This window comes from Carettochelys insculpta, chromosome 6 (genome assembly GCF_033958435.1).
Source record: "Carettochelys insculpta isolate YL-2023 chromosome 6, ASM3395843v1, whole genome shotgun sequence".
Taxonomy (NCBI): Eukaryota; Metazoa; Chordata; order Testudines; family Carettochelyidae; genus Carettochelys; species Carettochelys insculpta.
Genome location: NC_134142.1, coordinates 112,171,212 through 112,279,882, shown reverse-complemented (window position 1 = coordinate 112,279,882; position 108,671 = coordinate 112,171,212). Strand labels below are relative to the sequence as shown.

General features: G+C 44.6%; 1 protein-coding gene across 1 annotated transcript; it reads right to left on the bottom strand.

Moving 5' to 3' along the window:
- Positions 1-24,480: 24,480 nt before the first annotated feature.
- Positions 24,481-91,344, bottom strand: MUC6 (mucin 6, oligomeric mucus/gel-forming). The gene is made up of 29 exons (XM_074998550.1): positions 90,519-91,344; positions 73,841-74,075; positions 71,447-71,573; positions 69,925-70,012; positions 67,772-67,881; positions 65,160-65,367; positions 59,029-59,151; positions 57,387-57,507; positions 53,666-53,804; positions 49,906-50,010; positions 49,120-49,192; positions 48,742-48,879; positions 47,377-47,538; positions 46,905-46,999; positions 44,402-44,534; positions 43,346-43,595; positions 42,767-42,819; positions 42,244-42,353; positions 41,129-41,280; positions 40,207-40,348; positions 39,400-39,510; positions 37,151-37,336; positions 36,344-36,583; positions 35,580-35,736; positions 33,725-33,871; positions 31,558-31,620; positions 27,207-27,566; positions 25,420-26,391; positions 24,481-24,548 (listed from the first exon to the last, which is right to left on the bottom strand). The coding sequence occupies exons 1-29, from the start codon at positions 91,342-91,344 to the stop codon at positions 24,481-24,483; spliced, it is 5,694 nt and encodes a 1,897-aa protein (XP_074854651.1).
- Positions 91,345-108,671: the final 17,327 nt, after the last annotated feature.

The window sequence follows — 108,671 nt, the reverse complement described above, 5'->3', positions numbered from 1 at the left end:
AGATTCAAATGTACCGGTCAGTGTTGGTATTGTCCTGGTCCTGAGCTTAGTTGGAATAGCAGTAGAAGAAATTGCTGTGAGTGTTGTGGCTTTGCTAGTGCTCAGGATAGTGGACTCCGCTGAAGTGCTGGTTGGGGCTGTTGTCAGAGTAATGGCTGTGCGTGTAGTTGGTGTGGTGGTGGTTGTGGATTTGGTTGAGGTAGGGGATGTCAGCGTTGTGGCTTTTGTGGTGGAAGAAGTAGTCATCTGCGTAGAGGTGGACTCTGAGGTGGAGCTTTCCGTTGAACTAGTGGTCAAGGTAGAAGTTGTTAGAGTGACCCTTGTGAATCCAGTTGGTGTGGCAGTTGTGCTGGACTCCGTAGACTTAGTGGAAGGAGTAGTTGTTGTCAGAGTTGTGGTTATCAGCCGAGTTGTTGGTATGGTGGTTGGGGTGGACTCTGTTGTTGCAGTGGTTTTGGATGTTGTTGAGACTGATGCTGTTGGTGAAGTTTTTGTTGTACTTATAGGGGCTGTTCTTTGTGGTGTTGTGATTTGTATCGTCTTTGTTACTGTGAAGGAGAAACATCAGTTGATACTGACAAGAAAATGGTGGATTGCAGAAACAAAGTTTAAAAGGAATCTATTATCACCAAAAAATGAACAAACTTTTCAGAGGGAGCCAAACTGTTTGCTATATTAAGCAAGAAAAATTTTGAAATTAATTAACATGGGGCTCTCTCATCCAGAGCAATGAAGAAACGGGGTGGCAGCACTTGAAATGACTAATATTACTGCCTACTCTGTTAAAAACTAAAAATAAAAAGGAAAGGAATGTTTTGGGAAAGGAAAACAGACATGCCTAAAGGGGCGAGAGTTGGAGTTATTGAATATGGAATTCTGAAGGATGGAACATATAAGGAGGGAAGAAGCCTTTCACAGTTGTATACTGTCTTCCTGGAAGCCTTTGTGTTACATTTGTTCCTGCTTTTACATCCTTTGCTCCAATCCGTTTTGGGTTATACAGTTTTGTATGGGGAAATGCACTCTGTTGCCTGTGCCATTTAAACATTCTAATAAGATTCCACTTATACATATGAATCAACCAATTGAAAATGAATACGGTAAGATCTCAGAGTACGTGACCACAATGTTACGCGCCTGACCCCGATTCCTATTGTAAACCCTGTAGCGTACTTTCCAGTTGTGCTTAACTTGCTCCCTGCGCCCTGGCTCAACCCCACTGGCTCTGCACAGCCTGGGCTCAGCCCCCATCCCAGCTCTGCTCACCACCCGCACATAGCTCCTGCTCACCCCCAACCCCACCTCTGGCTGTAGCTCACCACCCCTCAGGGGTGACTCCGACTCAACATCCCTGGTCCCCATTCAACACTCCCTGCTGGCTCCCCACCCGTGCATGGCTCTGGCTCACCTGCCACCCCCACCCCTGGCTCTGGCTCACCACCCCTCACGTGTGGCTCTGGTTCACCCTCCACCCCCCGCCCTGGTTAAACCCCCCACACGTGGCTCCAATTCAAACCCCTCATATGCGGCCCCGTTTCCATATGCCTGCCCTGGTTTAAATCCCCGGTGTGTGGCTCTGGTTCAACCCCCCACACGCAGCCCCCATTTAACACTCCACCCCCAGTTCAACCCCTCAGCCGGCTCACCACCCATGCCCAGCTCTGGCTCCGGCTCAACCCCCCCACCACGGCCCGGCTCACCATCCGTGCGCAGGTTTAACTCACCTGCCACCCTCACCTCTGGCTCTGGCTCACCACCCCGCACATGTGGCTCCGGTTCACCCTCCACTCCCCGCCCCGGTTTAAACCCCCCATGCACGGCTCCAATTCAAACCCCCTCATCCCCAGTTCACCCCTCCGCTGTCTCACCGTCCTCGCCTGGCTCTGGCTTTGGTTCAACCTCCTGCCACGTTCTGGCTCAGCACCTGAGAAGGGCTCTGGCTCACCACCCTGCACACAGCTTCAGCTTAACTCCACCCCTCTCCCCCCTGCAGCCCGAACCCACCCCAGCCTTATCCCCCCACCCACCTTCCATGGCCCTAACCCACCACCAGGCTTAACACTCCCCAACTGCCCCCCCACTCCAGGACTTACCTTTTCACTGCTTCCCCAGCTGCAGAACATGTGTTCTGCCAAGGAAAAAGCCAGACCCCAACTTGCACAAAATCTGGGTTACATGAGGGTACATGGAATGGAACCCTCATGTACTCTGAGACTCTGCTGTACTGAACTGTGTTAGTTTGCAAATGTATGTTCTTATACTTCAGAGAAGTTGAATGCTTTTTGTTTCCACATTCGCCTCTGGTGATAGGAGTTGTGAATGCTCTTCACCTCAAAGCAATAGGCAATTAATGCCTTGTTAAGTTTAGGTCTTCTGACCAATGGGGAGTGAAACCTAATGCAAGGGTGTCAGAAGAAGAGGGATCAGAGGCCCTGGCCCCCGACTTTTAAAAAAAGGAGGGTTATGCTCTCCTAACTTTTAGCAGCCAAAAGGCAGAACAAGCTGGGGGTGAAGAGAAAAAGAGAGAGAGCATTTTGTGGGGCTTTAGGGGAAGAAATGGCATTTGAGGAAGGACATGGAAAGAATGTGAGACACAAGGATGGAGCCTCAGGAGGAAGGGGAAGCATGGGGGTGGGATCTCAGAGATAATAAGTGGCATGGAGGCAGGGGACAGGAGGAAAGGAGAAGTGCAGCACAGGAGGAAAAAGACATCACAGGGACAGGGCCTCAGTAAGAAATGGCTGTGCAGAGGCAGGACCTCAGGAAATAAGAGCAGTGAAAGGGCAGGGCATCAAGGGAAGTGGCAGCATGGGGTTGACAGGAAAAAGGTTCAGATGGTAGTGATCCCACACTTTTACAATGTTTCCACTGCTATTGACCTATGCATACCAAGGATCTGTTTCCTTTTAGCTCAATAAATATATTGTACTTCAAGGAAACTATCTCAGTTTAAGAGATTAGTTTGCCTCCACTGTCTTAGGGCCTTGATCAAAGGGAATTATTTTGAAGAACCAAAACCAAAGCAGATTAGCAAGGCTGATCCACAACTCTCAGTTTACGCACCAAATCTGGAACTCTCTCCTTGAGAGGAGTAGTAGGTATAGGTGACTCTTTTCATGCAAAGCAAAAGTATAACAAAAAGAAGAAAAACTTGATTCCTGTGAGTGTGACTAAATGAAAAAGGTCTCTCCAAATCATCAACCAAGGCTGTTATATTGGACTAAATGGAAGCCAAAATCCAGGTAATGCATTGCATCAAAGAGAGAGAAAGCACCCACATTGTTTGACCTTTATATACAGCCCACTTTAAAATCTCTGGGTCTGTTTCCTTTCAGTCAAGGTTACAGGAAATGGTTCTTAGTCTGTTTCATCCACAGGAAGGTTGGCTGAATTGAACTGGAATGAAGCAAGTGTATTCACCTCTGCGTCCCTATCCATGAATTGCTATGAGTAAAATATCTGCAAGAATCTATGCAAATCTAACAAACAAGAATCTGAAAAGCAGGTGAAATATATTGAAAGAGTGAGTTAGCACTGCAGGGAAAAAATGACACAGAAAATTGCTGTGTCTACACCATATACTCCTCAGAAGAATGGCCTTCAGTTTTTTAGGGTGGAGCTTCGTGACAGGGCCTGCTCTTTTCTCAGTCTCTCTGTCCTACAAGATTCCAATTCCCCAGTCATGTAACCTGTTTCCTCTCCTTCCTCAGCAGGAGGTTCCACAGCCAGGAGACTTGGATTTGCCTGCAGGGCATAAGATTGGGCTCCCTGGCTCTGCCAGACTGGAGTGATTGCAAGGGATTGTGGAAAGGGACCTTTGCCAACTAGCCTAAACAAAAAAATGTCAGAAGACAGAGGGAGATGGAGGGAGAAAGTAAGATCAATGAATAGACATGTCGTGATGGCCTTCCCATGGTAGACACCAAAACATAATGGTTCACAAGTTTGCACAAGGAAACTTATGTAGAATGGAACCAATAGAAAGAGAGCTGTTATATCAGTAATCAGAACTGGGGACAGACAGACCCTGGGAAAGATGGAAGGGGCTCAATGCCAATCCCCTAAGAAAGGGCAGGACTCCAGGGGAAGGGGAGGGCTTTGAGGCTCACTTCCTCTGCACAGTCCTCAGTGGCAAATTAAAGGGCCTGGGGCTGTGGGCTGCTACTATGACAGCAACTGTGGCTGAAGCCCTCGGTCTTTTGAAATTACTGGTGCCGGGAGCAGCAACCCCATTTATCATGCCAATTGGCAGTACTACCAGGAATTGACCAGCACCACAATGAAAGCAATGACTGAATTGTACCTGTCGGTGTTGTCTTCATTGTGGACTTAGTTGATGGAGCAGTGGGAGTGGCTGGTATGGAGCTTGTGCTGGTTTTGGTAGACATTATGGAAAGAGTGCTGCTTGTCAGAGTTACTCTTCTACTGGTTGTTACAGAAGAGGTTGGGCTGGACTCTGTTGATGCTGTGATTTTGGATGTTGTAGAGACGAGTGTAGTAGGTGTTTTGCTGGTACGTTGTGGCAGTGTACTTTCTACAGTGCTGGTTACTGCAAGGGAGAAATGAGAGCTGATAGGCAGACTTTGAAGCAAAAGTAGTGGGTTACAGAAAAAATATTTGCAATGAATAAATCATTATATGAATACGCAAAAAAAGTGTTTAGAGTGAGTACCACTTATTGCGAAATTAAAAGAGACAAAATTGGGCAAAGAGGTAACAAGTGGCCCTCTCACATATCTAGTGAAAAGAAAGTGGGGCAACACTTGCAATAACTAATTTAACTACCACACTTGTGAAAGGAATAAAACTGTGAAAATGCAAGTAAACCAAACCAGATGTTTCTAGGAAGGAATGAGTTTTGGGCTGGGGTACTTGTGATGCTTGAAATCCTCCTGATGGGAGATGTATGAGGCATGAACAAGCAATGTTGAAGGGGTGCCAGGCAGTATGTATCTCCCTGAGGGTTCTGTGTTATGCTTCTTCCTTCTTTACGTCTAGGGAAATAGACTTTTTTTCTCTGTGCTATCTAATCTATCCAAGAGAGATTCTATTTGAAAATAATTACCAACCCACTGAAAATGAAGGCTGGATTATTTTATCTTGCAACTAGGTCCCTATTCCTGGGAGATGCTGAATGATTTCTGCTCTGCTGATTGCCACTGGGGCGCGGAGGTCTTTGCTTCAGTCTAGCTCCTTGGTCTTTTGTTAATATTTTCCCTCAGTTTAGCTCTTCTGATCAGAGAACAGTGACATCCTAGGCCTAGAAAAGATACTGCAGGTGCAGGAAGCTATTCCAGCTTTCACAGAGCAACTTGTCCCCACATGTCTTTGCAACCTGATTAGAGGGTGGGGGTGAGGGATCAGTGTCAAGGCCTGAAGTCAAAGGAGAGGAGCAATGCTCATCCATACCTTTTATTTTACAAACTGACTGTTGAACTTACCAGGTGAGGCTGGAGTAGTAGGTTTAGTTGGCTCCTTTCCTGCAAAGGAAGAAGATGTAGAAAAGGAAAATGGTTGAATCCTCTCAATGTGACTAAAGAAAGTAGGTCTTCCTAAATCATCAGTCAATGCAATTCTATTGACCTACCTGGAAAATGAAATGTGTGGTTACGAGAGCATCAATGAGAGAGACAGCACACCATTTTTTAAAATTGTTATATGAAATCCATTTTTAACTCCCCATAGCTACATCTACACGTGAATGCTACATCGTAGAGACATCGAAATAAGCTATTTCGATGAATAACGTCTACACGTCCTCCAGGGCTGGTGCTGTCAACGTTCAACGTCGACAATGGGCAGCACTACATCGAAGTAGGCGCTGCAGGGGAGTGTCTACACACCAAAGCGGCCCACATTGAAATAAGGGTGCCAGGAACAGCTGCAGACAGGGTCACAGGGCGGACTCAACAGCAAGCCGCTCCCTTAAAGGGCCCCTCCCAGACACACTTGCACTAAACAGCACAAGATCCACAGAGCCAACAACTGGTTGCAGACCCTGTGCATGCAGCATGGATCCCCAGCTGCAGCAGCAGCAGCCAGAAGCCCTGGGCTAAGGGCTGCTGCACACGGTGACCATAGAGCCCCGCAGGGGCTGGAGAGAGTGTCTCTCAACCCCTCAGCTGATGGCTGCCATAGCGGACCCCGCTATTTCGATGTTGCGGGATGCGGATCGGCTACACGTGCCCTACTTCGACATTCAACTTCGAAGTAGGGCGCTATTCCCATCTCCTCATGAGGATAGCGACTTTGACGTCTGACTGCCTTATGGCGATTTCAACTTCGAAATAGCGCTCGCCATGTGTAGACATGGCAGGCGCTATTTCGAAGTTGGCGCGGCTACTGCGAAGTAGCCGGTATGTGTAGACATGGATTATGTGTGTTTAATTCCAGCCACTTTGGAAGGAAATAGTTTGCAACGTGTGCTTTTCTCAGCAAGTTTTAGAGATTGTAATACAATGGAATGAATAAAGTGAATGGGCCTCTGTATCTATTTGCAGAGATTTTATCCAGAAGAATATGTACAGGAATTGATGGATGACACAGTGCCTAAAAATTAAAAATTCAGATGGGATATACTGGAGAAGAGGTGTTTGCATTGTAAGCCAGGCAAATTAGATAGAACAGGAAAAATGTTGTTTATGTCACACATTTCCCACAAGAATGTCATTCGTTCTCCTAAAGTTGAGTTTTGTCATTAGACTGCCCTGTTCTTAAAGTCTCTCTTCTCTACAAGATGCAACATGTCACCTGCCCTCTTCTCTTCCTTAGTATGTGGAAAGGGACAAATCTCAGAAAAGAGGTGAGGGAAGGGGATTAGAGAGCACTTTACTTTAACTCTATACCATAATGCAGCTGCTCAGGAGAACTACCAATGCTGCTCAACTGATTAGCAGAACACATAGAGAGAGGTTTTGTTTTCATACTCATGGTGTATACTGCCACATGCCTACATGCACATGAACATTTCTTATGTGCATTGATGGAGATAATCCAAGTATTCATAGAAAAGACAAGAAGAAATATTGTAAGATAACAAGGCTGATGAACAGAAATCTTGCTGAGGTCTTCCAACAATTATCTGCCAAAGTAAAATAATTTAGAAGTTTTTGGAGAAGAAACATTATGATGTTTAGAAGAAGTTCTTAAACAAATAATTGCCAAAACCTAAAGTAAAATCAATAATTAAAATGCACCTGTGGCTGTTTCCATTGGTATGAACGTAGTAAATGTAGCACTTGACAACAAAGTTGGTGTGGTACTTGTGGTGGTGAACTCTGATGTGGTGCTCTCCATTGAAGTACTGATTGGGGCCGTCGTCATTGGACTGATGGTCGTGAGCATAGTTAGAGTGGTGATGGGGGTGGTTGTGGTAAAGGTCGTGGAAACAATAGGAGTTGACTTGGATGTCATGGTCTCTGTTGAGCTAGTGGACGTGGTAGATGTGGTGAGAGCGAAGGTTGTAGGTATAGGTGGTGTAATGCTAGTGGTTGGTGTGGTAACCTTTGTGGAAACAGTAGCAGGTAACTTGGATGTTATGGTTGCTGTTGAGCTTGTGGAAGAGGCAGTCATAGTCAGTGTGAGTGTTGTGGGAGTAGTAGGTGTGGTGATTGTGCTGGTTTCCTCAGGCATTTTGGATGGTGTTGTCTTGGTCACAGTTTTAATTCTTTCCCTGGTTTTGGCAGAGGTGGTTGGGCTGGATTCTGTTGAAGTTGTGGTTTTGGATGTCTTAAGTGTTGTTTGGCTGGTGCTTCGTGGTGTTGTACTTTCTACTGTTATCATTCCTGCAAGGGAGAAATATGAGTAGATAGATGGACTTTTATGCCAAATAGGTGCACTTCGTCAAAAAAAATGTGAAGCTAATAAATCACTCAATAAATATGCAAAACCTGTTGAGAGTGAGTGTCACTTTCTGGTAGATGAAATGAAACAAAATTAGGCAAGGAAGTGACAAGTTGCCTGCTGACTTCTTTAGTAAAGAAGAACTGGGGAACCCTTGCAATAGCTAATTTAACTACCAAGCTTGTGAGAGGAACAAAATTGTGTCAGTTCAAGTGGATTTACTTTTTTGTAATGAAAAATAGATATTTCTGGAAAGGAGTAGGCTGTGGGCTGTTATAGCATTTGAAATCCTCCAGATGGAAGACATAAGGGGCATAAACAAACTGTGTTGGACCTTGTAAGGAAACATATCTTTTTGGAAGGTTTTGTGCTGTGTTTGTTGCTTCTATGCTGTCAGTTCATGAAATAATTTCTTGGAAGCACAGTACACCTAGGGAAATGTACTGATTTTTCTTGGTGCCATCTAATTGTTCTAAAAGATCACACTAGCAAACTTTTACCAACCCACTGAATATAAAGGCTGGATTGTTTTGTCTTGTAGGCATGGTCCCTGTTTCTGGAAAGTGCTGAAAGCATTCTGCTCCCCTTGTGGGCATTAGAGGGGGGAATTTGGGGACGGTGCAAAGTCCAAGGAGAAAGGCAATGCTCACCTATACCTCTTATTTTACAAACTGACCATCAAACTCACCAGATGATGTTGGAGAAGTAAGTTTAGTCAGCTCTTTTCCTGTAAAGGAAAGGTAAAATGGTTGAATCGTATGACTACGACTACCTGAAGTAGACCTTTCTAAACCAAGAGTCCATGCAATCTTATTGGCCTACCTGGAAAATGAGAAGTGCATTTATGCTTGCATCAATGAGAAACAGAAAGGATGAGCAAGAGAGCGATTCCCATGTTTTGATTTTTTTACAGACCCATTCTTTAATTTTCTGGGTGTGTTTCACTCCACCCATTTTGAAAGGAAATAGTTTTCAATGAATGCATTTCTCAGGATGGTAGAAAGATAGTAGTACACAGGCATGAATGGAACATGTGGGCCTGGGGGTCTGTACATGGGGATTTGTTCCAGAAGAATATGTACAGGAATCTGGAAGACCCAAGGACTAGTAATTAGGAATGGAAGTGGGATATACTGGAAGAGGGAGGTTTCCACTATGAGCAAAGTGGAAAAATGCTGTTTACAACAAATATTTCCCAAAAGAATGACATTGTTCCCTTATGGTGGAGTTTTGTGGCAGCCCTTGTCTCAAAGTCAATTCTTTCTACAACATGCCATCTGTCCCCTATCCCATAACCTGCGTCTCCCCTTTCTTTAGCAGTGACATCGACAGTAAGGAAACACAACTGTGCCTGCTTGTAAGAAGGTTGTGCTACCTTGCCTTGGCTCTCCCAGATTGGAATGAATGGAGAGTACTATGGAAAGGGATCTTAGCCAGTTGGCAAAAAGGGATATTTTTCCAAAAAAAAATGTCAGAAGCAGGGGCTAAAGAATTAGGCCTACGAGTAAATATGTTGTTGTTGCCTTTGTTTGGGTAGGTGCCAAATTAAAAAGGCTGAGAAGCTTTTGGATAAAGAAGGCCAGGATGTATAAAAGAAGGCTCTCAGAGATGTGGAAGAGCCTCCAACCAGAATGAAAGCATTCACAAAAATGTACCTGTTGGTGTTGCCTTTGGAGTAGATGTAATTGACGTAGCAGTGGAAGAAACAGTTGCAAGCGTACTTTTTCTGGTGCTTTGCGTAGTATATTCCAGGGTTCTGCTCTCGGTGGAAGTACTGCTTGGGGCTGATGTTGTCAGAGTGACAGTGGAGAGAGAAGATGGTGTGGTATGAGTGGTGGCGGTGGTAAAGGTAGTGGAAACAGTGGGAGAGGACTTAGATGCTGTGGTCTCCGTTGAGGTAGTGAAGAATGTAGATGTGGTCAGAGTGATGGTTGTGGGTATAATTCGAGTGGTATGCATGGTAGTCATAGTGGAAGGCGTATGAGTTGACTTGGATGTTTTGGTCTCCGTGGGAGTAACGGGGAGAGTGGAAGTGGTGCGTAGGAGGGTTGTGGGTGTGTGTGTTGTGGTTGGACTGGTAAAGGTAGTGGAAACAGTAGGAGGTGATTTGGATGTTGTGGTCTCTGTTGAGGTAGTGGAGAAGGTAAATACAGTGGGAGTGATAGTTGTGGGTGTAATTCGTGAAGTTGGCATGGTAGTCATAGTGGAAGGAGTATGAGTTGACTTGGATGTTTTGGTCTCCATGGGAGTAATGGGGAGAGTGGATGTGGTGCGCGTGAGGGTTGTGGGTGTATGTGTTGTGGTGATAGTGGTTGGTGTAGTAAAGGTAGTGGAAACAGTAGGAGGTGATTTGGATGTTGTGGTTTCTGTTGAGGTAGTGGAGAAGATAGATGTAGTGGGAGTGATGGTTGTGGGTGTAATACTTGTGGTTGGAGTGGTAATGGTAGCGGAAGTAGCGGGAGTGGATTTAGATATTGTAGTCTCCGTGGGACTAGTGTGCGTTGCAGATCTGGTGAGAGTGATGTTAGTGGGTATAACTGTTGTGATCCTAGTGGTTGGGGTGGTGAATACAGTGGAACTGGAAGGAGTTGACTTGGATGTTGTAGTCTCTGTCGAACTAGTGGGGAAGGTAGATGTGGTGTGAGTGAGTGTTGTGGGTGAATGTGATGTGGTGGTAGTGGTTGGAGTCGTGAAGGTAGTGGAAATAGTCGGCGGTGATGTGGATGTTGTGGTCTGTGTAGGACTAGTGGGAAAGATAGACGTAGTGGGAGTAAGGCTTGTTCGTGTAGGTGATGTGATGCTAGTGGTTGGTGTGGTAACGGTTGTGGAAATTGTGACAGGTGACTTGGATATTGTAACCTCTGTTGAGGTTGTGGTGAGGGTAGATGTGGTCCGAGTGAGGGTTTTTGGTGTAATTGGCGACTTGGTAGTACTGGGGGTAGTAAAGGTTGTGGAAACAGTGGTTGTGGGCTTGGAAGTTGTGGTCCCTGTTGAGCTCGTGGAGAATGTAGATGTGGTCAGAGTGATGGTTGTGGGAGTAATTCGTGTGGTTGTCATGGTAGTCATAGTGGAAGGCGTATGAGTTGACTTGGATGTTTTGGTCTCCGTGGGAGTAATGGGGAGAGTGGATGTGGTGCGCGTGAGGGTTGTGGGTGCATATGTGGTGGTGATAGTGGTAGGCGTGGTAAAGGTAGTGGAAACAGTAGGAGGTGATTTGGATGTTGTGGTCTCTGTTGAGGTAGTGGAGAAGGTGGATGTAGTGAGAGTGATGGTTGTGGGTGTAATAGTTGTGGCTGGAGTGGTAATGGTAGTGGAAGTAGCGGGAGTGGATTTGGATATTTTAGTCTCCGTGGGACTAGTGTGGGTTGTAGATGTGGTGAGAGTGATGTTAATGGGTGTAACTGTTGTGATCCTTGTGGTTGGGGTGGTGAATATAGTGGAAATAGTAGGAGTTGTCTTGGATGTTGTAGTCTCTGTCGAGGTAGTGGGGAAGGTAGATGTGGTGTGAGTGAGTGTTGTGGGTGAATGTGATGTGGTGGTAGTGGTTGGAGTCGTGAAGGTAGTGGAAATAGTCGGAGGTGATGTGGACGTTGTGGTCTGTGTAGGAGTAGTGGGAAAGATAGACGTAGTGGGAGTAAGGCTTGTTCGTGTAGGTGATGTGATGCTCGTGGTTGGTGTGGTAACGGTTGTGGAAATTGTGACAGGTGACTTGGATATTGTAACCTCTGTTGAGGTTGTGGTGAGGGTAGATGTGGTCCGAGTGAGGGTTTTTGGTGTAATTGGGGACTTGGTAGTACTGGGGGTAGTAAAGGTTGTGGAAACAGTGGTTGTGGGCTTGGAAGTTGTGGTCCCTGTTGAGCTCGTGGAGAACGTAGATGTGGTCAGAGTGATGGTTGTGGGAGTAATTCGTGTGGTTGTCATGGTAGTCATAGTGGAAGGCGTATGAGTTGACTTGGATGTTTTGGTCTCCGTGGGAGTAATGGGGAGAGTGGATGTGGTGCGCGTGAGGGTTGTGGGTGCATATGTGGTGGTGATAGTGGTAGGCGTGGTAAAGGTAGTGGAAACAGTAGGAGGTGATTTGGATGTTGTGGTCTCTGTTGAGGTAGTGGAGAAGGTGGATGTAGTGGGAGTGATGGTTGTGGGTGTAATAGTTGTGGTTGGAGTGGTAATGATAGTGGAAGTAGCGGGAGTGGATTTGGATATTGTAGTCTCCGTGGGACTAGTGTGGGTTGTAGATGTGGTGAGAGTGATGTTAATGGGTGTAACTGTTGTGATCCTTGTGGTTGGGGTGGTGAATATAGTGGAAATAGTAGGAGTTGTCTTGGATGTTGTAGTCTCTGTCGAGGTAGTGGGGAAGGTAGATGTGGTGTGAGTGAGTGTTGTGGGTGAATGTGATGTGGTGGTAGTGGTTGGAGTCGTGAAGGTAGTGGAAATAGTCGGAGATGATGTGGACGTTGTGGTCTGTGTAGGAGTAGTGGGAAAGATAGACGTAGTGGGAGTAAGGCTTGTTCGTGTAGGTGATGTGATGCTAGTGGTTGGTGTGGTAACGGTTGTGGAAATTGTGACAGGTGACTTGGATATTGTAACCTCTGTTGAGGTTGTGGTGAGGGTAGATGTGGTCCGAGTGAGGGTTTTTGGTGTAATTGGCGACTTGGTAGTACTGGGGGTAGTAAAGGTTGTGGAAACAGTGGTTGTGGGCTTGGAAGTTGTGGTCCCTGTTGAGCTCGTGGAGAATGTAGATGTGGTCAGAGTGATGGTTGTGGGAGTAATTCGTGTGGTTGTCATGGTAGTCATAGTGGAAGGCGTATGAGTTGACTTGGATGTTTTGGTCTCCGTGAGAGTAATGGGGAGAGTGGATGTGGTGCGCGTGAGGGTTGTGGGTGTATATGTGGTGGTGATAGTGGTAGGTGTGGTAAAGGTAGTGGAAACAGTAGGAGGTGATTTGGATGTTGTGGTCTCTGTTGAGGTAGTGGAGAAGGTGGATGTAGTGGGAGTGATGGTTGTGGGTGTAATAGTTGTGGTAGGAGTGGTAATGGTAGTGGAAGTAGCGGGAGTGGATTTGGATATTGTAGTCTCCGTGGGACTAGTGTGGGTTGTAGATGTGGTGAGAGTGATGTTAATGGGTGTAACTGTTGTGATCCTTGTGGTTGGGGTGGTGAATATAGTGGAAATAGTAGGAGTTGTCTTGGATGTTGTAGTCTCTGTCGAGGTAGTGGGGAAGGTAGATGTGGTGTGAGTGAGTGTTGTGGGTGAATGTGATGTGGTGGTAGTGGTTGGAGTCGTGAAGGTAGTGGAAATAGTCGGAGGTGATGTGGATGTTGTGGTCTGTGTAGGACTAGTGGGAAAGATAGACGTAGTGGGAGTAAGGCTTGTTCGTGTAGGTGATGTGATGCTAGTGGTTGGTGTGGTAACGGTTGTGGAAATTGTGACAGGTGACTTGGATATTGTAACCTCTGTTGAGGTTGTGGTGAGGGTAGATGTGGTCCGAGTGAGGGTTTTTGGTGTAATTGGCGACTTGGTAGTACTGGGGGTAGTAAAGGTTGTGGAAACAGTGGTTGTGGGCTTGGAAGTTGTGGTCCCTGTTGAGCTCGTGGAGAATGTAGATGTGGTCAGAGTGATGGTTGTGGGAGTAATTCGTGTGGTTGTCATGGTAGTCATAGTGGAAGGCGTATGAGTTGACTTGGATGTTTTGGTCTCCGTGGGAGTAATGGGGAGAGTGGATGTGGTGCGCGTGAGGGTTGTGGGTGTATATGTGGTGGTGATAGTGGTAGGCGTGGTAAAGGTAGTGGAAACAGTAGGAGGTGATTTGGATGTTGTGGTCTCTGTTGAGGTAGTGGAGAAGGTGGATGTAGTGGGAGTGATGGTTGTGGGTGTAATAGTTGTGGTAGGAGTGGTAATGGTAGTGGAAGTAGCGGGAGTGGATTTGGATATTGTAGTCTCCGTGGGACTAGTGTGGGTTGTAGATGTGGTGAGAGTGATGTTAATGGGTGTAACTGTTGTGATCCTTGTGGCTGGGGTGGTGAATATAGTGGAAATAGTAGGAGTTGTCTTGGATGTTGTAGTCTCTGTCGAGGTAGTGGGGAAGGTAGATGTGGTGTGAGTGAGTGTTGTGGGTGAATGTGATGTGGTGGTAGTGGTTGGAGTCGTGAAGGTAGTGGAAATAGTCGGAGGTGATGTGGATGTTGTGGTCTGTGTAGCACTAGTGGGAAAGATAGACGTAGTGGGAGTAAGGCTTGTTCGTGTAGGTGATGTGATGCTAGTGGTTGGTGTGGTAACGGTTGTGGAAATTGTGACAGGTGACTTGGATATTGTAACCTCTGTTGAGGTTGTGGTGAGGGTAGATGTGGTCCGAGTGAGGGTTTTTGGTGTAATTGGGGACTTGGTAGTACTGGGGGTAGTAAAGGTTGTGGAAACAGTCTTTGTGGGCTTGGAAGTTGTGGTCCCTGTTGAGCTCGTGGAGAATGTAGATGTGGTCAGAGTGATGGTTGTGGGAGTAATTCGTGTGGTTGTCATGGTAGTCATAGTGGAAGGCGTATGAGTTGACTTGGATGTTTTGGTCTCCGTGGGAGTAATGGGGACAGTGGATGTGGTGCGCGTGAGGATTGTGGGTGTATATGTGGTGGTGATAGTGGTAGGCGTGGTAAAGGTAGTGGAAACAGTAGGAGGTGATTTGGATGTTGTGGTCTCTGTTGAGGTAGTGGAGAAGGTGGATGTAGTGGGAGTGATGGTTGTGGGTGTAATAGTTGTGGTTGGAGTGGTAATGGTAGTGGAAGTAGCGGGAGTGGATTTGGATATTGTAGTCTCCGTGGGACTAGTGTGGGTTGTAGATGTGGTGAGAGTGATGTTAATGGGTGTAACTGTTGTGATCCTTGTGGTTGGGGTGGTGAATATAGTGGAAATAGTAGGAGTTGTCTTGGATGTTGTAGTCTCTGTCGAGGTAGTGGGGAAGGTAGATGTGGTGTGAGTGAGTGTTGTGGGTGAATGTGATGTGGTGGTAGTGGTTGGAGTCGTGAAGGTAGTGGAAATAGTCGGAGGTGATGTGGATGTTGTGGTCTGTGTAGGACTAGTGGGAAAGATAGACGTAGTGGGAGTAAGGCTTGTTCGTGTAGGTGATGTGATGCTCGTGGTTGGTGTGGTAACGGTTGTGGAAATTGTGACAGGTGACTTGGATATTGTAACCTCTGTTGAGGTTGTGGTGAGGGTAGATGTGGTCCGAGTGAGGGTTTTTGGAGTAATTGGCGACTTGGTAGTACTGGGGGTAGTAAAGGTTGTTGAAACAGTGGTTGTGGGCTTGGAAGTTGTGGTCTCTGTTGAGCTCGTGGAGAATGTAGATGTGGTCAGAGTGATGGTTGTGGGAGTAATTCGTGTGGTTGTCATGGTAGTCATAGTGGAAGGCGTATGAGTTGACTTGGATGTTTTGGTCTCCGTGGGAGTAATGGGGAGAGTGGATGTTGTGCGCGTGAGGGTTGTGGGTGTATATGTGGTGGTGATAGTGGTAGGCGTGGTAAAGGTAGTGGAAACAGTAGGAGGTGATTTGGATGTTGTGGTCTCTGTTGAGGTAGTGGAGAAGGTGGATGTAGTGGGAGTGATGGTTGTGGGTGTAATAGTTGTGGTAGGAGTGGTAATGGTAGTGGAAGTAGCGGGAGTGGATTTGGATATTGTAGTCTCCGTGGGACTAGTGTGGGTTGTAGATGTGGTGAGAGTGATGTTAATGGGTGTAACTGTTGTGATCCTTGTGGTTGGGGTGGTGAATATAGTGGAAATAGTAGGAGTTGTCTTGGATGTTGTAGTCTCTGTCGAGGTAGTGGGGAAGGTAGATGTGGTGTGAGTGAGTGTTGTGGGTGAATGTGATGTGGTGGTAGTGGTTGGAGTCGTGAAGGTAGTGGAAATAGTCGGAGGTGATGTGGATGTTTTGGTCTGTGTAGGACTAGTGGGAAAGATAGACGTAGTGGGAGTAAGGCTTGTTCGTGTATGTGATGTGATGCTAGTGGTTGGTGTGGTAACGGTTGTGGAAATTGTGACAGGTGACTTGGATATTGTAACCTCTGTTGAGGTTGTGGTGAGGGTAGATGTGGTCCGAGTGAGGGTTTTTGGTGTAATTGGCGACTTGGTAGTACTGGGGGTAGTAAAGGTTGTGGAAACAGTGGTTGTGGGCTTGGAAGTTGTGGTCCCTGTTGAGCTCGTGGAGAATGTAGATGTGGTCAGAGTGATGGTTGTGGGAGTAATTCGTGTGGTTGTCATGGTAGTCATAGTGGAAGGCGTATGAGTTGACTTGGATGTTTTGGTCTCCGTGAGAGTAATGGGGAGAGTGGATGTGGTGCGCGTGAGGGTTGTGGGTGTATATGTCGTGGTGATAGTGGTAGGTGTGGTAAAGGTAGTGGAAACAGTAGGAGGTGATTTGGATGTTGTGGTCTCTGTTGAGGTAGTGGAGAAGGTGGATGTAGTGGGAGTGATGGTTGTGGGTGTAATAGTTGTGGTTGGAGTGGTAATGATAGTGGAAGTAGCGGGAGTGGATTTGGATATTGTAGTCTCCGTGGGACTAGTGTGGGTTGTAGATGTGGTGAGAGTGATGTTAATGGGTGTAACTGTTGTGATCCTTGTGGTTGGGGTGGTGAATATAGTGGAAATAGTAGGAGTTGTCTTGGATGTTGTAGTCTCTGTCGAGGTAGTGGGGAAGGTAGATGTGGTGTGAGTGAGTGTTGTGGGTGAATGTGATGTGGTGGTAGTGGTTGGAGTCGTGAAGGTAGTGGAAATAGTCGGAAGTGATGTGGACGTTGTGGTCTGTGTAGGAGTAGTGGGAAAGATAGACGTAGTGGGAGTAAGGCTTGTTCGTGTAGGTGATGTGATGCTAGTGGTTGGTGTGGTAACGGTTGTGGAAATTGTGACAGGTGACTTGGATATTGTAACCTCTGTTGAGGTTGTGGTGAGGGTAGATGTGGTCCGAGTGAGGGTTTTTGGTGTAATTGGGGACTTGGTAGTACTGGGGGTAGTAAAGGTTGTGGAAACAGTGGTTGTGGGCTTGGAAGTTGTGGTCCCTGTTGAGCTCGTGGAGAATGTAGATGTGGTCAGAGTGATGGTTGTGGGAGTAATTCGTGTGGTTGTCATGGTAGTCATAGTGGAAGGCGTATGAGTTGACTTGGATGTTTTGGTCTCCGTGGGAGTAATGGGGAGAGTGGATGTGGTGCGCGTGAGGGTTGTGGGTGCATATGTGGTGGTGATAGTGGTAGGCGTGGTAAAGGTAGTGGAAACAGTAGGAGGTGATTTGGATGTTGTGGTCTCTGTTGAGGTAGTGGAGAAGGTGGATGTAGTGAGAGGGATGGTTGTGGGTGTAATAGTTGTGGTTGGAGTGGTAATGGTAGTGGAAGTAGCGGGAGTGGATTTGGATATTGTAGTCTCCGTGGGACTAGTGTGGGTTGTAGATGTGGTGAGAGTGATGTTAATGGGTGTAACTGTTGTGATCCTTGTGGTTGGGGTGGTGAATATAGTGGAAATAGTAGGAGTTGTCTTGGATGTTGTAGGCTCTGTCGAGGTACTGGGGAAGGTAGATGTGGTGTGAGTGAGTGTTGTGGGTGAATGTGATGTGGTGGTAGTGGTTGGAGTCGTGAAGGTAGTGGAAATAGTCGGAGGTGATGTGGATGTTGTGGTCTGTGTAGGACTAGTGGGAAAGATAGACGTAGTGGGAGTAAGGCTTGTTCGTGTAGGTGATGTGATGCTAGTGGTTGGTGTGGTAACGGTTGTGGAAATTGTGACAGGTGACTTGGATATTGTAACCACTGTTGAGGTTGTGGTGAGGGTAGATGTGGTCCGAGTGAGGGTTTTTGGTGTAATTGGCGACTTGGTAGTACTGGGGGTAGTAAAGGTTGTGGAAACAGTGGTTGTGGGCTTGGAAGTTGTGGTCCCTGTTGAGCTCGTGGAGAATGTAGATGTGGTCAGAGTGATGGTCGTGGGAGTAATTCGTGTGGTTGTCATGGTAGTCATAGTGGAAGGCGTATGAGTTGACTTGGATGTTTTGGTCTCCGTGGGAGTAATGGGGAGAGTGGATGTGGTGCGCGTGAGGGTTGTGGGTGCATATGTGGTGGTGATAGTGGTAGGCGTGGTAAAGGTAGTGGAAACAGTAGGAGGTGATTTGGATGTTGTGGTCTCTGTTGAGGTAGTGGAGAAGGTGGATGTAATGAGAGTGATGGTTGTGGGTGTAATAGTTGTGGTTGGAGTGGTAATGGTAGTGGAAGTAGCGGGAGTGGATTTGGATATTGTAGTCTCCGTGGGACTAGTGTGGGTTGTAGATGTGGGGAGAGTGATGTTAATGGGTGTAACTGTTGTGATCCTTGTGGTTGGGGTGGTGAATATAGTGGAAATAGTAGGAGTTGTCTTGGATGTTTTAGTCTCTGTCGAGGTAGTGGGGAAGGTAGATGTGGTGTGAGTGAGTGTTGTGGGTGAATGTGATGTGGTGGTAGTGGTTGGAGTCGTGAAGGTAGTGGAAATAGTCGGAGGTGATGTGGATGTTGTGGTCTGTGTAGGACTAGTGGGAAAGATAGACGTAGTGGGAGTAAGGCTTGTTCGTGTAGGTGATGTGATGCTAGTGGTTGGTGTGGTAACGGTTGTGGAAATTGTGACAGGTGACTTGGATATTGTAACCTCTGTTGAGGTTGTGGTGAGGGTAGATGTGGTCCGAGTGAGGGTTTTTGGTGTAATTGGCGACTTGGTAGTACTGGGGGTAGTAAAGGTTGTGGAAACAGTGGTTGTGGGCTTGGAAGTTGTGGTCCCTGTTGAGCTCGTGGAGAATGTAGATGTGGTCAGAGTGATGGTTGTGGGAGTAATTCGTGTGGTTGTCATGGTAGTCATAGTGGAAGGCGTATGAGTTGACTTGGATGTTTTGGTCTCCGTGGGAGTAATGGGGAGAGTGGATGTGGTGCGCGTGAGGGTTGTGGGTGTATATGTGGTGGTGATACTGGTAGGCGTGGTAAAGGTAGTGGAAACAGTAGGAGGTGATTTGGATGTTGTGGTCTCTGTTGAGGTAGTGGAGAAGGTGGATGTAGTGGGAGTGATGGTTGTGGGTGTAATAGTTGTGGTTGGTGTGGTAATGGTAGTGGAAGTAGCGGGAGTGGATTTGGATATTGTAGTCTCCGTGGGACTAGTGTGGGTTGTAGATGTGGTGAGAGTGATGTTAATGGGTGTAACTGTTGTGATCCTTGTGGTTGGGGTGGTGAATATAGTGGAAATAGTAGGAGTTGTCTTGGATGTTGTAGTCTCTGTCGAGGTAGTGGGGAAGGTAGATGTGGTGTGAGTGAGTGTTGTGGGTGAATGTGATGTGGTGGTAGTGGTTGGAGTCGTGAAGGTAGTGGAAATAGTCGGAGGTGATGTGGATGTTGTGGTCTGTGTAGGACTAGTGGGAAAGATAGACGTAGTGGGAGTAAGGCTTGTTCGTGTAGGTGATGTGATGCTCGTGGTTGGTGTGGTAACGGTTGTGGAAATTGTGACAGGTGACTTGGATATTGTAACCTCTGTTGAGGTTGTGGTGAGGGTAGATGTGGTCCGAGTGAGGGTTTTTGGTGTAATTGGCGACTTGGTTGTACTGGGGGTAGTAAAGGTTGTGGAAACAGTGGTTGTGGGCTTGGAAGTTGTTGTCTCTGTTGAGCTCGTGGAGGATGTAGATGTGGTCAGAGTGATGGTTGTGGGAGTAATTCGTGTGGTTGTCATGGTAGTCATAGTGGAAGGCGTATGAGTTGACTTGGATGTTTTGGTCTCCGTGGGAGTAATGGGGAGAGTGGATGTGGTGCGCGTGAGGGTTGTGGGTGTATATGTGGTGGTGATAGTGGTAGGCGTGGTAAAGGTAGTGGAAACAGTAGGAGGTGATTTGGATGTTGTGGTCTCTGTTGAGGTAGTGGAGAAGGTGGATGTAGTGGGAGTGATGGTTGTGGGTGTAATAGTTGTGGTAGGAGTGGTAATGGTAGTGGAAGTAGCGGGAGTGGATTTGGATATTGTAGTCTCCGTGGGACTAGTGTGGGTTGTAGATGTGGTGAGAGTGATGTTAATGGGTGTAACTGTTGTGATCCTTGTGGTTGGGGTGGTGAATATAGTGGAAATAGTTGGAGTTGTCTTGGATGTTGTAGTCTCTGTCGAGGTAGTGGGGAAGGTAGATGTGGTGTGAGTGAGTGTTGTGGGCGAATGTGATGTGGTGGTAGTGGTTGGAGTCGTGAAGGTAGTGGAAATAGTCGGAGGTGATGTGGATGTTGTGGTCTGTGTAGGACTAGTGGGAAAGATAGACGTAGTGGGAGTAAGGCTTGTTCGTGTAGGTGATGTGATGCTAGTGGTTGGTGTGGTAACGGTTGTGGAAATTGTGACAGGTGACTTGGATATTGTAACCTCTGTTGAGGTTGTGGTGAGGGTAGATGTGGTCCGAGTGAGGGTTTTTGGTGTAATTGGCGACTTGGTAGTACTGGGGGTAGTAAAGGTTGTGGAAACAGTGGTTGTGGGCTTGGAAGTTGTGGTCCCTGTTGAGCTCGTGGAGAATGTAGATGTGGTCAGAGTGATGGTTGTGGGAGTAATTCGTGTGGTTGTCATGGTAGTCATAGTGGAAGGCGTATGAGTTGACTTGGATGTTTTGGTCTCCGTGGGAGTAATGGGGAGAGTGGATGTGGTGCGCGTGAGGGTTGTGGGTGTATATGTGGTGGTGATAGTGGTAGGCGTGGTAAAGGTAGTGGAAACAGTAGGAGGTGATTTGGATGTTGTGGTCTCTGTTGAGGTAGTGGAGAAGGTGGATGTAGTGGGAGTGATGGTTGTGGGTGTAATAGTTGTGGTAGGAGTGGTAATGGTAGTGGAAGTAGCGGGAGTGGATTTGGATATTGTAGTCTCCGTGGGACTAGTGTGGGTTGTAGATGTGGTGAGAGTGATGTTAATGGGTGTAACTGTTGTGATCCTTGTGGTTGGGGTGGTGAATATAGTGGAAATAGTAGGAGTTGTCTTGGATGTTGTAGTCTCTGTCGAGGTAGTGGGGAAGGTAGATGTGGTGTGAGTGAGTGTTGTGGGTGAATGTGATGTGGTGGTAGTGGTTGGAGTCGTGAAGGTAGTGGAAATAGTCGGAGGTGATGTGGATGTTGTGGTCTGTGTAGGACTAGTGGGAAAGATAGACGTAGTGGGAGTAAGGCTTGTTCGTGTAGGTGATGTGATGCTAGTGGTTGGTGTGGTAACGGTTGTGGAAATTGTGACAGGTGACTTGGATATTGTAACCTCTGTTGAGGTTGTGGTGAGGGTAGATGTGGTCCGAGTGAGGGTTTTTGGTGTAATTGGCGACTTGGTAGTACTGGGGGTAGTAAAGGTTGTTGAAACAGTGGTTGTGGGCTTGGAAGTTGTGGTCTCTGTTGAGCTCGTGGAGAATGTAGATGTGGTCAGAGTGATGGTTGTGGGAGTAATTCGTGTGGTTGTCATGGTAGTCATAGTGGAAGGCGTATGAGTTGACTTGGATGTTTTGGTCTCCGTGGGAGTAATGGGGAGAGTGGATGTGGTGCGCGTGAGGGTTGTGGGTGTATATGTGGTGGTGATAGTGGTAGGCGTGGTAAAGGTAGTGGAAACAGTAGGAGGTGATTTGGATGTTGTGGTCTCTGTTGAGGTAGTGGAGAAGGTGGATGTAGTGGGAGTGATGGTTGTGGGTGTAATAGTTGTGGTTGGAGTGGTAATGGTAGTGGAAGTAGCGGGAGTGGATTTGGATATTGTAGTCTCCGTGGGACTAGTGTGGGTTGTAGATGTGGTGAGAGTGATGTTAATGGGTGTAACTGTTGTGATCCTTGTGGTTGGGGTGGTGAATATAGTGGAAATAGTAGGAGTTGTCTTGGATGTTGTAGTCTCTGTTGAGGTAGTGGGGACGGTAGATGTGGTGTGAGTGAGTGTTGTGGGTGAATGTGATGTGGTGGTAGTGGTTGGTGTCATGAAGGTAGTGGAAATAGTCGGAGGTGATGTGGATGTTGTGGTCTGTGTAGGACTAGTGGGAAAGATAGACGTAGTGGGAGTAAGGCTTGTTCGTGTAGGTGATGTGATGCTAGTGGTTGGTGTGGTAACGGTTGTGGAAATTGTGACAGGTGACTTGGACATTGTAACCTCTGTTGAGGTTGTGGTGAGGGTAGATGTGGTCCGAGTGAGGGTTTTTGGTGTAATTGGCGACTTGGTTGTACTGGGGGTAGTAAAGGTTGTGGAAACAGTGGTTGTGGGCTTGGAAGTTGTTGTCTCTGTTGAGCTCGTGGAGAATGTAGATGTGGTCAGAGTGATGGTTGTGGGAGTAATTCGTGTGGTTGTCATGGTAGTCATAGTGGAAGGCGTATGAGTTGACTTGGATGTTTTGGTCTCTGTGGGAGTAATGGGGAGACTGGATGTGGTGCGCGTGAGGGTTGTGGGTGTATATGTGGTGGTGATAGTGGTAGGCGTGGTAAAGGTAGTGGAAACAGTAGGAGGTGATTTGGATGTTGTGGTCTCTGTTGAGGTAGTGGAGAAGGTGGATGTAGTGGGAGTGATGGTTGTGGGTGTAATAGTTGTGGTTGGAGTGGTAATGGTAGTGGAAGTAGCGGGAGTGGATTTGGATATTGTAGTCTCCGTGGGACTAGTGTGGGTTGTAGATGTGGTGAGAGTGATGTTAATGGGTGTAACTGTTGTGATCCTTGTGGTTGGGGTGGTGAATATAGTGGAAATAGTAGGAGTTGTCTTGGATGTTGTAATCTCTGTCGAGGTAGTGGGGAAGGTAGATGTGGTGTGAGTGAGTGTTGTGGGTGAATGTGATGTGGTGGTAGTGGTTGGTGTCGTGAAGGTAGTGGAAATAGTCGGAGGTGATGTGGATGTTGTGGTCTGTGTAGGACTAGTGGGAAAGATAGACGTAGTGGGAGTAAGGCTTGTTCGTGTAGGTGATGTGATGCTCGTGGTTGGTGTGGTAACAGTTGTGGAAATTGTGACAGGTGACTTGGATATTGTAACCTCTGTTGAGGTTGTGGTGAGGGTAGATGTGGTCCGAGTGAGGGTTTTTGGTGTAATTGGCGACTTGGTTGTACTGGGGGTAGTAAAGGTTGTGGAAACAGTGGTTGTGGGCTTGGAAGTTGTTGTCTCTGTTGAGCTCGTGGAGAATGTAGATGTGGTCAGAGTGATGGTTGTGGGAGTAATTCGTGTGGTTGTCATGGTAGTCATAGTGGAAGGCGTATGAGTTGACTTGGATGTTTTGGTCTCTGTGGGAATAATGGGGAGACTGGATGTGGTGCGCGTGAGGGTTGTGGGTGTATGTTTTGTGGTGATAGTGGTTGGTGTGGTAAAGGTAGTGGAAACAGTAGCTGGTGATTTGGATGTTGTGGTCTCTGTTGAGGTAGTGGAGAATGTAGATGTGGTGGGAATGATGGTTGTGGGTTTAATAGGTGTGATTGGAGTGGTAAAGGTAGTGGAAGCAGTTGGGGTTGATATGGATGTTGTAGTCTGTTTGGGAGTCGTGGAAATTGTGGATGTGGTGAGATTGAGTATTGTGGGTGTAAGTGGTGTGATGCTGGCTGTTGGGGTGGTGAATGTGTGTGTGGCGGTTGTGCTGGTTTCCGTATGCTTTTTGGAGGGCTTTGTCTTGGTTACAGTTTGAATTGTTTTTCTTGGTTTCGTAGAGGAGGTTGGGCTGGACTCTGTTGAAGTTGTCGTTTTGGACGTAGTGGGGACCGGTGTGATAAGTGTTGTTTGGCTGGTGCTTCGTGATGTTGTAGTTTCCACTGTTTTCATTTCTGTAAGGGAGAAATGTCGTTAGATACGTGTGATATGGTTGGACTGAATTAAAAAAAGTTTGAAGCTGATAAATGTCTGTATAAATATGCATAAGCTGTTCAGAGTGAGTTTCACTTTCTGGTAGATGGAACGAGAGAAAACTGTGCAAGGAATTAACAAGTTGCCTGCTTACTTCATTAGTGAAGAAGAAATGGGGAACCTTTGCAATAGCTAATTGAACTCCCAAGCTTGTGAAAGGAATAAAAATGTGTCAGTTCAAGTGGATTTACTGTTTTGTAAAGAGAAGAACGGTATTTCTGGAAAGGAGTAGGTTGTGGGCTGTTGCAGCCTTTTAAATCCTCCTGATGGATTACATATGGAGCATAAACAAACCTTGTGGGAATGATTTAAGGAAACGTATTCTCTTTGGATGGTTTTGTGCTTTGTTTTTTGCTTCTATGTTGTCAGTTCATAAAATAATTTCTTGGGAGCACAGTAGACCTAGGGAAATGTACTGATTTTCTCAGTGCCATCTAATTGGTCTAAAAGATTGTACTTGTATACTTTTAGGAACCCACTGAAAATGAAGGCTGGATTGTTTTGTCTTGGGGGCTGGGTTCCTATTCCTGTAAAGTGCTGAAAGCATTCTGCTTTTGTGGGCATCGTAGGTCGGAGTTGGGAGCTGTATTCCTCACTGGGCAGATCATTAATGCTTTGTTAACATTCTCCCTTAGTTTATCTTTTCTCTTCAGTGCACAGTGAGAGCTATGGAACAGAGTGTCTTCTTCCTTGGTCTAAAGAAGATACCGTGGGTACAAGAAGGTATTCGAGGGTTGGGAGGGTAATTTGTCCCTCCTGTCTTTGCAATCTGATTGGGAGGGGAATCAGTGTGAGTCCAAAGGGATGACCAATCCTCACCTATACCTCTTAATTTACAAATTGTCCATCAAACTCACCAGGTGAGGTTGGAGTAGTAGGTTTAGTTGGCTCTCTTCCTGCAAAGGAAAAGCATAACATAAAGTAAAATGCTTGAATCCTACGACTAAATGAAGTAGACCTTCCTAAACCATCAGTCCATGCAGTCTTAGTGGCCCACCTGGAAAATGGGAAGTGAGCTTAGGCTTGCATCAATGAGAAAGAGAGAGGGTGAGTGAAAGAGTTCTTCCCCTGTTTTGATTTTTGTTTTGAACCATTCTCTAACTTTCTGGGTGTGTTTCATTCCACCCATTTTGTGAGGCAATAGTTTTCAGTGTGTGCATTTCTCGGGATGGTAGAGAGAGTGCAGTACACTAGAATTAATGGAGCGTGCAGGCCTGTGTGTCTGTACACGTGGATTTGTTCCAGAAGAATATGTACAGAAACCTATGGAAGTCCCAAGGATTAGGAATTAGGAATGGAGGTGGGATAAACTGGAAGAGGGAGGTTTGCACTCTGAATAAAGCAAGTTGTCTTAAACCAGAAAATTGCTGTTTACACCATACATTTCCCATAAGAATGACATTCATTCTCTTCTGATGGATTTTTGTGACAGCCCTTGTCTCAGTCTGTCCTTTCTCCAACATGCCACACGTCCCCTATCCCATAACCTGCTTCTTCCCTTTCTTTGGCAGCATTACCCACGGCAAGGAGACATAGCTTTCCCTGCTAGTGTTAAGGTTGCCCTAACTTGCCTTGACTCTCCCAAATTGGAGTGAGCTGAGAGTACTTTTGAAAGGGAACTTGGCCAGTCGGCCTAAATAGATATTTTCTAAACAAAGTAATGTCAGATGTAGGGGCTAAAGAGTCAGGCCAAGGAGCTAAAATGTTGCTCTTGCCTTTCTCCCAATAGGTGCCAAATCAAGATGGGTAGCAGTCACTAAAACATACCTGTTGGTGTTGCCCTTAGTGTAGACGTAATTGATGTAGCAGTGTAAGAAACAGTTGTCAGTGTAGTTTTTGTGGTGCTTCGGGTCGTGGATTCTGATGTGCTGCTCTCCATGGTTGGGGCTGATGTCTTCAGAGTGACGGTTGAGAGGGTCACTGGTGTGGTGCTAGTGGTGGGGGTGGCAAAGGTAGTGGAAACAGTGGGAGTGGACTTAGATGTTGTGGTCTCTGCTGAGCTACGGGGGAAGGTATGTGTGGTCAGAGTGAGAGTTGTGGGTGTAATTGGTGTGGTGGTAGAGATGGGTGTGGTAAAAGTAGTAGTAATAGTTGGAGTTGATTTGGATGTTGTGGTCTCCATAGGACTGGTGGGGAAGGTAGATGTAGTAGGAGTCAGGCTTGTGGGGGTAGGTGATGTGGTTCTAGTGGTTAGTGTGGTAAAGGTTGTGGAAACAGTGACAGGTGACTTGGATATTGTGACCTCTGTTGAGGTTGTGGGGAAGGTAGATGTGGTCAGAGTGAAGGTTGTTGGTGTAACTGGTGAGGTGGTAGTAGTGGGTGTGGTAAAGGTAGTGGAAACTGTGGGAATGAGCTTGGATGTTTTGGTCTCTGTTGAGCTAGTAGAGGAAACAGATGTGGTCAGAGTGATATTTGTCGGTGTAATTTGTGTGGTCGGCATGATAAAGGTAGTGGAAGGAGTAGGAGTTGACTTGGATGTTGTGGTCTCTGTTGAGCTTGTAGAAAATGTTGTCCTAGTCACTGGAACTGTTGTGAGAATCGTTAGTGTGGCAGTTGGACTGGTTTCCATAAATGTTGTGGATGGCGTGGTCCTGGTCACTGTTGCAGTTCTCCTGGTTTTTGCAGAGGAGGTTGGGCTGGACCCTGTTGAAACTGTGGTTGTGGATGTTGCGGAGATGGGTGTGGTAGGCTTTGTTTTGCTTGTACTTCTTGGTGGTGTACTTTCTATTGTTTTTGTTCCTGTAAGCAAAAAATGTGAAGTAATTGGGATACTTTGACATGAAAATGGTGAATTGTCAAAAAAAAAAAGTTTTCAGGTAAAAAATCATTGGATAAGTATGCAAATGGTGATCAGAGTGAGAGTCACTTGCTGGCAGATGAAAAGAGTCAAAATTGGGCACAGAATTGAGAAGTGGCCTTCACGCTTCTTTAATGGGGCAGCGCATTCAGGTTGGGAGAGGGACAAAATTGATTCATTTCCAGTGCATTTAGTGGTTTTTAAGGAAGTTCGGTTGTTTTAGAAAAATAGTAGGCTGTGCATTGTTTTGGTGGTTGTTCATTGAGGATGCTCTATTTTAGTATTTATTTTAGTTCATTACAAACTGAAATTTTGATGCTTTGGTATCCACAAGAAAGTGTCACTCTAATAGCATTTTTATAATAATAATACATTGTTAATGTCTTCAGATCTATTTGAATAGGTGGCATTCTGAGTTCTCTATGCAGAAAGGATTTATCTTGCAAAAAATTAAAGTTAACTTTCCTTTTTAAAAGAGTGCAGTATTTGGCTTACAATTCGGGACATAATCTATGTAAAATTGTTAATGCTTCCTGTGGTTCATATAAACTCAGTCTTTCTTGAATATGGATTAAATTTCATAGTAACACAAAATCCTGTTTTCTTCCCACTTTTAAATCTTTCCATTATATATCCAGCACAATTCTTTCTTAATAATGCACCTTTTAAAATCATGAATTAAATACATGCAATTGATAATTAATTGAATAAATGTAATTGATTAGAGACAATGGCAGCAATCAGGAAAATAACCAACCAGTTGAGATGACTGTTACTGTAGGTGTGACTGGTGTTTTCGTGGTGAGCGGGATAGTAGTTTCTGTGGTTTTGATGGTGGTTATTGGTATAGTAATCTCAGTTAATGTTATGACTGGGATAGTTGACAATGTTGTCTTTTTTGTAATGGTGCTTGCTGGTATGGAGTGAGTGGTGGATTTGATTGTGATAGGTTTTGTTTTTATGGTTACTTTTGTGGTAGATCTGGTGGTTGGTGTAGAGCTTAAAAGCGTATGCTTGGTGGACTCTGTAATTGTAATGGTTGGTGGTGTTATGGCAGTAGTTGATGTTTCAACTGTACTTGAGCTTCTTCTTGCTGAAGGTTGTATTGTCGTCATTACTACAAGAAAAATAATACAAATGTGGATATTGTGTATAAGAAATAATTTTTGGTAAAAATTTCTATGTATGTCATGAATAGGAAAATGATTTCAGGAAGAAATAATGTTAGAAATATCTTTCATTATAGATATCAGATTTGACACAACTTAATTATCCTTCCTTCCTCTATCTCCTCTTATAATGTACCGACAAGTGATCCATAGTAGAAGGCTGTTACAGAAAACTTTATTCATTTTTTCTTTTCTTCAGTGTATTTTAAAGTTATTTCAGCATTCCTGAATAATGCTCATTCCCATAGTCCTCAAGTGCATATGAGAATGCACTTATGAGCTATGCAAATTAGCCAATTCTCCTTCGAATTTTATACCATAGAGAGTTAGCACTGTAATGTTTTCCACACTGCCCTTCTACTGACCTTGATTTTACAAAGACATGCACTTACTTTGTATTCAGTGACAGGATAGGAATTACATATTAGGCTGTTTTGCCTGATATGTGGAATAAGCACTTCTAAGATTGAGAGAATGGCTGCATCTACACTATGAGATAAAATGGAATTTATTAATATCTATTTTTTAACTCTGGAATTAATAAGTTCGATTTTTGACTGTCCTCACCTTCCCATGTGCTCCTCATTTGGCAAACATCAACTGTTGCAGTAGTGCATTGTGGCAACCTATCCTACCGTTCCCTCATCCCTTTAGCATTCTGGGTATGCTTGCTGGTCTTTGACATCATCTTCCCATATTGGATTTTCCTCACTCCCCTCCTGTGTTAAGCAAACTTCATTTTTCCCTTTGGAAGGAGGGAAAGGTAGGGCATCCACAGAGATGACAAGGTTAACAGAAATCTCTTTGTTCTGTCACTGAATTCTCAACTGGCCATCCACTGACTGTCCCCTCTCCCATGATTGCATCTGATCCTTGAAAATAATACAGGACCCTGGGAAGCTTGAAGAAAGAGATGATAGTAAAGTTTTTGAAAAAAAAGATTGCTACTGAGGGGAGGGTCTTTGGCTTTCCAGTGCACTATAAGGCTTCTGTGCACAGGCTGTGTTCTCAACTGGCCATTCACTCACTGTCTCCACTCCCATGATTGCATCTGCTCTGTGAAAAATAACACAGGGACAGACTGTATTCTCAGCTGGTCCTCCACCCACTCTTCCCTGCGTGAAGGGGTGCAACGTTAGAAGAAAGAGGATAGAAAAGTGTAGGAAAAAAGATTTTTGTCTTCCCTCTTCAGTACACAGACATTGCCAACACGGGGGATGGCAGTGAACTCTCATACACTGAACTTATAACAGAAACGGGAATCTCAATTGGTCCTCCCCTCTGTGTTTTTTTTTGGGGGGTGAAGCATGAAGAAAGATAGGAAATGTTAGGAAAAAGATTTTATAACAGAAATATCAAAGCAGCAGGTGCCTGCAGTGGCCTGCAGCTGCAGAGCTGGCTGAAATGCTGAAGTAGTTGAAGTAGTCCCCCGAGTATCTTAGCTGCCAGGGTAGATTTCCCCCCAATGGCAGCAAGCCCCACGGGTCCATTGCTAGGAGTATTGGGGGGATCAGTGTGGGGGGCCAGTTGAATAGTCCCCCTAGTATATTAGCCTCTGAGGCAGACTTCACCCTTGAGAGAGCAAGCCCTTGAGTATCTTAGCCACTGGGGAAGACATCCCTCGGTGGCAGCAAGCCCCTGGTATCTTAGCCACTGGGGGAAACTTCCACACAGTGGCAGAAAATCCCCTAAATATTTTTTGGGGGGAGGGCAGTTGAAGTAGTCCCACCTCAATATCTTCGCTGTCAGGGGAGACTTCCCCACTGGTGGCAGCAAGCCCCCGAAAACCTTTCCTGCCCTTGGGACCCTAACCATGTGCAAGCCAGGTCATGGTGCTGCCTGGCAGCATGGTCAGCACCGAATGGCAGCATGTCCTTTTATTGGGTTGGGACTACCCACATGGTGTGGCTGAGTGCAGGAAAGTTTCTGACTGCCTGGTGCCTGTGGGAGGAGGGGGGTTTGCGCACAAATGTAAACCATTGAGAAGAACTTTCTCGGCCTCTTATGCAAGCACGACCCCTGCAACAGCCTTGCTGTCACATGGTGCAGTGAGGCAGCAGCTGGTGCCAGACAGAACAGAAAAAAAAAATTTCAGCTGTAGAGACAGAACCACAAACTCCACGTAGGGGCTATTTGTAACAGGTAGATGTGCTCACAGTGCTAATAGCAAAGAAAGAAGGACATTTCTTAGGCTCTCAAGCAAACATGAGCCCACAGCCACAGGCTTCATGGTCCTGACTTGAAATTCATGATCTTCCTGTTACCTAATTCCTGTGCCCATGGAGAGCAGCGGCCAGAGTGGAGCACTGTGGGGCATTGTGGGTTACATGTGGGACACCTCTAGAGGTTAATAAATTTGATTTTAAGATGTGGTGCTTACAGACTGGTCCTTAATTGAACTTTTGAATTTGAGCTTGACACTATACCCATCAGGTACTAACGATGTTGTGATATCAATAATTGTGCTCCCTACATCAACCAAATGGTATTTACAGTGAAGAAAGTCACGTGGTAATATCGACTTAACTACCTTAAATTCAAATTTATCTTCTAGTGTAGACGCAGCCAATTTTTGAGCTCTGGGCTTAAATAGACATTCTTTGAAGATTATCAACTAGTCATAATTGTGATTCACACATCTTTCCGCTAAGAACTATGCTGACACTGCTGATTAATTTCATCTATTAGTACATCAAGTCAGGTGCTAACTGCCTTTTGTCAATCTCAACTTGCCCTGAATTTTATTCATTGGGGAGATCTTAACGTCTTACTTGATAACCACAATTCCTCTTTAACTTCCTTCTTAATTTAAGATAAAATGTTTGAGACATTTGTATAATGCCAGGATATATTTCATTAGTGCATCCAAAGCATTTCATAGGAAGGTGAGATAATCTTACAAGGACAAAATAAGTGCTACTGAAAATTAGAAGGCAATAACATATGTCTGGAAGATAAGTGACTATTATATCACATATTTACTTCCACTGACTACAAAACTAACCTGTTGAAGGTGTAGAGGTTTCAGGAGTCGTTCCAGTGGGCTTAGGTCCTACTGTGTAAAAATAGATGAAAAGTTTTAATATCTGAATAGGAACAAACTAAGAAGATATTTAAAAGAGGAGATTTGTTATACATTTCATTACAAATCTATTTCAGTAGAAACAAACAATATCGAGGAAATCCGTAGTCATGCTTTTGTAACTTTTATTGCTCTGTTTATGTTTAAGGATAGCTGTATGTCTCAGGAAGAAGTATATGAGGATTTTCTGTAGATGGTATAGCCCCAATAACTAGGCATCTCTACTCATGATTGTTATTGTACAACTTGGAAATGGCTCTATAGCCAACATCTGGATGCAGAAATCCAAATTTTGCAGCTTTGAACCTGTCTCTAATATTATCAACTAATCTATATTTTTCTAAGCTTGCCCATCACTGTGGTATGGGGTACCAGTTAGTAGCAAAGATTTCAAAAGTTGTAAAAAGCATGTATATTGGAAAAAAGAACTTGTTAGATAAAGTCTAGGTACCACATTCTGTCCATTGACAGAACTCCACTCACAGTGGGAAATGTGTTAAAGGTGTCAGGGAAGCAGTTCTTCCAGGAGCAGTGAGACATTATGAAATATTCAAACTTAGAATGAAAGTAGCCTGTCATCACAACTATTAAAATAAAAAAGAGCATTACAACTACCATTTAATTCACAATCCTTCACAGCCTCACAATATTTTAGTTGCCTTTAACTATCTTCTTATCCATCTGATTACAACTTGGCAGTAGAGCAACACAGTCATTACATAGGAAAGTTGTGTTTGGATGAACAGCCATTATTAACCAATAGCTATTAAGAACAAACTCCTCCTTCAAAATATTCAGCTTATGCAATTAATGCTCCTAGCTTTTGCAGAGCAAGAGACTCAAAAACCTCTACTTACTGCAGAGTTTACACTGTCCTTCCTCATAATCAAAGTATTCATTATATGAGCAGTTGTAACAGCCTATAGGCAGGGAGAGAAGATAGTTACTCACACTTGATAATAGCTGTTTTGTATAATCCTTCTTCTAAATATGTAGTTATCTTGATATTGCAATATGAATTTCACAGAAGATGAAAATCTCTGTCTGTCATTTAACCAGTGACCTCTCCTAACTCCTTAAGAAATTTCTCTTGATATGGTAACAGTGCTTCACATTCAAGACAGGTGGAGCTCATTAAAGCACTCAGTGTACTATGGATTCCATGTCAATTACTTATCCTTGTGGTATTAATAGTAGAAGGTGATTCATAGAATCATAGAATGTGAGGACCGGAAGGGACCTTGAGGGGTCACTGTGTCCAGCCCCCTGCCTGCATAGCAGGACAAAGTACTGTCTAGACCATCCCTGAGAGACACTTATCTAAACTGTTGTTAAATAGATGGAGATTCCATAACCTCCCTAGGCAATTTATTCCAGTGTTTGACCACCCTGAGAGTTAGGAACTTTTTCCTAATGTTCAACGTAAACCTCCCTTGCTGCAGTTTAAGCCCGTCGCCTCTTGTTCTATCCTCAGTGGCCAAGAAGAACAAGTTTTCTCCCTCCTCATGACACCCTTTTAGATACCTGAAAACCACTATCATGTCCCCCCTTAATCTTCTTTTTTCCAAACTAAACAAGCCCATTTATTTCAGCCTTTCTTCATAAGTAATGTTCTCTAGACCTTTGATCATTCTTGTTGCTCTTTTCTGAACCCTTTCCAATTTCTCCACATCTTTCTTGAAATGCAACACCCAGAACTGGACACTATACTCCAACTGGGGCCTAACCAGTACATAATAGAGCAGAAGAATGACTTCTTGTGTCTTGTTCACAACATACAATGAACATAATATAGTAAGACTATGTAACCACTGCTCTGGAAATTATGCAAGTGGAAACATCATTGTCTTAACCACTGGTTAATATAATAATAATTATTGCTTTGTTATTTTCAGACTTATAGGCTGTGTCTACACTAGCCAAAAACTTCGAAATGGCCATGCAAATCTGCATGGCCATTTCGAAGTTTACTAACGAAGCGCTGAAATGCATATTCAGCGCTTCATTAGCATGCGGGCAGCCGCGGCACTTCGAAATTGACACAGCTCGCCACTGCGCGGCTCTTCCCAACGGGGCTCCTTTTCGAAAGGACCCCGCCTACTTCGAAGTCCCCTTATTCCAATGAGCAGATAGGAATAAGGGGACTTCGAAGTGGGTGGGGGCCTTTAGAAAAGGAGCCCCGTCGGGATGAGCCACGTGGCGGCGAACCGCGTCAATTTCAAAGTGCCGCGGCTGCCCGCATGCTAATGAAGCGCTGAATATGCATTTCAGCGCTTCATTAGTAAACTTCAAAATGGCCATTTGTGTGGCCATTTCAAAGTTTGGGGCTAGTGTAGACATGGCCATAAAGTCATTCTGAGAAAAACTGTAATATTTTTGGGGACCACATGGTATTAAGTTTATGTAGCACTGTAGGCCAGGGATTGTATGTAACTGCAGGTGGTGGGGTTACCACAGTTCTTCCAGGAACCAAAAACAATGAGGTTTGTTTAAGATGAATCATTCAGGTTATAAACACCTCTGGAGAGGTATCACAGTCAGGTGAGCTTGCATATACTGGTTCAAACTAACAGGCCTTTTTCTGATTCAGCAGATGGACCAGACCCTTATGGAAGTGTTGGAAGAATTCTGGCTTACTAGGTCCCATAAGGCTGATGGTTACCACTCAGAAGCTTTTAGCATGCATATAGGAATTTTTATTTTATGTGTTTTTGTAATGCTTTTACTCTAAGAACACATGTACTTGACTTTGTTGAAGGCTTAGTGGTAACCGGTACACTCTTGCACCTCTTTGAGGATGGTTAACCACAGGTGGTGGACCTCGTCTTTCCTGCTGGGGAACTAAACTATGAAATGCAGAGGGACTGCAAGCCTAAACCCGCAGTCTGGCAGAAGAAAGACAAGGACCTCTGCCTGACAGACATGATGGCTAGGAGCTTGAAGCCATAAGTGGGTGTTCTTAAGGGAGACTCGGTGAGTGGATGGTCAAAACTGCAGCTAACTCTGAAACCATAAAATAATTACCTTCAATGTTGACATATTTGTAGTTTTGGTTTGGGCAATTACATGGTCGGTAATGCCAGGTGCAATTTTGTTCATTCCAGTAATTATACTTGTAGGTGCCCTCACTGCCTGCCTTTTGGTGTATGTTGAAGTAGTCACAATAGACAGCTGAAAAAAAGCAAAAATATAAGAAAACGTTGAGTTTTTCAATTTATGGAATATAATTCCTCAGAGGATTCAGAATAGGTGGAATAAAGTGAGGCAGCGGTGCTGGGTGACTCAATGGAAACTACCCGACCTCAACTGGGGGACTGCGGGGAAAAGTTAGTTTATTTACATCTATGTGTTTCTCCTGTTGCAGGGGTGGGCAGTAAGTGGCCCAGAGTCTGGATGAAGTTTGCCAGGGTTAGTGCTTGGCAGGCTGATGGCACTTTATTTACTGTGCATCTGCAGGTATGGCCACTTGCAGCTTCTCTTGGCTATGGATCACCATGTCCAGCAAGTGAGAGCTGCAGGAAGAAGGTACCATTGGCCAGGAACAGCAACCCTCTACTAAACAGAGCCTGCAAGTGGCTGTACCTGTAGGTGAATGAAATGTCTGGTGACCTGCCAGGGGCCAACCTGGATGAACTGCCTCTGGCTTATTGCCCACCTCTTCATTACTGGCTAGTTGGCTGTCAGTTCTGCATCAGAGGAAATATATTGCAAGATTAATATCTGTGACTGATTTTTTTTTTCTGCCTCGTTTCTTCATGACAGAGGGTATGTCTGCACTTACTGCAACAGATTGGTCTTTCAGAGTTTGATTTATTGTACCTGATTTAGACAAGCTGAATCAAACATTGAGGGCATCCCGGTTGACTCCAGTACTCCTTGCAATTGCAAGGAGTAAGGAAAGTTGATTAGAGAGTTTCTCGCGTCAACCTAACACTGAAAGGCTGGTGGGGAAAGTTGACCTAAGGTACATGGGCTTCAGCTATGCTATTCACATAGCAGGAGTTGCCTGTCTTAGGTTCACATTGCCCTCAGTGTAGTCCATGTCATAGTAACATGTTTCTAGTGAGTTTGGTGGTGATGAAATATGCATGGGTAAGAGAACTACGGAATTAAGTCATCCATTTTCTAGAGCCAGGGCTGGAGACAAATTTCACCAGGTCCTGGGTAACAAGGGCTATGGGCAGCCAGCTCTCAGCACCACCTGGGCCATCTGTTGCACAGGGCTCTGCTTGCCACTGATGCTGTGGTAGTGGCAGTGGTGGTATGGAGCCCCAGGCCTGTTAAATCACCAGCTCCCAGGGTAACTTCCTCCTTTGCCCCTCCATCCCATTGGCAACCCTATCTAGAGCACAGATACAATACAGGAAGTGGCTATACAACAATCTCCCATGCTGTCCCATCAGTGTACGTTAACGCTATAGTAGTAGTAAGTAATAATAATAATTAATAATAATAATAATAATAATGTAACTGTGAGCTCCTTTATAAATGGGTGAAGTATAAAATGAAATGAAGACAAAAGTGGTTGGACTTCTTTCGTCCAACACCCTTGGGATCTGACTGGTCCCAAACCATACAATTTGCCCTATCAGGTGAGGGTAATGCCAGCCCCTCTGCTGCCAGGCTTGGGGCTCCCCTTCTAGTCACTGGCCACTGAGCTCCACTCCTGACCCAGACTGGGCTTGCAGCCACCAGCCCCTCTTCTGCTATACTGGCTGTGCTCCCAGCTGGGCTCTCAGGCCCCTGCTGCCAGACTCCTGGCCCCAGCTCCTAGCATCCAGGGCTCTGTGGTCCAGCAGCATCAAAGTCCCAGATTACAAAAGTTCAACCTGTAATAAAAATCACATATGTCATTTTTAAACGTGTTCAAGAAACTTACGACAGAACTCGGGGGTTCTCCAGTCAATGCAGACACCTACATCTAAGCATGCTTTGGCATACACTGCAATAGCATCACACATGCATTCACAGTCTCCTCCGGTGTCACACCCACAAGAATCTCGAACACAGTCTTCATAATGAGGATTGACATATACCTTGGGTTGAGAAAGAAGGGAAAGTTTATTAATCAGGATTCTCTTGTATCTGTGCACTGGTCAATAAAGTTTGTTTTTTCCCTCTTTCTAGCTGGGCCAAACCAGTTAGCTCAGGGTAAATGGAGAACATTCAGAACATAATCTTCTCTACTAAGTTAAAGAATCAGTTATTCCTCTATATCTGTAGTAAAATAAGCCCAACAATAATACAATTCTCATTTAAACAATAATCTTTTGTAAAAGCTTAGGCACTGCAAAATATCAATAGAAAATTATGACATTTTGAAGGATAGCTCTAGATCTGTTTACGTATTTGAACAGATACATAGTTTCCATGTGATTAGGCAGCAAAACACATCACTAAAATAGAGGGACCTAACTTCAGCAATTTTATACCCTACAAAGACACAGTTCACATCTCATTTCCTGAAGACACATTACAAATCGGAGGTACAAAATATTAAGGGGTGAAGCAGTTGCAAGACTATATTTCATGCAGGTTGCATTAATGTATCCTTGGGAGAAGGGAGGTATGCATTGAAGTGTGAGTCAATCATCCTTTGGAAGACTGTAAAATAGGTGTAAAGAAGGCCAAAAACTTGCTTACCTTACTGTGACAGGGAGCAAAGACCGGGCTGTGGAGGATGGAACACTTCCTCACTGACCAAGCTTTACGATAAGGGTTCTTGTTACAAGGGTCAACTGCAAAGAACACATCCCCGCACAGAGGATTTTCCTTCCAAGAATTTACAAACTCCATTTCATTTGCTGCCACATATTTGCTTCGTGTTTCAAAATCATCTCTCATGTTCCCATTGTAATTCCCACACAAACCGCAGAGATGATCCTAGATGAAGAAATGAAAGCAATAATAGTAGGTGGCCCCCATTTTCTAATTACAACCCATTGTCTGAATTCTCTTTCTGTTATCTGCATTGCTTCCTGTTTCTTAGCTGCAATGTAAATACTGTCCTGCACAATTTTAATTTATAGTATATGGGGCCTTTCTTGTTAAATGAACAATGTAAGGACATAGTGGTGTTCTTCCTCAATTATGTTCACATGCACAGATATGATCTGCATCCTTTAGAGATCAGAATTAATCAAAATGTCCTGTACACATTTTTCTGCCATTCTGGGGAATTAAAGGATGTGCTGTTATTTGTCTAACACATGCGCTTCAAGCCCAAATATTCATGTTGTTTTGAAGTCAGGAATCAGCTAATAAGTAGCTTTCATTGATGAGCTCTGTTCCTCCAGGAGGAATGGAAGTTATGAAAAACAGTCCTAGAAGAATCCTGCTGCTGTAGAAAATTACAATTGCCACCTCATGTGCAGTTTGATTGAATGTGGGGGTAAATGTATTTAAAAAAGAAAATTAAGGAAAGTTTATCAGGAAGTTACTCTGAATTACCTGTATTTCTCTGAAGATCTTGATGAAAATATTCATGTGCTTGTTCCAGATAAGAGTCATGTTGTATTTTCCTGGGATAATGATATCGAACATCAGGTGAAGAACATTCTTTTTCACGTGGAACTTTGTCAGAGGATTTTCCCCATATACATAGTAGTTTTCATCTGCCAGTATAAGTGTCATGTTCTGAAAGCAAATTGGCCTAAAAGTTATAGTATATCCTTTCTGTTTGTGTAATATTACCGGGAATCACTAAGAGTGTTGCTACAGATTGGCTTTTTTTCTGTTTATCTGCATTTATTGTGGTTAGATCCTGGAGAATAATTTATTGTCAACAGAGTTACAGTTCTTAGATGGTGCGCATCTCTGCTTGAGATCTGGTCTATACTACAGACCCATATCAGTATAGCTATGTCACTCAAGGGTGTGAAAATTCCACACCTGGTGCAACTATATTTATACTGACCTAACCCTGTGTATGGACAGCACTAAGTCAGTGAGAGAGCTTCTCTCCTAGATGTAGCTACTGCCTTCCAGGGATATGAATTAACTGGTAAGGCTAAGATCTGAAGAAGTGGATCTGTCCCACGCAAGCTCATCACCTAATAAATCATTTTGTTAGTCTTTAAAGTGCCACTTGACTTGTTTTGTTTTGCTATGCTGATGAGAGAGTGCTCAGTGTAGAGCATCTTCACTGAAGTGCTACAGTGGCACAGGTGCAGCTGTACCCAGGCAACATTTTAAGTGTAGACTTGTCCTCATGAATGTCTATCTCTCAGCCTAACTTCTGAAGGGGTAAATGTAGCCTCTTTATGATTTTGTAAGAAAACAAAATGCACGATGCCAAAACATTATTCTCTTATTCCATCTACACATATCCATGATGCAAAAGTAAAATCTAGCCTACCCCTCACTGCCTGGATGTAATCATAGAATCATAGGGCTGGAAGAGACATCAGGAGATCATCGAGTCCAGCCCCCTGCTTCAAGCAGGATCAACCCCAGCTAAGTCATCCCAGCCATGACTATGTCAAGCTGGGACTTAAAAACCTCTAGGGATGGAGATTCCACCACCTCTCTAAGCAACTTATTCCAATGCTTCTCCACACTCCTGGTGAAGTAGTTTTTCCTAATATCCAACTTACTCCTCTCCTTCTGTTACTTCAGACCATTACTCCTTGTTCTGCCATCTGTCACCACTGAGAACAGTGTCTCTCCATCCTTTAATGAATATGCAAGTTTTGATAAAGAACATGAAACAAAACCTTCGTGTTTCATGGTCAGCGTAGGGTGAAACAGCACTTTGTAATGGATTGTTTTGTTGTCTGTAACACTGACATCACACGTATTGTGCAGCTGGCTGAAGCATGGAGTTCTACTTCTGTGATTTGAAATGAGTAGATGCAAAGGTACATAGAGAGATGGTAGTTCACATTGACTTGTACAGTTTTATGTTTCATTCACTCTTGCACTTTTACATCTTTCCTGAAAGCAGAGGTGCACAGTAACAGTTACTTTGGGGCCCAAAATAGTGGTCCTCTGGAGCAAGTATTTAGGAGATAGATACAAAAGAAGGTATTACTAGCTTCTTCAAGTAAAACCTTGCTGTTGCTCATTAACTGGGTGGCAAGCATGTAGTGTATGTAGCAATAGTTCCCTGGTCAAGAACTCAACAGTTTGTGGCCCTCATTTGGTTTTCTGTTCAAGTCTGACTCTGGGACAATTTGATATTGATGTATTTTTTTGGCTCCCTCAGAACTAAACCACAAACCATCAACTGTGGATAGAAGTTCTTAGGTCATAAAGGAAATTTTAATAACTTTTTTAGTATGCATATGTACCAACAGTGAGTTAATAGAGAAACTAGAGACAACCGGAACCAAATCCCCACTAACAGGATTAGAGGGACTTTTTTAGGATTATTTCCTGTCCAGGATGTGACTTCTTTAATTTCATACAACTGCCTTCTTGGTTTCATTCTGTGGCTCATGCACCATGGTTGATACTCTTCCATTGCAGGATTCTTCAATGTGAGGGCAAAAGCCAAGGCTTTACTCTCATGGCTTCCAGACAGGCCACACTCTAAGGAGTGAAAGACTGTAATAGGGATGTCAAGCTAAGACAATGTGTTAAACCCTACCCCAAACTCAAGGTCATCAAGTAGACTGCCCTATTTGGAATTGATCATAGAATCATCCACTGATAATGAGGGTAGACCTGGATGGATAACATGAGCATGATGTTCTTACCCCAAGGTAGATCTTGATGGACCTGGAGCAGGTGACCCCTGATCTACCACAGATGACATTCTCTGTCACAATTTTAAAGGTGGAGTGAGAGCTGTTCGTACCACAACCATCCTAAATTAAAGAAACAGAGTTCCTTTACCATTTGAGAGTTCAAAGTAATAGGGTGAACAAGAAGATGCAGTGTGCTGAGCATCACTTCAAGGAGTTTGCCTAGCATGAAAGTCTCAAATAATGTCCACTCACCTCGTAGCATGCTGTAATCCTAACTCTGACTGACTTCAGATCCAACCATCAGATATCAGTGAAATCATTTCAGTGGAATTTGTGTACTTATGTTCCCCAGTTTCTATGGCTTGTGGAAACATTAGCATTTTATCCATCTCAGAAACCATAATTTTTGCCGGGGAAAAGGAGGGAATCAGTAGAGTACTGCACTGCTGCTTGATGTTACTGCAATGATCAAACTATTGATTGGGTTTTAAGAATTACATCACTTCACTAGAAAACACCAGCTAGATGGTGGAATACAGCTGTGTGGATAGATCATCCACAAACACTCAGTTAAGTTAGGAAAACTTAATATCTTTTGTAACATCATATGTTTGATTGGTGGGTTTATTTGTTGTTTGTTTTTGTGTCTGAGGGGGTTTGAACTGAGATTTTGAAATGAGCACTAAATATGTCAATGCTCATATTATCCTAGTACATATGGTATCTTCTGAGGATATTTTTGTCACCAGCAGTTTAAATTAAGCCATTTCTCAGCCTTCAGTACTTTGCCATAAGAAGCCGTAACTCTGACGTTACCGTAGCAAGTATGTATTCACAGTTGCCGTCAAACACAAAGCGTTGTCCATCAAAAGTCACGACATGTCCTTCTCCATAGAGGGTACATGTTGAGGAGCACTTAGATTTCTGAACACATTTCCATTTGCCTCTTGTACAGGTGCTAGTAGTGAGAAGAACATTCTTGTTGGGAGGATTTCAAAGACATGTAGCTTTAACTCTTCTCCACATTTTGCGTATAGACTGTATTAACTACATTGACTTAATTGATATATGCAATGTGGTCAAATTATGCCTAATATGGGAACTGTATGTTCAAATTTCCCAAGTTTTGTGAAAATTAAGGAACGCTAAAGTTGAATTTTTAAGTATATTTTCCCATTTACTGTACCTTAAGAAAAGCGAAAACACAAGGCATAACAGATTGTCTTGCAGAAACAAAAGACATTCAACTTCTTTTTGTTGTAACTAAAGCTGATTTGCTGACCTTTTTGGTTATTTTAATGAGAAGGTGTAGAAGTGGAAATGCTAGCAACTGCTGATGGAAGTAATGCTGATGATCAGTTGATCTTTCTAGAGAAAGGGAAGCAAAATGTGCTTCCACCACCAATTGTGTAGATTGATATACTTTTCTAGTGTTGATTATAGTTTCAGGGTGCTATTGGATCCCCCACTGCTTGTGGAGTGCAGATAGTAGTGGTTGTCCTTAAAGCCTTATCCCTTTTGTGACTGATGAGACCATGACCTTTCCTCTTAGATATAGACATTGTCACTGTTACCCATGGTTTCATTGTCTCTGTGCTTAATCACTATGGCAACATTTATTTAGTTCTGACCCTCAACTGCTGCCTATTCTTCTCTTTGCAACCATAGTGTTGCACCTTATGCCTGTACAGTCTAGACAAACAGAAAACTTGCAAAGAGAAAAACTGTAGATTCTTACCAAGTTTTGCATTCAGTGTGGATTTCTTCACCCTTCTTATAAGAGATGCCCCCATATTCACAGGGGCACTCATCTGGTGGTACACACATTCCATCTAGATTTTCATATAGTCCATCTGTGCAGACACAACCTGATTCACACCTAGTGGGCACCTGGGACAGATCAGGAAATTGCAACATTAGTCGTAAAAATGGTGCATGAAGGAAATGAATGTAAAGAGAGTGAATTTAAAAAATTGTATGTATTAAGCTATAACCTCTTTTCAGTTTTGTTTTGTGTTATTTATTTAGCATCAAGAGTCAGCCAAATCACTTTTACCTGTGTAAGTTAATGCCCTGTGTACTAGTTTTACTGAAGTTGCAAAATATGGCTAATGTCTAAGGCAATATACTTTGTGGGGACTCCTTGAAAAAAAAAACCCCTGTATTTCATGAATACCGATTTTTCAGACAATTGCAGAGTAATATATGTATCTTTCAAGCCTAAATTTCAATTAGATTATAATTTTGCTAAGTGATCTCTTTAATTACTAAGAATTCTTTATTACATGATTTATTTTTATATATATTGTGATTTGTCACTCTTTTCCTGTAATTGGTCAATGTTTGGTGCACTTAAAATTTTAAAAAAACAGATCTATGTCTTGATATAATATTTTATTGTTTTTCATGGAAATGTACAGGGCAGATTATTAAGCAAATACTGAAATTTTCTTGAAGTGTCACCCAATTATCTACTGATAGCTCTTACTTGGTCACCCATTACCAGGCTATCTGAAATGTATTTATACACAGAATACTTCTGCACTATTCTCCCTCATTACAGAGAAGGGGCTGAGAAACAGAGATTGTCAGATTTTTTTAAGGTATTCAAGTGCCTTGTGCCATTTTCAAAACTAATTGATTTAAATGGCTAATAGGGTCCTAGATAATTTTGCAAATTCCATGAGGAATTTAAATGTCTTTAAAAACCTGGCACTAGGAGACTTGCCCATGGCAGCATAGGAAGTCTGTGACAGTAAGGAATTGGATGTAGATCCTCTCAAGCCCGGTCTACCATTGCTCTCACAGTGTGTTTCCATCACAGAGATGCCATCATAGACGTGTGGAACTCACACATTCAATTCCAGTGGCCAGCATCTGACAGGTAGGGGAACAGGCGGCTCCATATTTGTTCTCCGAATGCTGTGAACATGACACATATTTTTTAGGAGGCTTGCAGTTTTCTAGGGGGGAAAAGAAAAACAGAAATTTATGAAGGGATAATTCTATAACACGGGAACAGGCCCACTGACAGGAGGTGTGTGTGTGTTGGGGGGGCAACTGCCCTGGGCCCCAGTGATTAAAAAGGGCCACTGCAGCAACAGTGGTGACCAGACCCACAGGCCTTTTAAGGCACCATCAGAGCCTTGGGCAGTGCTAAGGGCTGCCCGGGGGCATGAGTGCAGTGTGGTCCAGGTGGCTCTGAAGGCTGGCTGTCCCCAGCATCACCTGTTCCATCTGAGGTCCTGCCCCTTCCAGGAGCATGGAGCAGAACCGCCCCCCCGACTTCGCCCTGGGGACTGGCATTTCTATCTTCCCCTTGCATGAGACTAATAGTGCATTTGAAGGTGAAGGTAAACTGTAGCCAAATGCATACCTGCAGGGTCTAGAGGTCTGCCAGTGCAACTCAGATTTCCATTAATACAGTAGCTAGAAAAGAAAAGAGGATTTCAATGCCCATCTCTTATGGGACAGTTACAGCTCAAGTTGTTTCATGGTTTTAATTTTTCCTCTTTGAATGTGATACCCTCCTAAGAAAACAATATTTAGGTTTTTTGTCAAACATCATCACACTGTTGCAAGAAGCAAACACTGCAGGAGTGCCTCTTGATCCTCCTGGTTCTTCCACGCTGAAATACAAGCCAACAGTGCCCCTGTCTGCTCTTTGGACTGCAACCATCCAATCAGCAATGTCAGTTCTGTATGCAGTTTGTTTGCGTTGGCACAGAATTGGCCTAATTCTTATGCTTCCTAGTGCTTCTCCAACTTTACCAGGGCAGACTAGATTTTAGAGGACTAGATTTTATCGACCGAAGAAGAAGAAGGAAAAAAAAAAAAGGAGCAATAGCCCTACTGTAAATCCCCCAAAACTGTGAAGTTTTGAAAAAAAAAATGAAAAAACACCCTCCATTTTCAACATGTTCGTTCATTCATTCATTTTAATTTTCAAACTTACCAGGTAATACCACCAATTATAGTTGACTGGTCAGGCAGGATGAACTTCTTATCTTCCAGGTAGCAGGGACACATGGATTTACGAACACATTCACTTCTGTGATTCAAGTAGGTGCCTCTAGGACAGTTGCAGCCATCAATAGGAATGTCAGTAGGATAACATTCCAGTGTTTTGTCTGAAAGTGACAGGCACGTCCTACCACAGGCTTCAGTGTGGTAGCTGAATGTCTGATTGCCAGTACAGGATATGGCTGTAAAATGAAGACAGGAATTCTATAACATTCATTTTCCTGATCTCCTCTCAGAGGGGTGCTGGAGTAAGGGGAAGGTGCTGCATTATATAAAGCCAACAGTTTCAGGGTTAACAGCTATCTCGAGTGCTGTCGAGATCAATCTCCTGGTGAATGATTTAGCGGGTCTAGTAAAGACCCCCTAAATTGGTTGATGATTGTGCTCTTGTCAACTCAGGCACTCCACCAGAACGAGAAGTTTAAGGGGAATTGACAGGAGGGTTTCTCCTGTTGACCCCCACATTGTGGGGATGCCATGACAATTCAACCTAAGATACGTCAATTCAAGTTATGGTATTCACGTAGCTGGAATTGCCTACCTTAGGTTGACATTGCCCCCTCGTGCAGACCAGATATGAGTGTACAATCAATCAAAGCACAATTCCATTGTTTCATGACTAACATTAGCCATATTTGTGATTTTCCTATGGGAGAAGGTAATAAAGCTCAGAGACCATCCAACTGTTTTGTGTCTTTTGCATTTACATTCTTTATGAAATCAAACAACTTCTAAAACGTGAATTCCATAGAAGTATCTACATAAGTGATTTTTGGTGTGCCTAAAACTCCCCCATGATATTTGAAGATATTTCAGTAGCTTTAGGCAGAATTTTAGATGTGGAATTGGTCTCAACCCAGGAGATGATAGATTCATCCATATGGAATCTTACAAATGGAAGTATGGATTTTCTGAGTTTTCTAGGTAACAGCAGTGAAATATATGCATCTGATTACAAGCCTTTAAGAGCTATCTGAGGGTCACTTACTGCAGTTGTCTATAGTGTCCCTCCAGTTTACAAGGATCAGTCCCATTGAAGCACACACCCTTGCGTAAGATGCCAGGGCTGAGCAAATATAAGGAAAGGTTTCCTCATAGTTACAGGCTTGGTAGATGCATCTCTGAAAGCAAACATGCAGAGTATTGTTAGGTCATATGTTTGGTGTAGTAGGAGGATTTATTGCTGTGGTGTTTTCACAGGTCTGTGGCTCAGTCTATGATAACCAGAAGGCTGCTTGCATGTGTGTTCAATGATGTGGGACCAGTAACTACAGCAGTCCCGAAGAGGGCAACCAAAGACCACAAACTAGATAAAGATTGAATAGTAACAGATAGATAAAGGATTGAATGTGCCAGGCCAGGTTTATTGTTACATGAAATACAGTAACAGTTGTAGTAGACTCTACTGAACCACTGCGCACATGTATTTGCCACAAAGGAATGAATTACTAAGTGGGAAATTTCCACTGGCTCTTAGTTCATACAGACTGTCCCCCCAACATACTACATTATATACAGATACAAACAAATCACACCTCACTGCTGACATATGAGGTTGCCACACTCTGATGTTATCAGGTTACCACCCATCACTCTATACCTCGTAGTTTGTTTAGATAATGGTTTCTCAAACTGGGGGCGTGCCCCGCTTGGGGGGGGCATGAAGAAATTCCAGGGGGGTCACGAGGTGACTCAGCCCCTCCGTCTTTCCCCCTCAGCCCAGAAAGAGCTGGTCTTTGCTTCTGGCTCTCAGCCCCTGCATTTCACAATGGGTGACCCGGCTTAGCCGCTATAAAAAACAGGCAGCCGGCAAAGGCCCACGTGGAGTCAGCTGCTTCCTGCAAAGGTGAGCAAGTGTGCGTGCGGAAGAGGAGGAGGATGGGGTTAAATGGGAGGCTGGTGGTGCCTAGCTTTGCGGGAGGGGAGGGGCTCTGGTGGGCAGCCCTGGCAGCATGGGGCTCAGGCATCTGGCCAGCTTGAGCTGCACCAGGCACCCACAATGTGGGGCCTGTGCTGTTAGCCTGGATAGTCCATAGTCGGTCTCCTAGGATTTCCCAACTTATGAAGAAAATGCAGCATCATCTTTCACAGTAAATTAATTTGTTTCTGCTGTTTCTGATGTTAAATTACATTTTTATTAAATTTTGGGGTCAAGAAAAACTTTGTGCTTAGTTTTAATTTTAAATAACATTTTTATATCAAGATTTTGTTTATTTTTAATTATGAATTGAATTTTTCATTAAAAGGCAGGTTGGATGATGGTGAAGAAGAGGTGCAGGGGTGTGAGGGTTTCTCAAAAATCAACAAGGGGGGCGTGATGCCGAAAAGTTTGGGAACCACTGAGCTAGAATAAAAGAGCCCTGAAGTGAGCAAAATTCCCTGGTTTAGATCATCTCTATCCTTCATGCTGTTGTTTTAGATCCTTTCCTGAACCTGGGTTTGTATCTGTGTGGAGTAGATACTGAGGTATTTTTCAATGAACTGGTTGTACCATGTGATTTTAACTTATGACTGGTACCAATTATTGTTCTGTGCCCAGGCTGTTTACCCGTTAGTGTTTTGCACTCCTAGCCTTGTTTGTGCCAAGTTCTGTCAGCAGAGGCCTACCTCTTGCTCACAGCTTAGCTTTGCTAGTCATGTTTGCTAGCTTATTAGCCATGTTTTGTCCATTGGTAGCTAGGCCTCGAGCCTCAAACCAGGCCTGTACTGCATGGGCTTAGGTCTTCATTTTACTACATTTGGATGTGACCAGTGTGCTAAGAAATAAGTAATAGAAAATGACACATTTCACAGACCACATGTAATGTTGGAAAATGAATATATCTGTCTGAGTGACACGTACAAAAGTATACTTAGCACTTTGGCCCAAACTACACTAGCCCCAAACTGCCTACTTTGAAGTCCCCTTATTTCTACCTGCTCATAGGAATAAGGGGACTTCGAAGTAGATGGGGTCCTTTCGAAAAGGAGCCCCATCGGGATGAGCCGCGCGACAGCCAGCCGCGTCAATTTCGAACTGCCGCTAACGCCCGCATGCTAATGAGACGCTGAATATGTATTTCAGTGCTTCATTAGTAAACTCTGAAATGGCCATTTGAATGGCCATTTTGAAGTTTGGGGCTAGTGTAGACGCCTTTGAGGTTTACTGATATTTTGACCTACAGGTTTCAAAATATTTCACAAAGCTGAATGAGTATCACTATCTCTACTTTACAGATAGAAAAACTATGCTCAAATGGTTTAAATAGTCTCAAAGATGTTCATCTGGGGACTTTTCTGCAGAAATACTAAACTCTGTATCAGTATGAGAAGAAAAAAAAAAACTATCCTCTTCTAAGTGTGAGGAGATACCAGTCTATGATCACACAAGTCCTTGCCTGTCTAGGAGAAAGGTGTTTTTGAATGACTCTTAGTCCTAAACCCCTCTTGTGCTTTGACACAATGTAGTACTTCTCACTGGCTCATCTCAAGGCTGCAGCAGAAGCTCCTACCTTGTAAAAAGCAGTAGGATTCACCACAGAATGGCATTTTTCAAACACTGTGCCCTTCTTAGTAAGAATGGAGCAGTGGGTCTCTGCAGACATTTCTAAATGAGAGAAACAATCATGGATGTTAAGTAACAGAGAGATTAAAAACAAGAAAGAAGTCAGTATCAGTGTCTTTTCTATTTTAATTCACCTAGAAGATAATACTGGTTTTTAGTTATGGCCCTGGAAAGCCAGAGACTAAGATCTCAAAGGACTCCTCCAATTTATCAAGGGCATTTCAAACCCAGAGTCAGATTTTTAAAGAGGGAGATTGGCTTAGTAAAAGTATATTCTAGAAGTCTACATATTCCTATAGATGAAGGAATCAGTGATGCACAATCCTCTTCTTCTCTTTCAAACCCTCTATTTTACTGTGGATGAATTTATGGTAATCACTCAACTGGGGTGATCTGATAGGTCAGGACATCCTACTTACTGTTCAGTTGACTCATAGAGCAAGGGTCTGTGTCCCTCTCTGCTGCAGGGTGACAGTTCCCTGATCTCCAAGAATCCACAAATAGGGCTGCCGTTCCTTCAGTTATATCCATGCTGGTCATGAAGTCATCTGTGGTGTCACCATTGTAATTGCCACACAGCCCTGTTCATATGAGGAACACAAGGGTTGAATGTAAAAAACAAGAAACATTTATATACTAATAATGATGTCATTGCTGCATAGTAATAATAAAATGTGTCAGTTATAACTGCAGTGGTAATGACTTACAGATTAAATGGTTATGCATTTCTGTTATAATCTCTATTTTTAGTCACTCATAATTTTCCACAAGAAGTTTTCTGGAGGAAAATAATTTAGCTCTTTTAAAATCTGAAAAGAAAGGGAGAAAACACTCCCCCAATTATAAAGAAAGTTGTTCTGACTTCTTTTGAATTGCTGTGACACCAAACATCAGAGGGGTAGCTGAGCTGGTCTGTATCTTCAAAACCAACAAGAGTCCTGTGGCACCTTATAGACTAACAGATATTTTGGAGCATAAGTGTCCACAGGCAAAGACCCACTTTGTCACTTATGCTCCAAAATATCTGCTAGTCTATAAGGTGCCACAGGATTCTAGTTGTTTTTTAACACCAAAGCAATTAAAATGAGGCATGGAAAACAGCCCTCTATGATAACTGGAACTGAGTGTTCCGGTAAAAGTTGGCCTTGATCTGTCTGAGTTATGGGAGCTTGAAGAAATTGCTCTTTCAGCACATGCAGTAATTTGACACTGTGTACAGTGTTCTAAACAAAAGAAGGCTGTGCAGAGTATGCAGGGCTGACAGTCACCATGGGCCCTGGGGAAAGGTGGGAGGGGAGCCCAGCTCTGCACCTGGGAAGGGCGGGGCCAAGGACTGAAGGGGCAGAACCAAGGGCAGTCAGAGCCCCCCCCACCAAACCATGCGGAGTGGCAGAGCACCACTGCCATGGCACTTCAAAGGGGCTCTTTGAAACACCAGGCCTTGGGGTAACTGTCGTCTTTTCCCCTCGTTGGTGGGCCTGCACATGTATCCCCTAATATAACCAAGAGAGCCATTGGGTTCTTATATAATCAGTGTGATCTTCGAAGATGCACAGTGAATTAGATTACATTATATAAGGTTATTAAAAATAGTGTAGATGTCATGCCCAGTCTGTGCTACTTCAAATTCTATCAATTGCTTTTATTATAGTTGCCAGAAAAAAAAAATTCTTATAAACACACAATGGTTTTCCACTGTAGCCTTTTAGAAGTTTAGGCAGACAATGGCTATTAAGACACAATTTCACTGCCTGCCTCATTGTGGAGGGGTTTGGATTTCTTACCTAGAGTTCTGCCTTTGAAGAGAAGTCCAACTCTTATAAAGACCTGGAACACTGGCCACATTTGAAATACTATGTCCAGCCCAAAGGTGGTATACATTTGCAAGTGGGTGGAGGACTGTCTGAATATGGTGATGTCACCTAAAATAAATTAGATCATTTAAAATAATTACTTTGACCCATGTATTTATTTTTAAATTCTGTTTATGCATATATGTTTCCTTCACATGTGCCACTGCACATGTGCGTTGGTATGTTATGGATTCTTCACCTTCCTTTGAAACATCTGCTAATAGCAACTGCTGGAGAAAGGATGCTGGATCGGATGACTTAAATGTCTAATCCAATCTTACACATTGTGTGTTCTCCCTTGGTCTTTACCTGATCTATAAGGTAACCACTTAAGTTCATCATCATCCATGAGAAGCTGATTTTGAGAAATTATAATTTTGTCCTGTGAAGAAGAGGGCACAGAGTCAGACAATCATAGAAAGGTAGGGTTGGAAGCGAATTTTAGTCTATCTTGCCTAGACCATTCCTCACAGGATTTTGTCCAACCCATTCTTTAAAATGTCCAATAACAGGGATTTCACAACCTCCCTTGGTAAATTATTCCAGCATTAACTATCCTTGTAGTTAAAGTTTTTTTTCCTAATATCTTACCTGAATCTCCCTTGATGCAGATTAAACTGCTTATTGCTTGTCCTGCCCTCAGTGGACATGGAGAACAATAGATCACCGTCCTCTTTATAACAGCTCTTAACATATTTTGAGACTGTTATCAGGCTTGTTTTATCAATTAATCTTCTTTATTAAAAATATCTCAATCTGAACATTAATTGAGTCATTATTGAATAGCTGGGCTGAAGGCCAAGTGCCTCTTACTACTTGAGATCTGCAGGCAATCCAGCATACCCACAGAATTGGAGAGAGTTAGAATATAGTATCTTTATTTTACTCAACAACTGATGAACTGATGCAATATACTACATCACTATATCTCTGAAGTTATTTTAGCATTATGGAATACACTTGAATTCGAAGTAGCTATCCTGCTCCTTCCCCACACCAGATTTTCATGTGACTACACCCGCAGTGCCTCTGAATATTAACGTTGATAGACTGGCTATTGGAATGTTGCACAGGACTTGTGAACTGCATTCTTACCTTTGCAGAGAGGTAAATTATAGCACTCAGTGATGTTTCAGAATGAGAGTAACCAGACTTATCATACAGAGCCATCAGGGTTCCATTGTGCGGAAAGCTGGGACTCTAAAGGGGGAAAAAAAGGCATGTTTGTGTTGAGAAAAAATAAATTATGCTCCAAATCCATTTATCATTGTACAATCTTGTATTGTTTTGACTGTTTTACCCTAAAATTGTTTTTTTTTTTTTGGATGGTATTCGCATAAGATGTCTTGTAACACTTACTGACAAAATGTAAGTGAACTTGAAACAGTGGAGGAAGAATGCATTCTGTAAAGTGTTTCCAATACATCTTTAACATCTTATTTCTATAGAGTGGCCCATCTTGAATCACAGCACATCTCTCAAAGTAAATTTAAGACTGAGGACAGGCTGTTCTCTCCAGCCTCTCCTTAAAAGAGAATATGATCGGCTAAGTTTTCATGTGTGGGTCTTTTAATGCAGGGTTTCAACATGCTACATAAAAGTTTGTAGCTAACACTTAGGCATAAATATTTAAAGTAGCTACATTAAAAAGTCAACATTTTTCAACTGTTACCATATGAGACACTGCAATTTTATCCTGTACTTCCTATAGGGAAATACTGGGATATCTCAGATGCTAGGATGTAACTGTGGTAGTAAATGTTGAGTTTATAACAATGGCCATTGTAACGTATGCGGGGAAGTGAAGAAATTTGGGTTTCCTGCGTACCTGTTCACAGCCCATATTTTTTTATTAGCATTTGCATGAAGGAAACCTATTTTGACAATCCTCAGATTTTGAGTTTTTTAATTTTGCAGTTTGTGACTTTTACTAGTTACTAAGGGCAGGGCTACATTACCCTGAAAGATTGGTGCACTCAGGGTCGGTCTTCTGGGGTTTGATTTGATGCACAAAATTGACCTCTTGGGGTTGCAGTTGACCCCTGTACTCCTTGTGATACGCAAAGAGTAAGGGAGATCAACAGGAGAAACACTCTCGTCAACCTTCCCCTGTATAGCCAGACGAGTTAGCTGAGCATAGATACATTGATTTTTGCTACACAATTGCCATACCTAAAATTGCGTACCTGCAGTCAACTGTCTTAATCTAGTGCAGACATAGCCTAATAAATTTTACTAGTGAAAGAAATGCAAGAGACAGCTTAAGACACTTGAATCCGTGTTGGCCAATTCCTGCTTATTTCTGCTCCTTTAACAAAAAGTGTGCAACCCACTCAAATCTCCACACCTTACCAAGGCTTCAACTAAACTATGATTAGTTTTTTTTCCCCTCCTCTACCAACTGGCAGCCCTTTCTAGGACAGATACTCAACTTCTGTTCCAGAGGGAATTTCATTTTGAGTTGTCTGTTTCGTGTTTATGAATAGGCAAAGTGCATCCTTTACCTTTCTGAGGGTAGGGCAGCACTGCCCGTAAATACTTTTTAGCTATAGCAATTGCTGGTAAATCTTAGAATGAATTACACCACTTCCATTTTGTTATTCTGTCTACTTTCAATTTGGAGCCATTCAGTATGAACTGTTGAGCAGGAGGGCTGACAGCTTCCCTGGCCCCACAGGCAAGGTGTGTGTGTGGGTCCAGTTCAATGCCCTGAAAGGGGTGGGGTCTTGGGCAGACTGCTGGGGTCAGGAGCAGCCAGACCTCTGCACCACCCACAGCATGTGCTGGCCCCTCCCTCAGAGCCACCTGGAGCATGTAGAGCTGGGCTCCATCAGCAAATTAAAGGGCCTGGGGCTCCAGCTGCTGCCACAGTAACAGTGGGGTGGGGCAGCTGGAAACCCTGGGCCCTTTGAATCACCTGGCCCTGGGGCAATTGCCTCCTTTACTCCCCCCTGTCCCATAAGCAGGGCTGCTGTTGACATTATCAAATAACAACAATAAAGATTTAATCTTACATCTATATCATCTTACCCTTTGAAACCTGGAAGTGACATGGGCAGTAAATTTAACAAAGAACCTCTGTGTGATGCTATCTTGGACAACAATCCATGACAGCTTCAACCATGATTAGAAGCTTAGAATAGGACGGATTTGGCTAACACAGCCACACTCTCATCAACATTTGCTAAACAGCGGAGATAAAGTGCTTCCTGAATCTTTGCTCATGATAATAGAAGTCTCATTAACAGGCACTGAGCTTAGAAAATGCAACATTTAAATTTTACTTTGAAATAAAAGGCTTACCAAAACCACCATCCTTATAATGATCGTAGTGTGTAATAAAGTGAGCGAATTATTCCAAAACAAAAAAGCAGTCCTGTAGCACCTTAAAGACTAACAATATTATTTATTAGGTGATGAGCTTTTATGGGACAGACTCACTTCTTCAGTTATCAGGTATTCTTCAGATCTGAAGAAGTGGGTCTGTCCCATGAAAGCTCATCACATAATAAATAATATTGTTAGTTTTTAAGGTGCTACAGGACTGCTTTTTTGTTTTATGAAGATACAGACCTGAACGGCTACCTCTCTGCAATTATTCCAAAGCATAACATCTGTTGTATAAAGCCTCTGCTCAGTCCAGGAGAATGCAGGTGTAAGTTCTGTAACTCTTAGTCATTGCTGATTAAGTCCCATGACTTTCTGTAAATGTTGTAACAGTAGCTATGTTTTACAGATTTAGCTTTGTTCTATATAGTTATAGTTTGTTTCATAAGTTTTATTTTGTATCAGCTGCTAGGTCTATATTAAATATTATAAGTTAGTAAGCATAAGTCTGTAAGAAATCCTGGCTCTTCCGTTGTAAAAAAATTGCTTTCTCTGAAGTCAGCTGTCCCTTGTGTGGATGAGGAAAGTGTGACTGTGAGTGTGGGTACAATGGAGGCCCTGGAGCCAGCTTGTCTGGATGACCAGCTGCCAGCAGCACCTTGACGTAGTAGGAGCTGCTTCCTGAAACAGACTCCACCCAAGAAAAGAGAAAGAGGCCCCATCAAGAGAAGATCAAAGTCCATTTGCTGTTAGCTGATGTCTCATGGTTATATAGAGTCTTGGGAAAGTAGTGGTGACTCATTGTCATACAACATCCTGTAGCAATGAGACAGGACAAAAGGTTTGGGCTGAAACATATAAAAAGATGGGTGCAAAGCTGTAGTTCTGGCCATCACCACTCTGAGAAGATAGTCTTGGCTGGCTGGGAAGGCAGGAGGAGGCCCGGGCTCTTCCCCTTCTCCCCAGGGTGGATGGTACTGACTGCTCCTGAGTACTACAGCTAACAAGAGAGCAAGATGACAAAGGGATCCTACAATCAGTTTGCCACCCTGGATTCATGGCCGCAGCCAGACACACTGGACCTGCTATGCCTTGGCTTCCTCTGCTGCTCTTGTGCAACTCTTCACCTGTGTGTGTCCTCCGGTGTAAGTATATGAGTGCAGGAGGATATGAGTGTGTCTGGGTGTGTGCTTGAAATCTAAGTCCCCTTTTTACTTTAATCCAATAGTGGCATTCAACAAAATACATGTGAGTGTAACTCTGGGGCGATAGTTAGTGTAAATTAGGGTAATGGTATTATCTCCTAATGCCAGGAGTTTGAGGGTTCCCTGATATTATCTTATACACCAATGCAAAACACTTGGCAGTTTTTTCTACACCACGATGCTACTTGGCATTACATATGATGTGTGGGATAAATGGAGATCACTGAAAGATCTTAGTTGGGTTGGGAAGAACAAAGGTAGAGTGTAAGTGTGATACGTCCTTTCAGCTGATCTTGCGTAGTTTCTTGTTCATTACAGCTTACCTTCATGAGGATATATGTGCAAACTCCATGGAATCGGTATGATTTGGAATCAAATGTAGTGACGAAGGAGCCTCCCTCCAGGGAACATCTTCCTGGGCAGGGTAGCTCACTACAATCCCACTGGCCCATTGTACATTTACTAGTGAAAACAAAAGTATGTTAAATGACTAGTACCAGTCTAGCAAGGTTTGGTCCCACTATCTGACATTTTTATTGTGTGTTGACTGCCTAACAGTGGTATGCCTGTGACCATATCTCTGTGCAGCAGGATGTTGAAGTTGACAGCCTCAAACTCTCCTACTGTGGAAATCTGAAGATGAGTGAACAGATCATCTTGGATAGTAGTTAATACATGCCATAATAAGTAACCAACATGACATGGAGTTTGAGTCTCTAAAAATCGGGACTCTCTGGTCTGGCAGGACTATTGATGTTCCTGGACCAGCAAGCCCTGGTGGCTGGGAGCTAGGTGGCAGGAGGGCCCATGGCTGGGAGCACTGCAGGGGTCAGGAGTCTGGCCAGGAGGATGGCTAGGAGCCTGGCCAGGGCAGGCAGCCTGAGCAGGGCTGGTGGCTAGGAGTCCTGCTGGTGCTGGCAGCCTGAGAGGTACTGGCAGCAGCAGGGCCAGCAGGCTGGCTGGGGCTGGAAACAGAGCTGGTTTGGAGGGCTGGTGGCCAGTTCCACAGGGGCAGGTGGCCAGGGGGACAGCAGCTGGGGCAGTCAGCAGAACTGGGTGGGTGGCCTGTGTAGCCTGGGGTGGCCATTAGAGAAACCAGTAGCCACGTGCACAGCCCCACCCCAGGGAGCAGCCAACGGACAGGGTGCTTGGTGTGGCCCACCCTCTCTGGGTTGGCACTGGAGAGAAGCTGGAGGGTTGGATGCACAATCCCCGCCCCAGACCCCAGGCAATGCTGAGTAAGTTTACTGGTCTGCTATGTGTTTGAGAGAGATTGTTTGTGTGTCTCTCTGTATATCTGTTCAAGAACTCCTTCTGAATGGTAAGAACCAGGACTGGCAAATTTGGTATACAGCTTCCTCTTATCATAGCTTAAAGCAGTGGTTCTCAACCAGGCTATGTGTACCCCTGGGGATACTCAGCTCTTCCAGAGGGTACATTGTCAGTGTTTCTTAACCTTTTTACAAATTAAAAATGGACTTCTTTTATGTTTATTGTCTATAGGCAATTTTCTCCAACCAACCAGTTATGATTAAATTGTTTAAACAAATATGTTGCAATGGTTAAAAAAAATGTGAGTCTGAAAATTGTAGATACTTGGGGTACTTATTTGAAAAAGGGGAATTTTATTAAAAGAGAGGTTGAAAAACACTGTCTTAAAGCAAGGAAAGGGATTAGTTGTGCCAGGAAAATGGGATGTGCCTGGAATGGGACTGCTTCTCTCAAAAACTGTACAGGAAAGAAAATCACCAGGCAGGGGAATGGGGCTGGCTGGGGTTGCCCCCCTATATGGGACTGCCCCTGTCCTGACCCTGCCTTTGCCTCCCTAATTTGTACATGGCTGACTGTTCTCCTTTGTCAGAGTGTGTTAGGAAAGCACACCATAGCCGTGTCTACACGTGCACGCTACTTCGAAGTAGCGGCACTAACTTCGAAATAGCGCCCGTCACGGCTACACGCGTCGGGCGCTATTTCGAAGTTAACTTCGACGTTAGGCGGCGAGACGTCAAAGTCGCTATCCTCATGAGGGGATGGGAATAGCACCCTACTTCGACGTTCAACGTCGAAGTAGGGACCGTGTAGTCGTTGCGCGTCCCGCAACTTCGAAATAGCGGGGTCCGCCATGGCGGCCATCAGCTGGGGGGTTGAGAGACGCTCTCTCTCCAGCCCCTGCGGGGCTCTATGGTCACCGTGGGCAGCAGCCCTTAGCCCAGGGCTTCTGGCTGCTGCTGCGGCAGCTGGGGATCCATGCTGAAGGCGCAGGGTCTGCAACCAGTTGTCGGCTCTGTGTATCTTGTGTTGTTTAGTGCAACTGTGTCTGGGAGGGGCCCTTTAAGAGACCGGCTTGCTGTTGAGTCCGCCCCATGACCCTGTTTGCAGCTGTGCCTGGCACCCTTATTTCGATGTGTGCTACTTTGGCGTGTAGACGTTCCCTCGCAGCGCCTATTTCGAAGTGGTGCTGCACAACGTCGAAGTTGAACATCGACGTTGCCAGCCCTGGAGGACGTGTAGACGTTATTCATCGAAATAGCCTATTTCGATGTAGGCTGTGGGCTTCACGTGTAGACGTAGCCCATTTGTCGCATTCCTCATTCTGGCTGGGGAGCACAAGGGACAGACAAGCCGGGACCTGCCCCACTTGTGCTCACTGGAGCTGCAGCAGCCATGGAGAGGTGCTCCTCACTTGGCTTCAAGCTGCTGCAGTGAGAGAGGGCTGGGTAGTCCTCTCTCTGGGACAATCTGCTTACTGAATCCCTCATCCTCAGCCCCATCCTAGAGCAATGATTTAAATGGATGGTGACCATCTCTTCCCTGCCTCAGTATGGGACAAGGGGAATGATGCTGTCTTGGCCAAAACGGAACTGATGGTCACCTTATCTAGGGGTCAGGAGGTGGCTGCCCTATGGGGCCTGTCACCCTGCCGGTGAATGTCCAGGCTTAGCTGTCGGGGGCACTGTGCTGCTGTTCTGGTTCCCGACTCCCCCAGCTGAGGGAAGCTGGGGGGGCAGCCATGCTGCCACACAGGTCCAGCTCCAGCTCCCGGTCCCCCAGCTGAGGGAAGCTGGAGTGGGGGGCAGCTGCACCACCGCATGGGGGTTTAGCTCTGGTTCCCCCCAGCCACAGACAGCTGTGGGGAAACTGTGCCATGATGTGGGAACTGGGGGAAGCTGGGGGGTGTGGCAGCTGCGGCCAGCTCTGGCCCCCAGCTCCCCCAGATGGGGAAACTTGTGGGGCGGCTGCGCTGCCGTAGGGGACCCAAGGGAAGTTGGGGGAGGGGGCAGCTGCACCACCAGGAGGTCTGGCTCCCGGCTCCCACAGCCAAGGGAAGTGGGTGGCAGCAACCTGAAAATACAGGGCAACTAGCCCTTTTGACCAAATAAATTGGGACACCATCCTGGCATCTCAAATACAGGACTGTCCCACCGAAACCGGGATGGATGGTCACCCTGGTTAAATGAAGCATGTCATTGTTATTTTATTTTCCCTCAAAAGGGCAAATTAATTGAATTAAAGACCCAAGAAATTTCATGTAAATTTTCTAGTTTCACAAATAAACCACTGATGAAAAGTGTTGCACCGACAGTGCTGAAGACCAAATTCCCTTCTTTATGCTTAGCATGGATTCAGAATGGGAAACTATACAGCAATATTTTCCACACTGCAACACCAAATTATTAAAATACTATCCTAGTGGTGACTGGGGGGTTTAGTCTCCAGGGCCCATTCTGTGCCTGAACTCTCTCCATTCAGATTGCTAGCAAAGTTGACTATTAATGATCACTCTGGTCATAGCTATTGTAAATATGCGCGGAATAAGGCAATATTTGTTTTTTATACACACAGCTTAGGAAATCAGCCATATATTACACTATCAGCAATTGCAGTTGTAGGTTTCTGAGTGTTCAGAAGAGATCTGTGCACTGATGATGTAAGCATATTTGTGGCTGTCCTCTTAAAAGTCTGTGCCACAGTTGTGTCAAATTTTCCAGCTCCTTGGCCAGGGTGCTTTCTCCAGTCTTTTCAAAGAAACCTGACATCACTCACCAGGTCCTGCATGCTGCTTTCATGGTAGCACCAGGGTCATATCTCTCCCCATTCAGTGTGCATGGGCAGTGATCAATGGGAACACATGTTCGATTTTTTGAGATGTCATCAAGAACAGTGCCTGTCAACAGAAGCAAAGATATTAGGGAGATAGGCATTGTCAGGCACTTAGCTCCTCCGCACTCAGAACTGTTATGCCTCCTGCGTACTGTGCTTTACAGAGGCAACATTTCTGAGAGCGATATTTCTGCACAGTTGTTTGTCCAGGCTCAGAGGTATTGTGTGCTCTCCCATCCCTGCTAAATGTTAGCTCCCTTATTTAGAATGAGTTTAAGCCTCTGCAAAGAATAACAGGTTTTGGTGGCTTAATAGAAATGCATTAGCTGTATATTCAGGATGGCAGGTTTGTAGAAATGTTGGTCAACTGCCCAAAGCCTGTGCCTTTCTCCTACCCAAATTCCCTCTGTGCATAAGGCTCTGGGAGGGAGTTTGGGTAAAGGAAAGGGTCTGGGATGGAGTTTGGGTGCAGGATCTGGGCTGGGGCAGGGGATGGGGATTCAGGAAGGGTGCAGGATGCAGGCTCTGGGAAGAAGTTTGAGTACAAGAGGGGTTGAGGGGTCAGGCTCTGGGAGGGAATGCAGATGCTGGGAGGAAGTCTGGGGTGCAGGCTCCGGCATGGAGTCTGGGTGCTTGGTACATCCTCAGGACTTGTGCAGGGGGTAGGGCTTCAGAAGAGGATGAGGGGTGCAGTCTCTAGGGTAGAGTTTGAGTGTGGGAGATGGTCAGTGGTGCAAGAATTAGGCTGGGGCAGTCAGTGGAGGTACAGGAGCGGGTGAAGGGTGGAAGCTCTGGAAGGAGTTTGAGGGCAGGAAGGGTGTAGCGGGTGGAGGTGGGGATACAGGAGTTTGGGGGCAGGAGTGCTGGGTGGTGTGTGGGGGGCTTTGTCTAGGAGATACTGTCAGGCGGGGGTGCACCTGCATCCATCCAGCCTCCTCCCAAACTTCAAATTGCCTGAGGGCAGCATGCAGGCCTGGGGGGAGACCCGACCCCAAACTTCGATGAAGATGGGCCCTCAGGCCAGGAATATTCCTGGAATCTGGATACCATGGGCCCACATAATTCACACCCCTGCTTACATTTTGTTATTGAAATATCAGGAAATACCCCCAAATAACAGTAATAAACTCATAACAAATTCATACAAATTCTGCATAAGATAACACAATCTCTCTGTGCCCCAGTGACGTGCAGTCACTTCTGAAGTCAAAGATGGTAGCTATCTAACTGCACATGGCACCACTACATGAGATTAGCAAACACACTTCATTATATCCAATTCAGTTTAAACAATCGGGGAAAACTTTCAGTAGGCAAAGTATAATTTGCCCATATTAGCCAGAGTTAGGGGTGGCAGTGGAGTAAGGTCTCTAGTCTTGCAAAAAGTGCCAAGGGATCTTTAATGATGCCAAAGGATCAGTTTTATATCTCATCTGAGTAATGGCACTTCCAACAGCACAGTGTCCTAAACCATGATGTAGTATATTATTTAATTGGACTCTTTCTGTTTGCTTGGCAGGTACCAAAACTATTTGCATGAATGAGTTATGATGAAATCAATACCAGTTTCTTAGTAACACATTACCTTCTGGGCAGAAGCAACCATATGTACAGTAACTGGAACAGCTGTAATCTGGGTTGGAACAGGTTTTAACACAGGGAGACCCACACTCCTTGTAGATTTGGTTAGCAGAACATTTTCCTATAGCTGCAACACAGCAATGAAAAGTATTAAGGCACCACCATCATCATCATCAATTCTCCTCCTTCATCCAGGCTTGGGACTGGCATGGAGCTCTCAGTGGCTTTGTGGCAGGGTTTTTCTAAACATGAATGAAATCAAAAGTCTCACTGGCCATAGAGGCTGAACATGAGTCTCTCTCCTACCATTGGGGCATCTGGTACTTCTGGTAGCACAAAAGCCTTCACCTTCCATCCCCAATCCATCACTTCACTGTGGCCCACACACCCATTCTATTCATTTTTCATTCCTTAGCCCAGACTTACCAGAGTCCACATACTCCACAAAGAGGCTTAGAGATCAGATCATCTTTTCTACACGTGCCCCCTACAATTACAGATGCTGGATCCCTGAAACCAGGCACACTTCTGAAAGATGAACCTGAAGTCCCTCTGTATCCTTGCCAGTCAGGGAGAATGATAGCAAATTACATCAGTGTACATTGATGTACACTAATGGGGGCTAGACTTGATGACCTTGTAATGTCCCTTCCACCCCTAGGATTCTATAATTCTATGATACAATACAAGCCGTATATGTGAATTTTTAAAAGTGCCTATCTGACATAAAGTACCATTTTGCTGACTTTCAGTGGGATTTGTTCACCTAAGTCATGTAGGTGCTTTTGAAAAATCCCATCCTCTAAAACATGGGTCATGTAAGTTATTCCATTGGTAGGATTTTCCCATGAGAAAGGGGAAGAAAAGTAGAAGAAGGAAGAGTTAAGATTAGTACTGGAATTTCAAGCACCAGATCGTCCACTGCCTTGCACACTATGTAGTCATTTTTCACTGTTGAAATGGCTGGAAGTCTCATCTCATATTTGTCAACCATTGCACAAGTGCAAATGATACAAAAGGTGCAGGAAGTGGATAATCAGACCTCAGTATTTTCAGAGTTTCTGACATTTGTTTTTCTGGAGTATAATATTCTTATTTCCTAACGTGCGCAAATATTTATTTTTTAACCTTCAGTACGAATATCCTCACTTTTGAGTTTTTATAACTACATGCTCTACTAATATTTTTAAGGTAATGGTTTGCTAGTAAGACTAACATGGTCATAAAAAAGGCTAGACTGTGGTTACTATTCTAGTATGATTAATGATCACTATTATGTTGCATTGTGAGCATGTACAGTGCCTTACAATTATTGATTGGGACAAGTTTCCTGCCATAAGATGTTTACAGTCTAAGGAAAATCAAACACTAAATAAAACTGGGACAACCCATTTAAGGAAAGAAGACTGGAGAGAGAATATTAGATAGATGAAGAAGAGAACAATTCCAGGAAGAAGTGGGATTTAGAGAAGTAGGAGACGGAGGTGGCACTTGGCATGCAGGAAGCAGGATATTTCCTTGAGAACAGGAGGAAGCATGACAGAAGGCAGAAAGCCAAAGTGTAGCAAAGAGATGGAGACCAGCAGTCCATGAAGACTGGGAGGAGTAGGAGGAATAAGAGGAGAGATGGATGTGAGACGGTTATTACAACTACAGGGTCAATCACCTGGAAGTCAGAGGTTTGGGAAAAATTTAACTCCTGAGAATGTCTCACATTCATATATTTATTTCCACTCCCCCTTGCATTTTGTCCCCACCCCAGGGACACATTTGATCTTGAGTGGACACTGTCTCCTTCCCACTTTGGCGGTGTCTAGACTGGTTGGTTCAGAGGAGTGGAAGGTTTTGAATGGCCAGATTCTACAGCCATGGCAACTTAAACATTTGCAAATAATTGGTTGGTTGGTTGGTCATGGACTTGTCCCTGTTGATAGGAGGATGCTTGTTCCCTGAATGAATGAATATACAGGGGATGTTCTCAAAACAGAGATTTAATACCTCTAACTCTTTTTGTGATGAGTAAGGATTTGTATGCCTGAATTTAGATGGGGGCACTAGGGAAAACTCCTGTAGATAACCTCCTACATGAGAGGATGGATTTGTTTGGGAGGCACTCTACTAACCAAAAAAAAGAAGTAACTGGTGGGGAATAGGATGGTAAGGCTCTTTTCCCTGCTTGATTTACAGAAGGGCTAGAACATAGGCAGTAAGGTGTAGTGAGCAGAAAAAGCAGCCTGATGGAGTGGGGTTGGGAAATCTGCCAGTTTTCGTAGGTTTCACTTGTGGGTATTTTCCCCTTTAAGTTTTATGAGCTGTGATAGGGAGAATTCTCCAGCCTTTTGTCTACTGCTTTGGGGATGGGGGCTTCTTTTTCTTTTGGTTCTGAGCTGTCTAAGTAGTATAATTGTAACAGTTGTGACTAATCTGCATATAAATCTGGCTCCTCTTGAACTACTGGCTGGTAGAAAATCAAACACATCTGTACCAGATGTTCCATGGCTGGTCCATCCATAGACCATGCTACTTGATTTACTTCAGGTGAATTGGGAGGATGTAACAGGTTCACACACAGGCCCCTCTGCTTTGGGCCCCTTTTTAAACCACAAACCTGTCAGACACCTTCTTCTTGTGCAAGCACCATGCACGTCATTGACTGGGTCAGTTCTTACCACCTTCTACATATAATCAGCTTAGGGACAGCAGGCTCCTGTAGCTAGCTGGGGAGCACAGCTTTCCACTTCCTGGCTCCTCCCTTTCCTCTCCCTGTACTTCCTTCCTGCCAGGCTTATCTAGCTCTGTGGGTAATGAAGCCTGCAGCTGTTCCTCATTTGCCTCTCCAGACTGGTTTTACTCAGTTAGCTCCAATCACCCTTCTCCTGCAATAGGCATGACAGAGCTCTGGCTCATTCTTCTTAGCCAGCTGTCATCACAGGGGGTTTGATTTTGGAGCCAAACTACACAATGTGTCTTTTTTTCAAATGTCACCTTTAGTCTCTCTCTTCATTCTATGGCACTTGTACTAAATACTGACAACACTACACTAAATGCAGGCTCAGAAGTTATGTTTGGGTACTGAACGTCAGCTATAGAATATAAGGCAGCTCAGCTTGCCCACTGAGTAGGTGCTTGGTGTTTCAGAGGAATATGCCCCACTGCCTTAGACCAAGTCTACACTGGCAAGATACAGCGCAGTAGATCAGCTGTAACTCCCGAGGTGTCCACACTGGCAAGACAGTTAGCGTGCAGTTAGGTCTGCAGTGGCTGCACATTAGGTAAACCACCTCAATGAGCAACATAGAGCATGGATACAGTGCTGGGGTGTCAGTGCAGACACTTGATTTGTGTGTTGTATTCTGACTGACCTCTGGAAATGGTCCAGAATCCCTGAAGTCTCCTCTGCTCCTTGTTTTGAACTCAATCTGCACATCCCCTTTCAGAGCTCCCTTTCAGACAGTCAATATGCTGTGCTGATTTGCTCCAGGACACAGATATCAGAGGGGTAGCTGTGTTAGTCTGTGTCTACACAAACAATGAGAAGTCTTGTGGCACCTTATAGACTAACGGATTTTTTTGACCATCAGGTTTCGTGGGCAAAGACCTGTTTCATGCATCTGATGAAGTGAGTCTTTGCCCATGAAAGCTTATGCCCTCCAAACTCAGTTAGTCTATAAGGTGCCACAGGACTCGATGTTGTTTTTCCAGGACACAGAGCAAACCATTCAGGTGGAATGCTCCACTGCTGAACAGAGGGAGGCATTGGTGTGTGTGTGTGTGTGCGTGTGTGTGTGTGAGAGAGAGAGAGAGAGAGACAGAGAGAGACAGAGAGAGAGTGCCCAGCAGAGATGAGGAGGGATGCAGGTGGGGGTGCTTAGGTATCTGGAGTTCTCTTCCTCCCCCAGCTCAGGATGGGTTGTTCCTTGCCACTGTCAGAACTTAAAAAACAATGTGCTGACATCCCCCAAAACACACTGTCTTCCCCCACATCGTATACACATACACATTCCCAGTCACACTCCCCCTTTTCTCTCAGGCTTCTGTTGAAAAGCAGCTGTCTGTGCAGCATGATGACCATGGAGCAAAGAGAATGGAAAACAGCACGATTTGATGCTGCCAGCCCCCCTGGGGCATTGCAAACTCTTCCCAAAGCATTCTGTGCACAGTGGGATAGCTACTATAATGCACTGCTCTCTCTGGCATTGTAAGAGCTGCTAATGTGGATGTGCTCCACTGTCACAATGACCACAGTATGGATACACAACAGTGATTTCCCTCCAGAGCTCAGTGAGCAGTTCTGTAACTGCCAGCACTTCATCTCTGCCAGTGTAGACATAGCCTTAAATACTGAATGTTACTAAGGACTTGTCTATATGAAGTGGAAGATTGACCCGGGCAGGGTTGATGTTCTGGAGCTTGATTATGCATGTCTGGTGAAGACGTGGCAAAATCGATCTCTCTGGGGTCGGCAGTTGACTCCTGTACTCCATGCTATTGCGTGGAGTAAGGGAGGCTGATGTGAGAGTATAGTGGCTAGGTCTTCACAAGAGAAATAAGTCAGTTCTGCTACATTGATTCTAGCTATTGTGTATTTGAAATCAATGTATTTCCCTAGTATAGACCCAGCCTTAGTGTCTTTTGGCATCTTGAGCTCTTTCGAAAATTCTGTCTAGAATTCTGTCTTCCATCTCATCAAGGTTTCAGCTCGGCTGCATTGTGTCATAATTAAAATGAATGAATATACCTTTTGAGTCCTTTGCCAATGGTATGCCACATCATGCCTGCTGCTTTGTTAAACTTCAAAACAGGCATGATGAAACCAAACAAGTTTGATCCATAAAGGTTTGTACTTTCTGTCTCTTGAGTTTCATTTAAAGTTACAAGGTAATATACATATCAAGATGAAATTTACTTGATGCTGCCTAGCTTCACTGTATTTCACCTTGTAGCTAGTAATTGCTTATCATTTCAATGCAAACTGAAACATAATGCAAACATAAACTAGCAATTTGTGACTTTTGCTGAGCCTGATCTGTTTTGTGTTTGTAAAGAAACCTCTAACCTGGAGAACTGAATTGTTTTGAGTTTAATTCCAAACTGTTGGCACAAGTGTAGCTGAAAATAGCATAGCACCTTTGTGTAACCCCAGAGGCATGGAGACCACTGACAAGGGAGAGTGAAGTCTCTGATCTACAGCCTTGGCTGTGAGCCAGATGGCTTTTAGCTAGGGTTACCATATCTTCCAAGGCCACATATGGGACAGGAGGTGGGCGCGGCACTCCCCCTCCCACTTCTCCAAGCCTTGGGGAAGCAGCAGCGACGGGGCAGCCACGGTGCTCCCCCCTGCACTTGCCTAAGCCTCGGAGAAGTGGCAGGGACAGGGCAGCTGTGTTGCTTCCCCAAACCTTGGGGAAGGGGAAAGTAGGCTAACCTGCTGGCTCCCTCTGTTGTGGAGAGCACATACTGATGCACAGTACATGCTCTCCAGTCAGCCCCTGTGCCTGTGCAGCAAATATGGGACAATTAGTCCCATTTATAAATAAATTGGAATGCCTTTTTGGCATGCCAAATACAGGACCATCCCACCAAAAATGGGAGGGATGGTCACCTACTTTTAGCTCATGTGGTAGAGCACAGGACTTTAGTCCCTAAGGTCACAGGTTCATTCCCTCCTGCTGATGACCCAGCTCCATTGGCTTACATTTGCTAAGATGACTAGCCATTTAAAAATAATTGGTCAAATGCTGAAATTAATGTGCAATGTTAGTCTCTACAAGTTTCTTAATAGATGAAATATTACTTTGCCTTTAGTGGCTTGTCAGCATTGCAACAGATTATTTTAAGGTGTTGGATAAAGATACAGCTCTAGGAATGTGTAACCTGATCAGCTGACTTTGCTGTTGAGCTACAGAGCCAGAATTTCAGTTATAAATTCATCTTTCTCTTTTTTGCAGGGTACCAAGCTCTGACTCTCACAGGCTGCCATTTGCTCAAAGATCATTCCAGCACCTAAAACCTAGCCCAAGCCCTCATTTATTTGAATAGATGGAAGCTTTCCTAGTGGCTTTTAAAAATTTCATTCATCATTCTTTGTTTATAAGACATATAAGTAAAGTTGTAGAGTAAAACATTATAACTTACAGCAGAAGTCTACACTCCTCCAGTCAGAGACGGCTTGATGGGACATGGTACATTGCCTAGAGTACTCTGACAGGGTAGCACAAGTACAGTTTCTTTGTCCTGGATCACTGCAGTCCTGCATATCAAGCTGACAACGGATAACAAACTCTTTCTTTGACACATTGCAAGATGGAGACACAAGGTTGAGTAGCTGGGAACAGATCCTGGCCTAAGAAAAAATAAAAATAAACAAAGTGGGTGCTATATTGAAACTTCAGTGAAACAAACACACCATCAGCTTTCCATTACTAGAGGAATTGTTGGCAGCTCTTCATTATACAAGTGTATTTGTTTGGATCAAAGTGCATAGGGAATTTTGGAAATGGAAAAGAATGCAAATGATGCATTTTAAAGAAAAAAGTTTCCGTAAATATTTCATCAATTTCCCCTCTCATTATGTTAAAAGCTAATCATTACAGTGTTACATGCATCAGAGAGGTAGCTGTGTTCGTCTGTATCTATGAGAACAAGAAGTCCTGTGGCACCTTATAGACTAACAGATATTTTGGAGCATAAGCTTTTGACCCTGGTCATATGAAGCATTAGCAGAAGATACTTTGTGGAAACTACTGCAACACTGTGGCATCCCATTCAAAATTATTAATCTAATCCATTCAACATACAAACCATCAACATGCCAAGCTGCTCAAAACGGTGTCTTAACAGAATCCTTCAGCATACTCTCAGAAGTGTGACAAGGGTGCCTATTGTCACATTTCTTGTTCTTGATCACAATGGACTGGATTATGAGCAAGACAACAGGTGGCCACCAAAGGGGCATTTAGTGGACACTTTTCAAACACCTAGAGGATATTGATTTTGCTGCTGATGTCGTCCTCCTTTCACACCAACATGAATGCATGGAAGAAAAGGTCACAATATCAGACAAAACCACCTCTATGACTGCACTGAGCATTAACAAGGGAAAGCCCAAGACAATGAGGATCAACCAGTCCAACAAGAACATCATTACATCGGGAGGGGATGACGTGGAAGATGTGGAGCAGTTCGTCTATCTGGGGAGTATTATGGGCAGAGGTGGAGAAACAGACAAGGATATCAGTGCCAGGAAAGGGAAAGCAACAGCTGCATTCAAGACTCTTCGTCCCATATGGAGTTCACAAATATTATCTGCAAAGACAAAACTGTGGATCTTCAACACAAATGTGAAGAGTGTGCTCTTGTATGGATGTGAGACCTTGTGTACTAAAAAGTTTTCAAGCTACAGACATTCATAAACAGATGCCTGAGGCACATCCTTTGCATCAAATGGCAAGACTTTGTCACAAATGAGGAGCTTTGGATCAGAGCAGAACAAGAACCACATGCCATTCAAATCAAGAGAACAAAGTGGAGATGGCTAGGCTATACTCTCAGAAAACCATCATCCAACATAGTCCGTCAAGCACTCACATGGAACCCACAAGGAAAATGCAAAAGAGGAAGACCTTGGACAATGTGGAGAAGATCTACTGAGACTGAAGGACAACAACTGGAGTACTCCTGGGATCAGCTTGAGGTTTTGTCTCAAGACAAAATGAAATGGAGGAGACTTGTAGATGAACTATGCTCCACTTGGAAGAAATGCACTTATTGTCAAAACAGTTTTCAGCATAAAGGGTGCACTATTCTGACATCCATGTATGCCTCATCACAGGAGGGAAAAGTGTCATGCTGGTCATTTCAAGAGAAAAATCATCCTTTTAGCACACTCTATTGACATAGTGCCTATATTCACTAAAATAAGAACTTTTAGTAGCAGCAATATAAGTGCATATTCTGACACAGTTAATATTATTCCAAATTGAGCAACCTTAACTGTAACCTGTGTCACTATTTAGAAGACAGAAATAGGTGTTTGCTTTTTAAATATGTTGTATTAACTAGACTCCAGGAAATATTCTAGACAGGAAAGTCAGTGTCAGAAATAGGAAACGTCTTGAATTCTCCTGATGAAATGACATAGTGGGACCCACATTAGGGAAAAGAATGGGTTGATTCCACACAGAACAGCTGAGGGTTCTGCAGATCCCTGGACTTCTGCAGAGATCTTACACCTCTCAACTGACTCCTATGTCCTCCAGCTCTGCCTCCATCATCCACAATGGCTTCTGTGCTTCCATGCTTGCAGGTACTCATTCATCCTCTGGTGTAATTTCACTTAATGATGACAGACACCATGTGAGATTCTGCTCCCTGATAAAGTGATTATTTCACACTGAATTTCTTTGAGTTTCAGTCATACTTCATGGGAAGTCATACTGGTCTAAAAAAGATCAGTACAACTGATATCAACTGGGTGAGTATAAGGTCCTTTGTGAACTTTTAGAAAGCAGTGTGCTAAGTTTGTATGTTTCCATCTGTGGGCTGTATAAATCCACACCTGGTAGTATTTCTGGACTGTATAAAACATGCATACTGTTGCAAAGAGCCTCTTTTCTTCATTTGTGTACACTATTTTGGTGATGTTAACCACTGTCATATCAGCTACCATCTCTGACCTCATGACTCCCAGTTCATCTACTTTCTGTTCAGGTTTATGCTGTAGCAGAGACCAGAAAAATGATACTTACATATTTTTTGTGAGGAATGTGGGGAAGTGCCATCTCCTGAGATGGGCAGATCTCTGCTGGGTCATCAATTTTTTGTAAAGCAGCAAATTGGTATGCATCCAGCAATTTACCTGCATGTAGTGGTACACAGTAGATCAGAAAAAGTCTAGTTAGATTTGCTAATGGTCTTGTTCCATCCTGCCTTGCAGAAAAACTCATATTCTGTTCTCTCACTGTGGAATGTGCTAGAGAGTAACTGTGTAGTAAAATATGGTGCTAAAAATAATAGAACGTAATTCATAATAAGGCCATACCAGCCTACCAACACTGAAAGTAAGTGTATGGGTACTTAATGGAAGACATGATTCCTGGTATGGATTGGAGAAAAAGTAAAGTTTCATGATTTATAACAGTCATTTTTGAGGCTATTACGTGCACGCCCTGAAAGCAGACCTCAGCCTGGTGGCAAAAGGAATGTATGTGCCAACTTCTGCAGTTATGCCTCCTGAAAGGCATTGGGTGATATCAAATGGCTTTAGTCAAGTTCCTGTGCGACCACCTAAGAAGTAACTATGGCGCTGTCTACACTAGCCCCAAACTTCGAAATGGCCATTTTGAAGTTTACTAATGAAGTGCCGAAATACATATTCAGCGCCTCATTAGCATGCGGGTGGCTGCGGCACTTCGAAATTGACACGGCTCGCCACCGCGCGGCTCATTCAGACGGGGCTCCTTTTCGAAAGGACCCTGCCTACTTCTAAGTCCCCTTATTCCTATGAGCAGATAGGAATAAGGGGACTTCAAAGTAGGCGGGGTCCTTTCGAAAAGGAGCCCCATCTGAACGAGCTGCGCAGCAGTGAGCAGCTTCAATTTCAAAGTGTTGTGGGCACCCGCATGCTAATGAGGCGCTGAATATGTATTTCGGAGCTTCATTAGTAAACTTCGAAATGGCCATTTCGAAGTTTGGGGCTAGTGTAGACATAGCCTATATGATTCACAAATCTACTTCTCTACGTCTCTTCCTTTGTTCAAATCCAAAGTTCAGTGTATTTTTGGATGACTCCTTATGGATGTGCATCTCTTAAGTTTAAATTCAACTGGGCCAAACCTAATATTCAGTGCCCCTCTAAGTGCTCCCTTCTCCTCCCTTTCTTTGTCAATGTGGACAACAACACCTTTGTCCCATCATTCCTGTCTGAAATCTGGCTATATCTTTGACTAAGTTCACTCTTAAACCAAAGAGGTGCCTATTTCTTGAAGATTTTTTCTATGTAATATATCTAATATCTGGCCTTTTCTCCCTCCCATGTTCTCCACATCACCAAAACTCACATCTTGACTACTTCTTCCCTCCCAAGCACTGATAACTACAGCTATGCCTTTCTTCCCCCAGAAGTCCATTCAAAATGTTGCTTCTAGAACCATCTATTGGCTCATTGCGCTAAGTCCCTCTCTTTGACTCCCTCCACTAGCTCTGCTTTTTCCAGCATGTTAAACACAAGATTCTATAACAAAAACTTTTTAAGGCCCTTCACTGTCATATAATACCTATCAGATTTATTAGCTCACTAAATGCCTACTGTTGCCTTTTTCTTGCCAACAATGCCACGTTTTACTGAAAGTGTGAAGGTGTCTGTGGAAGAAATAAACTTATTTTATGTTGTTCCCCACAGGTGGGGCAAATTAATCACTCTTTAAAGCTATCTTATTGCCCCTCATTTCCCTCCTTAAAACTCATTTCTATGATGTGTACAGCAAACTGCATCGGATAAAGGCTTGCCAAGTGGTGAATTAAGAATGTTGTACAAAAACATGTTTGTTCTACTGTTACCACATTCTTCACACTTCAGCTGTTTCATCCACATGTCATGTCTTGTCATAAACCTAGATTGTATAGATTTCCTGAGTCAGGCCTCTTACTGTTTTTTCCATGTCTCTACATTGCTTAGCACAATGTGGGTTGATAACTGATTTTGGGACCCCAGATGCTACATTAATACAAATAGAAATTGGCCCTACTCTGGATGGTTGATAGGCCTGTGGATGAATTTTGTGGAGATTCTATTGACTTCAGAGACAGCATGGATAATCTGGGCACAGGAGTCTGGCTGTTAAATCTGACCATTGGTCTGGTGTGGTTTGCATCTTGCGTTTGTCCTGGCCTTTGATCTTACCTTCACTCACAAACTCATTTAGTTCCTTTCCATCAAAATTCCCACACATTCCACATGTTTTCCTCATATATTTTCTCTCAACCATAACCTAATATAAAATCAAAGAAATACAATAATTAACAGATGTCTGTGGGTCAAGGTCTCTCTGCAGCTAATCTTCGTTAAGAGACCCAGGTAAAGTAAATCTTCTCTGTTAATTTTGGTAACTTTAGGGAAGAGAAGTGAAAGTGATATACTCATTTTCCCAGTGAGATATTCTTTTTCTATTCTCAATACATGGTGATAAGAAATGTGAGTCTGGAATTCACATCTGTATTGGAACAAACCCAGATTTCTACAGTTTATCTATACTTTTCATATATCTGTTTGACATCTTTTAAGGAGGTGGTATCTTTGGTACTCTTTCAAGTGAGGGCTTATGTTAACTGTAAGAGGGCAAGATGTATGGAGGCCATGTGCTGGTTTTTACCATTCAGCACTATCAATACATCTTAATCCTGACCTGCTAGCACTTGTTGCTGCTATGCTGTTGAGCTTCTCTTAAACAGGCATTGCAAACTGTGTGGAACAGGTTTTCTGCTGCAGACCAGGGTTAGGTGCATAATATTTCTGCTGTAACCATGCCTTAGGGCTTCAGAGCATCATTTCCTCTTCTGTCTTTTCTAACCGGTGGAGAAATAGTAAGAGGAAATGGACATCACCCCACAGATCTATTCATACAGGAGTTTGGAGACTTTTTAAGTTTTTGTCCTTGTCCATGACATTTGGTTTACTTTTCTCCCTGCATTCTCTAAACTGTACCACCATAATATTCACTGCTTTGAGTGCTAGGGAAACAGGAGTTTTGAAAAATGGAGCACTTTATTCTCCTTTTATTTGTTTCAGTTTTACTCCTGTGTCACTCTATTTATTTCCCTGAGTTCAAGTTGCTTCCAATTTACACCCATGTAGATGAGAAGAGAAATGGGGTTGAATTTCCTGCAAAGAAGTGTATGAGATCGTGCTGCATGGAGTCCTTTTGAGTTCAGCCTTGAGTCTAGGCTAAATTGCTGCTTATCATATACTGTACGACGTTCCTTAAAGACAAGCATCTGGATCATCCTCTCAGTAGAAAAGTGGTCTTCAGCTTAGTCCCAAGTAATTTATTTCTATATCTAGATCTCCAGCATGACTCACTCTATCTCTCTGGAAATTCAGTGAAGTACCTAATAGTAATGATAGCATCTGTGAATAAGCTGCATTGTAGCCAGAGAGAAGAAAATTGTGTTTTATGTATTTTTATGTGAAATAACTATCCCCTATACTTACATCCATTAAAACATGAGTAAATGCCTATTGTGCTCACACTCTTGGTGGCTTGTGAGCTATTATTCTATACATTTGAGGACTTTAAAGGACATATTTACTATCTCTGTACAAAAATCCCCCAATAAATTCATATAAAAATACCCACTCTGGGATAGCGAGTCTTTACTGCTCCAGCAAAAGTTTCTCCTTTACTTTGTGACAAGATTTTACTCACCATGAGATAGTCATCATTGTTCCAGACAACTATCAGCTCCATCTCCATCAGCTTGGTCACCAGGCGGACGGTGCGTCCAAAAGGTGCAATTTGGATTCCATTGTTGGCGTATGGCAACTTGATGATTCTGTTATGAGGAACAGAAAAAGATTAATCCTATTATGTAAATATGTGTATGCTAATATCAGATACTTCTGGGCAGCCACTGTTTTGAACTGAGATTCTGCATACCTATCTGTGTACCACATGGTGTTGGGCAGCAGATTAAGAAAGAGTGTTTGTTCCTTCATAGCTGAGACATTACAGGATATTTGAAAAATGCTACTGAATGCAAGACAATCAGCTGTTTATATATAACCAAATTGAGGTATAGTTCCTAGAACAGCTGGATGAATGAATTTTTTTTTGTTTGCTGTCAGTTCCAAAGAATTGAAATAAGTGATTTGAGGCTAACTGAATTTGAAAATTTAAATAAAAAATGTTGGCAAATCAAAGCAGCCCATTTTGTGTCCCATGCAATGTTTTGTTTGACCTGACACATTTTGTTTCTGGGGCTACATCTACACTTACTAAAAACTTCAAAATGGTCATGCTAACAGCCAGTCGAAGAATACTCATGAGGCGCTGAAATGCATATTCAACACCTCATTAGCATGCTGCTGGCTGCGTGTTGTTTGCCCGTGGCTCGTCTACATGGGGGTCCTTTTCCTCTATCAGCTGATAGGAATAAGGGGATTTCAATGTCGGTGGGGTCCTTTCGAAAAGGACCCCGTTGTTGATGAGCCATGGGTGAGCGAAAAGTGGCAGTTCGGTGGCGTGCTAATGAGGCGCTGAATATGCATTTCAGTGCCTCATTAGTATTCTTCAATTTGGCCACTAGCATGGCCATTTTGAAGTTTTTAGTAAGTGTAGACACAACCTGGGTGTTTTTAAAACAGCTAGAATCACATAACAGCTGAAAGTGCTGGTACTTGTACCATTTTTCTGGTAAGCTTTAGGGTTAGGGCACTCGTGGGAGATAAAAGTTGAATTCTGCCTTCTGCCTGATGGTGAGAAGGTATCTAAACTTGGTCTCATCTATTACAAGAGAGTGCTCTAACCCCTGGGCTATGGGTGGGGCTCTATGGTTGAAGCTGCTCCTATATGGATAAATAATTAGTCCTTGGGCTAGAAAGACAGCATGAATCAATACCCAGGTGATTAGAATTCCAGCCTGGAAGATGGGATACTCAAGTACTGGAAAAATTGAGGATTTATTTATAGAAAGTGAATTTACTATTCATTGAAAAAGAGTGTCCAGCTGGAGGTAAAGTCTTCTTTTTCTGCTGATGATAGTTGTACATACATAAATGAATATAGCAAAATTCAGAATTTCTGCAGCCATCCATATCCCTTCTCTGCATTTATCCACAGGCAAAAACTCAGAGTTGCCTAATTCATGAACATTCCTGAAGCTTCATTCTGGGTATTTCAACATCTGAAAGACACATTTCCCAAAGTTTTCCAGAAATCTGTTCCCCTGATTGTGCTGCCTTGTGGTAGTTCTAAGAATAATGAGAACAGGAAGCCATGGCAAGTAGGATGTTTCCAGCAACAGATGTCCCCCCCGTTTTCCACTCCCCAGCTGAAGAGCAACACTGAAAAGTTTGTGTTCACAGTCACTGAAGATCAAGTTAAAATGACCTCACAGCAAAACTTAAACTCTAAATTTCACCTAATTTTGTGAGCTGGCTCAGGGAAATTTGAAACTAAAACAAGACTCACTGAAGACCACGCTGGTGTTTAGGTCAATGTCACTTTAATTTGGGAATTGTTGTGAGATGAGACATTTTACCTGCTTTTTGGCTTTATGTTGAGCGTTTTGCATAAGTACAGTGAAGTTCCCACATTTGAGAACTTCAGGTTCGCAAATTTAATTATTCATGAGCCTGGGGGTCCAGGGCAGAGAGCGCTGGTGGCTGCAGCTTCCCTGGGGCCCCACCCGGGGAGTGCCAGCAGCCGGGGCTCCAGGTGGGGAGTGCCAGTAGCTGTTGCCTCACTGGGCCTCTGGGCAGGAGCACCTGCAGCCGGGGCTGCAGGCGGGGAGCACTGGCAGCTGCAGCTTCCCCATATTTTCAAAATTCAACATTTTGTGAGGGTTTGCAACACTGAACCCTCACAGATGTTGAGACCCTACTGTATAGTCTATGTTTAATTTACATATATTTGGCTGTTATAATCTGCTTTGGTAGAAGGAGAAAAAGTTGGTGTCTAGGTAGGCAGTTTTTGGGTATGAAATAGATAAGTGAAATGAAGAGACTGAGCGTTCTGTGCAACACCATCGCAGACCTATCCAGGGCATCTCATAGAGCTCCTTGTCTTTCCGCTGTGATTCAAAACACCCCTGTAGCTTACCCAACACCCTTGAATACAATGGTGTTCTTTTCAACTACGATGATGACAGCTCCCATCTCAATGATGATTCTTTCAATATTTTTGTTCATCCCACGGCGGAACTGGATGTTGAAGTCTGGGGTAACATCATTGCATACGGTAGCGAAGATATAGTTGCACTTGCCAGAGAAGTCATATAAATAATTATCAAAGGTGGAGAAATGCCCTGCACCCCACGTAGAACATGAGCCTTTGTCTACAAAATAGAAGAGAAAATGTATTTGTTATCTTGTGTCAAGTTTGACAAGACTGACAGTCATTCCAAATGTTACCACGCTGCTCTAATAGCAAGAAAATCTTGGAGTTTAAAAAAATTTCTCAGAGAAACTCAGTGTATATTCAGCACCCATACGCTTCCCCAAATTCTCCACATCCTCCTGTGTCCAAATCCAATGTTCCAGATCACAACTGCCACCTTCACCCAAACTCTCTCCCAGACTCCACATCTCTCCTCCACCCCAATTTCTTACACTGTGCTCTCTTCTGCATCCAAATTCCATCCTGGAGCCTGCACCTTCTCCATTAATATCACAGAAGAGTGTGGCCTTAGACCACTTACCAAATTCTTGGAGTGCCCCTCCTCCCTCCCGCATCAAACATTATTTCCCACCCCTGAACTAAGAGAACTTTTCAGTAAAAAAGTTAGTTTGAGCTGGTGATGCCAAAAAACATTTAGAAGTACATAAGTGCATGGATAGTTCCACTGGTATCAGTGATGCCTGTGAGTTAACTTGAGAAAGTGTTAGCAGGTTCAGAACCTTACTTTTCAATAGTTTGGGGGGGCGGTTTGCTTTAAAAAGCATTCGTTATACATTTTAATCGAAAGTTGCATTTAAATTAAATATTTTTGAAAACATTATCATTTAAATCACCTTAATCTGAATCATCCATGCTATTTCAAACCTGCAGAGTGGAAAGAACTGCAAACTATTGGAATTTTCCATGACATTTTAATTTTGTTTTTAATTAGCTCCAAAGCATACAATGGTCATCCCCTAATTCCTTTCTTATGCAGCAAATGTAAAAGAAACTATTACCTGAATGCCACATAGCCACATCTTCTTCACTCCAGGACCCTTCACTTCTGTCATCTTGAAAATAGAACTTTGTTAAACATTACCACTGATCCTTCCAGCCAAACCTTGCGTATTTTACCATTAATACAATACTCAGCTTTTTAATTGCTAGTGGGGCTTGCTTGTTTGCATCTTGTCGATTTTCTACCAAATAGGTCTTAAAGGGACAAATAGAGGTAAAAATGCCATAAGCGCTGTGTGCTATAAACATAGGAATGCTGTGAAAGGTAGGAGTAAAGTGTTCCAGTGCAAGTTCAAGTGTTGGTAAGTAAGAAATGGGAATGCTGAAGCATATAATCAGTATATTGAGTGCAAAATTTTCTGAGTCATGTTAGCAGACATTCTTTCATTTTGTCTGTTGGCAAGAACAAGATTTTCATAATTATTGTAGCAAATCATGATTGGGTTGCCAACTGTTTAAGCAAAGCAAACCCTCACCCAATGCTCCACCCTGCTTACTCCATTCCCCCTCCTTCACTGGTTGCTCTCCCCACCCCTCATTCACTTTTGCTGGGCTATGGCAAGGGGTTGGGATGCAGTAGGTGATGCAGGGTGCAAGCTCTCAGAGGAAGTTTGGGTGCTGGGGCAGGAGGTTAGGGCATAGGAGGGGGTTTGGACTGCAGGCTCTTGGAGGGGGCTCAGGGCCAGGGCAGAGGGTTTGGGTTCTGGGAGTTTCAGGGCTGTGGCAGGAATTTGAGTTGTGGGCTTTGGAAGGGAGTTTGGATGTAGGAGATAGGGACTCTTTTCAGGGACAGGGAGCTTGGAGCCCAGGAGAGGGTGTCAGATGATGCTTACCTCAGGCTGCTCCCCAAGTCAGCAGTGCAGCATGTCTAAGACAGTTTCCCTCTCTGTATAGGTGTGGGAAGTAGAGGTGTGGGGCCTTCACCTCCCTATATCCTGCTGTCCTTAGGGGCTCTGCAGCTTGCTGTCTCCAGAGTCCAGGCCACTGGCCCTGGAGGCTCTGCTGCCATTTAGGGTGCTCTTGCCACCCAAACCTCTGCAGCCACCTTCAGCCATGGCTAGGTTGCCAACTGTCCCAGACTAGGCCAATGGATGCCATTTGTGGCAATGGCATATGGTCCATCCAGTCTGGGAGACTTGGCAACCCTGGGATCACAAATAAATTTAGGAAGGCACAGATCAGAACCCCAATAAAATAGTTCCAGCACCAAGACCTGTCTGCCTTGGCCCTGTGCTGCTACCAGAACTAGCCACCACATCTCAGCAGGCCCAGTGTAGGAGGGAGGTAGCAGGGAGATCTGTGTGCTGTCCTCACCTGCAGAAATCACTCTTACAGAGCTGGTACTTGCGGGGGAGGTGGGGGGAATTAATGAAGACACCCTGACACTCCTACCATGGGGCTGCAGGGAACCTGCCTTAGCCCCACTGCACTACTGGTCTTTTAGCAACCTAAAATCTCATGGATTAGCTGTTGTAGCCTCCAGACAAAACCAGGCATGTTGGCAACTCTAAATCACAAGCAGAGAAAGGGGTGGCCAAGGAGAATTATTCCTCCTTAATCTCTGCTTCACAGGGAATTTTGCTCACTTCAGGGCTCTTTTATTCTAGCTCAGTAGTTCCCAAACTTTTCGGCATAACACCCCCGTGTTGATTTTTGAGAAACCCTCACGCCCCCACACCTCTTCTTTACTATCATCCAACCCCCCTTTTAACAAAAAATTCAATTTGTAATTTAAAATAAGCAAAATCTTGATATAAAAATGTTATTTAAAATTAAAACTAAGCACAAATAGTTTTTCTTGTCCCCAAAATTTAATAAAAATGTAATTTAACATCAGAAACAGCAGAAACAAATTAATTTACTGTGAAAGATGCTGCTGCATTTTCTTCATAAGTTGGGAAATCCTAGGAGACCGACTATGGACCATCCAGGCTAACGGCACAGGCCGCACACTGTGGGTGCCTGGTGCAGCTCAAGCTGGCCAGATGCCTGAGTCCCGTGCTGCCAGGGCCACCCTTTGGAGCCCCTCCCCTCTCCCAAAGCCAGGCACCGCCAGCCCCCCATCTAACCCCACCCTCCTCTTCTTCCACACCCACACTTGCTCACCTTTGCAGTAGGCAGCTAGCTCCAAATGGGCCTTTGCTGGTTGTGTTTTTTATAGTGGCTGAGCCAGTTTGCCCATGTGAAATGGCAGAAGCAAAGGCCGACTCTTTTTTGGGGTGGGGGGAGAAATACGGGGGGTGGCTGGGTCACCTTGCCCCCCCCTGGAATTTCTTCATGTTCCCTCAGGGGGGCATGTCCCCCAGTTTGGGAAACTGTATTCTAGCTTTTACCTACTTGCGACTGAGGAAATACTCACTTAAGTCAGGCCAATCATTTGCATTGCTGCCTGAAGGAGAACAAATAGGAATAGTTAAGAACCATCTTAGCATAAAAAAATCTAACATTTATGTAATGCCTTTCACACTAACATTCTTTACCAGCTAGAGCCAGGAATCTTATAATCCATCAGTTCTGGGGAGAATGTAGCAGCTTGTTAATTACACATAGTTTGACATAGAAAGTGAAGAAAACAGAACTCTGTATTTTTTCCAGGAAGAATTTTAAATAGGTAGAATAAGTGAGATGATTTATTCCAAATACAAGAACTGACATGGTGAGCAATATTTATTTAATCTTTGTAAACGACAGGCTTTTTTTAAAACTACAAGTGCTCAGAAATACAGCAAGGGGAAATTTTCACACACTTCTTTCTTCTTCAGAAAAATGCAGTCAACAGCACCAGAATGTTTTGTGAATTCACTTTAGTTTCACTGAATTATTTTCATTAAAGCATCCCTGAAAAAATTCAACAAAATAAACATTTTGTTTAAACATTCTTGAAACCAATTTTTTTGATTTTTCAGTTCAAAATTATTTTCTTAAAAATTTCCTATAACTGTATTTAAAACCCAATCAAAACCGATGAAAAGGCTTGGAAAACTGTTCAATCCAAAGTGACATTATGACAACTTTTTGTTTCACCAAATATTTTTTAAAACCCTGCGTTCAGTTCTATCTGAAACAATTTTTATTGACAACAGACTGAAAAATCTGTTACATGTGCAGTTCTGCTCCAGAGTCTGGACCCTTCTCAGCAACTTCAGCTGTATAGAACAACAACAAGTCTTGTGGCACTTATAGACTAACAGACATTTTGGAGCATAAGCTTTTGTAGGCAAAGACTGGCTGTATAGCTGTCTAGTGTCTCTTAGCTCTATGTTGTCATTGCTTCAGTTTACAGAATGACTTTGATGGACAGAAGCCAAGTTGTCAGGGAAGGCCACTAAAAACAAAACTTTCACTGTCCCGGACACGTTTAGAAATGTGGTATCGTCATACACTCGGACGAGAAGTTACCACAATCACTGATAGAGAACAAATGCTGACTTTTAGTGATCTCCAGTATATTAATAATACTTCAAGTGTATTAATTAGCTAATAATAGTAAAGCACTTTGAACAAGTCAAGCACTAAGAGCTAGATCCCAAAGTGATGTAGGCAACTCATCACCATGATCAAGCAAAAGAAGATCCTAACTAAAGAATTCAGTCAAAGAATTCAGACTCTAATTTCCAAAATCTGCACTTTTTGTATATAGCAAGGGGAGGGTGAACTCAGCCCTAGGGTCTGGATCCAGCTTGCCAAGCATTTCCTCTCTGGCCCACCCAGCTGCTTAGCAGAGTGTGAATACTTAAGAGCCAGCAGTCTGTGTTCAGCAGCCCCTCCCCCAACCTTGTTTCATCTGCAGCTGAGCTGCTCCTAGGTTTCTCCAGCTACCTTTGCAGAGGGGGAGGGTGTGGGGGGCAGAGGGAAGCGCTGAAATCAGGGCATCCCCCTGTATCCCATCTCTGCAGAGCAGGGATCAGGGTGAGGGAGAGACACAGTGGAGCTGCTCCAGTCTGAAGCATGCATGGTAAGTGACTCACTCCCTTAAAGAGCCAGAAGGTGGCTTCTTTCAGAAACTTACTCAGCAGCAGCCAGCACATTATGTGTCAACGTCACACATACCCAGGCTGTGCCACACACAGGCATTGTCACATACATACTGTAGTGCACACTCAATCTATCTCAGTCTGTTTTTCACGCACAACGTATTTCTTTTTCATACACACTTTGTGTCTCCCTCTGTAGCTCCCAGCCCTAACCCTTCTGCCCAAGGTCCCATCCCTTCCAGGAGGCCCAGAGCCGGCCCACAACCAGTACCAAAATTCATGGAATGTCTCCTTTGTTAAAATTATTGCCCACCCCTGACATAAACACAGATCTGCTGACAAGGGGAGGGGCGAATGGGGTAGTTGCCATGGTGCCTGATGATTCAAAGGGTCTCATGGCTCTGACCACCACTGCTGCTGCTACTGGGGCAGCAGCAGCAGTGGATGGAGCCCTGCACCCCTTTAAATTGCTGCTGGACAACCACTGCAAGTGCTTCATGTGGTTCTGAGGGCTGGGGGGATAGGCAGTGCCATGGGCCAGCTGGCATTGAGAGCTGGCTGCCCTGCCCCTTCTGCCCGAGGTTGGGGAGGGTGAATTCAACCCCCGCCACATCTGGCCTGTCAGCCCCCCGTAAGTACAGATTTGTAAGGAGTGTTAAACATTACATATAATATACCGTAAGTACACAGGATGTGCTAGGGATTTGATTTCTCTCTCTCACATTATTCACTCTTTCAGGCTCTGTAGTAAAATGCGTTGCCAGAAAAAGTAGTGCTATGGGTGAGATGCAAACTGTGGTATTGATAAGAGTGGCTCAGGAAGCCACCTTATTGCCATGGCAACTCACCAAGCTTAGGAGTCAATTGATACATAGCTTAATGAGGCTGGCAGCAAGACTGTAACAGTTAAGGTCTATTCTGACAGCCTAGCTACAGGAGATTCTTTCCTGACACTGACACGACATAGTGGGAGGGAACTCTCTTGCATGACAGAAGGGCTCAAGGCACCAGGGCACAAGGTGCAGGGGAAACTGGAATTCCCCTGGCCTAGCAGAGAAGAGACTTTATCAGGACTGCAAAAAAGAGGATGAGCACCGGGCTGTTGGGGAGGCCATCCTGCTCCTGAATGGTTCCTGGACAGGGATGACTCCTGCACTCCTGGCTGGGGAGTGAGGGAGCAGGGTATCTCACAGGATCCTTACAGGCACAAGGTGCACTGGGGAGGATGAAGCACTGGTGGGCTGAATTGACCCCCCCCAACCCCAGCCAGCAAAGAGGAGGACTAACATTGATATTTATGCAACCCTGTGATATGTGCTTCATCTGTCACAAATGTCACCAGCTGCCATGGCAACCAAGCCCAGTTTGAAGCATCCCTGCTACCCGCAAGAATTCCTTCAACTGCTGCCTAAATTGTAAGTACCTAAACTCACTTGGTGCCTAGATTTTTATTGTAAAGACTCCTGAAGCAGTAAGCGCTTGTGTCTGTCTGCCTTTAGGCATGTGCGCTGCTCCCTCACTCTACAGCTATGTATACACGAGGATAAAAAATCCACTTCTGGCCTGAGTCATTTGTCTTGGGCTCATGGGGCTCAGGTTCTGGGGCTGAAAAAAAATCACTCTGTAGATGTTTAGGCTTGGCTGGGCAGCTTGGCTCTGGGACCCTATGAGCTACTATTTCTTTGTAGGCAAACCCTTCATTCAGAATTCATAAAGGTAGCACTTTGCAGGAGCTCCTCCATGCACTGATTTTCTTACTGTGTGTTTTGTTTAGTTCTGTGTACAATGGGGCCCTCTCCTCACTGGAATTTATTGGGAACAACCTCAGCTTTACTGTGTCATAACACTCAAAGTATTTACCTCTTTTCAGATGATCCTTCTGTCTGTGGAGAAATTGATGGGATATATAACTCCCTTCAAGCCCTGTGAAAACAAAAGGTATAGCTAAGCTATCATCACAAGACAAAACAGAAAAGCAGGATCAACTTTTAAAAGCTCCATCCTGTCCTTTGATTTACTGTGCACATCTATCTCACATTCAAAACACTGTGCTTGTGTCAATGCATACACAGCTTGTAATGAACTCCTTTTGAATTTTACACAACATGCATAATGAGAAGAAGCAAGCCAAAGGTTTGCTAAAGGTAAGTAACACACAAGGCGTGCATACACTAAATGTGTCTACTGCCGTTCTGCAGGGGCCACTGAAGGGCTCATTGTTTGTTTAGACAGCTACCCATTTCGTACACGCTGCACCCTCTGGTGTATGGCTGAGTGGGATGAAACAGTCAGCAATGGGAGTGGAGTCAGAGGGTGGCTGAGATGCTCTCTGCTCTTTGTATGTGGTCTAGTGAGACATTTAGTTCATAGCAAGCTGGGATGTGAATCTACCCCACACTAGTAACAGAGAGGGAGCCGTGCTAGTCTATATACTATCAAAACAAAAAAGCTGTCAAGTAGCACCTTATGAGGATTCTAACCAATAGCCACAGTCTATACTGCAGGAATACCAGACCTGGGACTTTTCCTTGCAACAAAGCCCGCTGCCAGCTTTGTCCACATATTTATTCTGGCGATACCACCACTGGACCTAACCAGGTTATTCACAGAACCATGGGCGCATTCTCATGTTCCTCAGCTAACATCATATATGCCATCATGTGCCAACAATGACCAGATGCTTTGTATACTGGACAGACTTCAAACTCTCTTAGACGAAGAGTTAATGGGCACAAAACAGACATCAAAACATTCCTGATCCACAAACAAATTAGTCTACATTTTAATGGAGTGGGCCATTCTGTCAATGACTTAAGAGTTTGCATATTATTGAAGAAGAATTTTCAGCCTGCTTTAGAAAGAGAAGCTGCTGAACTCTTTTTCACATTCAAATTTGACACATTCACACGTGGTTTGAACTGGGATGCAAATTTTCTGGGACATTATAGGGGCTCTTTGGCACACTTGGCTTAATCTAATTCTTGACTCCCAACCCCACCCCTCTGCTCTCTGATTTGCTCACCTTGATAATTTTTTTCTGATTTGTCAACTTTGATTACTGTTTTTGGTTCTCTGTGCCTTAAATGTTGAGTCTGTTCTGGTCTGGCTATGGTCTGAAGAAGTGGGTCTGTCCCACGAAAGCTCATCACCTAATAAATTATTTTGTTAGTCTTTAAAGTGCTACTTGACTGCTTTTTTGTTTTGATATCCCACACTAGTTTGTCATAGACCAGCTGTCTCTGGAGATCCTGCTGACACACATTAGTGTGCTTTGCTCTAGTCATGTTTCAGAGAAAATTAGATCAGCGGTATTCATGCAAGCACTTAGAGTATGCCAGGCTGGTGTGAGGTATGCTCACATCCCAGCTTGCTGTTAACAGAAAGCTGGTGCAGACAAGCCCTGAGGCCTACATTGTAGACAGGGTATGTGTGTGCCTGCAGCATCCAAACTGTGAATGGCAGTGTAGCCATGGTGGCATTGACCATGGCATAGACTAGCTGGCTAAGTACCTACCCACACTCTGGGGTGGGGTGGCTAGATAGCTCTGGTATAATTATATATGCTGCAGTGACCCCCTTACACACCACCAGTGGCAGGTTACACATATCCAGGGAAGCTAAGTGCCTGGAGCAGGGTTCAACAGTAAATTCACAATTTAGTGGTTGAATATGTGGGTTAACATTTACAGATGATGTGATTACAGGCAAAATATGCAAAAATGGCACTCGACATCTTTCTCCACATTTCTGTTCCCTTTGTGTCTGAATCTACCTACGTGCTTCACAAGCAAAGATAAGTTTTACTCCTCTAAGCACAGCAGAACCACTGGAACTGTGGAAGAAGAACCTGGCCTCTGGTTTGCTACAAGTTTTCTTAGTGAACTTACCACTTAATCTTGCTTTTTTAAAAATGTGCACTTAGTATTCCTGAAAGCTTCTATATTTGATGGGCCTTGAGCCATAGACATAAAAGCAGAGGATTTCAGCCCAGAATGGGTTACCTAACCATCTAGTCAGAACTCCTGCATATCCATCAAACAGCATCTTGCTCCCCTTCCTCAGCCATCTCCCCATTCCTACCCCATGCAACGTCAAGCCTAAAAAGGCAGATTTAAATGAAAGTACGGCAGGCCACAGAAAACTAAACAATTGTATGCCATGGCCAGGCAACAGAAAGGGGCTGAGGTACATCAGTGCCTGAGGCCTGTACAGTGGCAGGAAATAGATTGAGATATACCCAGATAATCCTTGCAAGTGACTTGAGTCCTCTATATTAGATATACAACTGCACTATCCCAGCAGTGTTCCTCAAACTTTCATTCTGAAGGCTTTTTTTTAGAAGTAAAAATATTCAGCCTTCGTATTTATTCATTCTGTCGTCCTCTACAGTGTCTGTCAACAAAGATATCTACTGTAGGTCATGACCACTAGGACCTACATTGAAACTATTACCTCAAATAACTAAATAGTTAATAGCTTTTGGCTGCTACAGGTTGAACCTCTCTAATCCAGAACTCTCTCATCTGTCAACCTCTATAATCCGGCATCATGTTAGTCGGATCCTGGGTGTGTCCTATTTTCTGTGGTCCCGTAAAGTTTGTTTACAGCCACGGGTCTTGGCTCTCAGTGTTCTGTGCTGTTACATAGCTGCAATTTGCCCTTAAATATCTTCTAAGAGCCCAGCAAGCAGTGGAAGTGTTGGTAATGTGCTAGATAATATTGATCACCTGTGGTCTGGCAAATTGTCTCAACCAGCACTAGTCAGGTCCTGAGAGTGCTGGACTAGAAAGGTTCGATCGGTAAAACAGTGACGGTGATAAGGGCTCTGTATCATCACTAAACTAGCATTTAGGTTCTGATAACAGAATCTTTATTACTGGTGGTTAGGTAATGAAAATACACAGCTTCATTTTTCAAATTCTAGTGTGATTAGGCAGGAATGTCAATTAGACAAATCGTCTTTCGTCTTCAAAATTGGACATGTTTGGTCTGGATGGCAGTGACACTGAGCAAATATGGAACTCCACTGTGTAACTTTTATAGCCAGTTTTACGTTTAATAACTGCACTTGTAGCCTGTTTTGATGATGACATATTACAGAACCCAAATCTCACACCTGATGCCATGTTGATTAGTAATTTAGAATATAGGCCCTCAATTAGATATAGGCTTCAGAAGCCATATTCTCATCTTGGTTAAATGGTGCTAATGAAGTCAATAAAAACACCAAAAAGTCCTGTGGCACCTTATAGACTAACAGATATTTTGGAGCATAAGCTTTTGTGGCTAAAGACTTGCTTTGTTAGATGCAATGTCAATGGAGTTATTGTGGGATTTATACTTGTACAACTGAGATCAGAAATTGGCACATGGCGTTTACATAAGGTTTTAATTGTTTATATTTTTCTTTTTCCAGTTACAGTACAAATCTCTGGTTTAAGAATAATATGTACTGTTACTGAACTAGTATTATATGGGCCATTGAGTGTGGTAAACACAATACAGAAGAAATAAATTTAGCTTTGTTCAAACTAGGCTAAATAAATTATGCATGTTAGCAGCTTGGACCATGTGCTTGAAACATTTTTGGCAGCCTTAAGAGCAATTGTAATAAGTGATAATTATGAAGCAGACATAGAACAAATAGATGAAAAAAAAAAAGGAAACCACAGTCTAAAACAACACACAAATTAGTCACAAAGTAAAGAAGGCCTTCAAATAACCCAGTGGAAGCAGTTGAGGGGAAAAGAGGTATATTACAGATTAAACGTGTACTTGTCAACCTAAAATAAATTAAACAAATAAATAAATAATCTATGACATCCAAAAGGGTTGGGCCAGAAGGAGATGAAAGGGGAGACCCCTTAATGAAACATAAACCTTTTAGTTTCATATACAGAAGTAGATAAGAACCCTGATATATTTCATTGTAACATTTTATAGATTTGAACAATCACCCACATTTCAAGCATGGAAGTTCTTTTTTTAAATAATGGGTTTAATAAAGAAAAAATATATCCTTTGTCTAACACATATTTAACACCTTATTCAGTGTTCTTCACAGGCACAGTGCTTCAGAGGGTACATGTGCGGATCTCCTATTAGTATCAATTTGAGCATTGCACATGAGACTGCTGCCGTGAAGAGACCATTTGCAGCTTGCAAACAGTATACATTTTACTACTGGTCAGTGATGGTTCTGTGCTTTGAGAGATATGGCATAATTCACATACTATGCAGCATGCAGGGAATGATCCACCAAGATTCTCAGTCACCAGAAATTCCAAATAGAGGGAATAGGGAGGGAAAAATAACTTAAAATAGTTTAACTGAGTTGTATTTTTAATCACAGGTTTGTGAAGTATGCAGCAGCAAATTGTTAATTTCTGGTGGGAAGGAATAAATTGAAAAGATTGTAATTCCACCAGAATGGGAAAAGAGAGAAAGGTCTATATCCCATTTACTGTTAGTGTAATAATGGAATCTTCTAACATCACACACTGCAATCTCCCCTTGTTTTTGCTATGTTATCTTTTTTCCTTTGGATAAAATATAGTAAAGCATCCATCAAAAGAAATTTCATGTCTATCCAGTGATCTTAGACTTACCTGTGCAGTGTAGAAAACTGCCGAAAATGAGGAGTATTAGTGCCAAAAGCATGATGTTTGCCTCGAGTGGAGAATTTCTTTTTCAGGGCTCTCCGCCCCTACCTGCTCAAAAGGGGCAGTGCTGCTGCTGCCACCTTCGAGGCTTGCCTTTTCAAGCTTGGATGCTTTATATATAGAAGAGCATAGCCCTCCCTCATTCCCATGGACTTCAGAAATTGCAACAGCTGGCAAAGTGGAGTATCCGCCAAACAGGATCTTCTACCTTATCAGGCTTAACACACCTAAATGCCATTTCTAAAAGCAGAAAAAATCCACAAGACTCCTCTAGTTCATTATCATTTTTCCAAGGGCAGTTTAATGGATACTTTGCAACAGTTCAAACACATTTAACTCTATTTACTGTACAAATTTGGTATCACGTACAAAAGAAAAGCAGATTGGTAGTGCGTAAATTTACCTGATAAGGAGAAGAGTAATGTTGAGATCAAAACTCAATAGGGGATAAGAGGTAGGCTGAACTGGAACTGGCGGAGGATGTAGGGAGAGAAGAGCTGAAGTCTGAATCAATGGTCCAGATCTCACACCTTCTGATCAACTCTCTTTCTCATAGTGGTCTTATTTATCTCTTTCCTCAATTGACTTTTCAAGCAAAATGGTGAGCAACATTTCCTAGGCAGAAGTGATAGCATTGTTTCTTCTTGACGGATAGGGTAAGTATCAGCTCAGCTCCAGATACCTAATTTTTATTTGCACTGATATATTCATTTCCATACTGGGTTATCCCATTATAACACATTTTAAAATCCCCCTACAGAAGTGATCCCTTCAGTCAGGCAACCCTTCTGCCAGAAGGAGTTGGCAGCAACCAGGGCCAGGTTCAACACTGAGGGGTTCCTCTTCATCCATCTCACACAGAACCAGCTCAAGCCCCCACCCAGTAGCCTGGGAAGTTCACACACGCCTGGGCACCTTGCAGAGGCAATGCTTCCCCACTCGCAAGCACAGAGTCTGAGTGTAGAAAAGAATTTTTTAATAAGAGAGGCAGAAAGGTCAATTTGCATAAGCTTGGGAAACTACCACACCCAGAGTTCATAACCAATCCTCAAGTAACTGCCCCAGCTCAAATGCATTGAGCAATGTCCTTGGCCTCTCAGGCTCACCAGTCCAGTACTGTAAACAGCCAATCCACACACCCAACTTTCTCCGCACCCCCAATTCAAATGTCCCACTTACAACTTGGTTCAGTCCATGCAGGCACTATCACCTCACACTGATGCATTCCCTCATGGAACCTAAGACAATGCCACCTTTGCACTGGTCTGGCATTCTGCTTGCTCCTACCAGCCATCTGCCGGTTGCACCATCCATCTGCTGCTGCTCCTCCTACTGGCCATCCATGCCGTCCATCTGCCACTGTGGGTTTGGCCTGAGGCAAAACCCTGTCATTTCAGCTCTTAATGGGTTTAGCTGCTACCCTGTGATTTCAGCTCGCAGCATCTACCAAAGTAGAGTCTCATACAAGATACAAACACTAGTATCCAGCTCTATATTTTAACAGGTGGGGAGGGCTAGTCAAACCAGGCTTATAGCTATATAGGCAAGGCTTAGGTAGGGCCAAGACACTCAGTGAGCTGGCTTAACCCATATCCCCACCCCCACCCTTTCTGCTTTACAATGCTTTAAACCAGGGGAGCCCTGTGTAATCCATGTCTTAGCAGTTATGATGACCTGCCATGTTCCCCACAACGACTTGGAGCATGGGTGAGATTTCACAATTCTTATACTGAGTATTAGCATAAACTGTGATTTTACAACGTGTTTACAATAGACAAAATCTCATCAGGCTTTGTTTGCAAGATATCACATATGCACCCCTTTGCTTTGTCATGCAAATGATCTCTGGGAGAGATGTTCCTCCAGCCTCCAGCAGCATTGAGTTACTGCTGGCACATTCCTTATATCTTCCCCCCAGCCGAGAATTTGTCTTCCTGGCAAATCACACTTCTGATTACACCATCCATGTAAATTCCCTTCTAAGGGTCTGAGAAAACTCACTATGGCTTCCACAAGTCTGTGCACCAGGTGTTTTACACTCTCCCCAACCACTCCTGGTGCCTTGTAAGTTAGTCTATTTATGGGCTTTATAACTCTATCTCGCCTATTGAGCATGGGCATAACAGGGGCTGTGGGAGCCTCCTCTGAGGACAGGAGCAAGAGGGGCCCTCCCAAAGATTCCCTTTGTACTGGCATAGGCCCTTGTATCTCTTGCTCATACACAGGGATGTCCTGGGCAAAAACATCTCCACCTGCTAATTGAGGTGTATCTACACATGCTTGGTTCTCCTCTAGACTGTCTGTAAGCAGGACAATTTCATCATCCCAGGCTAGTCTTGTTGTGGGAGGAGGGTTTCCAGCCACAGGCCTAAACACTTCTGCCTTGAGATTTAGTGCTGAAGATGTTGAACTTTCCCCATGTTCCCTTGATAGGATCTGGGGTCTTGTTCCCATTCTAAGGTGCTCCATGGGGGCCTTGTCCTCTTCAGAGTCACTCTCAAAGGTGCTGGGTAAGGGTAGATTAGCTCCACAGTGCCCACTGCCTGTGCTGGGTAGTGGATGTGGCATTGAACTTTCTTTTTGCCCCAGTCTTGTGTAGTAGTCCATCTCAGAAGGGGCACCAACCAATTCTCCCATGTGCAGTAGGAGATTTCTATGTACTGTCTTCATTGGCCCTGACCGACCCTCAGGTTTAATCTTGTAGACAAGCAGATCCCTAAGTCTTTCCACCACGAGGTAGGGTGTTGCCTTTCATCTATCAGCAATCTTGTGTTTGTCAGCAACACCTAGATTCCACAGCAGAACTCTGTCCCCAGGTTGGAGCTCATGCAGGCGCACTCTTGCAACATACCAATGTCTGTTACGATCTATGTTCTTGCAGGCAGCTTCTGTAGCCAAATGGTAGGCATCCTGCAGCTTTTTCCTTAGTCAGGAAGCATACAGTAGGTGTGTCTCATAGCTTTCTCCATCCTCTAACACCCCAAAGCACAGGTCTATGGGTAGTCTGGGTTCTCGTCCAAACATCAGCAAATATGGGGTGGCTCCAGTAGCATTGTTCTTTGTCGCATTGTAGGCATGCACCAAAAAGGCAACATGTTGACTCCAGGATGCCTTATGCTTTGCGTACAACATCCCCAGCATATCCAACGGAGTTCGGTTAAATTGTTCTGGCTGAGGGTCACCTTGTGGGAGGTAAGGGGTTGTCCTGGACTTTTTTATTCCTGCCACCTTCAGCACCTCCTCCAGGAGGCATCTCTCAAAGTCTTGCCACTGGTCAGCGTGTATCCGAGTTGGGAGTCCAAACACTGAAAAGTACTTTTCCCACAATACTCGTGCTACAGTGGTGGCTTTCGGGTCACGTGTGGGGTAGGCCTGATTGTACTGGGTACAGTGGTCAGTCGCTGCTAAGATATTTCCAATATTCTTCCTATCCAGTTCTAGAGACAAGAAATCAATGCATACCAGTTCCAAGGGTTTGCTGGTCATGATGTTCTGCAAACAGGCTGCTCTAGTGGCAGAGTTTTCTGCTGAACACATCGCGCATGTTTCACATTTCCTGCATACATCCTCGGCCATCCAGGGCCAATAGAACCTATTGCAAATAAGCTCAAGGGTTCTTTCCATACCCAAATGTCCAAAATCATCGTGCAAAGCCCTCATGGCCAGTGCTCTGTACTCTGTCGGCAGTACCAGTTGTGTTCGTCAATTTTGCAATGGATCTACTGTGACGCAGTGCAGCACACCTTGTATCAGTCTGTCTGTTCCCTCAACAGTAGTTTACTTCCAGGAGTGGAGGAAACAATGGTCATAGGGTTTTGTCCCTCTCTTTTTGCAAGTAGGGTGTCACAGATGTCACCATCTTACAACTGGGCTTTTTGCCAGTCCACAGCATTGAGCCTGGGCAACGGAGATTGGTCCAACACAATATAGTTCACAGAGGCTGATGGCACACTCTCAGGTGGTAAACCCTGAGTTTCAGCAATACAACTCACAGGGGCCTCAGACTTGAGGTAACTTCTATTGCAAATGGCTCTCACTCCATCTAAAGGAATCTCAGCAATTTCTGATGGCTGTGGGCACTGTGACAATGCGTCTGCATCAATGTTGCTTCTCCCAGATCGGTATTGTGTGCTGAGCTCTTAGCTGGCCAAGGCAGCCACCCATCTCCGCCCAGTAGCGTCCAGCTTAGCACTAGTCAATACATATGTCAATGGATTGTTGTCTGTCCATACCTGGAACTTAGCACCATACAGGTAGTCATGACACTTCTCAGTGATGGCCCACTTCCAGGCCAAGAACTCCAGCTTGTGGATGGGGTAACATGTCTCGCTGTCGGACAATCCTCGGCTGGCAAAGGCCACAGGTCTACGTTTGCTGTCCACTTCTTGGTATAAAACTGTCCCTAAACTTCCAAACTGGCATCAGTACATAAAATAAAGGGTTTGTTTGAGTCAGCAAACACTAATACTGGAGCATGAGTTAGGTACTTAATTATCTCTTGAAACGCTCTCTCACACCTCTCATCCCATTGTGATCCAAAAGGCTCTAGAGAAGCATGCTGCTTCTGCTCTGGAAGCCTTGGGGGCCTCCACTTACCCCGGTCTTTGTCTTGTTCTTGCCAAGTGGGTATCCGTGAGTGAGATCATTCAGTGGCTTGACAATGGTATCATAATTCTTCACAAATCTATGGTATTATCCACTAAACCCTAGAAAGGTTTTAAGCTCTCAGTAATTGTTGGGACATGGCCATGTGACAAGTGCCTCTATTTTATCCGGGTCAGTACTCACGCCTTCCTGGGACACAATGTGACCCACATACTTCACCAATGTTCTACAGAACTGGCACTTGTCAATAGAAAGCTTCAATCCATAGGCCTCCAACTGGTCGAGGACCTTAAGAAGTCTTTCTTCATGCTCCTCCAATGTTCTTCCAAATACGATCAGGTCATCCAAATAAACCAAGACTTGCAGTAAGTTCATGTTGCCCACAATTTTCTCCATAAGATGCTGGAATGTGGCTGGTGCCCCAGAAATCCCCTGAGGCATGTGTTCGAACTGGTAGAACTCTAATGGGCAGAATGAAGGCTGTCTTCTCTTTATCTTCCTCTTCCAGAGGAATCTGATAACATCCGCTTCGAAGGTCTAAAACTGAAAAGCACTGGCTTCTCAGCAGGCAATCTAAAGCATCTTGAATCCGAGATGTAGTGCACTGTTTGACCATGGTACAGCTGTTTAGGGTGCGATAGTCAATACACATCCAAAGTTTCTCATTCTTTTTACGGACCACCAGAATGGGTGGAGCATATGGGCTGCGGGATTCTGCAATGACACCATTCTCTGCCAGCTCTTTAAGATGTTGTTGGACATCTTCTATCTCAGAAAGGGCTATTTTCCTAGATCTCTCCTGGAAAGGTTGAGCATCATGCAGTCTGATGTTATGCTCCACCCCTTTTGCACATCCCACATCCCACTGATATTGCGAGAATACCTTCGATCTCTTGCAAATCTTCTTCCTTAGCCACGTCTTCCGCTCCTCAGACAGTGGTGAATCTCTGAAGTCAAATCTCTCTGGATCTATCGTTGGGGCCTGAGTGCCACACTGAGGCCTTACCACCAATTCGGGCTCAAAAAGGTCTGCTATCTTTTGTCCTTGCTTCACAACAATGTCATGACTTGTTTCATTAGCAATCAGTATAGTTACCTTTATGTGGGCTTCAGTGGGTAAGACTGTGACTCCACTGGGAACCAGCATTCCTTCAGGGAGACCTCCTTCAACTGGCTGCTCTACCATGGCTAGAGTTCCTCCACGGCTTTTCAGCCATGTACTCCGGGTTAGCACCTCTTGCACTGTCCTTGCAGGCACTACTCAGGGAGTTGTGCCTACATACCTCAGAGCACCCATTGGTAATTCAGGTGACTCCTGTTTAGCACCCTCAATTTTCTTGTAGGCTTCAGCACAAAGTGTATGAATCATCAAGGTGGTCAGGTATTGGTTTCCGGCCTGTTGTCTGCAGAATTCTGCTAGTACCTTAAAGAGACTGGAGTTGGTCCCTATTAGTACAGACACATCAGAGACTCCCTTGGGTTCAGGGCATATTAAGGCAGCTGTGTCTACCTCCTCTTTTACCCTTGCCACCTCTTCCAGGAACTCTAGGTGCACTGTGATATATCCCACATAGGGGTATTCATTCATCCTGAGTCCACACAGATGAAGACCCATCAGTGGTTGAACAGACAGGTGCCCAAGCATTCGTTGGTAGAATGATTGGAATATAATAGTCACTTGAGATCCTGTATCCAGCACAGCTCTATATTCCATCCCTTCTATTTTCACAGTGACCTCTGCTCATGGCCCTATCAGTCCTTGTGGGATTGTAGTGGGTCTGTCTCTTCTAGGGGAGCCTCCAGTTTCTGCGAGCTTAGGCAGCTCTTTTTCCAAACTCTGTGGCCATTTCCCAACTTTTTCTCAACTAATCCTCAGCTTCCCATAAACTAAGCCAGGATTTTCCTCATTTTGGCAATTGGCAGCACTGTATCCATCTTGGCCACACCGGTAGCAGAAAAATTGTCCTCTCCTCCTTCACCTGGGTGGGATGGTGGCTCCAGATACTGACATCTCCATCACCACAGCCTGAGGCTCCTCATCCCTGCAAATCCTAGCCTGGTCAATGACACTTTGCAACTCAGCCGTCTGTTGTGTCAGGACCTGAATTTGTTGAGCAAGGTCTTCCCTGGTGTTCACTGGCTGTTGGTTGGGGTGCTGTGCCAGCTGGCTCAGGCATCTGGGCTCCCAAAACTCACTGGCAGCTTTCCTCGCTTCCTTTTCTCTGACCTCTTTAATCAGCTGGGAGTAGCTTGGTGGGTGCTCCTGTCATTCTCTTAACCTGAGATGAAGTAGAATTGGGCTGTAATACTGATTTCCTCTTTCAATTTGAGCCAGTCTGGCCTCATCTATCTGCTCCACAGTAACTGCTCCCCTAATGACAGCTCTCTGTAGCAGTCTTTCCAGCCTGTGTATATAGGCTGAAACCTTCTCTCCCTGGTGCTGTTTAACATTAAGGAAGGTACAGTAACTGTCTTCAGGGCTCTCTACACTCCCAAAGGCATGAGTGAGGGCCTTTAGGCAATCCTTTACACTGTCCTCAGGCTTAGTGAGCTTCAAGGTGCAAATCACATCTAGTGCTGGGCCCCTGAGGCTCTCTATTAAACATCTTCGCTTCTTGCGGTCTGGCACAGCCCACTGCTCTAGCATTTCAGTGGTGTGTTCTAGCCAGGGTTGAAACTCCTCTTCTCCAGGAAATAATAGCTTACAATGGAAGCTCTCCATAATATAGGGTAGCACACACCTTTCCAATGTCTGCCCCAGGGCTTCTGCCCAGGCATCAGCTGAGGCTGCCACACTTGAGCTAGAGGCTTCTGGGCCAAGGCCCAACAATCCTGATGGATTAGCCATGATACAAACAGTAACTTCCTCAGATACAAAACACAATTAATTCCCACATAGCGAATCACTCAACATGTGTTTGCGAGGGGTACTGACCCAGGATACCAGCCGAGCCCCCAAAAATTTAACCCTTCTGACGGAAAGAGTTGACATCAGCCAGGGCCGGGTTCAACATCTAGGGGTTCCTTTTCATCTATTTCACACAGAACCGGCTCAAGCCCCCACCCAGTGGCCTGGAAAGTTCACATACCCCTGGGTGCCTCAGAGAGGCAATGCTTCCCCACTTGCAAGCACAGAGTCTGAGTGTAGAAAAGAACTTTTAATAAAAGAGGCAGAAAGGTCAATTAGCATAAGCTTGGGAAAATACCACACCCGGAGTTCATAACCAATCCTCGAGTAAATGTCCCAGCTCAAATGCACTGAGCAATGTCCTTGGCCTTTCAGGCTTACCTGTCCAGTACTGTAAACAGCCAATCCACACACCCAATTTTCTCGGCACCCCCAATTCAAATACCCCACTTACAACTTGGTCCAGTCGATGCAGGCACTGTCACCTCACGCTGATGCGTTCCCTCATGGAATCTGAAACAATGCCACCTTTGCACTGGTCAAGCATTCTGCTTGCTCCTACCAGCCATCTGCTGGTCATGCCACCCGTCCATCTGCTGCTCCTCCAACCGGCTGTCTGATGGTCATGCCATCCGCTGCTCCTCCTACCTGCCACACCATCCATCCATGACTGGGGGTTTGGCCTGAGGCAAAATCCTGTGATTTCAGCTCTTAGTGGCCTTAGCTGCCCCCCTGTGATATCAGCTCACAGCATCTACCAAAGTAGAGTCTCATGCAAGATACAAACACTAGTATCCAGCTCTATATTTTAACAGGTGGGGAGGCCTAGTCAAATCAGGCTTATAGCTATATAGCCAAGGCTTAGGCAGGGCCAAGGCACTCAGCTAGCTGATTCAACCCATGTCCCTCCTCTTCCACTTTACAATGCTTTAAACAAGGGAGTCCTGTGTAATCCATGTCTTATGCAATTGGAGCATTGGTGAGATTTCACAATTCTTATACTGAGTGTTAGCATAAATTGTGATTTTACAACAATGTGTTTACAATAGACAAAGTCTCATTGCTTCCTTGCTACCCATCAGGCTTTGTTTGCAAGGTGTCACAAATGTACACCTTTGCATTCTCATGCAAATGATCTCTGAGAGACACATTCCTCCCAGCCTTCAGCAAGGTATCACATATGCACACCTTTGCATTTTCATGCAAATGATTTCTGGGAGATACGTTCCTCCAGCCTTCAGCAGCACTGAGTTCCTGCTGGCACATTCCTTACATAACACATTTTAAAATCCCCCTACAGAAGTGATACCTTCTGTCAGAGTTGAGGCATGTGAAGTAGATCAAGGTGGATTGCTGAGGCTGAATAAGAGTCAATAGTATGCCCTTTCCCCTCAAAAGGCTAACAGTATATTGGGCATTATTAATAGGAGAATTGCCAGCAAATCAAGGGAAATGATTATTTTTGTCTCTTTGGTATTGGTGAGGGTACGGTACAACTGGAGTATTACATCCAGTTTTGGACCCCTGCACTACAGAAAGGACGTGGACAAATTAGGGAGAGTCCAGCAGAGGCTGAATGATTAGGGGGCTGGGGCACATGACTTACAAAGATAGGCTAAGAGAACTAGTCTTATTCAGAAGAGAAGAGTAAGGGGAGAGATGATAGCTGAAAGAGGGAGTTACCAAAGCGGATGGAGCTAGGCTATTCTCAGGGGTGGCAGATGACAGAAGAAGAAGCAATGGTCTCAATTTGCAATGGGGGAGGTCTGGTGAAGCACTGGAATGGGTTGCCTAGGGAAGTAGCGTTTCTCCACCAGACCAGGTTTGACAACGCCTTGGCTGGAATGATTTAGTTGAGATTAGTCCTGCTTTGAGAAGGGAGTTGGACTAGATGATCTGTAGATTCCTCCAAACCTAATCTGCTATGACTCTGTATCACCTTTGCCTCAATTCTGTGCAGAGAGCACTTCAGTCTTCATCATAGTTTATGTGACATCTTTGAGAGAAAAGTATTGGAATTAAGCTAGAGATTTTCTTCCATTATGACAATATGATATATAACAAGATGTCTTTCCCTGCGAAAAATGCCACATTTATGGGTCACTTCTCCAGATGCATTCTCATTGGCTTCTGTTTTTATATGTGGTTTACCCTCTTTGTACAGCTCATCATTTTCCTGGGTTTCTGTCACTCTGCCCTTCTTAGTTTTTTTCTTATATAAATGAATACACTTTCACAGGCTCCTCATGTTGTTCCCAACCCTATCCCTGCTGCCATGCCGACTGGTGGGTACAAACAGTGTTGACATCATTTTTAGTGGAATATTGTTGCTCAAGCTGTTTCCACAGCAAACCTCCAGTCCTTCAATTCATGCACCACCTATGTTTAGTGATACTTTGTCAACACTTACAAAAGAAAGAGCAAGTGTCCTTGCCCAATGATCTGTTTAAGCGGTTTTTCAGGCTGTTTTTCATTCACAAATGCACACACCTGCTGGTATGCTCAACTAAGGCTCTTCTCATTTGGCTGACCACAAGATTAGCCTCTCTGATAGCGTGGCCTATGTGTAGCCCCTGCCCCCGAGGTGCAGCCACACAGATAGGTGTGCCATGGGTAGTTTGGATCGCAGATAACCTGCATTCTGTGATTGATTTAAGCACAATAGAAATTTTGTTTGACTTACCTCTGCAGCATGGCATATGGGTGGCTTGGAAGGATAACTAAGTATCTGCCATTATAGGGCCCTTGGGCCTTAGTCACCTCAGTCTCACCTGCTCTCTGCCTGTGGCATACAATATTTTAGTCACCTGAGGACCATAATTCTGGTTGTTGGGCTTGGGTGTGTGTGTGGCTGTATATAAAGAAGATCAGACTAGATGAACTGTTAGTGCATTCTGGCCTTACAGCTCTGTGAAAAAGCTGTGCTTTCCTACATCTTGGAGACACTGCTCCCTCTACTTCATCAACAGGTACATATGACTACTCATGTTTCGTCTATCTTGACCCAATAAATCTGGCCAGATTTATAGTATTGAAGCAAAACTAAGTGATTCCTGGTGATTTGATTTTATGGTTATTTTTCATCAATAGGAAAGATAAAAACTAAGGAAAAGTCAATATGAAGATAAATTTAAAAACAGCTGAGTAAGAAAATAAATACTTACATGAAGAAGTGATAGTCCTGAAGACTTATCTTTCAGAGATCATGACTAAAGCTGATTGGAAGTTGTTTTAACAAAAATAATAATAATGAAACAAAACAAAACAAAACAAAACCCTTCTGTTGAAAAATTACTATTTTTGTTTTTTAGCACCTGAAACCCAAAACTTTTTATGGCCAAAACTCTGAAATATTCAGATGGAAATTTTTGGGTGTGTGTTTCTAAGAAAAAATAAAATACTTTCTGAAGAAATTTTCTTTAAGTCAAAAATCTAATTTTCCGTAGAAAAAGGTAGATGGAAAGTTGCTGCTTAGCTACTAATACTGATGATTAGCAACTCACATAGATTCACTTACAGTTGGGATACTCGAGACATTTAAAAACCTGATCCGTGTTTCTTTAGTGGTATGTTTTGAAAGAGGTTTTTCCTTTGTGTATGTGCGTCTTTAAATTCTGACTATCATTGACTGTTCTTAATGTTAGACATTACATGCCAACATAATAAATTTTAAACTGTGTACATCTCTTTTCTGCGCTATATGACTGTTTCATCAATCTTCCTTTAAATATTCCAGATTTTTATGAACTTTTATCTAGCTATGTTTATCTTTTAACCCTTCATGTGTTTATAGTCCTAAAAGCTTGTAATTTAGTTTGTATTTTATCTGATGATACAAAGCAGAGAATATAATTTTGGCCATGATTTTTAAAAAGTGATTCATAATGTTGAGTATTTCTAATTTTGGGTCCTTGACTTGACATACATTAAGGGGACCTGATTTCAAAAAGTGAGTGCTTCACCCTCTCAGAAAAAGTTAGGGCTTTTCAAGGGTCATCAAGCTGACCACCCCAAGTCACTCTTGAAGATTTAACTATCAGGGAGCAAGGGGAAAGTACGCAGCTTGTGTACATTCCTCTCATTCCTGGTTGTGGAGGGAAAGGGCAGAGGAGTACTCTGCACAAGCTTTGCACTTTCCCCTCACTTCTTGATAGTCAGGGAAGGGAAAGAAGAGCAGCAGTCACCTCTTATGTGATTCTGCCCTCTCAAAATAGCAGCCATAGCCCCTGCACTCACCACTACCCTCCACCCCACACTCAAATTTCTTCCACCTATTGTCATGTCACACCCCCAACCCTCTGCCCTGAGCACTCCCCAGGGGGTGCAGTATGACAGTACCTGTAAGAAATGTAAGTTCCTCTCACCTCTGCAAATAGATGTTTCTTCCTTAAGTGTTAGCACATGTCCTTTCCACTTCAAGTGTATTTGTACTCAATGCACAATTGTTAGAGACTTTTCTCTCAGTGTTACCCACTGGAATTGAACACTGTTGCTTCATGATGCCATACCGTGGTATGAAGGGTGGAATTGCCCATAGTGATAAACTTCTTCTCACCATCCATGGTACAGTTGTTGGAGTATGTGTTCTTGCTAGTGCAAGCTTTTCCTTCTATTTGTACACTGTTCACACCCATTTGAGTAGTTTTTAGTGTTGTCAAGTTATGAATTTTCTGTGTAAGTGTTTCCACACACTTTGGTTTCCATTCTTGGGTACTGACACTCACAATGGGGAAAGCCTCAGTAACCAGAGTTTAAACTGTGCCACTCATGAAGGAAGCCAATGCCAGTCAGTGATGCACATTGCCAGAAATGCCTTGGGGAGACTCAAGTCATGAATCAATGTCAAATCTGCTGAAACTTTAAGACTAGAACCAAGAAAGACAGGCTAGGTGGGACTTGGCTGACTGCTATGGCTGGAGGTGATGAAGCCATAAGATTTCTGCATCACTGTTTTGTTCACATTTTAAGCCTCTCCCTTCCTGGCAGATTGGTGAAGTAGGTCATTCATGAGTCATTAGGAGTGAGGCTTAAATTTCTGCTGAGGGAGGTGGCATGGCACCAACCTCTGGAGCCTTTGCACTGAATAGCTATGTCTACACGTGTACGCTACATCGAAATAAGCTATTTTGATGAATAGCATCTACACGTCCTCCAGGGCTGGTGCTGTCGACGTTCAACATCGACATCGGGCAGCACCACATCGAAGTAGGCGCTTCAGGGGAGCGTCTACATGCCAAAGTGGCCCACATCGAAATAGGGTGCCAGGAACAGCTGCAGACAGGGTCACAGGGCGGACTAGCACTTCCGGGGCAACAGCTAGCTGCTCCCTTAAAGGGCCCCTCCCAGACACACTCAGCCTGCACAGCACGCGGTCTGCAGAGCCACAGGCACGCACACCCATTGCAGCCAGCAAGAGGTCCACACAGCCGCCCCTGCAGGAGCAGTGCTTGCCCTGCTCAATGCTACGCAGGAGGCAGCTGATCACCTTTTAGTTACAGAAGAAGAGGAGCTGCCCCCAGGGGAGGAGGAAGCAGCCCCAGACCCTGCTGTCCTCCGCCCCCCCACCCCGGCCGCACACGCCGCCGGCTGTGGAGCTACCCCACGAGCACTGACTGGTGGGAGTGGCTGGTGCTCAGCTGGTGCTCAGCGAGTGGAACAACGAGCACTGGCTCCAGAACTTTCGCATGAGCCGTCAGACATTCCTGGAGTTCTGCCAGTGGCTCACCCCTGCCTTACGGCACCAGGACACCCCCATGCGACGTGCCCTCAGCGTCGAGAAGTGGGTCGGCGTCACTGTCTGGAAGCTGGCCACTCCAGACAGCTACCGATCCATGGGGCAGCAGTTTGGCGTGGGCAAGGCCACTGTCGGGGCTGTTCTCATGGAGGTAAGAGGACCCGGAGGAGGGGCGGAGCCCTGGGGGTGGAGGGAGCCCTGCGGGGGGGGAGGGCCAGACACACCCTGCACACCCCTCACTGGTGCTCTCCCATGTCTTTCCCCTGCAGGTCCTCCACGCCATCAATGCCCTGCTCCTCCACAGGCTCATGTGGCTTGGGGACCCAGATGCTGCCATCTCAGGGTTTGCCAGCCTGGGCTTCCCAAATTGCTTTGGGGCTCTGGATGGGACCCATATGGCCATCCGTGCTCTGGAGCACAGTGGAGGACGCTTTCTGAACAGGAAGGACTACCATTCGGTGGTCCTCCAGGCCTTGGGGACAGCCAGGGCTGCTTCCTGGACATTTATGTTGGCTGGCCTGGCAGCACCCACAATGCCCGGGAGTTCAGGAATTCGGGCCTGTGCCGCTGGCTGGACGCAGGGACCTACATCCCGCAGCGGGAGATCCCTGTGGGGGATACCACCATGCCCCTCTGCGTCGTCGCATACGCGGCGTACCCCCTCCGGCCCTGGCTCATGCACCCTTACACGGGCCATCTGTCAGCCAGCCAGGAGTGCTTCAACATGCGCCTGAACCACGCGCGCCAGGTGGTAGAGTGCACTTTTGGCCGCCTCAAAGGGCACTGGAGGTGTCTCCTCACCCGCCTGGATGCAGGCCCCACCAACATCCCCCAAATTGTGGGCGTGTTCAGCGCACTCCACAACCTGGTCGAGAGCAAGGGGGAAGCATTCTTTCAGGGCTGGGCTCTGGAGGCTGGCAGGGCTGACATGCAGCCACCTGCTGCTCCCAGTTGCCAAGTGGACCCCGAGAGGATCTGGGTCCAGGAGGCCCTGCGGGCCCATTTCGACCAGGCTGCGGGGTGAACACTGGCAGGCCCCCCACTGCACCCCCTATCCTCCGCAACACTCCCTGCCCCCACGCCCACACCACAGAGTACCCAAGAGCACCCCCCCAACTTTTCTTGCAAATAAAAATAGACCTGTTGTTTTTGAAACCAAAACAAAACAGTGATTTCTCTTATATTAAAATACTAATATATATATAGTGAGAACAAAAGGGGGGGACTATTTACATGGTGGGGGCAGGTACCATAAAAGAACAGGGGTCTAACACAAACTATATACACAAATATTATATGATGGGGGATATGTACAAAGGGCGGGGGGCACGTCCTGGGCCCCACACTCCCTACTGTCCGGCACCCGGGGTTGGTGGGCGTGACCCTCGCCTTGGCCTCAGCCCTGGCCGAGGCTGGCTGGGGGCCGGGCGAACCAGCAGGTATGGCCGGTGGGTGTCAGCAGGCCCCAGGTCCCCCTCGGTGGAAGGCCCCCGGGGTGGTGGGCGGCGGTCGGAGCAGCGGGTGGAGCGGAGGGCAGGGCGGGCAGGGTGGGCAGAGCGGCGGGCGGCGTGGCATGGGGGGGCCAGGTAGTCTGCTATGCGCTCAAAAGTGCACATAAAGGTCCCCTATGCCTCCTGGCGCCAGGCCAGCACCCATTCCTGCAATTCCAGCCGCCGCTCGTCCACCCGCAGGTGCCGCTGTGACACCTCCAGCTCCCACCCGAGGGTCGCGAGCAGCTGGGGGTCCGTCGCCATCCTCGGATGGTGGTGGCTCCACTGTCGGCCCCACCCTGGGGCTGGTTGGTGCTCCGCCGAGGGGCTGGCCTGCAGCGATGGCCCCGGTGGGCTCTCCGGGACCACTGATACCTCGCCGGCGCTCTCCCGGCCCTCTGATGGTGCAGCTGCGGAACACAGGGGGTGAAGAAGAGTGGAGACAGCTGTTAGTGTGGCCCCCGAGCCGTGGCCCTTGTCCCCCCACCCCTCTGCTGCTGGTTCCCCATCCCCGTCCCCGGGAGATGCTGCTGCTGCTGCTGGGTGTCCCCCCCACCCCGGGAGACCCTAGGTTCCGCTCCCCCCATCCCCAGGGATGGGGCATGGCACTGTCCTGCTGGGGGGGCAGGGGCTGATGCACTCTTCTGAGGGACATGCCACTGCTGTCCTTGGGGCCATGGTCATCTGGGCATGTTGAGGGCCTGGTCATGTCTCTTGTCCCGGCCCTTCAACCTCGGGGGTGTGCACCGGGAGGGAACATACCTGACGGTCTGCTCCCACGGTCAGTGGACACCCTCTGGGCGGACACGCTGCTGGAGCTCCGGGATGGCAGGGCGATCCGCAGCCCCCCATCGCTGGAGGAGGATTCCCCCTCCTCCTCCTCCGGTGTCCCAGGGGTGGGCTCCTGGGGCGCGGGGCTTGCCTCCGGGGCAGACTCCGCCTCCGGGGCCTGCTGGGGCTCATTGGCCAAGGTATCAAGAGTGGCCGGTGGGGAGGAGGTGTACCGGGGGCCCAGGATGGACCTGAGCTCCCTGTAAAAGGGGCAAGTGGCAGGGGCGGCCCCAGATTGGCTGGACGCATCCCAGGCCTGGGCGTAACCCTGCCGCAGCTCCTTAACCTTACTCCTGACGTGGTCAGGAGTGTGGGCAGGGTGACCCCGGGCAGCCAGGCCCTTGGCCAGCCGAGCGAACGCATCCGCATTCCGCCTCTTGCTCCCCATTACCTGGAGCACCTCCTCCTCACTCCAGAGCCCCAGCAGGTCCCGGATCTCGGCCTCTGTCCAGGAGGGGCCCCGTTGCCTTTTCCCAGGCTGGCTGCCAGGCTGGGAGCCCTGGCTCCCCTTGGGGGCGTGCCCTGGGGGCGCTTGGGGGGCTGGCGGACAGCCATCGCAGCGGGGGGGTGGTGGCTGGGGGCTGCAGGGAGGCGTGCAGGCTAGCCGCAGGTTAGTGCTACTGCCTGCACGCGCTCTCAGCTTTCTGCACAGGAAGGCAGGGGGTGGGGAGCTTTAAGGGGCCGCTGCACACGGCGACCATAGAGCTCAGGGGCTGCAGAGAGTGTCTCTCAACCCCTCAGCTGATGGCTGCCATGGCGGACCCCGCTCTTTCGATGTTCTGGGACGTGGATCGGCTACACGTGCCCTACTTCGACATTCAATGTCGAAGTAGGGCACTATTCCCATCCCCTGATTGGGATAGCGACTTCGACGTCTCGCCGCCTTACGTTGATGTCAACTTTGAAATAGCGCTCGCCCCATGTAGACGTGGTGGGCGCTATTTCGAAGTTGGCGCTGCTATTTTGAAGTAGCCAGCACATGTAGACGCGGCTAATCAGTGTCCATTATAAGTGCTCTTTCTGCTTTGATGGAGTTTTCAGGCCAGTCATCTCACTGGTGCTGAGGAAGAGGCACCAGAAGGTATTGAGACCCTCAGAACTGAAGCCCAGTAAGGACAAGGGCAGTGGAGTGCACTTGAATCAGAAGACCACTCTGAGGCAGTCATCAGTTCAAGTGGGGCAGAGGGGTCCATCGACACTGGAACCATTCACTATCCCATTGAGCCAATTCCTGAAACACATCTACTTTGACGGTACAGCTTTTGATGTCTCTACAGCAAGGATTATTCTGGTATAGCCTACACTTAAATGCTTTCACAGTGGTATGAGAATTGCTAAATCTCTTGCTTCTAGATTCCTTGGTGGTCCAGAAGCCTTTACACCCTACACCAACATTTGTTTTGCTTGTGCTAACCTACCCTCTTGTTCTGGGGGCACCTCCAGCCGCTCAAGTACCTCTCCAAGTGATGCCATCTAGATGAAAGTATGCCATGAACTTGCTGGTAGTGCCCTCTCTTGGAACTAAGCATCTATCCCCAGCAATGATGGGAACAGCTCTGCCCCTCCCTTCCAGTGACATGAAATGGATTCCTTGTTGAACTTGGAGGTTTGGTGTTACAATACAGCTCATGATTACATCATGTATAGCAATATCCCTCACTGCTGGGCACCTATCAGTCCAGGAAGGTGGCCAATTTGGCCCATGGCAGTGGTCATGATGATATATAGATGCTCTTGGCCTCAGACATCTGGTCTCCCTTAAGAGGTCCAACAGACCATGCTGGTGGTGCCCTTTGAGAGTCCACCACTTTATTCAGTGCAGACCAATGAGAGGCTGCACAGCCCTAATCACTTGCAGGTGATGCTCAAATTTTGGGCACCTTTTCCAAAGAGGAAGCCATTTTGTCCTCAGCAGTCTCACTGATATCTTACTTTCATGCCTTGCATCCAGGGCCTAATCAGAAAAATGGCAGATGTTACAGGAAAAGACCACATCCTCCTTCTGTTGCAGTTACCATTTTACCCAGGCAGCCTGGGAGTTCCAAGAAAGCATTTTGATTCATTAGCTGAGGACAGCCTGCCGGTTTCCAGAATGCTAGCCCCTCCTACCCAGCTTGCTGCCAACTGACTTTATCCAAGTCCTTGGTTATACTCAGGAACATTCTCCTATAGAGGGTAAATCTATCCTCCACTTGGGAGACATAGAATTTCCTGTTTCTGAAAAGGAAGAGATTTTACTCTGTTTTCTAATCTTGAAAGCAACTCGAGGTCTCAGACCTATTAGAGACATAAGAAAGGTCAACAAATTCTTGAATGAAATAAATTTGCAGAATGTCACTCTGACTTATACTGTCCTGTCCATAGACCTTGGGGATTGGCATGCTACCCTTAACTTAGAAAATGAGCATTTTGATGTGGCAAAACATCAGCGCCACAGGAAATTCTTTAGGTTTGTGGTCAAATCTCATTATAGTTTATAGAAGTTGATAGTAGTGGTAATATAGTTTATTACCATTAGGATTCTCTGCAGCCCCTTGTATGTTCCAGACTGGGCTATGTCTGGGCAAAGAGACCACTCATAATGCCTCATGAATGGCCTGCCACACCAGTCTGCTAGAATATTATGAACTCCAAAAAGGTGAGAGGCTTTGAGGTTGACAGAAGTAATGATGCAGACATCCTACAGTCTCATCATCTCCTGGCATAACAGAGTCAAACAGTCCCACCCCTGACCTCCCCGCTTGCCTGATCACATATAACATGGTTGCACTATTATCTATTAGTACTAATAGATCTTTCCCTTTGATAAGGAAAAGGAAGGCCTGAGAAGCTAGGTGGATGTCCCACATTTCTCTGACAATTACATATCCAGTAAAGTCATTAGCAGACCACAGACCTTGAGTCTACAGGGCCCCAAGTTGAGTCCCCCAGTCTAGGTTGGAAGTATCAATAGTTAAGATGAACACACTTTGGGGAGAAGCTTTCACACAGCAAGACCGACAGCCACCATGGGCCTGGGGCAAGGTGGGAAGGGTGGGGTCAAGGGCAGAAGTGGCATGGCTTAAGGCAGTCAGCCATGCCCCCTCATGCTCAGAGCATCTCATGTAGCATTGCACAGCATTGCTGCATCATTTCAAAGGGGTCCAGAGCTCCATCCACTGCCACTCCTACTTCAGCAGCAGCAGTCGCCAGAGCTCTAGGCCCTTTTGAAACGCCAGGTCCCCCAGCAACTGCCTTCTTTGCCCCCACCTTTCCCAACCACTCTACAGCCCTGCTCACATATAAACATTTGAAGTGTCTTCCCACCATTCTAAAGAGGCCAAGACTTGTGTGGATATCCAAACTAACACGGCTAGGGGGATGATGGGTCAGTGAGCACCCAAATGCTAATCTTCTTTGTAGTCTCCTGAGCTGGAGTGTGCCATGTTGAACTATGTGAATACATGAAGCCACATGTTTTAGGAGCCAGAGATAATTTTGAACTGTGGTGGTAGGATGGACCTACAAGTCCAAGCAGTATTAGCATTGTCTGGAATCTTATCTGTACAGGCAGGACCCTAAAGTCTATTGATCCCAAGAGCATCTGAACTCTATCCTTTGTACAGGTGACAGGACTGACTACTTGCAGTTGATGAGCAACCCTAATGTATCAATGATGGATTGGATGACCATCACACTGGACAGCACTTGAGTCTAGGACTGGTATCTCACCAACCAGTCACCAGGTAAGAAAACCCCTAAACTCCTATTTTTCTCATGAAGGCTGTCATCACTGCATGACAGCCCCACATACATATATTTGCAACAAAAGTCAACAAAAAATGTCATTGGTTTTGTTCTTTGCCCAGCTAGCAGTTGTCTTTGATAGACAATTCCCCATTCCCCTGGACAAACTTCTGTACACATTTCCTTCAGATTCACTTCTACCTGGAACATTTAAACACAAACAGCACCAGCCTCAAGTCACACTTGTAGTTCCACAGTGTGACTTCAATAATATTAGGCTTTGAATTCACTGACCCTCTTGGACTAAGCTTCTCTGACACGTCCACTGGACCCAGACCTGTTCTCGCAGGACAATGGTCATCTCCTTCATCCTACTATACAGACCCTATCCCTCATGCCCAGGATGCTCCAGGGCTGGTTCCTGAGGAGAAAATTTACTCAGAGGAAATTTCAAATGTGTATTTAAGTGGTAGAAAACCTTCTATCTCATATACTTACCCAGTGAAATGAAAGACATTCTCCATCTGATCTCAGCAGAAAGGTGCTTCCCCACTCTCAGCTTCCATCTATCATACACTGGAGTATCTCTTATATCTGAAACAACAAGGACTTACCATTAGTTCCATCTACCCAACAACTGATAGCTGCTTGCTATCCCCCAAACCTATGCCAAAGAGATTTCATAAAGTGTCGAAGAGGTTATTTCCCCAAGTAGAGATCCTTTTCCCACTTGGGACTTAATCCTAGTAATATCAAAGTGAATGGGTTCCCCCTCTGAACCCAAAGCCACTTGTTCATTACTCAATGTTGCCATGAAGGTAGGCTTTTTTATTACAATCACCTCATCCAGGAGAGTCTGAGAGTTATGGGCTCTGGTCCAGAACTTCCTTATGTTACCTTTAATAAGGGCAAGATTTATCTCTGCCTTCATCCAAAGTTTCTCACCAAAGTGGTGTCTAACTTCTGCTTTAATCAGGCAATTTAGCAGTTTTCTACTCAAAGCCTTATAATCATAAAGTTGAAGGAAAAGGTCACATCTGGACATTAAAAGAACTTTAACATTTTACCTGGACCATCTAAGCTCTTCAGGTTATTTTCACCGCTATTTGTGATGATTGCAGACAGACAGAAGTGACTTCCAGGCCTCTCAAACGATTTCCTGATGGATCTCCTTTCATGTTCGTTTGTGCAACAAGCTGGTTAATGTGCAACCTCATGTAGAGTGTTGTGTGATCAATTAGATTATAATCAGCATCAGAAGCTTTTTGGGCCCACTTGCATAATCTGGATACGTGCAAAGCATCAAGTTGGTCAGCACTGCATACTTTTACCTCTCACTGTATGATTTCTCAGCAATCTAAATACGGTGCCAGGTTTGGACATATAGTCCTACCGTCTCTATTCATCTAGACTGTGATCCCACCTCCAGACTGAACTGCTTGAGAGTCACCTTAAGTGGAAGGGACATGAGTAATCACTCAAGAGGAATGGTTATTAACCTGTTCTGACCATTCCCGCAGCCCATCCTCTTTCCCCCACCAATCAGAGTTTATCTGGTAAGAAGGAACGTGGGGGAGGGATCTGGGTGTCTTTGCCTTATACCATCTCCAGTAGCTCAAAGCATCAGAAGGTGCACGTGCCACCAGGAGAGGTAACACTGTGGGATGACCACATGTGAGACATCTCAGAAGCACAGCTAAGGAGCAGGTTAGTAACCCTTTCTTCTGATAGTTTATCATAAAACCTTTTTTTATCAAGAAGCCAGTTTGTTTTCAATGAAAGCTGCAAAATCACAGTCTTTCCAGGGCTGGATATTCACCAGTAAGTTTAGTGCTGATGTAAAAGTGTCAGACTGACAACACTGGAAATGAAGCCCTTCTTTTATCCACAGGAGAGGTATAACGTGATGATCCACATTGCTACTGGTCATATTCTGCTCAATCAATGTGTCTTTTGGAGGGAGTCACCTTAGGCAAGACATTTTATTTTGATCCCTGAAGATGTAAAGAACGCATCAAACCAATTCACTTAAAACTAGAGTAAGGCTACTGTTTCATTTCTGTAAGGGTATCAAATAGGTGTTAGACATAAGCAGTGCTACCTTTGTGGACCTGCCTAGATCTGGAGGTAAAAAGTTTCAAATTCCCTTGTCATTCCCCTGAACTTGTAGCGTTTTTTGTAGTTAAGTTACTCCTATATTTTCATATTACATTCAAATACACACACTAAGCAAATGATCAGAAAATACATACTGTGGTAAATGTCAATAAAACATTTCCATCAAAGCATTGCTATTTTTACCTTCTCAGATTTATTGCAGTATTCTTAGCTGCCATCCATTCCATTAGAAAAAATGCAGTAACTTCACCTATCTTGGACAAGATTGGCATTAAATCCAGTTTAATACTTAGAGTAAAAAATCTGCTTAATATTATATGAAGACATCTAATAACCATAATGCTCCAGATTAAATTAACTAAAAGAAGTACACTGAAGCATGTTTAATACAGGGGAACAGATCAAAATTGAGCATCAGCAACAAAGCGTGTATTGGTGTTCAGAGGAAGTTCACAGGATTTCAATGGACGAAGAGCTGTTTTTTGTTACAGACCTCTGAGAGGAGCTAACATATCTAGCTGTACAAGTGGAAATTGTCAAACTATTATTCCACTGATTAATATTTGGCATTATATTTTAATGGAATCATAACATTTTCTGTCACCCTAGCTTTTAGGAATCAGAACAGGTCATATGAGCCAATATAGTTCATGCTAATACATTTCCATTCCAAAGTTCTTAGGATTTAGTTGTATTTCAGTTTCCAGAGCAAAGCATGTTGCTTGAGTATTTTGCACTGACAGGGAAACTTAGGGAAAGCTCTGAAGCTGTTTATCTGAAGACAGTAAAAACAGTATAGTTTGCTGACTGTCTATTGTTGCACAGTATATTTTAGGTAGGATTCCCATTAAGGTATGTCTCGTTTTAGGGACTATGTGGATTCTAAGCATTGTATAAGAAGCTGTTCCACTTCCAGTGTTATGTGTATTTTTCCTATCATAATCTGCTGTCTAGTAGCCTGGGGAAGTTTGGATATGCATTCAAGTTTTGTGGCTGAAGGTCTACTTCCATAGTAGACCAAACCCAAGCCCAGCCTTTGTTCATTCCTTCCTCTCTTCAAATTTTATAGTTTGGGACCAACTGTAGTATTGAGACTTTTAGGACACCGTTAGGATTACTTTGATTATTCCTGAATTTACTGATATCAGCTGCAACATGACAAGGGCCTGCAACTTGGCTGATATTTTGAAGAAGGAAAAGTCTTTTGTGTATAACTCATTTTAAGGCATAAGCTGTGTCTACCCTAAGCCGTAGTGCCAACAGTTTAATGCAAATAAGCGGACCTGAAAATGCAAAATGTGGATTATTTGCATATTCATATAGCTGATGTGCATATTTGAGGCTAAGTTACATATATAGGCTGAAATCAAACAGTGCAGATGGGGGTTCTGCCAGCAAAAAAAACTCCTTTATTTTCAGCCTCTTATGCCTGATTTTTTCCCACTACACTACACAGAGTTATCAAACAAGGGGGGTAGGGCATGCCCAGTTTCAGTAAGAAGTGGTATTCAGGTAGGTGGGACAGCACTGATTGTCTGTCAGGGTGCCAGATCCCCTCATCCCCTGGGAGGTGGTTGGGTGGATTGGGGGATGATGGAGCAGTTGACGTGGTCCCCAAAAATATTTTTGTGTGTGGGGTGTGTATGTGTGGGGACCATGGCTGCAGAGCCAGTTGAAATGGTCCCCCTGGTAGCTGCAATCACCCC

Coding starts and splice junctions, on each gene's coding strand:
- MUC6 (XM_074998550.1), bottom strand. CDS start 91,344: ATGGTAGAGCAGCCAGTTGAAGGAGGTCTCCCTGAAGGAATGCTGGTT. Junction 42,820..43,345: donor ATAATTGGTGGTATTACCTG/GTAAGTTTGAAA, acceptor TTTCTTTTCTAG/CTACTGTATTAATGGAAATC. Junction 27,567..31,557: donor AGGACAGTGTAAACTCTGCA/GTAAGTAGAGGT, acceptor TTTTTCTTGTAG/TAATGACGACAATACAACCT.